We start from the raw sequence: 130,962 nt of genomic DNA, 5'->3' as shown, positions 1-130,962 counted from the left end.
GGCAAATACATGGCATTGACGCCATAAACCCTTATTCAACTCCTCTCCCTACTTCTTAAGTCCATTGTGACATTATGGCTTAACCAAAACCTTCATTGGTTGATTATAAGGCTCATGTTTCGTTCTGTAAAGCCTATTATTTAGGATTGAGACCATCCTATGCAAAGGAGATTGAATTTCATTCTTACAAAGAATCTAAGGGAATTCTGTGGATTTGATCAACCAACTTGCGGACCATATAGATGTTTTATGGTGTTGGTTGATATGCAAACACGCTGGTCACGTATTGTGCTATTATCCACTCATAATGCTGCTTATATTACACTCCTAGCACATAACATATGGCTACGAGCTCACTACCCAGATCATCCCATTCAGTCAATTTGACTTGATCATGCTAGAGAGTTTACATCGAAAATTTTCGATGACTATTGCATATCATTGGGTATTGATATCAAGTATCATATTCCCATGTACACACCCAATTGGTCTGGTGGAAAATCCACCATTCAAAGACTACGATGGTAGCCCGGACTTTGGTAATGCGCACCAATATTTCCGCTTGGGTTATGCAATATCACATGCAGTTATGCTCATTCGTCTACGACTCATGGCATCCACTCAACTTTTATTTGCGTTACAGCTAGTGACTGGGTTCGAGTCTAAATATCTCGTACTTATGCATATTTGAATGTACAGTTTATGTGCCAATTGCTCCGCCACAACGCATCAACATGAGTCATTGCAATGAATGCATATATATATATATATATATTTGTGTTGGCCATAGGCCTCTAACTATAAGTCCGCTACGTAAAACCCTTGACAGGCGATCTCTATTTCGCTGGATTTGCGAATTGTCACTTTGATGAGACAGACTTCCCGTCGTTAGGGGGAGATTAGAACGTCAATGTTCAACAGGAACTACAGGAATTGTCGTGGTCTGTCCCCACTATGTCTCATCTTGATCCCCTAAAAGTGACGAGATCACATATACCAGCTGCAAACATGCCTGCAAGGATTGATGTCCCCACAAGAGGACATAGTGCCACCCAGAGAAGATGGGTACGGCAACACCACCATGGTTGGTGGTATGGTGACGCCACAAAGGTGGCATAATGACGTCGTAGGCCATGGGTTCCGCTAGAGAGAGTAGGAAACCCATAGGTTTGATGGATTCTCTCCCTAAGAAGAGAGCGAGTTTGGCACAACTTGATCCATTGATCATTGATACTCAAAATCCGTCTCATGAGAATATTTTGGATTGTGGTTATGTCCAAGAGACATCGTTGGGGGACGCCTCAATGTTAGAACCAATTCCTGAGAATATAGAGATCTCTACGAACTACACTAGTGTACATGAGGACGTGGAATTGTTGAGACCAATGACATCGAACCTTATTCCGTTGAAGAATGCCAACATAGAGAAAATTGGCCTAAAAGGAAAGATGTGATCCAGGTTGAATTAGATTCACTAACGAAGATGAAGGATTTCGGGCCTGAGATGCAAACACCTCTTAACATAAAATCTATTAACATTAATAGGTCTTCGTTAGATAGCGTGATGAGAAAAAGAGATAGTAATCTCGCCTTATGGCGCAAGGTTTCTCACAACGCCCTGGAATTAACTACGAGAAGACATTTTCTGTCGTAATGGATATCATTGCACTCCACTACCTTGTCAGTTTGGTAGTTTCCAAATAACTGAACATGCAGCTTACAAATGTGGTCACTACGTATCTCTATGGGGATCTAGATACGGAATATAATGAAGGTTCTTGTGGACTTCATTTACCCAAGTCGAGTGGCTCTAGACCACGAAGCGTATTTGCAACAAGTTTGAAATGCTCACTAAAGTGACTACTTGATTGGGAATGGATATGATGAACTATGCCCACGCTTTTCCATGACAAGTTTCGGATTTGCAATTGTCGCGGTTTATGTTGATAAACATAATTGAAACCCTTGATAGTTAAGGGAAACCGTTGAACACCTGAAATCCGAGTTTGAGAGGAAGGACCTTGGGAGAACACGGTTTTGTCTAGATGCAGAACTTGTATACCGTGTCAATAGACATTTTTGATAAAGTCAAAGATGCACCATGGTCGTCCGTAGTCTTGGCCGTAAAAGGGATCCGTTTTGTCCTAGGGATGATGACGAAGACGTGTTAATAGCAGAAGTGCTTACTTATGTACAATAGGCGCATTATTGTACTTAGCACAATACAAGACCGGACACCTCAATTATTATGAACTTGTTGGATAGACATAGCCCCGCACCAACGCAATGCCATTAGATTGGTATAAAGACAATCTTTCGATATTTGAGAGGTACGGTTGATATGGGCTTGTTCTATCCCTACAGAGAGAAAAGAAATGACGGAAGTGTGGGATCGGACCCCACAAGGCAAAATGCCACCTTCCGTGTTCCTCATCCCCTCCATCAAAATGACAACAAGCACTTCTAAATATTGAAGTGAACCAAATCCGATCAGAGGATAATGTAGCGGACTTATTTACTAAGTCGTTACCAAAATCCACCTTCGAGAAACATGTGAAGAGCATCGGATTGAAAAAGTTATCTGAACCCCCATGATTGTAGCAATCAGGGGGAGATATTGACATCAGGGGGAGGCAAGATGTCTACATGTTCGATCTCGAAGAGTGAAGGACGTGTTGTGCTCTTTTTGTCCTTCGACCAGGATTATTTTTGTCCCACAGGGTTTTTGTTACCTGGCAAGATTTTTAACGAGGCAACAATCTTAGCGTCATCACTAAGTTTGAGTGGCACAAGGGGGAGTGTTGAAGGATGTCGACATAATGTGTGCTTCTACAAACTAGGGTTTAGAGTTGTAATAGGAATGTGTTCTAGGTATTCAATTGTAATAGGATTCTATTACCTTTTTGGTACCTTGTAACTCCCTATTTAAAGGGCTCCTATTATCAATAATATACACAATTTCATTCTCCTACAACATGAATTTAGATGTCAAGGCCAATTTGATACCCACACTCATAACTCTACCAATGTGATACTTGAACTCATATTTTGATATTAACGTGATGCCTCCATCCAACTTCCGTTAAGTATCCGTTAAAAAGCTGATGTGTCAAGCATGTGATATTTTTATCAAGGGCAAAATTTTTTTTCTCTATTAACTAATTAAAAAAAAAAGATCGAATTCTGGGTTTAATGAACCCAGATGAACAATTGCCCGTGAGACTCTTCTCCTCTCCCTTCCTTCTTTAGCTTCTTTTTTCGTCTCTCTGAATCCACTTTCTTTTCCTTAGCCAAACTAGAACACCCATTCCCTTGAGGCTGACGTTGACTGAAATGTTCAAACATGACATCGTTTCACTACTCTCCTCTTCTTCTCTTCGCTTGGCTGCTCTCTCTACAATTCTCAACTACTGACTTGATTCTCCGATTTAGGTCTCTGAGTTTTGTGGTTTTTTCAAATTTTGGTAAGGAAGAGGTGAATTCTTTCGTTCTATTTGAGGTTCCTCTTTTGCAATTTTCGCTTGTGAATTCGAAACTGATTTTTGGGGATTGGGAATTGGTGCATGTGTTCTGTGTTTTTGAATTTTGGGGTTTGCTGGTTCATATTTGTGCAGTTTTAGGAGAGCCCATGTGAGAATTGAGCGAGAAGAAGATAGTTTGGACTGCAAATTATAGGGAGAATGATCAGTTTTGGACTACAAATGCTGATTCTAATCTTGAAGACCTTCAAAGATCCTTTATCGTGTGGTTAATATTCAATTACTGGTAATGTGTTCCATATCGCTATCCTCCTCCTCGTCGTTAAAAGATTCAGTTTACATTAGGTTGAAACTGCCGTCTCCGAGTCCAAGAATGAAGAATGTAGTCCAAATCGACCTTCGCAAGAGGATAGTGGACAAATCGCTATCGCCGTCTTCGAATTCGCTTCCACCATCTGGAAGAGTCGTCGTCGCTATCCTCCTCGTCATCTTCATCTTCTATCAGTATCCCTTTGCCCTTATCATCTCTCATAATCCCATTCCCCTTGCGATCCACCACGGATGAGTCTAATTCACAGTCTTCTTCTTCTTCATCGTCGTATTCCTCCTCTTTGTCCTCCTGGTCTTCTCCTTCATGATCTGCATTGCCTTGTAATTCAACTTCAGAATTGCTCTTTAAATTTTCTGGTTCTTAAGTTTTCCTTGAGAATTGTTGCATGAGACTTGAAGCTTATGGGATTTGTCGGGGTATTTGGCTTGGTCTTTGCAGCTGGGATCGGGTTTGCACTTCCCTTGGAATGTGGCTTCTTGGTCCTTAGTTTAGGCCATGAATGAAGTTGCGTAAGGGACTTGCTCTAGTGCTTGGGGAATGGGGCAACGAGATGAATTAGGGTTTTGGGGGTTCTGTGAACACTACAAGGAGTGAAAGGGGTTTGGGAGGATCTGGGTTCTTCTGAGAAATTGGATGAGAAATGAGGAAGAAGAAGATAGAATTTAAAATTTCCAAAAATTAAAATTAAAATTAAAAGTGTTCAAGTAAATCCAGAATATGTTTTTGGCCCAAACTCTAGGTTATTTGACCTAGTTGTAATAGGGTTTTGAATTAGAGATATTCTTGGAGATATTTATAGATATCTGATTAATATATTGTACAATTATCTTTCCTTGTACAACTCTGATTCTATGTCTTGTAATCCTCTATATAAAGAGGCCCCTATTATCAATGAAATCACGACTCAATTCTCTCCGAATTCAGTTTTTCTTAAACACGTTATCAGCATGAAGCCCTAACCCATAAACCCTGAATTCGTAGCCTTCAAACCCTAGCCATCATTACATCATATATTGATGCCCTCAATCCCAGGATTCCAGAACTAGAGGCGGAACCACCGGAACCGGCTGGAAAACCACCGAACCGGCCATCGGAAGTATTGAATCAGCCCTCCAAGAAGAAAAAAGGGGATCCCTGCACCGGTTTACCACCTTCCGGACCTCTGATTGCTACCAAATTTTGCCACCAGCAACGTCTCGATCCCAGGATTCTGGAATCGGAAGCAGAACTCTAAAAACCAGTCTATAAGTTGTTGAACTGGCCTGCAGAAAAACCGGCAAAAGAAAAAAAAAAAAAAAAAAAAAGGAGGAAGGAGAAGCCTAGAAGAAGTCAAAACCCAATGACCCACTGACACGTCAGCACACAGGGCTTTGCCACATCAGCACCGGCGCCACGTCATCACCTGCAACTTTTCCCGCCAAATTTTCCGGCGACCTATTTCAAGGTATTTTTTACTAAAAGTTCCCTTTTTTGAGTTTTTATTCAATTTCTCTTCTTTTTCTCGGGAACTTGCAAACTTCATTCTTTGACCCGCCTTTCTTCATCATAGGGAGACCTAATTAAGCCGAACTATGGGGGTTTGTGCTCACTCCAAGCTTGGAGCTTGTTGAGATCTCCAAACTTAGAGTTTGTATCGATCTTGGAATAGAATTTCTTGGAAGCGATTATGCTCAGAAATTTCTAATTTCTTGGAAGCGATTGTAATACCCCAGAAATTTGTTATTATTTTTCGCGGATTTTCCAGAATCTAATTTGTGGTTATAGGACGGTTTCGTGGCTCGTGGAAGGAGTAGAAGTGTTTCAGACGAATTATTATTCGAAGAACGTGGATTTAGGGGGGGGGGGTTCAAGGTTGACTTTTGATATGTTGAGATTCTCTTAAAACTTCCTTCACAAAAATCTTAGAGCGTCGATACGAGTTCGTGGATATGCGGAATGTAAAAATCGGAGTTCATATGAGAAAGTTATGAGCGTTTGAAAATTTGGAAAGTTACAATATATAGAAGTTTCCGTTTTTGGAAGGTTACTATTTTCATTTGGCAAGTTTCCATTTCCGGAAACTCAGAAACCTCTCTTCTCTCTCTTGATTTTCTACTGACCTAACCCGGCTTTTTCGGCGATCTCTAGCGACCTCTTCCGGTGAAACAAAGCCAGACCGACTCGCCTCCACCGTGTGCTCCTCCCTCTGGCGTCCTCTATCGATGATTCTCACAGTGTGCGGCGCTCGGTGGTGGTAGCTTTTGGATGCAGTCAGACCCGATCAGAATTCGTAGCTCCGGCTACTACATAGCTTCAAGCTTCCTGTTTTGAGTTCATAGGAGCCTCCTCAAGCGATCCATGGTGTTTGTTTTGATCGATTCACATTGGAATCGGATCAACTCAAGGTGAACAGTCCACGACGACTTGTGGCTACTATAGGCGGCTATCTAAGCAGTGTTGGCTTGAACCCCAGGTATTAAAGTTGATCTATTTGGTGTTCTTGACCTTTTGGACGATTGGATTAATCTAGTTTTGAGTTTTGGCTGGTGGTGGTTGTGACACCTACTGCGAAGGCATTTTGGCAGCCTTCCGGCTATGTAAGGGATAGTTTCTAGTTTTATATATCATCTACTCGTCGATATGAGCATTTCGATATATAATACGCAATTTTTGGAGATCGTATGATTAAGTTGTGATTTTTACTGTTTTGGACCGTTCGATGATTCGATCCATGAGGATTTGAGCGTTCGATCGACTTGTGATTTTGACATATCGATCGTAGAAGTATTTTGGAGACATTGGGTGGTCTTGGATGTGGGTCTGCCTTGATTAGAGCCACGTTGGGGATTTTAGTTCAAAACAGGGGTTTCGAACTTAAATCGTTTGTGATTTGTTACTAAGTTGAAACCGTATGTGATTAGGTACTTGACAAAGTATTCTTGGATGGTTATTTTGTGGTTTGGCTGCTTTGTTCTATATTGAAGACGCAGCGGGAATTTCGAGGTAAGTAATCTCACAATGTTCATTTACGAACGAGTTTACCTTATCGTTTTGAGAGTTATTTAGTTAACTGCAAATTATAGTTGGTATTAGTAGCATTCCCGAGTGAATGTCTACGTGTGTGTGTGTGTGTGTATATATATATATTTACGTAAAATATATATATATATATATATGTGTGTGTGTGTGTGTGTGGGTGGATTTGTTGTGATAAAACAATAATTGTTGGTGCGTTCATTTTATTGTTTTGGGTGTGACTTTTCGTGAAATGTGAAAGGGTTGATTTCTATCGTCTTGAAAAGTGTTGTGTATGGTGGAACATTTTAGTTTGCGGGTGGCTTATTTAAGCATGGGTCTTGTACCAGAAGTAATTGATAGGGATCAATTACGGATAATCTTTTATTCTAGATTTGTGTAACATTTTGGGTCCAGTGTGACTCCTTTAATGTTTTGGTATTTATACCTTGGATCAAAAGACTTACGAGTTAAGGATCGTGGATCACGAAATGTGATCGTGGGTGGAAAAATCGGGACTTCATGCCTTGGGCCGGGTTTGTGGATACGATCAGTTAGAGCTCTAGTCTGTCCGCCTTGATTTGTTTCTTGATTGAAACGTGTGAGTTTATCTCGTGATTCGTGTGGGTTTATCTCATGATTTGTGTGATTTGTTTCTTGATTGAAACGTGTGAGTTTATCCTGTGATTTGCGTGAGTTGTTTCCTTGATTGAAACGTGTGAGTTTATGCCTTGATTTGCGTGAGTTATTTCCTTGATTGAAATGTGTGGGTTTATTCTGTGATTTGCGTGTGTTGTTTTGAGTTACTCATATGAGTTTTCATAAGCTTACCGGGTTTGTTGTGTGGCTGACACGCTAAAAGTAAGCGCGCAATTTAACCCCGCAAAATGTTGTTGTCAGTATAGAATAAGTAGGGATCGTTCTAGCCGAGGATTGAGGGTACACCTGTAATTACAAAAAGAATTAATATAAGTATAAAATATTATTTACAAAAATAAAACAAAGAAAAGATATATATATATATATATATATATATATATATATAAGTAAACACAAATACGGGGGTTTTAGGATTATAAAATAAAAAATTAAAATAAATAAAATGTAAAAACACATATACAAGGGTGGAACGGAAGGAACAAAGATCAAAACCACATCCTTATGAATGAAATCCAATTACAATTCCTATAGTTGATTTTCTATGTCATGAGAAAAAAGTTGACCATGTGAAACGTTAATAAGCAAACGATTTCCCATAGTTTACTTTCCTTCAATATTTAATCTAAGTGAAATCACCTAAATTAAACATATTGAATATGCAATCATAGTCTAGAAAGCTAGCTAATCAAGAACACATTTAACGCCTGACGAACAAAGAAAGGATGTCAACCAAAGTGCACAACCTAGTATGAAAAAGTTCATCTATATATCTGCAATCCTCCTTAATTGATTTCGAATTTTGTCCAAAACCTTCACTACTTATGAAATAGCTTCACAAAACTATTAGGTGAATTGTTAACCTAAATCTAGCTCCAATTACATGTATATATCCTAAGTTGGCCACCAAAGAACACATACATATAAAAGTTTTCTATAATCCAAAATCAATCAAGCAATCTCACATAAGCAACATAGAAATCAACATATAGAAATCACAATTTTATTTCAAAACATATAAACGGGCTTTAAACTTTGCCCTTAAGGTCATGTTAACTAGAATTCATAACTCTACAAATTAAATAAAGGAAAACAAAAGAAAGTATGAAATACACCGTGAAAGATGAATGACAAAGCCTTGAGATGAAGAACTTGAAGATCCTTAAAAGCAAGCAATCTTCTAGGGACAACACAAGGGTGGATGGCGGCTAGGATCTTGATGTATTGCATGACTTCTTCTCCTCCTTGGTTGAGACGCAGAGCTTCTGAAGATTAGAGAATTGAGAGAATTTCTGGTGTTTAGAATTGTGGGAGAAGTGGTGTGTGAAGTTGTGTCAATGATGCTCCTATTTATAGGAGGATGACAACTTAGTCTCCAAGTCTTCATGAATCTTCTATTAATGTCCTAGGAATTATTTGCTCATGCCAGACAGCTTCAACCAATCAGATAAATCCACGTCAGCTCTGCTATGTCATCCAACCAATCAGAAGTCTTCAAATTAGCACCTTGATTCTGGGGAGATTATTTTTGCATTAATTGCATGATTATGTTCTGATTTATCTCCTTAATTTCGGCCAAGGATGGAGTGTGGAGCTCAAGGAATGTATCTGGACATGTTTTCGACCTTTTTGTTTGTTGTAATCCCTTGAATTTCTCCAAGATAAGTTCAAAACATCACTTTCCAAAATCTTCTTTTATTTTCATGACAAATCATATATTTATCCCCAAAATTACTCATTTTACCTCCAAGACCCCTATAATATCTAGGTTCTTCATTTTGCCAAAGATTCCCAAGTATTCTAGAAAAATCTTCAGTTTTGAGTCATCTTGAAGCCACATGGTCTCCTAGTGCCCCCAGGTTTCCTAGCCTCATCAGGATTCCTACTTTGACTTGGATTCCTAGTCGGATCAGGAATACTCCATTTCTTCATTTCAGCATCCCTTGTGCCTTGTCTTTGTCATCTCCAACGTCTCACATCCTTCTCATTTGTCTTTAAGCTCATTTTCTTGTCATTTTCTCTAATGTACCTAGAAAATAGAAATTAAATTAAAAATGATTAAGTAAAGGAAATAACTAAGCAAAATATGGGGAGTTAAATATTAAAATGTCGCATTAAAATGCTTCTATCAGTGGCAACCCGGTGCACTATTCAATGGTAATAAGCCATTTTTGTGACTTTACCGTTATTAAGACTTCCACTTGTAGTAAGCTCTGAGGAGCATTTACTTATTATTTTGTGGTGACAATTTAATTCGAAACTCGTGTAATATATAACTCTACTGAGCAGGTATATATTGACTTTGTGGGTTCAGGACATTAGTATGTACTTGGTTTAAAAGGAAAAAGTTTTCCAAGTATTTTTTATTGATGGCTGAATCATCACGCATGTATAATTATGGGATTATATATATATATATATATATATATCGATTTTTATTTGTGTTAAAAATCAGAGCGTGACAGCGATTACGCTCAGAAATTTTATATGTTTTCGTGGTAGCTTTTTCCGCTCCGAAACTAACCCTTTTTCTTGTTCTCTTTTTGGATGAGTAACCTAAACAAATTGGACTTTGTTCCATTGGGAACAACTAGCTTTGGATATCACAAGTGGGTTCGTGATGTCAGCCAGCATCTCAAGGTCGATGGAATCCTAGATACGATTCTCAAGCCTAGCCAAGACTGGCTAATTGTTGAGCAAGCTCAAGCTTTGGAAGCAAATAGAGCAGCCTTAGAGGCAAATAAGGCCAAAGCCATCATCCTAATGACTCGTCATATAGATGATTCGCTCCAGTATGAGTGTATGAATGAAGAAGACCCCAGAAGGCTGTGGGTCTTACTCGAAGAAAGATTTGGCAACATCTGTGACTCTCTGCTTCCTGACCTAGAAGTGAGATGGCATAGCCTCTACTTCTGTGATTTCAAGTCAGTTCTTGACTACAACTCAGAATCACTTCGCATTAAATCCTTAATGGAATTCTGTGGTAAAGAGATCACAGATGCGATGTTGATTGAGAAGACTCTATCTGTACATACTGGGTAAGTCTCAACTAAGTTTGGCACTATCGACTGGGCCCCATCGGTACTCTCAGGTACTATGCCATGGGCCGGGTTCACGACCCACCATAGCCGGGCCCATATGGGATGCCAACCCGGGCACCCAGGGCCCGGGACAAGGCCAGATCAGCCCATCTATTTACACAACAAGAGGGCTGATATGGCATCAGAAGAACAACCTGTGTCCCACATCGAAGCTAGGGGAGACTCCTTTCCCATGCTCGAAGTATAAAGACATTAGCACAACCACCTTTTACGGGTAATAACTCCTTTGTCCACTATTTACTTGATACACATCTATTAGTTTCTCACTCAGGCATCGAAGAGGTGTAAACCGTCCGGTACGGTTTACTCCTCTAACGTTGTGTTCTTGATACAGGATTTAGGAGTTGGATCGGTATCCCAGACGGTATAGCATTCTGTGTGAGGTACCCGGAGAAAGCCACCAGAAACATTGGCGCGCCAGATAGGGGTTCGTATCATGGATGAGCCAGAAGTGGCAGGAGAGGGTAGAAGTGTCGCCCGGGCACTGATATTCACTCCGGGAACTTCTTCAGTAGAAGCGCCAAGTGTTCAAGGATCAATGCATGGTCTCGGATCCTTGGACCCCGTAGTCCCGGAAGAAGTGACTCTGGTATCGGAGATGGATTTTATGCGAGCTGAGATCGCAGCCTTCAGGGAACAATCCCGGATCGATCGGGAACAAAGGAGTACCGATAGGGAAACAAACCGCCTTGCACAACAGAGAATGCAGGATTCGGAAGATGAAAACACAGCGCTGGTCCGAGCACTGGATAGGAGGCACCAGCACAACGAGGCACTCACCCAGGCCCTGGCTAGAGCATCCTCGCTAGCAACAGGTGTGAACACTGCACCGACAACAGGAGGCCCCAGCACTGCCCCAACACCTTCTGCGGAGGGCGGTCAATGGATAATCCAGATACCAGTAGACTTATTCCCGGAAAACTTGAGGCATCTGCCACCACCAGTGTTACCACAGCCAATTCACAATATCCCACCTATAACCGATGCCAACACTGCATTACTAGTGCAAATGAGCAACTCTTTGCATGCCCTGCAGGCAAGGGTACAGGCCACAGAAAATAGAGACACCTGGAGAGCTATGACGACTTACGAGGACCGCCCGGGCCCTTTCACCCAACAGGTTAGAGGAGCCATTCGAGCGAATACCTCGAAACCACTGAAGATTGACTATACGGGAGTTGGAGACCCCTTCCAGCATCTCCAGGCTTTCCGATCACAAACAAGCGCCAAGGGATATACGGATGAAGTGTGTTGTAATATGTTCCAGGAGACCTTGTCAGGGGAGGCTTTGAGTTGGTTCTACGAACTGCCGGTCGGTTCTGTAGGGAATTTTAAGAAGCTGGCTGAAAAATTTATCGCTCGATTCATCTTACTCACCGATGGGATACACACACCAAAAGGCCTGTTAAAAGTCCAGCAGGGAGAAGATGAAACTTTGAAGTCTTTTGTAAATCGATGGCAGGCGGCTACCGCTAAGTGCAGGGACCTTAATAAGGAACTGGCTGAGCTGGCTTTCAGGAGGGGCTTAAGGAGCGGAGAATTTCTCTACGGGATCAACCATAATCCTCCAGATAGCTATGACGAGCTGATGGCCACTGCCATCAGACACGTCCAGGCCGAATTCGAGACTTACGGGGACAACCCCAGACCGGAGCTAAGATTCTCCTCACCGACCTCGACTGTCAGGGATGAAATACGAAAGAGGGAGTGGGTCCATAGCCATGATAGGTCACCCTATACCTCGAACAAAAGAAGCAAAGAGTCCTCGTCCAGGTCAAACAGTTACAGGACCACCCACCCTCACCGGGAGCCGAGGGCACAGCAGGCCCCACGGACACCACCACCACCCCGGTATGAGGTGTTCACAATCCTCAACGCTTCATACGAGACTATTTGGAGCAAAAACAAGGATGAGATACCGGGACCACCCCCAAGGAAATTCCCGAAGAGTAAACTTACCCAGCAGGATACAGGAAAGTTCTGCACTTATTATGAGGATGCCGGACATAATACCAATCTCTGCGTTGCTTTAAAAAATACAATCGAGTCCCTCATCTAGAGGGGCAAGCTTCAACGATACCTACCTGCTAAGGAGATAGGAGCTGTAGACGTGTACGGCCAGATCTTCACGATCCACGGTGGGGGCCCGAAAGAGTCGCCCCCCAGGGGAGGAAACGAAATTCTAATCCGTCCGGAAGTTTTCAACTTCCACAAGGCTCTGCAGCAAGATGATGGCACCGGATGGACATCGATGACATTCCTGCAGGAGGAGGAGGCCGACCTAAGGATGCCCCATGATGATCCCTTCCTAATCACGCTCCAAATGGACCATTATATAATGTCCCGGGTGCTCGTGGACACTGGGGCCTCAGTTAGCGTATTATTTCGCGATGCATACAAAGCTTTGAACAGACGAAGGTCCAAGCTGTCATAGGATAATGAGCCCCTCATTAGTTTTTCAGGAGATATCGTCCAACCACTTGGATCAGATTACCTATCGATCATGATAGGCGAAAGTCCGAATTGTTCAACCATCAAAACAGAGTTCATTGTAGTGGACTGCGTCTCATCCTACAATGCTATCCTGGGCTGTCCAACACTCTGGCGTCTGAAAACCTTCATAGCAGGTCACATGTTGATGATGAAGGTACCAACCCCGGCCGGCACTGCTACGATCCGGGGTGATCAGGCCGCTGCGAGGAAGTGCTATTCTCTAACTGTATCACGTGGTAAGGGAAAGTCCGAAATGTTGCACGTAGCTACTAACCCTCTGTTGGACAGGTACGAGGATCCCAGAGCCGATACCGACTCTGACGAAGAACGGCCCGGTGCCGTAGAAGACATTGAAGAGGTGGTCCTATCAGAGCAGTTCCCGGACAGGACTGTTAGGATTGGTACAAGGATGTCTCCGGTTGTCAGGGAAGGATTGATCTCGTTTCTCCGATCTAACACATCTGCATTCGCTTGGTCCTATGAGGACATGCCCGGTATACCGCCAGAGATAGCCACGCACAATCTGAGAATTGTTCCTTACTCAACACCGGTAAGACAAAAGCGAAGGGTCTTCACACACGATAAGTACTGGGCTATCCAGGTTGAGGTAAAGAAGCTGATCGCCATCAACTTTATCAGGGAAGTAACATACCCCCGGTGGTTAGCCAACGTGGTAATGGTACCAAAGAAATCCCCGAGATCATGGCGCATGTGTGTGGACTACACAAACCTCAATCGGGCATGCCCTAAGGATAGCTTCCCGCTCCCGCGAATTGATCAATTAATCGACTCCACTGCTGGGTACCGGTTACTCAGTTTCATGGATGCGTTCAGTGGGTACAACCAAATTCGAATGAACCCGACAGACGAGGAGCACACTGCCTTTACCACAGAAAAAGGTCTCTATTGCTACCAGGTCATGCCTTTCGGGTTAAAGAATGCAGGTGCCACTTATCAGCGACTTGTCAACTCCATGTTTGCAGAGGTTATCGGTACTATCATGGAGGTCTACGTGGATGACATGCTGGTAAAAAGTTTAACTCCAGAGGATCATGTAGCCAACTTGTCAATCGTCTTCACCATCATATTGCGCAATGGGATGCGGCTTAACCCACAGAAGTGCATCTTTGGGGTCGAGGTAGGAAAGTTTCTCGGGTACATCATTAGCCACAGGGGAATTGAGGCCAATCCAGAGAAGGTGCAGGCTATATTAGACATGGTGTCCCCAACCTACAGGAACGAGGTCCAGTCTCCTGTAGGGAAAGTGGTCGCCCTATCAAGATTCATCTCCAGGCTGACGGACAAGTGTACTCCTTTCTTCAAATTGCTAAAAACCCAGCACGTCGAGATGATAGCCTGGACAGCGGAGCACGAGGCTGCTTTCCTTGGCTTGAAGTCATACTTGTCAGAGGTACCTCTACTCTACAAACTTGTTCCCGGAGAGATGCTCTACGTGTATCTGGCGGCATCGTCAATGGCTGTGAGCTCAGTCCTGATTAGGAAGGACTCCGATTGTGAGTACCCAGTGTACTACGCTGGAAAAGGTTACACTGGTGCAGAATCCAGGTACCCGGACATTGAAAGAGTGGCACTGGCTCTCCTGGTATCAGCCCGGAAGCTCAGACATTACTTCCAAGCACACTCGATCACCGTTTTCACTAATCACCCATTGAGGCAGGTTCTACAAAAACTAGAGGTATCAGGCAGGTTAATTAAATGGGCCATCGAGCTGGGGGAGTTCGATATCAAGTACTAGCCCCGGATAGCCATCAAAGGCCAGGCAGCGGCAGATTTTATTTCAGAATCAATCCCCTCCCATAACCCAAACCAGGAATCACCTGAACCACTAGCCGCAGATCCACCTCCGCCAAGCACTTGGTGATTATACGTTGATGGAGCATCCAACAAGAAAACCAGTGGAGCAGGCATCCTGCTAATTAGCTCGGATGAGCAAGTCTACGAGTACGCCCTCAAGTTTGCCTTCAAAGCATCCAACAATGCCGCAGAGTACGAGGCACTTATAGCAAGTCTGCAGATCGCCCGGGAGCTAGGGGTGCAGCACCTTAGTATCTTTAGTGATTCTTAGTTAGTCGTAAACCAGGTCAGCGGTAACTTCGAGGCAAAAGAGCCCCACATGTCCTCCTACCAGGCCTTGGCCCGGGCATTAGTTCAGAGGTTTACCTCCTACATTTTTACCCAAATACCGAGGGCAGAAAACGACAAGGCAGACGCCCTTGCAAAGCTCGCATCAACTTCTCCAAACCCTACCTATGGGGCCACCAAGGTCGAGATACTCGCGGGACCTAGCACTTCTAAGACGGTGTCAGAAATATTTGCGGTGGATCACACAGCTTCATGGATGGACCCAATTTTGAGATACATGGTCGACGGCCTAACACCGGATGATAAGGTCGAGGCCAGAAGACTACAGCTAAGGTCAGCTCGATACACGATCATGAACGGAAAACTGTACAGAAAGGGGCATTGCTTTCCCAACCTGAAGTGTGTAACACCGGAGGAAGGTCACAAAATAATGAAGGACATTCATGTTGGTGTATGTGGTAACCATGCCGGAGCCCGATCTCTTGCGCACAAGACCCTAAGGGCAGGATATTTCTGGCCAACCATGTCGGCCCTGGCCCAAACAATATCCAGTTCTTGCCACAAATGCCAAATGTATGCAAATATCCCAAGGGCACCGCCCATCGCCCTTTCCATCCTCCTTGCACCATGGCCGTTCTGTCAGTGGGGTTTGGACCTGATTGGTAAACTTCCCACAGCAGTGGGACAGTTCAAATACGCCATTGTTGCCGTGGACTACCAAACAAAGTGGGTGGAGGCAGAACCTCTCGTCGCCATCACCACAGAAAAGATCAAAAGCTTCCTATGGAAGAACATTTACTGCAGGTTTGGAGTCCCGGATACCATAGTCACGGACAATGGTACCCAGTTTGACAATGATGAGTTGAGGGCTTACACACAGAACCTAGGCACTAGGATCCTCTATGCTTCCCCGGCTCACCCCCAGACCAACGGTCAGGTCGAAGCTGTCAACAAGATAATCAAGAAAATACTGAAAAAGAAGCTTGACGAAGCCAAGGGTTTTTGGGCTACTAAACTCCCGGAGGTGTTGTGGGCTATCAGGACCACGGCAACGGAGGCTACCGGAGAGACCCCTTTCTGCATGGCTTTTGGATCAGAAGCAGTACTCCTTATTGAAACACAAATCCAGAGTCCCCGGATCGAATACTTCGATGTGGGTACCAACTCACAGGGCCTACACCTCGATGCTGATTTACTCGAGGAACGAAGAGATGTGGCACACATGCATAACTTGGCAAACAAGCGGAGGATAGCTCGTTACTACGATGCCAAGGTACAGTCCCAGACATTAAAATTGGGGGACTGGATCATGAAGCAAGTCTACCCAAAGCCCCGGGGACTGGATCCATCCTGGACAGGCCCTTACGAGATCATTGAAGAGGTAGGTCCCGCAACCTTTTTCATCCGGGACATGAACGGGGTCGTTTCCAGGCATCCATGGAATACCAGCGCCTGCGGTATTACTACAAGTAGCCCCGGGAGCATCTTGTCCTAGCTTTTGCTTTTTGAACATACAGCTATGGCAAGCTACCCATCGGGTACTCATTCTGTATTTAACCACCGTGTGGTATTTGAATGGAAAAATGAATTATTCAGACCATTTCTAGCATTTTTTTTTACCTACCCCGGACATTCCCGGACATAGCTATTGTCAGTTACTCTATTCCGGTAATAAGTGATGCAAACAAATGCTTAAGGGTATGAAAATCCTAGAAATTTTAATTCCTTTCCAATTCCCATTCAAATTCAGGATGTTCCCATTCACAAAAAGCCTTGACTACCAGACAGAATTAGACAATTGCTCAAACGGATAATAAAAAAATAAAAAAAAGAGAATTTTATTTACAACCACTCGCCACCGGTACTCTGGGACCCTCCGGCACCAGACTTGGCCGCCGCCTCCCGATCTTTCTTCTTTTTCTCCAGGAGACCCCGCCTGAATTTAGCTTCATCTAAATACCCAGCCGCCACCCACTCCTTGAATTTCATGATAACAGCCTTATCTTGGGCAGCAGCGAGCATAGCGATAAGCTCTTCCGAGGACTTGTACTCCTCCAAGGGAAGGCGATCCTCCAGGTGGTCTGCCTTCTCCTTCCATGACACGGCAGACTCTGCAGCTTTTTTCTCGGAGTCCCGGGCATTTTTTACCTCTTCCCGCACCTCAGAGACTTCACCCTCAAGCTCCGCGATCCGCTGCTTGGCCGCGGCCATCTCAACCTTCAATGAGTCCCGCTGCTTCTCCAGCTTGGCCTTCTCGCCGTGAAGATACTTCACCTGCCCGGAGAGATTGCTAACCTCTTCCTTCAGATAAGTATCTTCCTCACTGGTGTCAATGGCGTACACATTGAAGAGTGCCTGCAAAAACACCAATTAAAACGTATATAACAAAATCGTTTGCAGAAAATGAAACAAGACGTACCCGCATCATGGATTCCCGGGCAAGACAGCGATTCTCCAGAGGCGTATTATTCTTGGCCCGAACCCGGTCAAGGTCAATATCCTTTAGGTCACCAAGCATGGACCGCACGAACTTTTCATCGGTAACCCCGTACTCGCTCAGCAGCTGCTTGATGGGCTTATTGGGGATTACCGGAATCGCGGGAGATAGCAAGCCAAGCGAAGGCGACGACTCTGGTCCCGGGTTATCTTTCTTCTGCCTCTTCGCACCAACGCCTTGGACATCCCGGCCAGTGTACGTCACCTCCTTATCACTTCGATGCCGATGCCTATGGGATCTCTTCTTCTCACCGGGAAGCAATGCCTCATCGCTCCCAGTAGAACGAGAGGAAATAGGCACGGAGACCGGTACCTTTCCCGTCCCGGTGTCATCTATCGTGATAACGTCAGCCATGGAGGGCTGCGCGACGTGGGTCACGGGAGCGTCGGGGTCAGGTTCACCATATCCCTCATCGGTGATCTCCAGAAGGGTTTCTTCGATTGACCGACTTGTTCCTTTCGACCCTAGGTCGACATCGATGTGAAGGGCTTCTTCCCCTGGCCCATCAGCATATCCATCAGTTGGGCATCATCCATCCTGTCCTCCTCCTTGCCTTTCCGGTGTTTCCTCTTCGGCGCTTTCACTGCAATCAGTTCAAAGATTAGTCGAACGTACATCGAGAAGTTTGACACAAAAATATTATATATAATCCCTTACCGGGGAGCCACCCTAGCCCTAGCCTATAAAGTATTGAGTGCCGGATGAATCTATAAGAGCTTCTCTCTCTCTCTGACCAAACGGCATATACCCGGGCTATCCTCTTCCTTTCTACTTCGGATAGAGTAAAGGACTGGTCCCCGATAGCTTGGAAAGTACCGGTCAGCTGCCACTTCCTATTCTTAATTTGCCACCGCCCCCCAGCTAGGAACACTTTGTTCCTCCATCTTTTGCTTATCGAGGAAGGCATGTCGGTAACTAGTGGTTCGTAATCCCTCGCGGCAAATGTAACCGTACCCGCACAAGACTGCTTCCTTGAGTACAGTACCCGATGTACCGCGCGGAATTCGTTTATGGAGGGCCACCCTTGTTAGCACAAGTCCCACATCGCCATCATACTGTATACTTGGCGAATGGCATTCAGGGTCAGCTGCCCCGGTGACAGGTTCAGCATCCGCAACAGATACTGTAGGCACCGGGGCAGCGGTAGCGATAACCCTTGGTGGAACTGATTCTCGTGCAGCGCCACCCACCCCGGGGCAGGATTCGCGGTCATCTCTCCATCCTTGAGAGGCCTAAGCTCAACAGCGTCCTGTATCCCCCACTTCAGTCGCATGTCGATGATCTCCTTCATCGTCATACTTCTCCCGGGCTCGTCGCATACAGTCCCATCCGCAAGTGTATACCTCGGCTTCTGTATGCCCTCAGGAATGGCCACTGTGACTACCGGGGCCTCCGCAGATCCACCCTCGCTCTCACCCTCGTCGGACTCCTCACAACTCTCCGAGAACACCCCAGTCGAGGATCCCGTATTCTCTGCTAATTGATCTACTCGGCCTAAGTACCGGTCGATGTCCACTTCAGCTTGGCTGGCAGAAGACTGGTACGACGATCCCGTATCCCTACCCCTGCCTTCCGATTCCATCCTAACTACGGTACCGGGGACCTCAAATCTCGCTATCTGGAACCAGAAGCGCAAGGGTTAGCCTAACCGAAACCCAGAAAAACCCAGAAATTCAAGCCAAAACCCAGAAAAACCCAAAAATTCAAGCCAAAATCCAGAAATTCATGCAAAACCAAGACCATTTCGAAGCACGGATTACTCCCCACTTCAAATCAAAACCCAGCGAATGGAACAAACCCAAAAAATCTAAAACAAAGAGAAAACCACACTAGCATTGTTCGTTTTCTGTCTTTATGCAAACAAGAGGACCAAACACAAAACAGAAAACATCCATGGCGGAGCGAGAGATCTAACCTCTTCTTCGGCAGACGGTCAATCTATCACTCCACAAGCACGCGCACTTCTCCCTTGGCTCTTCCTTTCTCCTCGCTGCAAATCTTCCAAGTCTTCTGAGCTTCTTTTTCACGAAAGTGAGGGAAAACAATCGGTTTCCCTCTTAAATTCAATCTCCAATGCATTAGAGCCGTCGAAACTGAAGAGCCCTCAACCATAGGATCGCTACACGTGTCCCACGCCTCCCCCCATTTCTCGAAGCTTTGGCAGGCGAAAGGACGGGCATTTATTGCTCAACCCAGTCTGCTCCACGTGGCCGACATGCACCGCCTACCCCATCGGGTATCAGAGCCAAGTTCTCTCTCTACCCCATCGGGTATCAGAGCCAAGTCTTCTCTCTACCCCATTGAGTACCGGAGGCTCAAATTCCCTATCCCATCGGGTATCAGAGCCAAGTCCTCTCTCTACCCCATTGGGTACCGGAGGCTCAAATTCTCTACCCCATCGGGTATCATAGCCAAGTCCTCTCTCTACCCCATTGGGTACCGGAGGCTCAAATTTTCTACCCCATCGGGTATCAGAGCCAAGTCCTCTCTCTACCTCATTGGGTACCGGAGACTCAAATTTTCTACCCCATCGGGTATCAGCGCCAAGTCCTCTCTCTACCCCATTGGGTACCGGAGGCTCAAATTCTCTACCCCATCGGGTATCAGCGCCAAGTCCTCTCTCTACCCCATTGGGTACCGGAGGCTCAAAATTCTACCCCATCGGGTATCAGAGCCAAGTCCTCTCTCTACCCCATTGGGTACCGGAGGCTTAAATTCTCTACCCCATCGGGTATCAGAGCCAAGTCCTCTCTCTACCCCATTGGGTACCGGAGGCTCAAATTCTCTACCCCATCGGGTATCAGCGCCAAGTCCTCTCTCTACCCCATTGGGTACCGAAGGCTCAAATTCTCTACCCCATTGGGTATCAGAGCCAAGTCCTCTCTCTACCCCATTGGGTACCGGAGGCTCAAATTTTCTACCCCATCGGGTATCAGCGCCAAGTCCTCTCTCTACCCCATTGGGTACCGGAGGATCAAAATTCTACCCTATCGGGTATCATAGCCAAGTTCTCTCTCTCTACCCCATCGGGTATCAGAGCCAAGTCCTCTCTCCACCCCATCTGGTATCCTATCACAGCGCATAGATTACCTACCTATAGCTTAACTCGCTCAAGATTTCTCTTATACGGGAACTTGGGGGACTCCCTATAGGCACACTAGCGCCAAACCGTGAGACAAAATAATAATAAGTCCCCACCCAAGAAGCATCTTGAAATGGAACTTGGGGGACTTGTACATACTGGGTAAGTCTCAACTAAGTTTGGCACTATCGACTGGGCCCCATCGGTACTCTCAGGTACTATGCCATGGGCCGGGTTCACGACCCACCATGGCCGGGCCCATATGGGATGCCAACCCGGGCACCCAGGGCCCGGGACAAGGCCATATCAGCCCATCTATTTACACAACAAGAGGGCTAATATGGCATCAGAAGAACAACCTGTGTCCCACATCGAAGCTAGGGGAGACTCCTTTCCCATGCTCGAAGTATAAAGACATTAGCACAACCACCTTTTACGGGTAATAACTCCATTGTCCACTATTTACTTGATACACATCTATTAGTTTCTCACTCAGGCATCGGAGAGGTGTAAACCATCCGGTACGGTTTACTCCTCTAACGTTGTGTTCTTGATACAGGATTTAGAAGTTGAATCGGTACCCTAGACGGTATAGCATTCTGTGTGAGGTACCCGGAGAAAGCCACCAGAAACACTATCTACCTTCCCCGTCTCTATATTGATGGTTTCTAAGAACTATCGAATCGATGTTACTGCAGGATGGATCACAAGGTTTCATGAGCTCATTGAGCTAAGAATGTAGCTGAAAAGCATGACAACATCCTTGTGAAGAACTATAATTCGAGATCCGTGAAAACAGAGCATATTCCTGAATCCAATTATAGTCGCGCCCCTAAAAGAGGGCGCTAAGAGCGAAACCCTAATCTTAGGGATACTTCTGGACGTTCTAGTCTATATAATCGCTTTACTTGGGAAGGTAACCGCCAAAATAGGCGAACACGGAACCGAAGAGGTCAACTTGGAAAGAGAGAGGGAGGCAATCCCTTTGGCCATGTTGGTGGCTCCACCAACACTAAGAGCCATCTAAATGACGCTTTCAAAGTGCCTCAATCAATAGAGTCTGAGCAAAGAGATGTATGTTCTCGATGTGGAGTATCCGGTCATTGGGCACACATTTGTAGAGCTCGTGAAGAAATTCTCATCGCCTACAAAGCAAATTGTGAAGCAAGAGATGCTCACTATGTAGAACAAGAATGTCAAGAAGATGATCTAGAATGAAGGGTTGAAGACTATAAATCTGGCTGGGATCAATAGATCGCCAATTCTGTTTAAGTCTTTATTTTTCCAAGAAATGTAATAGGCAATTGCCATATACTTTGTGGTAAATGTCATTGGTTTAGTTTTTCTTCACATAGGCTCATCCAAAATAAGTATGATGTCTAGGAAGGTTTTGAGATAAGTAGTACTTAAGCGAGCTTTGCTCCACCGACATCTCTCTACTCAGCAGGTCATATTTATTTTGGAGTTACTGAGAGAAGTCAAACGACTACCTTTGTTTTGCATTAGCTAGCATTTGGATTAGATTATCTCTACTCTGTTGGTTTATGAATAAAATTTCAAGGTCTTTTCATTATGACTCCATTTTGATTTTGAGCATATTACTTTGTGAATAGTCATAAAGCTGGGCCATCATTATTAATTCAAGGACATGGAATAACCCAAGTGCCCCTTGCCAAATGACACCTTGATTACTGTAACAGAAACTCTCTACGCTCTTAGGGCAAATCGCACCTATAAATAGCCAATGGATTACATGTGAAAACGCATGTAGAGAACGGAAATGAGTTCCTTTGCAATACCTCTAACGATTGCGAACAAAGGCGCATCTTAGAGAAGTTTCTGTGTCTCTTTAGTGGACTCTATGTCACTATTTGAGCTATTAAATCCAATAAAGTTATGAGAGAAGATCTCTTAGATTTAGACACATATTGGCTTTGTCACGACAGGATAGGTCATCCTAGTCAAGATATGATGATCCGTCTACTAAAGACTTCACATGGACATCCTTTCTCTTGAGCGAAATGAAGCATGAATTCCTGGATTAAGTGTGACCGCCGCCGCTGCCTCTGGCACCGCTGCTGTCCACTACCAGCCTAGGGCTGGCACAGTCCCTATCCATGACGCCATGGATGGCGTCCATCATGGTGATGGCGCCTTAGGTGATGCTGCAATCACCTACTTTGCTTCAAATAGCATTTCAGACTCTCAGGCCCAACCAAAATCCTCATTGGTTGCTTCTAAAGCCTCTTACTCGTTTACAAAGCCTGTTCCTTAGGAAAATTAGGACTTAGACCGTGCTATGAAAAGTAAATGAACATACTCATTCTGTTCTTACATAGAATCAAAATCCGTGGGGATTCTGTGGACTAGTTCAACCAACTTGCGGACTTGTAAATATCTCATGATGTTAATTGACACCAAACACGCTGGTCACGTGTTGTGCCATTGTCTACTTGTAATGCTCCTTATGCTACACTCCTAGCACATATCATATGCTATGTGGTGACTCGAGATAGGGGTCCCACAGTGCCGCAACCCCGAGCCAATGAGAAACCGACATGTCATTAACGACATCCCGATAACTCATCAACTTGAAATCGCAAGGCGTTAGGTTCAGGTTGTTGGTTTACAAAACACTTTCTTGGACAAAAGTCACAAAACATTCTAGCAACTGAACGACATATTTTCTAAAGCGGAATTCAATTTGGGCTTACAATAGGAGCCTAATTTGGAAAATAACAAATCACCAAGTAAATACAAGTATGAGAGACGCGTCTCAGGGTTACAGGTCTCTCAAAATTTTGTAAATAATGAATAAAAAATAAATTAACAAATAAATTAGTAAGAAAGTAAATAAATAAGTTACTTCAAAATCCGATAATGGACCCAAAACCGTACTTTAGTAAAGACAAAGAGGAATACGCCAAGCCGGGCCATATGCCTCCCCTGTACGCTTCCCGACCACATGCTCGAAACCTGCACACCATTGTAGGGGTGAGCTTTTGTCCTCGCATGCCCAGTAGGGGCCTACCCAACCATGCTAGATTTGAAAAATAATATACTTCAAAATATTTATTACATAATATTGTGCACGTTTATCGAAAATACTTTTAAAAGAGGCAACCACAAACATTTATTTCTTTTATAAAGCATATGCAGTATGCTTCACACAATTTGGAGCTCCGAGATACTTACCTACCAGCTAAAATAAAACAAATCTGTGACTGACCCGGTTCGTCATCCTTCGAGAACTGGCCAACTACTCTGTAGTCCTTGTGACTACAAGTAGCGAAAGTGTCCATTTCCTAGCCCTGAGTCTCCTATGACTGGTTCACTATCTGTACTGACCCTTCCTCGACAAACATAGGAGCACGGTCCCCTCCGGAGGTTCACGGTTATCAACACCGTGGGATCCCTAGGAATCTACGTGTCTAGGTCTCATTCACTTTCAGGTCACAAGTACAAACATACAATGGGATACAGTATCTCAACATACAAGTCTAGCCTCAGTTTTCGTAATCAGTAAATATCAGTTATGGAAACACAGATATCACGAGGCATCGACTAATGAACAACTAAAAACGTATTTACAGGCAACATACTATTTTACTAGTGCATTCCACACACAGAAAATCCTCTAACAAGGAAGGGACAGCTCACCCTACCTGGAATTAGAGTGCTCGTCCACACTTAGCTTTGTTTCCGACTTTCGATACTTCTTCCAATTTCATGTGCACACTCTCGAGTCCTTTATAATTATTTTGGGACAGTGACCACTTACCCAATTTTTGGCTAAAAATTGCCCACTTACTCCACCAAGAGTTTTTTAACCCTATTTATCCAATCTAACAATGTTTGACAGTATTGCCCTCATTTTAATTAACAAATTAAACTCATATCTCTCTCTCCTCCCCCTCATCGATTTCTCTCTCTCTCTCTTTCTCTCTCTTTCTCTAACCTCGTCTCAGGCTCTCTTTCTCTCTCTCTCTCTGAGCCACCACGCCCACCACTCCACCGTCGATGTCGGCCTCCACCGTCGCCGCTCCGTCCCACCGTCGGACCACCAGAGGATGACGCCATCTAAATTCACGATCCCAACCCCTCTGGGCTTCGCCGGTTTTGTTCGTCAGATGTCCGGGAAGCTCTCCACGCCGGAATCGGGTCTGGGCTTCCCTTGCAGGTCTCGGACGACGTCAAAACTGTGGTCTATTGGGGGGTAATAGACAGATTATTGCCCCCCACTAATTTCTTAACTGTGGTTAATTAATCACTGAAATCAGAGTTTTGATAAGTCTTATGTTGTTTTGAGTTTATTAAAGTACAATAATCTGTCAATGATAGTTAAGTGAAGGGTTCTGACTTAAAACGAAGACATTATTTGGGGGCAGTAATGTGTCTACTGCCCCCCACTAAACCATTAAAACTTGCACCAGTTAAGTGAAGGGTTCTGACTTCGTATGAAGACATTATTTGGGGGCAGTAATGTGTCTACTGCCCCCCACTAAACCATTAAAACTTGCACCAGTTTCAAGGATTCACAGTGTATTGCACTTTATCACAAACAAATCAACAAGAGATGATTACTGTCTCCTAAGAAAGACATTATTGGGTGGCACTAATGTGTCTACTGCCCCCAATAGACCATCAAACATTACACCGCTTCCTATGTTTCACACTCAAAACAACATATAATGTCTAAAAACCCACATTTTGAGGGTCAATATTCTGTCTACTGCCCCCCACTAGACTAACACAAACCACACAATTTTTTTCATTTATCGACTACTGCAATTTAACACTACATTTATTTTGGAATGGCAGTTTTCAGTCTGTCAATAAATAAAGCAGTCATCATTGGCCCCCAATACAAAGTCTACTGGGGGGCACTAATGTAACAACTTTTATGGTTATGACTGCACAATAGCAGATAGCAGATTCCAGTCCCAGATAGCAGTTTTCAGTCCGTCGTCGATTCCTTCAGAAGGTCAACCCCGGCCTCGCCGAGCTTCTAAGCGACGAGGACAGTTGGCTAGGCGTCGAGCCTGGCCGCAGAGAGCACGACGACGAGTTTCGGCGCCGCGATGGAGAGAGCAGGCGTCGTGGGCGAACTGATGGAGGGATGGAGGGAGGGAGAGAGAAATCTGACGTCGTCTGGAGAGAGAGAGAGAGAGAGAGAGAGAGAGAGAGAGAGAGAGAGAGAGAGAGAGAGAGAGAGAGAGAGAGAGAGAGAGAGAGAGAGGGGGGGAGGAGAGAGAAATCGGTGAGGGGGGAGAGGGCAAAAAAGTCCCAAAAATAAATAAAAAGAAGAAAAAAAGAATTAATTGGGTAAAGGGGAAATAATCCCTTAGAGTGTTTTGGGTAAACGGGGTTAAAAAACAGTTAGTGGAGCAAGTGGGCAAATTTTAAGCTAAAATTGGGTAAATGAGCATTTCCCCTAAAATTAAACCAATAAGTAACTTGACATCATTAACTTAATCAATCGAGCACCCAAGGCATTCACTTAATTTCCTTAAAGTCTATTGAATTATCCTTTAACATAAAAATCTACTATCCATTCCCAAATAATCCGAATGGTATTGCATTTGAATAATTTGGGATATGATGATTATACTTAGCACTTTGACTTCATTTCTTTACCCTTTTTACTTTAGAAAAACAAAACCAAATTTCCATTCCCTAACAATTCACTTAACTTAGTAAGCTCATTCGGGATATGGTGATCGTACTTCTTTCCTTAATGTAATTCGGGTCAACCGAGTTGACATTTTTACTTAGTCTTTAAAACTTAAGCAAACAAATAGTGATCATCATTCCCGAACAATTTTGTTTCTTAATTTCATTTCGGGATATGATAGCTTTAGAGTACATTAATCGAGATTTTGACATATTTCAATTATCAACTTCTCCACATAACTAAACCATATCAATCATCCTTTATCCACCTTGCAATTTGATATTTCTAGATAACAGATTCACCACTTTAATTAAATAAGCCAAGCTTCTCAATACACAAGCAATTTCATACTCAATTCATTACTACGTCAACTTCCCAACAAAACTAACAACTCTCAGAAACACTAATCATTCCAATATTGCAAACCAAAGTTCAATTCGTGTATTCAATGAAACCACAACTTCATCATATACAATCAGATCACGACAATATATGTTCAAGAGACCCAAGACCCTTACCATCATTCTTTTCCAACTTAGAAGCCAAATTGTCGAAGCTACACCTTACCACCATTAATCCTCCAGATTCCCTAGTACGCAAAATAGGATCAAAATTAATCTTCAACCAATTTCTTATCCCACACAGAATCTACACATGGTCCTTACCTCTTCCAGTTTCAATTAAAACTGACCCAACAACCTCCTCCTTCTCTGAAACTCCAAAAACGCAGATTCCAAAAACCTCATACCCCAAAATTAAACAATAGGTTATTAGGGTTCACTCCACTCAAACTAGAAGCTGCAGCTAAAGAGAATCACGAAGTTACTTAATCGAGAAGTCCTGAAGATCCTGTGACCGTGAGCAGAGGAGTTACAGTGGCCCACGCCCTGCGGCGGCGAGTGAAGTTTGTGCGGTGGCTCTGGTCGGAGCTAGATGTCGGGGGTCTAAGGCTTTGATAGATCGTGAAGCCGTGATTCCATCCTTGGAGACGGTGTAGCTCAATTTCGATCGGAGGAGACAAATCGATCTTAGTAGAAGCTAAGACGCCAGCATAAGACGTGTACGGTGCTCTCCGGCATCAACTATGAACAAGGATTCAAGGTTTAGACGTCCGGCGAGTTCTGAGTCGAGAAGTGATGGCAGTATGGCGAGGTGATGGTCGAAAATCAAGGAAAGCCAACGAGCAGTGGCGTCGCTGCTTTGAGGAACCCGTGCGGAGGCTGGAGGCGATGCATGTGGGCGGTAAGGCTCGGGATATGGTCAAGTTTGGGTGTTACGTCGACTGGTGGAGGCAATGTAATGAGATGGTGGCTGGAGCTGGAGTCTCCGGTGGTGGCAAAGAGAAGGAGAGCGGAAGAGAGAGGTTGGGGTCGATGCATGGCTTCGATTCCTCTTGGGTTTCGGTAGCATCTTGGTGCTGCATTGATGAGTGGCGGTAGTTTTGAGAGGTGGTGGCCGGAGATGGAGTTTTCCGGCGTTGTTAGTGGGAGGACGAGAGAGAGAGAGAGGATGCGGCCGAGAGGGAGAGAGGAAGAAAATGGGATTTTAGGGTTTCCAAGTTTCTATTTATACCCATGTCCGTGAAATACCAATTTTACCCTTGCGACGAATTCAAACAATAATTGAGTTGGGTTTTGAGCTCGCTTCTTTATTCATTTTTCGTCACTAGTGTTCTTAGTTAACTCCGTCGTATGCCCAAAACTCGAAATACTAAAAATTCAATTTGTATCTTTTCATCATAATCTCGACAATCTTTTGCTTCAATAAACCTTGGTAACCTTCTAGGCCCAAAACGAAGGACTCTGGTCCAAACTTAAATTATAAGGCCCATTAGGTGGTCTCGACATCAAAACAATGTCCAAAGTCATTTCCTCCACTTAAATCACTTTGCGGAAAAATCTTATCGACAAGAAATTACTTTTAGAAATTAACTAAAATTTTCAGGGGCTCACATGCTACACTCCTAGCACATATCATATAACAACGAGCTCACTCCCCAGATCATCATATTCAGTCAATTAGATTTGACAATGCTAGAGAGTTTACATCGAAGACTTTCGATAGTTATTGCAATGGGACTGATGTTGGACATCATATTCCTATGTACACACCCAAATGGTCTCGCGAAAACTACTACGATGGTAGTCAGGACATTGATAATGCGCACCAATCTCCTTATATTCGCTTGGGTGATGCAACATCGTATGCAGTTATGCTAATTCGTCTACGACCTACCGCCACTCAATATATCTCTGCGTTACAGCTAGTGACTGGGTACAAGTATTTCGTACTTACGCACATTTGAGTGAGCCATTTATGTGCCAATTGCGCTGCCACATCGCACTATGATAGGTTCTTACAGACGAATGGGCAACTACTTTGGATTTTAGACTCCAACAATCGTCCGCCACTTAATGTCTTTGCAAGGCGATCTCCTTACTGCTAGATTTGTGGGTTGTCACTTTGATGAGATAGTCTTCCCGTCGTTAGGGGGAGATAAGAACACAAATATTCAGCAAGAACGACATGAATTGTCGTGGTCTATCCCCACTATGTCTCATCTCAATCCTTGTTAAAGTGACCAGATCACACATCTGCTGCAAATATGCCTGCAAGGAAGAACGTCCCTACGAAAGGACGTAGAGCCACCCTACACGGAGGTAGGCATAGCGCCAACGCCAAAGAGAATGACACTATGGCATTATAGGCCATGGCCCCAGCTAGGATGTGTGGGAGGCCTATAGGTTCGAAGGATACTTTCGCACATTCCAATCCTTTGATCATCGACACTCAAAATCAGTCAGAACCTATTCCTAAGATTATAGAGCTCTTTGAAAATTATGCTAGTGTACATGAGACGTGGGATAGAAACTCCATCATAATTGATGATGACTCCATCATAATTGATGATGTAATCGCGCACTTCGTTACGCATGAGTTTGTTGAGTCTGATGATATCGAATCACGCTCCGTTGATGAATGAATGTCAACGTAGAGAAATTTGGCCTAAATGGAAATATGTGATCTAGTTTAAGTTGGATTCTCTAACGAAGAGGAAGGTTTTCGAGCCAGTGATGCCAACACCTCCAAACATAAAACCTATTGCCTAATCGGTCTTTGTTAGAAAGCGTGATGAGAAAAAGAGATAGTAATCTTGTGATGACCTGGATTTCGTTATTTAATTTTAGTAATTAATAATGGACAAGTTGTATGAATTATTGTTATTATGCTTTATTCGTATGTCGTTTGTGGAATGGAATTGTTTCATACAATTATTTATTCAAAAAGTGTGGATTTAGGGGGGGTTCAAGGTTAACTTTTGATACGTTGAGAATCTCCAGAAACTTCCTTCACGAAATTTGTAGAGCATCACGTTGATACGAGTTCGTGAACATGCGGAACACGAAAATCGGAGTTCGTATGAGAAAGTTATGAGCATTTGAAGTTTGGGAAAATTCTATAAATAAGGGTTTCTGTTTTCGGAAACTTACTATTTTCATTTTGGAAACTTCCTGTTTCGGAAACTTTTCAAAATCTCCGTTCTCTCTCTTCAGCGCTCTTGACCCGACCCGGCTTTTACGGCGATCTCTGGCAGTGAAACTTGGCTAGCTTCTTTGCCTCCACCGTGCGTTCCTCCCTGTGGCATTCTCTAGTGGCGATTCTCACTGTGTACGGCGCTAGAAGACGGCGAAACTTGGTGCAGTCAGACCCGATCGGAAATCCTTGCTCCGGCGACTTCACGGCTTCAAGTTTTGTGGGTTGAGTTTCGTAGAAGCCTCCTCAAGCGATCCATGGTGTTTGTTTTGATCGATTCACATTGGAATCGAATCAACTCAAGGTGAACAGTTCACGGCGGCTTGTGGTTGCGATAGGCGGCGATCTAGGCCGTGTTGGCTTGAACCTCAGGTATTAAAGTTGATCAATCTATTTGATTTTCTTGACATTTTGGACGGTTGGATTAATCTAGTTTTGAGTTTTTACCGGTGGTGGTTGTACCACCGACTGTGGCAGTATTTTGGCAACCTTCCGGCCATGTAAAGGATAGTTTCTGGTTTTATATATCATCTACTCGTCGATACAAGCGTTTTGATATATAATACGCAATTTTTGGAGATCATATGATTAAGTTTTGATTTTTACGATTTTGGACCGTTCGATGATTCGATCCGTGAGGATTTAAGAGTTCGATCGACTTGTGATTTTGACATATTGATTGTAGAAGTATTCTGAAGACATTAGGTGGTCTCGGATGTGGTTTCGCCTCGATTGGTGCCACTTTGGAGGTTTTAGTTCAAAATGGGGTTTCGGACTTAAATCGTTTGTGAATCGTTACTAAGTTGAGACCGTATGTGATTAGGTACTTGACGAAGTATTCTTGGATGGTTATTTTGTGGTTAAGCTGCTTTGTTCTATATTGAAGACGCAGCGGGAATTTCGAGGTATATATATATATATATATATATATATATATATATATATATAGGTGAAATATATATGTGTTGGTGGATTTTGTTGATTTATGAAAACAATATGCATGAATGGTCCTTTTTATTGTTTTGGGTGTGGCTTTTCGGAAAACAAAAGATTGTGGAAATATTGATTTCTATTGTTTTGAAAAGTATTGACATTTGTGTAACATTTTCAGTCCTGAGTGACTCCTTTAAATATTTTATTCCAAGGGACTGTGAGGCCCGAGGATTTAATGTCACAAGTTGACTTTTAGTCAGTATATCGAGTAATCACGTTTTTGGCCGGACGAGTGGTTACGATTTCAGTTAGAGCTCTAGTCTGTCTGCCAGTGTAATTCATGGGGTAACGGTGCGAGGTTATATCTAACTCATGAATTTGTGTTTTAAGGAAACAAGGTGTGAGTTGCTTTCCTTATATCCGATTTTTAGGAAATCAAGGTGTGAGTTGCTTTCCTTATTTCGTGATTTGAATAGAAAATCAAGGGTTGAGTTGCTTTCCTTATTTTGTGAATTGAAAGAAAATAAGGCGTGAGTTGCTTTCTTTAGTTGGTGTTTAAGGAATCAAGGAGTGAGTTGTTTTCCTTAGTTTAGGTGTGAGTTGAATTGTGGTGGTTTTGAGTTACTCATACGAGCTTTCATAAGCTTACCAGGTTTGTTGTGTGGCAACCCGATGCACTATTCAATGGTGTAGGGGTTAATCCTACAGGTCAGGATAATCGTGGCTGAAGCTGATGTAGCGCCCTTGCATCTTTACTGTAGGAAGCCATTTTTATGACTTTACTGTTGATAAGGACTTTCATTGTGTAGTAAGCTCTGAGGAGTATTTACGTTTTATTTTGTGGTGACAATTTAATTCGTAAGTTTATGTAATATATGACTTTGTGGAGCCGGTCAATATTGACATAGTGGGTTTCAGGGCATCAATATGTACTTGGTTTAAAGGGAAAAAATTTCCACGTATTTTGTATTGATGGCTGAACCATCACGCATGTATAATTATGAGATTATATATCGATTTTTATTTGTGTTAAAATCAGGGGCGTGAAAAATCTCGCCTTATGGCGCAAGGCTTCTCACAAAATGCCCTGGAATCGACTACGATGAGACATATTCTCTCATAATGGATGTCATTGCACTCCACTACCCTGTCAGTTTGGTAGTTTCCGAATAACTGAACATGCAGGTTACAAATGTGGTCACTACGTATCTATATGGGATCTAGATATGGAATATACATAAAGGTTCATGGTGAACTTCATTTACCCAAGTTAAGTGGCTCTAGACCGCAAAGCGCATTTACAATAAAGTTGAAACGCTCACTAAAGTGACTACTTGATTGGGAAGGGATATGCCCGTGCTTTTCCATAACAAGTTTCAGATTCTATCGCAGTTCATGTTGGACATGCTGAACACTCGAAATCCGAGTTTGAGATGAAGGATTTTGAGAGAACACGATTATGTCTCGGTTTTGAACTTGAGCATCGTGTTGATAGATGCTTAGGCATTTTGACAAGGTCAAACCTTCAAGCATCCCCATGATCGTCCGTAGTCTTGATTCTGAAAAATATCATCTTCATCCAAAGGATGATGAGGAAGATGTGATAGAGGTAGAAGTGCCTTACTTAAGTACAATAGGCACATTATTGTACTTAGCTTAATACAAAATACATGACAGGACCCGCCCTGGATTTCACCCTGAAATCCGAAGTGGCCCTGCGGGGCCCACCTTAGAAGAAATTCTACCAAAAATGTGGCGGAACTTCCCCTAAAAGTGGACTACCCAAAACCTGTAGAAAAACATATATACTTCTAAACAATTCACCCTTAATCTCCTGGAGCCACCCTGTTCCCCAAATAACATCAACTTCCATTTCAAAAAGTATAAGTATCAACTTGATAACTTGATAACATGAATCCCACAGGTTATCAGAGCAACTCTAATATAACGGATAAATAAGAAAAATAGAAATAAAATGAATACGCGGAAGCTACGTTGTGGACTATGTCTCGACTCCATGTACGCCCGACCACGACTAATCTAACCTGCACACTGGGCATTTGAAATCAAAGGGCCCAGGGGAAAGTAATTGAAAAACACGTTAGTGTGAGTGGACAAAAATAAACAATTTTAAACAAAAGGGATTTTATATTTTCCCACATTTATTTCTTTAAAAATTCCCGATGCATACAATGATTAACGAAAATAAAACAAGAGAAGTTCCACTCATGAAAACCGACTAGCCCCGCTAGTCACAAACGATTAAAAGAAAAGGTTGAAACTCTGACACTCAAGGAAATAAAACCAGCCCCGCTGGCTAAAATAAATCGGACTAGCCCCGCTAGTCGAAAATAGTATAATGAGTAGGGGAATATGATAGCCATACGAGTGAGCCTCCCAGGCTCGAGTGATAGCCTCCCAGGCTAAAGTACTCCCATTACTCCCGTAATATACCCTTACTCCACTATATGTAGCAATAGGATACTGGGCTTGAGAATTACTGTCACAGAGACAGTAATCAGCGCCACAAAGGCGGAGGGCTTCGGTGATCCCATCACCTCACCACAAAGGGGGAAGATCAATGCTAGCAATGATAATAGTCACCCAAAGTATGGCAACATAAAATCCGAAAACCAAGTAAATCCATAAATACATAAGGCTTCCTCATCACTCGTAAAAGAATTTACAATGACGTGTCCCACACGCCAAGATAATCTCGAGTTTTAAAATAAATAGGAAGAAATAATAATAAACATGTTTTCTGTAAACCGAAACAAAACCAATTTCAAAATCATCATCAAGGCATTCCCAATGCCAAAACCGAAGTCGATAAATAAATAAATAAGGAATATAACTCCATCAAAATCCCATTTCGAAAATCCTTTAAAAGTCTCAAATCGAAATAGAATATAATTAAAAGTATAATTCCGGAAATCACCTCGGAAATATATAATTCGTCAAATAAGATTATAAATCATAATCAACTTCGGAAACCAATCATTATCGAAAGCACTTACATGAGATAAAGAGAAATCAATCTCTGAGATTAAATCACACGCTCGAAATGTAAATTGATAAATAAATAGAGCATATTCAAAGAAATAAATGCATGCATCATTTACTTAAAAACAAAAGTCCACTCACAGTGATTCAAATGCAATAACCGTCAACTTATCCATCCCAAGTCAAGAGCTTGGAAATTCCTCCGTTAAGTCATTTTCGATATTGAGCTTTTTGTTCTATCTCAAGTAGTCACGCTCAAGTCCTTAATAAAATAATTAAGCCCAATTAGTAACTTAATAATAATGACAACTTCGTTAAGTAACCAAAACGTGTTAAATTCACCAATCTACTCTAAATTGATAATTACGGGTAACCATTTCCGAATAATCCACTTAACAAAGTAAACTCATTTGGAATACGGTAGTTACACCATTTTCAGGTTATAATTCAAGTTAACCATTCGACTTTATTACTTAGCCTTTAAACCTTAAATGTAAAATTCATGATCACCGTTTCCAAATGATTATGTCCTTACAGAAATTCCCGGATATGGTAGTATTAGAATATTCCAATTGGCAACTCGTTTCATTAATCTTCATCGAACAATCGATTTAACTTGCTCAAATAAAATTTGTCATTCTCACAACAATTCCTCTTAACATCAATTTCAACATTTAGTCACTTGCCAAACTCGTCAAAACCGACCCATTCAATATTCCCCAATACCTTAATTATTTGGCCAAACTACTTATCACTTCCAGTAAGACATTTCCACAATGATAAACAATTCGTCACTTCCCATCTTGCACAAGCACCACACCATCAAAAATATATATGGAACCATTTTAATTGCAAACCAATAACTCAGTCAATTCAATAATTTGACCAAACTAATTATAGCAATTATAAGATCACCGAACCAAATCCCTTACTAATTCTTCATCTCCAAACAGAGGGTCAATTCTAAATAAGTGTAGTCATCCACCACCAACAATCATTCGAACTCCTAGCAACAATAGCAAAATTTAACAACAATCTTCAACCAATTTATATCTCAAAATAGAGTTCCTGATTCTTACCTTCATTATATATCAAACTGAACCAATGCCCATTCCTTTCTCCAAAACTTTAGAACACATAAACCATAACCTTCACACAGTCCAAAATCCATCAACAAAATTAGGGTTTCTTATCCCACACCGAAACAGAGCTTTCAACCAAAGAAATATACGAAAATTACCTAACGCAGACGACCAAGATATCCGGCGACCCACGCGCTAGAGGCGGCGCTTGCGGTGGTTCTAAGTGACGTTAGGCTTCTAGGTTTTGAAGGCTAGTAGTTCGTGAGGCCTCGACTGCATCCATGGTGGAGATGTTGTTTAGACGTGGCTGGAGATTGAAGAACGAAGAAACCAGACTTGTCGGCTCCGGCAATGGAGCACGCTTCGGTTTTTCAGGCCGGCTGGTGGTCAAACTTTTGGGTTTTGATCTCCGTTTCTTGTTGAGTGCAGAGGTGATGGCGGTGTGGTGAGATGGTGGCCGGAAATCAAAACGAAAAGAGGAACAGTGGTGTCGCAGCCTTAGGTCGGGTTTCGGGTAGATGTTGATCTGGGTTCGACCGGTGGTGGAGGTGTTCCCAGATGGTGGTCGGATGTGGTGGTCTCCTGTGATAGCAGAGGGAGGTGGAGAGAAAACTAGAGAGAGAGAAGATAAGAGAAGAGAGGTCGTGCGGTCGAGGAGGAAGAGAAAGGGAAAAAGGGAAAAAAAATGAAGGGAAAACCTAGGGTTTTTCTTTATATACTTAACTTAGCGAAAAGTCAGTTTTGCCCTTTGCAAATTTCCGATAACTTCAATGTAGAAATAAAATTCCATAGACTGTAACTAATTCATACGAATTCCGATTCTTGCGTACCGCATGTCTACGAACTCGGTTTAACGTTCTCTACAACTTTTGTTAAGAAAATTTTCTCAAATTTTGATCCGAACAAAAAGTCAACTTTTAGGGCCACTAAAAGTATCGAAACAAAGTAAAAAGTGAAAGTAATTGTCGTTTACTGTCCAAATGACTAGTAAACTGATAAATTGAGGTACGGGACGTAACAAGACATGACATCTCATTTGCCATGAACTTGTTAGCTAGATATAGCTTTGAGCCAACGCAACGCCATTGGATTGGTGTAAGAAATATCTTTCAATACTTGAGATGTACGATTGATATGGGATTGTTCTATCCCTATAGAGAAATGATGGATTCAGACCCATCACACACCAGGAACGCCGCCAACACTAGCCTGCGTCCACTATCCCCATCCTAAAACGACAGGTGTTTTGGAAGATTTTGCTGATATTGGGTATCTCTTTGACCCACACAATGGTCATTCCCAAACTGGTTAAGTGTTCACCATGGGTAAAGACCGTGATATCTTGGAGGTCTACAGAATAGACCCTAGTCGCTATATCTTCGAATAATGCAGAGATTATTGTTCTTCACGAATTGGTTCGTGAATGTATATGGATTAGATTCATAATTACGCATGTTCAAACAATTATGGTTTGAAGTCTACCACAGATGAGCCTACGAGCATTTAAGATAATGATGCTTGTTTTGAATAAATGAAGCAAGGCTACATCAAAAGCGACAACACCAAGCATAATCGGCAACAACAGACTCTCCTCAAGATCAAAGTGAACTAGGACAGTGTGGCAGGCTTGCTCACTAAGTCATTGCTTAAATTCCACTTTCGAGAAACGTGTTGGTAGCATCGTTTGCAGAAGTTATCCGAACTCCCATGACTGTAGTCATCAGGGGCAGATGCAGACATTAGGGGGAGGTGTCTACATGTATGGTCTCGAAGCGTGAAGGGTGTGTTGTGCTCTTTTTCCCCTTCGATCGAGTTTATTTTTGTCCCACTGAGTTTTTGTTACTCGGCAAAGTTTTTAATGAGGCAACGAGAAGAGCACCACGTTTGGGCGACACAAGGAGGAGTGTTCAAGTAAGTCCAGAATATGTGTCTGGCCCAAACTCTAGGTTATTTGACCTAGTTGTAATAGGAGTTTGAATTAGAGATATTCTCGGAGATATTTATAAATATCCGATTAATTTTACAATTATCTTTCCTTATACAACTCTGATTCTATGTCTTGTAAACCTCTATATAAAGAGGCCCCTATTATCAATGAAAGCACGACTCAATTCTCTCCCAATTCAATTTTCCTTAAACAAAAATGTTTTTTTGGTCTTTTGTCTTTTTTTTTATTCCCACTTGCTTGCCACGTCATCAAATTAACGGAGCCGTCACGAAATTTGGACGAAGGTATCACATTGATATAGTTGAAAGTTCGGGTATCAAATTGGTCTTGGCAATAGAGTTTGGACACTGACAGTGAATTTTTCTCTTTTCATATATGTTGATTAGAATACAATTTTGAAAATCATGCTTTTACTAACAATTAAGTCACCTTCTGAATTCCATGGGTCATTTGAAATATTACTTGTGCCATGCAATCACACATGAGTTTAGTATTCATAGAGTATGACTACTAAAATATTTCTTAACTCGCATACCACTTAGATATCAAAAAGATTCTTTTTATACATTTTCTTACTTTTTAATTTTAAAAAATCGTACGAAAAAAATCTGTTAGAGATTTCGATATTTCGATATTTCGTCAGTTGATTCATTCTAAAGATCATGCTTTTATTAATAGTGAGCTTAGAAAACATTAAAGTTTGAACAAAAATGGGGCTTTGAGTCATTTGACACATTGGAAGGTGTCATGAGGACACCTGTGGAATGCAATGACATACCAAAACATGTTAACACTAATTTTTGTTGAAATTCTCTTATACCGTAAGCTCACTATTTGTAGACCATGATTATTAAAACATGTTCCAATTGACTAATGATCGAAACCTCATACAAATTATTTTTTATTAATTTTGTTGTTTTTTTATTTGAAAAATCGTTAAAAAAAAGTACGTGATGATTTTTAAACTCTGTTAGTTCAAGATGTGCTTATAAATCATTATTTCAATTTGAAAAAAATTTGGTGAGAAAATAAGAATATACGATTTTGGTCAAAAACCATGTGATATAATTTACAGTTTTGGGTATAAATTATCATGGTCTTGGAGAAATTTTTTTTTTTTTATTGGGTACAGTTTCCATGGGGCATGATTCATGAATTGTAGTTATAGATCTAAAAATTTTATTTTTCTTTTGTACCTTCATAATAAATAAATAGTTTTTAATTTAATATTATAGATTATTAATTAGAACTTAAGTAACAAATTAAAAATTAAAGTATTAAAGGATAACAAAAATGGCTAAGATAAGAATACAATGTCATGCAACATGGAGCCTGTAAAATTTTCGGCATAGATGGGCCCGGTACAAATTATCTTACTCTAACATTTTATTATTATGTGAAAATTAACAATAGTCTCCTAGGTTTTCTATTAATTATTTCCATTTTTCTGTAAATTTCTTTTGATTTTTTTCCATAAGTAAACATTTAGCGCATACACCTTATGAGTAATATTTTTTTTAACCCCCTTTCTCCATCCTTGATGGGGGTCGAACACATGACTTCCCAAATAGAAAACCAATGTTTTACTACCCTACTTTATAAGTAATTAAATCCTGAAAGTACATAGCCAGATCCTGATGGATACTGATTAAGGAAAATACAGATTCTCTTAACCCACTTGAAAAAATCTAAATTTAAACAAATCGGATCGTTTTTGATTTTTTGTTCTTTTCCAAAGAACCAAATTCATTTCAACCTAAACAAACAACGTCCTATAAGAACGACCATAACAACAATAATATGTACACTTAACAAATTAAAGAAGCTCACCGGAAACAAAAATATGGTCTCGACCTCGGCTATCCAATGTGCTTGCTTAGTGCTATTGCTTGTAACCATTAACAAAGTTCAAGCTCAGTCCAAAGTTTACAATGTACTGGAACACGGGGCCGTTGCAGATGGAAAATTTGATAACAGCAAGGTATGTACAAGTATAAACTATTTGCATGATTATGGCCAAAGTGCGTTCACTGTTTTGTTTGCTTATTAGATTTGGTTTATTTACTTTAGGTCTTGAGTGAAGTATGGAACCAATCCTGTCATCAAAACACTGGAGGTGGTGTTATTTTATTTCCACAAGGGACGTTCATGGTGGCACCGGTGGTTCTACAAGGGCATTGCAAGGGACCAATGGAGTTGCAGGTACAGGGAACCCTACAAGCTCCCGTGGACGTCCAATCTTCGGTTGGTGTGGACCATTGGATCAGCTTCAGATATGTTGAACACTTCGTAATTCATGGTGGTGGATTGTTGGACGGCCGAGGAGCCTCTGCTTGGGGAAAGAGCAAGGCACTTCCCACTGTAAGTAATTGTTGCACGTATATATATCTAGCTAGCTTGATACGAATGATGCCCGTAAGTTCGTTTGTTTTAAGGAGAAAATCTGTCATGCAGAATGTGCTAATAAAGAGGTTAACGTTCAACCGTTTTTGTTTCCCACAGAAATAGAGAGAAACAGAGAGAGTGTCTAGCAATAACCTAGAAATTAGCTTCATGCATATAAGCAACCCGGTTTGTATGATGGGTGCTGCTATTTGTACCCAGCAAAAATTTGAGTACAGCCAGCAACATAATTTCTCTCTTATTTCCGGTATTACCCTTAAAGATCCATCATCATTTCTTCTTCTTCTTCTTGTTCCCTCTATCTTCCTTTCTCTTAGCTTTGATTCTTTCTCTAATCTTGGAGATGGTGACTATCAAGATGAGAGAAGAAACAACCAAGTTTTGGGGCCAGCAAATCAACTAATTGAATTGCTCCACCTAATTAGATATCGATCAGTTCTATTTTCATATAATAACATATTGATTAACTCCTCTAACTGATAATCAATCGTATATACGTATAGTGGGCCGGGATTGTTAAGATCTCGTATGCTTAAAAACGAAAAACCAGTCTCAGCCAAAAACAAAAGCAAAAACCTCTATTTGAGGCCTTTTAGAAGATCAAAGAAGGTCCTCCTACCTCCCTTCAGGTGAGATCACCCAATCCATGTTTTTGTATCATGTTCTGTTAACAAAATGATTGATAGCGTTGAGCCAATGAGAGGATTTGGGGAGGCTGGAACGACTTACGACGGTTAGGATTGGTTCTCACTATTTTGGTTATGGGAAAAATTCACCAACGGTGTCTGGACACTTAGGGGACTTTCAGAATGATACCTGAACTTACAAAGTTATCAATGTGATACCTGGACTCATTTTTTCGTATCAACATCGTACCTACGACCAAGTTCCGTAACGGCTCCGTGACGGAAATTGGCCGTAGGTATCACATTGATACGAAAAAATAAGTCCAGGTATCACATTGATAACTTTGTAAGTTCAGGTATCATTCTGAAAGTCCCTAAGTGTCCAGACACCGTTGGTGAATTTTTCCCAATTTTGCACGTGAGTCACTTAATGAAGACAAAATGACTGATTTACCCTCAAATTCTTTCTTTCTTTTCTTTTCTTTTTTTCTTTATTCTTCTTTCTTTCTTTCTTTCTTTCTTTCTTTCTTCTTCTTCTTCTTTTCTAGTTTCTTCTTCCCCTGATTTGAATCATCAAGATTCAAATCATCTTGCTCGTCCGATTCCCACCTCCGATCGCCGATCAAACACCGCCGCTGCGTCTTAATCCACCTTCATGCACCACAGATGTTTATGGTTCCCCTAACTTCAAATCCTATAGCAAATTGAAATTGTGGATTGAGGCTTCACCGTTCACTCCGAGTTCATCCCCGCCGCCGCCGCCAATGACTTGACCACCACCACTCTCGTTCTCTCCTCCGACCCCCTTTTATACACCATTGATCAGAAACTCAGACCCCGCCGGCCCTGCACTCTCAAATCACAGCTCCAATCACACCCCTCCATCCTCTCCTTCTTCCCGACATGCAACACCACCTCCACACCATCCTCACCTGCAACTTCATCGGTTTAGCCGACAACTTCGGCCTCTAGCCCAACTTCGATCAGAGGAAATTTTCGGCAGACAAAGATTAACAACTTCGGCCTCAACACCATCCTCACCTGTAGAAAATTTGAGCTGTTCTTATTCACCAGCTTCGCCACTCCGCTGCTACCCACCATTGTGCCTCGCCGATTAGTAAACAAAGGACTCGGAGCCTCCACCATCGAGAAATTGAGGCTCACGTTCTGCGTGTCCTGCGCTGCCAATCAACGACCTTGCTAGGCTGGTCGTATCCAAGCCGGTCCTGCATGTCGTAGAATTGAATGGCGGTGTGGGCGACGAGCCTGAACCTGCGATCCCTGGGGCCTTTGGTGGTGCAAACCTTGCTGTGGCTGTCCTTCCGGCCGGTGGCCCTTAGAATGTGGCCTTGAGCCTCCACGATTTCGCTAGCGGTGGAGGAAGAAACAGTCCTTATCCCCAAACCCAATCGAGAAGCAGCGGAGGATGACGTTGTTGTGCGGTGGTGGAGGTTGTTGTGGTCAAGTCATTGGCGACGGCGGCGGGGATGAACTCGAAGTGTGCGCTGAAGCCTCAATGCACAATTTCAATTTGCTATAGGATTTGAAGTTGGGGGAACCAGAAACATCTGTGGTGCATAAAGGTGGATTGAGACGCAGCGGCGGTGGGAATCGGACGAGCAAAATGATTTGAATCTTGATGATTCAAATCAGGGGAAGAAGAAACCAGAAAAGAAGAAGAAGAAAGAAAGAAAGAAAGAAAGAAGAATAAAGAAAAAAAGAAAAGAAAAGAAAGAAAGAATTTGAGGGTAAATCGGTCATTTTGTCTTCATTAAGTGACTCACGTGCAAAATTGGGAAAAATTCACCAACGGTGTCTGGACACTTAGGGACTTTCAGAATGATACCTGAACTTACAAAGTTATCAATGTGATACCTGGACTCATTTTTTCGTATCAATGTGATACCTACGACCAATTTCCGTCACGGAGACGTTACGGAAATTGGTCATAGGTACGACATTGATACGAAAAAATGAGTCCAGGTATCACATTGATAACTTTGTAAGTTCAGGTATCATTCTGAAAGTCCCTTAAGTGTCCAGACACCGTTGGTGAATTTTTCCCTTTTGGTTATTTCTTAATTTAATTAAAATAAGGGGTAGAATTGGAAAATTAGGAACAATAATTATGTTGTTGGGTGTACTAAGATTTTTGCTGGGTACAAATAGCAACATTATACTCGCCTAATTTTTAAAAGGGTGCGGCTATTGCCACTCTATCATTTTCTTTGTTCACTCTACAAATATTTGAATTATTGAAAGACTAAATTACTCAAATTCAAAATGACTAATAAGTACACTAATTTTCTAAAATTTAAATCTTTAAGGAAAACTAAATACATAACTAATTAAATATAAAACTACTTAATTTCTCTTTTGATAACATTAATCTTCATCTTCTCCATCCAAATTTCAATTTATTACAATTTTCTTTTTTCTTTTTTTGTTGCGTCCTCATTGTTAATTCGTTATTCAATTCATAAAACTATTAGTGTTAACTTCATCAAAATATTTATAATACCTTTATAAACACCAAAAGTAAAAAATTTAAAACACGAAAAAAAAAAATCAATCTTTTTTTCATTGCTCATAGTAGCACTTACTAATTTTTTTAATATGGATTGAAATAAACGAACATTGAAATTGAATGGAAAAAAATATTAAAAAATGGAAGTAAATCAAATTATGATTTTATTAGGAAACTTTAATATATTTTAGGACATCTTTTTAATTGATATAAATTAAATGAGAAATTTTCGTTAAACAAAATTTCTTTTTTAATTTGATATGTCATATGATGGAGGATATTCCTGGGAAGAGAAATGGGTTGGATAAGTAAATCTAATAATTGAAATTAAAATGTAGGGTGTAATGAACAAGTAGGGTGAACAAAGAAAATTATAGGGTGTCAATAGCCTCACCCTTTTTAAAATTTTAATTGAAGAAAAGTCATGAACTATGATTCGAAGTCTGTCATGAAATGTTAGCACATATATGCTCAAACTATTTATTTTCATATTATAAAATCATTGATGCAAAAAGAAATTAATTAAAGTTAATATCGTTATACATATATATATATATATATAATTAGAAAAGAACATTTGGATTATTTATAAAAGAGAGTTTCTATTTGGACTCCTAAGAGCATCTTTAGCAGATTCTCTATTTTAGCTCATTAGCTATTTTGGAGAGCATGTTTAGCATTTTATCTATTTTAGCAGCTGCACCTAGGGCTGTCAATTCCGACACGACCCGATAACACGACTCGAAACCCGCACGAAATAAAGCGGGTTGAACCCGCACGATTAAAAAGCGGGTCAGCCGTGGGTCAACCCGCCATGACCCATTTAATAAATGGATCGGCCACGGGTCAACCCGCCAACACGAAGTGAACCCGTATAACCCGATTATGGTATACTTATTCTTGAAATTTTGGACGTTGGGAGTATTTGATCATAGGATTAGATAATTTGAAATTTTGCTTTATAATTATTAGATTTAATTATTTATGAATATATAAAATTATTTATATTCTTCGTCTTGTGGAGTTTTTAGTGAATTTAATCAATTTATACATTTTTTTAGTTAAATGGATCACATTATTAACCCTTAAATGGATCATTTTGTCTAACACGACACGGACCTATTTGTTAAATGGGTTAAGCGGGTTGGAAATGGGTAACCCGTTTAATAAATAGGTTGGGTTTGGGTTTAAATTTTTGACACGATTATTAAATGGGTTGGGTTTGGGTTTGTATCTTGCGACACGACAAATACTTTAACCCGACACGAACCCAACCCGACACGACGCATTGACAACCCTACCTGCACCAGACTCCTAAGTAGCTCTCTATTATAACTTTTAGCTATCTCGCTCCTAAATATAGAGAGCGGGATGAGACTCTCTATAATTTAAAACATTTCTTTCAAGTTATTTTATGTAATTTATAAATACATTTAAACTATTTAATCTTCATTTAAAAATAATATAAATTCAAAACTAGCTAAAATAGAGAGCATTGATGCAGACGTAATTCTAAAGTGACTAGCTAAAATAACTTTTTAGCTACTTTAGCTAAAATTTGACTCAAAAATGGCTAGCATTGCTAAAGATGCTCTAATCTACTTACTAGATCTCCCTCATTTTTAATTATTAAACGACTTATATATCCTTATATAAAAAGACCGATAAAGACAACAAAATATTAAGAAAAAGTATATATTTTTGTTCTCTCTCCAAAAGCTTTATAATAATAGAAACAAATTTTATATTACTTTTATTATTCATTTCCATTTTCAATTCTCATTAATCATTTTCTTTGTTCATGAAAGCTTTCGAAGAAAAAAAAAAAGAATCAAGAGAAAATGTATTCAAACTTACTTGATGAATTATACAAGAACAAAACTATGATGTGGTAGGAAAACAATTAGATAAAGGTTTTTCTCATTAGTATAACAAGATCTTGAAACGAGGGATATAGAGAGGCATCATGTAAACTAAACCAAATAAGTATGTGAAGCGGCATGTAAGATAAAGCTAAATATAAACAATATAATGAGCAAATTTGATTTTGTAACCTAGCTAAAATGGTAGCAATCATAAAACATGAAACATTAGGCTTGAAAACAATTACGGTAATATTTTTTTAATTAGTTACCAAGCTATGACTTTTTTTCAATATTTATTTCAGGTTTTCTTTTTTTGGTAAACAAACAATATGGGAGCATTAAAACTCATCTTTAATGCTTGGAACATTCTATTTATAAGTAAGGTTAAGTTAGATGCTTGAAAAAGGTTTAGATAACAAATTTTACTTTTTAAAAAGCAAATAGGAGGTGTGAAGAGCATGAGAGATCAAATAAGCAAATATGGAGGTACCAATAGAAAAACTCTTTATGAAAATAGAGACCATTCAGACTATGGTTGATATGGACTTTTTGAATGGAACTGCTATTTTGGCCAAGTCCTCAAGTCTATCCCAGAAGAGGGGGATATGAAAACCAAAACCCACTAACAATATATATATATATATATATATATATATATATATATATATTAGGGTCCTTCAATTAAGAGATTTCTTGAGGGACCCATTTTTAGATCGCATTTTCATATCTCGACCGTTCAGTTTTTAGGTCCTAATATATAGATCACTTATGCAAATTTTTGGCCAAATTGATAATCGTTAAGGTATCAAACTTGATTAGATCAATGGACAAACCAAATCTGTCCAACCTGAACCGTTATGAATGACTTAACTATTATCAATTTGGCTGAAAATTTGTAGAGGTGATTTACTCATATAGACCTAAAAACTGAACGGTCAAGATATAAATATGTGATTGAAAATTGAGTCTAATAACTATTCCTTAAAATGGACAAAAAAAAGACAGAACGGAGTTAACTCCCGCTTTGAAATTAAAGTGTGAACTTAGAGTTTTTGGTCGCTATTCTATCGCATATCCACATCTCGACCGTTCAGTTTTTAGGTACTAGTGTATAGATCATCTTTGCAAATTTTCAGCCAAATTGATGATCGTTAAGGTATCTAACTCGCTTAAACCAATTGACGGACTGAATCTGTCAACCTAAACCGTACTACCTTTAAGGCAGTAATCAATGCTTTAACGATCATTAATTTAGTTGAAAATTTATAGAGATGATCTATACACTAGTACCTAAAAACTGAACGGTCAAGATGTGGATTTGCGATCGAAAAGCGACCCAAAACTTTAAGTTCACACTTTAATTTCAAAGCAGACCTCCGCTCTGGATAGGATATATATATATATATATATATATACCCGATCATAGGTAGAAGTCCGCACGGTCGCTAAAGTGTGGACATCGACGCTGCAGCAGCTTCCAGGCGGCAATGGCGATGCGGGGCTTGCCTGACGGGAGCCGGACGCATCCCAGACCGCTTCTGGGCAGCGATCGAGGTTGAAGGATAGTCATCGGCAACCTTATCTGCAACTGCGATGTTCTGGGCAGCGCTGCAACCTCGTCGTCGACGACTCCACCCAACTGCAGATTGGTCCGTTCAACTCCTAGCCTCCGTCCAGCAAGCCGAGCCTCACCGTCGACGCTTAATCGAGGCCGGAGCAGCGACGTCAGCACTTTTTCTGGGTTGCGGACTTCCGCTCTTGAACGACTCTATATATATATATAGGAATTTTCTCAGGTGCGGACGTCCGTACCGAATTTTTGGTATGGATTTCCTGTTTTCGACCACTTTCCGGCCACATTTTTACATCTTAACCGTTCAGTTTTTAGGTTCTAGTGTATAGATCAACTCTACAAAATTTCAGCCAATTTGGTGATCGTTAAGGCATCCAAAACTGCATTTTACACGAATTGACCGAATCTGTTGAACCGGAACCGTTCATATTTATAATGGTAAATTGCAGTTTTGGATGCCTTAACGATCACCAAATTGGCTGAAATTTTGCAAAGGTGATCTATACACTAGGACCTAAAAACTGAACGGTTAAGATGTAAAAATGTGGCCGGAAAGTGGTCGAAAACAGGAAATCCGCACAGTCCGCTCGGTACGGACGTCCGCACCTGAGACGGACTGTGTATATATATATATATAGTCACTTTTCGGTCACATATCCACATCTCGACTGTTCAGTTTTTAGGTACTAATGTATAGATTATCTCTGCAAATTTTCAGCCAAATTGATGATCTTTAAGGTATCTAACTCTCTTAAACCAATGGACGAACTGAATTTGTCTAACCTGAACCGTATTACCTTTAAGGCAATCATCAATGCCTTAATAATCATCAATTTGGCTGAAAATTTGCAGAGATGATTAATACATTAATACCTAAAAACTAAATGGTCGAGATGTGAATATGCGATCAAAAAGTGACCCTAAACTCTAAATCCACAATTTAATTTTAAAGCGGAGCTCTAATCTGAATAGGACACACTCACACACACACACACACACGGAGCCGTTCAGAAGAGGATATCCGCAACCCAGAAAAAAGTGCGGACGTCCCTCCTCCAGCCTCGATCAGGAGGTGATGGAGGCGCTGCAGTTGCCGGACCGAACTAGGCCTCAATGTACTCAAGCCTCTGCTTGCAGCTGGAGTCGTCGATGAAGAGTTCGAAGTCGGCCTCAATGGGCTTCCATGGTTTCAGGCGAGCTCGCCACACACACTTTCGATTCTGATCAGCCGAGCCTTCGCCTTCATAATGACGCCGTCCGGGACATCCAGAGGGTTCGTTCGGCAACTGCAGCGCCTCTATCGCTGCTTGATCAAGGTCGGAAAAGGGACGTCCACACTATTTTTGGGTTGCAGACGCCCGCTTTTGATTGAGCATGTGTGTGTGTGTGTATATATATATATATCCTATCTAGAGTGGAGCTATAGACACACACGTGTACATATATAGACACACACACGTATATATATACTCGTACGTTGATTATTAATCTTGAGTTTTCTTTTATGTTCCTTTCAGACATTGAGGTTAGATTTTGTTTCTCATGCAAGCATCCGCCAAATAACATTTCTCAACAGCAAGAACACCCACATCAAAATTTTCACATGCAGTGTTGTAGTAATTAGCAACATCAACATATCGGCTCCCGGCGACAGTCCCAACACTGACGGAATCAAAGTAAGTAATTCCAAATACATCCAAATCTTGGATTCAGTGATATCCGTAGGGGACGACTGCATAGCGTGCCTTCCCAATTCAAAGAACATCAACATAACTAGAGTTCACTGTGGACCTGGACATGGATTTAGCATCGGAAGCATTTCTCGTGGTGCTGTTACTAATTTGAACATAAGAAACAGCAGTTTAGTTGGTACTCAGAATGGAGTGAGAATCAAGACAAAGGCTTATCCATCTCAGCCAGGCAACGTTGCATATATTACATTTGAGCACATTGAAATGGATAATGTCGGCAACCCCATCATCATTGATCAAAACTATTGCCCTGATCACGGATGTAGCGGGAAGGTACAGATTAACAATGTTAAGTTTAGTAACAATGCTAGCATGCTTAATCATGCAATACTAATCTATTTTGTTGCCTGCAGGAATCCTCACAAGTTCAGATTAAAAATGTTAAGTTTAATAACATTTGGGGAACTTCAAGAACAAAGACTGCAGTTAATTTCAACTGCAGCCAAAGTAAACCTTGCCATGAGATTGAGCTGAGAGACATCGACCTAAATTATAGAGACGGAGGACCTGCGAATTCGTCATGTTCATATGTGGATGGCAAAGCTTATGGCAAACAAAACCCTCCTTCTTGCTTATAAATTAAGATACCCCGCGCTGGTATCTAGCCTCTTAATCCCTTATGCAGATAATTAATAAGCATGCTAGCATCCATGCATTTATCTGGCTCAGAAATTCTTGTTGTTTTATGCTGTACAATACTAATGCATATGAAACTTGACCGAACCATTAATTGTGGTAACCATTATCAAACATCAATATATTGCACTAATAAGTTTGATAATGTTCAAGTGGGTTCTGGGTGTAAAAAAGATGTATAAATAAAAGAACTCAAAAGAAAAGAAAAGAAAAAAAAGATAAAGATCTTAAAGCCAAAACTCTGGTCTCTGCTCTGTTAGCTTGTAGTTCATCTTGTCTTCTAAAGACAAGACTGTTCTCTATACGTTTTATATATCATACAACTGAAACCTTTTATTTTATGTTAAACAACTTAATGGTGGTAGGAGACTAGGAGTAGTGTAGAGTTTTTAATAACATTGACTCAGTGAGTATCACAAAATCACATGAAATTTGTCTTGTTCTTTGTTGCTGATCATGAACAGGGAATTAGAGTGACTGAATAGCCTGGATACTCGCCATGCATTGAACTTCATGTGATTACATCTCAATTCCAGGGTTTCATATATCAAATTAGATACAAAAACCTTCACTTTCCACCATAAATAGGATTTCGCCAGATTTACAACAGAAAGTAAAGAAGAAAATATTAGCTAGTATCACGGTTCAGTACTAGTGCTGATATCCTGTGTGTAGATGTAATCTGTGTGGGCAACCATCGACCTTCTCATCAAACAGTCCTTGCTGTTTAAACCCTTGCAAGCATCATCATCATCAATATCACTCAGGCTTGCTCCATTCTACATATTACAAGAACAGACATTACAGCAGAGTAAATTATTATACATGTGAAGCAAAGTTATTAAGGGAGTTATGAAGAACGGGAAAGTAACTTACAGGTGATGATGATGTTATGGAAATGGAAGAAGATGAAAATTTTGGATCAGATAGAGGCAAAATGGGAGCTGCAGGCATTGGTCTTGCTTCCACCTTTGAAAGTAGAAGTAGAGCCAGAAGGAAGAAACTAAGGCCAATATTATTTGCCATTGGTTTGGTCTCAACTCTCAAATCTCAAGCTAGCTTAAGATTTCAGAACCTCGATCTGTTTGCCTTTATACTAGACTGGAATAATGATGAAGTAAATGATTCTGATCCCTTTGGACTTTTCGAAGAAGGGAGAATATGTGAAATTATTGTGCAGAAAGTCAAAACGTTGCCGTTACCCATTAAAGGGTCAATGTTCATCAATTTCTAGATGAACATGAAATTATTCTATGCACCGACGGTCTAAATGACCCAAAACTTATAAGATAATCTCAACCTTTGATATTTATAATTAATATTTATATTAATAACCTAAGAGTATATTTAATATAATCTAACTATTCATTTATGTCTGTGCAAGTGCATGTCGGTGCACTGAATCATCCTCATGTTCATCTCCTTTAATTTCCTCCTAGGAAGGATCACCATTTTAAAGACATCATTGACAAGCGTTCTTCTTTCTCTCACCATCTTCTCCTTTCTTTAGTTTTGTTGTTGTCTGTGTGATGGGAGGCTAGCTGTACTGGCACAACGCAGAGCAAGTGTAAGATCTGAAGTCACATGCATGTGATGGACAACTGGTACTATTATGACTTCTTGGTCATTTCGTTACAGAATCATATCATATACTGCAAAAACCCACAATAGTACTGGTTTATTTTAAGTAGTATTAATTTAGGGTCGGATTATAAATATATATTTATCCTGAACTTACTGTACTCTTGTTCAGCGCACCATATAACCATGTGTGTTTTCATCTATTTGAGCGAATTTGAACTGAAAGAGGTCATAAAAGAATCATGAAATCGTATAGCTATGCAAAAACTTGTTTCTTTTGGATCATTGTCAAAATTACTTTCACACAAAATTTGTATGCATGGGAGAAAAACACTAGTATTGGGAAATGGAATGCAGGAAGACGTACAACTATACAAGGTTCTTACTCTTTTTAAAAATTTCCTTGGGATTAAATTATGGTATATTTTTAGTATTAGCCAAGCTCTTACATAATGTAATTATGAGTTACTGTGTATGACCAAAGTATATTTTACTCTGTTTTATGCAAAATCCCATTTTGTTTTGTATAAAATTCACTCATTATTCCAAATCAATCAAGTTTCAAGGTATTCATATCCAAACTATTGTCGAGTTGGTAAGACACAACTTTGAACATCTTCAAGAAGAAACAAGATTCGGATTCAAACAGATGATTTGTTGCCTTAATGTGAATAATGCACGATATTGGAATAGTGCAACTTTTATTAGGATTGATGCAATTTTGCAAATTTGTAAATGCATTCGTCACTTGAGTACTCTAGCGACACATGAGTGTCACATTTTTGTGTTCGTCATTAAGTGTACACGATCATAACTATTAAACGACTACTCTCATAAAAAAAATTAAAAAAACTATTAAACGACTACAGTATATTTGAACTCGATTAACCTCTATATCTTTTTTCTTCTAATATTTCAATTGTTTGTGATTTCATTGCGATTTCGTTGCTCTGCGAGTCCAATTTCTGTTCTGTATGTTATCGATCAGTATGGAGAGAGAGATAAAGGTTCCATCGGTCCATGTACATTGATCAGGCATTGAAATAAATATGGTGATCGATCAGTGGGTGCAGTGGCAATGTTTTGGTTTTCTGCCCTCACTCTGCAGTCTGCAGCCTAGCTAGATACTCATATGAAACCAAAATATTTTCTTTCATATGAATATGAAAAATCAGCATTTGATCAAGGCTGCAGACCGAGAAAGCATTTTTCTCATGTACGTACGTACGTTCTTTACCTTGTTAGTTTTTCATTTCTGGTGATTGGAAAAGATGCATCTTGGTCATTTTCTTAGAGAATTAATTGTGCCGAACTTCTATTCTTCTGGGCGTAATTAGTCATTGGAGCATAATCATCTACAGTACTGCGGTCAGCACCTGCTGCAGCTAATTAGTTTTTATTTTGGTCCAACATTACTGCATGAACACAAAACTAGTTATAATCCACGTTGAATGCATTGATCCCAAACAAACAATACAAAATTCTGAAGAATTCTAGCTAGGTCTTCAACCATTTCTACGAAGCCGCTCCATGAACAAGAACAATTAATACATGCAAAGTGTGGCAATAACAAGACGAGGAACCCGATAAGAGAAACCTATATATAAATCCAGCATTTAAACGACATGAATCAAAGAGCTTTTGTGGGAAACATGAAGCCTCTTCTATGTTAATTAAACTAATTAAGTCATAATTAGGAGGTCGTGCACTCGTGCGTCACCTATGTTTACTTGTTAGACTACAAAGATTATGCTACCGATGCTCGTTGACTATATGTCCATTTGCCTCTTGAATCTTGATCACCAATCAATCGTGTGGATTAAAGAATTTTTTTATTTATTTTTTATTATGACATGTGAAATGGAAATATTTGCTGTGGATGTAATTTTAATTTTATGAACGTGAATATATCAATGCATGTCTATCTTTATAAAGAAAAAAAAAATAGTATTTCATGTCATGTGACACAACCAATCTACTCAAGAGTTTTTGTCAAACTCACTGTAAATTAAATTAGATCATTATCAAAACACTTATACATGATTTTGGATCATTGTTTGTATGATTCATGGATGCCTCCTTTTGTACATGACAATTTTACTGGTTGTTTTCTAAAAAGATTAATTTTCACGTTATTCTTGTCCACTCTCACGATTTTATTCCATGCTCAACCTTTTATAATACATGAAACTCCCATACTTTTTTCTTTCTAACTCGGACAAACCTCTGTTCCTGATGAGCGTCTAAGTGCTGCAGAAAAATTTACTTATCCACTTATAAACATTAAACAACATCTGCACGAGCCTGTGAGGCTAGGTTCAAATGAGTTGGTCTTGCACTTATTGGAGGACAAATAATTATAAAAGAATTTCGGGAATTGTATAGTGGTTTTTTTACGAATACGTCAAAAGCCAAATATATATGAAGCTTACCATGACAACAATTGATTGGGAAAACATAATGGTTGATGCAGCTAGGCCTTGAGGTGTTTTGATTTATTCCAAGGCAGAAATATCAAAAGCTACGTTCACATCATGGGTCACAACCAATTTTTACTTAATATCAAAAGCTACGTTCACATCATGGGTCACAACCAATTTTTACAAGCCCAATGGGCTAACAGTAATGTAAGGCCCCTTTGAGCTTCCACAGGCTTGGGATAATTGATTATGTTACCAGCACAGTAATGTTGTAGGAGAATGGAATTGTGTATATTCATTGATAATAGGAGCCCTTTAAATAGGGAGTTACAAGGTACCCAAAAAGGTAATAGAATCTGATTACAATTGAATACCTAGAACACATTCATATTACAACTTTAAACCCTAGTTTGTAGAGGCACACATTATGTCGATATCCTTCAATACTCCCCCTTGTCCCGCTCAAACTTGGTGATGACGTTTTGATTGTTGCCTCGTTAAAAACCTTGCCAGGTAACAAAAACCCTGCGGGACAAAAATAACCCTGGTCGAAGGACAAAAAGAGCACAACATGTCCTTCACTCTTCGAGATCGAACGTGTAGACATCATGCCTCCCCTTGATGTCAATATCTTCCCCTGATTGCTACAATCATGGGAGTTCGGATAACTTTCTTAATCCGATGCTCTTCACATGTTTCTCGAAGGTGGATTTTGGTAACGACTTAGTAAATAAGTCCGCTACATTATCCTCTGATCGGATTTGGTTCACTTCAATATTTAGAAATGCTTGTTGTCATTTTGATGGAGGGGAGGAGGAGCACGGAAGGTGGCATTTTACCTTGTGGGGTCCGATCCCACACTTCCGTCATCTCTTTTCTCTGTAGGGATAAAACAAGCCCATATCAATTGTATCTCTCAAATATCGAAAGATTGTCTTTATACCAATCTAATGGAGTTGCGTTGGCGCAGGGCTATATCTAGCCAACAAGTTCATAATAATTGAGGTGTCCGGTCTTGTATTGTGCTAAGTACAATAATGCGCCTATTGTACATAAGTAAACACTTCTGCTATTAACACGTCTTCGTCATCATCCCTGGGACGAAACGGATCCCTTTTAGGGCCAAGACTACGGAAGACCATGGTGCATCTTTGACTTTATCAAAAATGTCTCTTGACATGGTATACAAGTTCTGAATTTAGACAAAACCGTGTTCTCCCAAGGTCATTCCTCTCAAACTCGGATTTCAGGTGTTCAGCGGTTTCCCTTAACTCTCAAGGGTTCCAATTATGTTTATCAACATAAACCGCGACAATTGCAAATCCGGAACTTGTCATGGAAACACGTGGGCATAGTTCATCATATCCCTTTCCAATCAAGTAGTCATTTTAGTGAGCATTTTAACCTCGTTGCAAATGCGCTCCGTGGTCTAGAGCCACTTGACTTGGGTAAATAAAGTCCACAAGAACCTTCATTATATTTCGTATCTAGATCCCCATAGAGATACGTAGTGACCACATTCGTAAGCTGCATGTTCAGTTATTTGGAAACTACCAAACTGACAAGGTAGTGGAGTGCAATGACATCCATTACGAGAGAATATGTCTTCTCGTAGTCGATTCCAGGGCGTTGTGAGAAACCTTGCGCCACAAGGCGAGATTACCATCTCTTTTTCTCATCACGTTATCTAACAAAGACCTATTAATGTCAATAGGTTTTATGTTAGGAGGTGTTGGCATCTCAGGCCCGAAATCCTTCCTCTTCGTTAGTGAATCCAATTCAACCTAGATCACATCTTTCCATTTAAGCCAATTTTCTCTACGTTGGCATTCTTCAACGGAGTAAGGTTCGATGTCATTGGTTCCAATAATTCCACGTCCTCATGTACACTAGTGTAGTTTGTAGAGATCTCTATATTCTCAGGAATTGGTTCTAACATTGAGGTGTCCCCCAACGATGTCTCTTGGACATAACCACAATCCAAAATATTCTCATGAGACAGATTTTGAGTATCAATGATCAATGGATCAAATTGTGCCAAACTCGCTCTCTTCTTAGGGCGAGAATCCATCGAACCTATGGGTCTCCTACTCTCTCTAGCGGAACCCATGGCCTATGACGCCATTATGCCACCTTTATGGCGTCACCATACCACCATCCATGGTAGTGGTGTAGTACCCATCTTCTCTGGGTGGCACCATGTCCTCTTGTGGGGACATCGATCCTTGTAGGCATGTTTGCAACAGGTATATGTGATCTCGTCACTTTTAGGGGGATCAAGATGAGACATAGTGGGGACAGACCACGACAATTCCTGTCGTTCCTATTGAACATTGACGTTCTAATCTCCTCCTAACGACGGGAAGACTGTCTCATCAAAGTGACAATTCGCAAATCCAGCGAAATAAAGATCACCTGTCAAGGGTTCTACATAGCGGACTTATAGTTGGAGACTCATGTCCAATATATATATGCATTCGTTGCAATGACTCATGTTGATGCGTTGTGGCGGCGCAATTGGCACATGAACCGCACACTCAAATATGCATAAATACGATATATTAGACTCGAACCCAGTCACTAGCTGTAACGCAAATAAAAGTTGAGTGGCTGCTATGAGTCGTAGACGAATTAGCATAGCTGCATGCAATATTGCATAACCCAAGCGGAAAATATTGGTGCGCATTACCAAAGTCCGGGCTACCATCGTAGTCTTTTAATGGTGGCTTTTCGGCCAGACCAATTGGGTGTGTACATGGGAATATGATACTTGATATCAATACCCAATGATATGCAATAGTCATCGAAAATCTTCGATGTAAACTCTCTAGCATTATCAAGTCAAATTGACTGGATGGGATGATCTGGGTAGTGAGCCTGTAACCATATGTTATGTACTAGGAGGGTAGTATAAGCAGCATTATGAGTGGATAATGGCACAACAGGGGACCAGCATGTTTGCGTATCAACCAACACCATAAAACATCTATACGGTCCGCAAGTTGGTTGATCAGATCCACAGAATTCTCTTAGATTCTTTGTGAGAATGGAATTATTTCCTCAATCTCCTTTGCATAGGATGGTCTCAATCCTAAATAACAGGCTTTACAGAACGAAACATGGGCCTTATAATCAACCAATAAAGGTTGTGGTTAAGCCACAATGTCACAATAGACTTGAGAAGTAGAGAGGAGTTTATGGGGTCAATGCCATGTATTTGCCACAGGGGGTAGGCGGCGCTGGCCATACATGGCCGGTCTTTGCACAATCATGGGGCCATGAGGCGCATGTGCAGCTCCTCGAACTAATTCTTGGTTCTTACTTTTCTTCGTTTTGAAAATGGATGTCCGTGTAAAGTCTTTAATACACAGATCATCATGTCAAAGCCTATATGTGTCAGAATCCCATAAGTTGTTTCTCATGACATGGTTGGATTCAGTAACTCAAATAGTGGTTGCATACAACCCACTAGAGCGACACATAAGTTTCTCTAATACTCGTTTATGTCCGTAGTCATTAGAGGTGATGCAAAGGAACTTTGTCCATTCTCATAATGTGTTTCCACATGAAAACCATTGGCTCTTATATAATAAAGTTCGAATTGAGGTATGTCCAAGACATTAAGTAAAAGAATTGACACTTTATTAATAGCCAATGATTACATCAAAGTTTCCAAAATCTAATCCAAAATAAAATCAAAGTAAGACACATTGTAGTCACTCTATCCATTTGGTAACTCCAATCAAATATGACCAGGAAAGTAGAGAGAGATGTTGGTGGAGCAAGACTCTCTTAAGTACCAATAATCTCAATAACTTTCCTAGACATCACATTTTATTGGGTCCGCCACATAAGAAAGAGTTAATACAATTGTCATTTATTGACTAAGGAAAATTGCCATAACAAAAGTTCTTGGAAAAATAAAAGGACTAATCTAATCAAAGTCTGCTGCATCCTTGTGCACTTCATCTTCAGCTTTGAAGTCCTCTATGGTGAGATTGACATCTCCACCATCTTCTTCTTCTTCTGCAAGGTACACTTCTTGCTCTCTCAGGTCCCTATATGCCCTGTATCTGGCAGCTAGTTCCTCGCTTGCCTTGCATTGCTTGAACCAATACTCAAGTGATCCACATCAATGACACTCATCATTGTGGTTGCCTCCCTTTAATTGAGGTGCAAGTTGTGCACGTCGCGGGCATTCCCTAGGAGGGTTGGTGCCACCACCACGACCCATGGCGCCACCATTACGGCTAGGGATACCACGACCCCCTCTCCTACGTGTGGCATTACCACCACGTGTATCCACACCAAACTTGCAGTTTCCTTCCTGGTTAGGGCGGTTATATGGGCCCATACGTCCCTCATGTCCCCCATTCTTAGGGTATCGCTCCTTGCGCCCTCCTTTGGGTGCATTATAATTCGCCTCATGAACGCTCTTAGTTCCAATGGGCATTGAATTATAATTCCTCACGAGTATGTTATCATGTTTATCAGCTACAGATATAACATTGATAAGTTGATGAAACCTCGTGATCCGTCCAGCATTGACTTCAGTACAGTATTGCTTTGATACCACAATGGCTGAAACGGGGAAGGTGGAGAGAGTTTTCTCAATTATCTCTTGCTCTGTGACAGGTTGTCCACAAAACCTCAACATGGACTGTATGCGAAGAGCTTCTGAATTATATTCAGCAACAGACTTGAAATCAGTAAAGCGCAGGTTGTTCCATTGAACCTTCAAGTCAGGGAGGAGGGAATCTTGGACATTGCCAAAGCGCTCTTCTAGCGCTACCCATAGCTGTCTTGCATTCTTGATCGACATATACTCCAATCTGAGTGCCTTGTCCATATGGCGTCACATCAAGATAACTGCTTGAGCATACTTTGTAGGTGTTCACACGAACACAAGATCCGGGTTAGGTGCCTGGATTATGGGTAATATTCCCTTTGAAGTGAGATGGTTCTCAACATCGGTTACCCAACTGTGGTAATCCGAGCCTGTTGAGTCAAACATGGGAAAGTCGAGTCTAGGTTCCTTCAACATCCTGAAAATAAGAAGAGAAGATATATTAGTTTCGGAGTTAAACTTCCACAAAAACTAAAACAATAAGATTTCCGAGCTATGCTACCAAGAAATCAATTTCCAAGAATCTCTTTTGGATTAGACCAAACAATGATGTTTTAATATGGTCACAATTTGATGCTTACGGACGCTCTTAGTTCAAGCATTGTGAACGCTCTTAGTTCACACGAACACTCTTAGTTCTTTTAATTATGAACACTCTTAGTTCATACGAACACTCTTAGTTCGTTAAGCGTGAATCCCCACAATTCCGCTTTGTTAAATATCAAAATCATTTGGCAACATATATTCCAATATTTGTAGAAAATAAAAGGAATTTAAATATAAAAAAGCAGCAACCTTAATTATAAAAACTTACGTGATTGTTCTTGGCTTGAAGACACGCGCGTGTTGATGCAGGCGTAGCTAAATTAGGATTGCTGGAATTTGGTCGGAAATTGGCAGTTGGTGGGCTGCCCTTCTCCCTTCCCTTTTTTTTCTTCCTCCTTTTTTTTTCTTTTTTTCGGGCCCACCCCTTCTCCTTTTTTTTTCTTCCTTTTTTTTTCTTTCCTGGCCCGGCCCTTCTCCTTCTTTTTTTTCTTCTTCCTTTTTTTTCTTTTCGGGCCCAGTCCTTCTCCCTTCCTTTTTTTTTCTCTTTTTTTCTTTTCGCGTCTTCTTTCTTCCTTCTGGTTCTTCTCCTTCTTTCTTTCCTCTGTGCTTCCTCCTCCTAATCTGCAGGTGGGTGGCTGGATGGGTGAGTGCTGCAGTGAGGTTGGGTGGGCTGCACAGATGCTAGGTGGGCGGCGTAGGCGCGGGGGTCGGCTGGCCAGTGAGATGCAGTGGCTCGGAATCGGCAATGATTGGGCTGGTGCAGTCCGAGCTGTGCAGGGGACGCAGGCGTGTGTGCAGGTGCGTGGGCTGCTGCAGGCTGCTGGGTGCGTGGGCTGCTGCAGGCTGGTGTGCAGGGCGGGGGCGCAGGTCGGCAGGAGGCTGGAGCGGTGTGCAGTGGCTGCAGGCGGTGGCTGGAGGGTACGCGGGGGCTGCAGTAGTGGACTGCAGGAGGCGTGGCAGGAGGCTTGGGCGGCAAAGGCTTCAGTAGGCTTGCAGAGGAGGCTGCAGGCTTTGCAGCAGAGAGGCTGCTTGCGGCAGTTTCTTGGTGAGGCTGCTTAGGGTTTTTTTTTCTTTTTTTTTCGGATAGGGTTAGAACTCGTGCTGATAACGTGTTATAGGAGAATGGAATTGTGTATATTCATTGATAATGGGAGCCCTTTAAATAGGGAGTTACAAGATACCCAAAAAGGTAATAGAATCTGATTACAATTGAATACCTAGAACACATTCCTATTACAACTCTAAACCCTAGTTTGTAGAGGCACACATTATGTCGATATCCTTCAACCCATGACAACAATTGATTGGGAAAACATAATGGTTGATGCAACTAGGCCTTGAGGTGTTTTGATTTATTCCACTTCTTCTGCCTTAATATCAAAAGCTACATTCACATCATGGGTCACAACCAATTTTTACAAGCCCAATGGGCTAACAGTAATGTAAGGCCCCTTTGAGCTTCCACGGGCTTGGGATAATTGATTATGTTACCAGCACATAACTTTTACTTTTACTATGCCTGAGCTCAGCATTGCATTTGTTTCTACAGTTGTTGCAGGCAACTATTATATCATTAGCTGCTCCTAGCTAACTGATGTCTCTTACATGCATGAAATACTTGTTACATGCATGCACATATAAAACTCTTCCTCTTGATACTCAAAGTTGACATATAAAACTCTTCCTCTTGATATTTATTCTATTCTATAGTGTTTGAAAACGATGAAATATTAATTTAAAGAGTACAGAATGAATGCGTACGTTATTATGTATGTATCGCAATTTGTCATATAACGTTTAGGGGCCAATCTAGCTGAACAGTAATAGAGTTATAGTTTGTCATGCAACCATTGGCATATAATAGCGCCAAAATAACGTCCAAGATTTTTTTGCTCTCTCTTATCCTCCAAAAGTCCAAAAGTCCAAAACTTCACAACTATCTTCAAAGTTATCTCCAACTCCAAGCTTCAATGAGATTTACAAATCCTGCATTCAAATTCATGTTCACCAACTGAACAGAATCACCATGGCATTTTCTCCAACTCCCATCTCTGCACTTTCTTCCACCAACCCAACACTGCCCAAAAGGACTTCTTCACCTTTTACCACTGCAAATCCAATAGGCATACCCAAAGACCTCTACTTTAACCATGATGGTTCTGCCACAAAGAAGCTTCTGGTAAGTGGTTAATCTGAAACCCACAGCTGGGTTTTGCTTGACGTTATATTTAATTGGGTTGGTTAATTTGGTGGTTCAGGCAGGGGTGAGCATGGTGGCAGAGCTGGTTGGGGTTACATTGGGTCCAAAGGGAAGGAATGTGGTGCTGCAGAATAAGTATGGACCTCCCAAGATTGTCAATGATGGTGAAACTGTTCTCAAAGAGGTAGTGCTATACAGCTTGGTTCTAGGTTTGATTAGCAATTTGGGGTTCAGGAATTTAAGCATGCATTTATATACAATATGGCTGCCCATATTACCTATATATCAAATTTCTAAATTTCAGTTATTTTTTGTTACTGACTAACTGTTTCTAGTTTCTTATTAGTTGGTCATCAGAACTGCATTGCCTTTTAAATTTGCTCATAATGTCCAAATAGAAACTGTTGTTGTTAGTTTATTCATCAGTAGCTTAAAATGACTGATCAGTCAGAAATTGTATAAGTAGATCATTAGGAATTTAGCCAGTAAACAATATTAATTAAGAGAAGAGCATGTATTTTCTTCACCTACCTTTTTTTAATTTTCTCCTTCATAAGATCGAGTTGGAGGACTCTGTGGAGAATGTCGGAGTTAAACTGTTAAGGCAAGCTGGAGCAAAAACAAATGACCTGGCCGGAGATGGTTCCACTACAGCTGTAATTCTTGCTCACGGTTTAATTACTGAAGGTGTGAAGGTATGAGTAATCTAATGTGATATTGTCATACCAGACTCGATAGAAACAAGTATATGAGATAACATGTAGGCAGGCTTCCAATACAACACAGGCTTATGACTCCTGTTACACCTGATCAGTTAATTTGTATTTGCTAAGATTTAAGTCCATAAGCATACAGAGACTTATCATGTAGTTTGTGAAGTGGCTCATTTTGTTGTCAAATTTAAGTTTTGATATCATAGCACTATGACTAGTTTTCTTCATTGTTCAAAATGTTTTCTACTTGAATGTGAGTTGATCAGTGTTTCTACTATGCTTTGGAAATCTTCTGGTATTACACATGAACTTTCCTCTAGGTTACTGCAGCTGGCATGAATCCCATTCAAATTGCTCGTGGGATTGAGAAGACTGCAGTGGCCCTAGTTTCTGAACTCAAATTGATGTCCAGAGAGGTACACTTGTTTTTTTCCTTCTAACCTTTTGAAAGTGCGAAGACCATGTGATCGCCTTATTCACAATCATGGAAAAAAAATTCAGCTACCAGCCACCCACATATTTTATTATGCAGATTGAGGATCATGAACTTGCAGATGTTGCTGCAGTTAGTGCAGGCAATGATTATACAGTGGGGAACATGATTTACAATGCTCTTTGTCAAGTAGGAAAGAAGGGTGTAATTACTATTGAAAAAGGGAAGTCTACGGAAAACACTCTTCAAATTGTAGAAGGAATGCAGTTTGATCGTGGATACTTATCTCCTTACTTTGTCACTGACCGACAAAAAATGATAGTGGAGTTTCAAGAGTGTAAGGTAATAACTGTAGGTTATATACAGGCCGACATGTTTTCCTATGAAGTAACTAGAGGCCATGAAATTCTTTGGTTGCAGTTGCTTTTGGTTGACGAAAAAATTACACACCCGGAGGAGCTGTTTAAGATATTGGACAATGCAGTGAAAGAGAAGTATCCAATTGTGATAGTTGCCGAGGGGATTGAGCAGGAAGCTTTAACTCCAGTAATAAGAAACAAGCTCAGAGGTGCACTGAAAGCAGTCGCCATTAAGGCGCCTGCCTTCGGTGAACGCAAAAGCCACTACTTAGACGACATTGCCATTTTGACCGGAGGTAGTAGGTTAAACAGAAAATCATATTTTCTTTTGATTCTCTAGACTTATTATCTGTTCGTTACATTTCTTTACAATTTTCTTATTTTGTGTTTGATGTACTTTGCAGCAACAGTTGTAAGAGAAGAGATGGGAATGATTTTACATAAGACTGGCCCGGAGGTATTGGGGACTGCTACTAAGGTTGTGATAACAAAGGACTCTACACTGATAGTTACTGATGGAAGCACTCGAGAAGCTGTTGACAAGAGGGTTTCTCAGATACAAAGGCTTGTTGAGGTGCATTGAACATCCATTATTCCAATTCAATATTTGTCAAGGGTAGAAAGAATTATACATATTGTTATTATTCCCTCATAAGAACGTATTGTGAAACATAACTATTCTTGTTTTCCAGAACACTAAAGAAGAATTTCAAAAGAAGATATTAAATGAAAGAATAGGAAGATTATCAGGGGGGATTGCTATTCTGCAGGTAACCATAAGCTTATTGCGCTCAGCGTCTTTATAAACTGAATGTCAAGAGACTGAGTGACTGACTTCCTTTGGACCTGATGCAATTTGGTTCTATTAATCAAATTATAGGTAGGAGCACAAACGCAAGTTGAGTTGAAGGATAAACAACTCAGAATTGAAGATGCTTTGAATGCAACCAAGGTAGTTTCTTCGTGTTCTTTTATTTGTAGGAATTTGAATGTGAATCGCTAATGGTTGGTTCTAATATCGCCTAATCCCTTATTCCAAAAAAAAGTTATTTGTAAAGCAAAAAAAAAAAAAAAACAAGAATCGCTAATGGTTGGTTCTAACTTGGCTTATAATAAAGGCAGCAATTGAGGAAGGTGTTGTAGTTGGTGGTGGCTGCTGCCTTTTGAGGCTCTCGAAAAAGGTGGATGCCATCAAAGAAGTTTTGGAAAATGAAGAACAGAAGGTACCATTCCTCTCCCATTTTTGGACATGTTTGATTCAGTGCCTTTTCACGGCAGAATTTTAATTTTATATCACCGCAGTTCGCATAAGCATGTTCTAGCTGTCAACTCTAGTTCTCACAATCCTTACTTTGATCTTGTTGTAACTACCTGTGTGCAGATTGGAGCGGAAATATTCAAGAAAGCTCTAAGCTATCCCGCAAAACTGATAGCTAAAAATGCAGGTGTAAATGGCAGTGTTGTAGTAGAGAAGGTCTCTGCATGTTAATGATCTTCTTAAAATGTAATTGTACATTAAATGCATTTCACGCTTTAGAAACAGATACCTAGCCTTATGATCAAATTATCTGCCCTGTTTTGAGACTAGTTGAGTTTTGCAGGTTCTATCAAATGCTGATATGGGTACGGATATAATGCTGCAAGAGACTGTTATGAGGACCTAATGAAAGCTGGGATTATGGATCCATCAAAGGTACAATTGGTTAGTTTCAGAAGACGAGTGCACTAGTTCATATGTTTATGAGGATTGTTAGCTCATGGCCTCATGCATGTTACTTGGACAGGTTGTTAGATGTTGTTTGGAGCATGCTGCATCAGTCGCAAAAACTTTTCTGTTGTCTGATGCTGTTGTCGTCGAGATTAAGGAATTGAATCCCATCCCAAGAAGAATGCCAAGGCGAAGGCCAAAGCCACCCCTTCCCCCCATGCCCCAAATGCCACAGATGCCGCCAATGCCACCAATGTCCATGCCAACCTCAGGTAATTCGTGTCTTATTTCTCTGATTTTCCCTGCTGCTCTTTGATACATTCTGGTTGTGGAAGTGATGGATGTTGAATTCAAAATCTCTGATCATTCAGGTGCTCGATCATTTGGTTCCAAGTATGGCAGATGAAACTCAATGACTAAAGTGATTGAAACCCTGCTTGCAGTCTATCTACCAAAGTTGAAGGGGGGCAGTCATGAAACCACATAGCTCTTCATAATTCAGCTCTCCTTCAGATCAAGTGCATTGCTTCCAAAACTACATCAACTAAAGTTTGCATTTGGGAAAAGAATGTTATTATTCTGATAGGGAATGCTGCAAGAAAATTTTTTTGCTCACTGTTAATAGGATAGGATTTCTTTTTGTCCACAATGTAACTAATACAAGTGAAAATCGCCAAAGTCCCTGACTCGTTGTCTGAGGGATAAAATCAGACATGTAATAGCAACTATTTCTTAATGTCAATCAAATTTCCCATTTTCTTCCCATATGATATCCTCATTCAGAGGTTTTAAGACTCCCAATCATCAATTCATCATAAACATCCAAACCTTTGATACATGTCCCAAGAAGATGGAGTCCAAGTGGTCTCATCATGAGCTCACCGACTGATGATTGTTACTCATCCTCATAAAATTGTGCACCTCCTTTTTGGTTTCATCAACTATCATTACTATTCACACCCAGATTCATAACAAATTTCTCCAAATACAACCCACACCAGAGAGCTCAGAAATACATAGCAGTGTGAGTCACACCCCATATTACTTTGCAGGGGCAGTAAGACACGTGGCGATAGAAGCATAACGCACATCCTCCCAAAAAGTGAGAAAGCCGTTCTTACCGAACCCTCAAATGTCTCAACCTTTTGGTTGTTCTTTCCCTTGTTCTCTTCTCACCCCTCTGAGCCTTGTATAGATGTGTATACACACCGGAGCTCCATTTCCTTCTCTCACAAGCTTAGATTAGAGAACCCATTTCAATTTTGTCTGAAAAACAAAAACAAAAAAAAGATTCACAAAACTAAATTCAACACGATGTGGATGATGGGTTTAGGGTGCATCCAGGGCATTTTGGATTTGGTGGTGGCAGGTGTTTCTCTCATGATTGGTCTGAGCGTCTTCGCTTTCATTGCCTCTGTTCTCTGCTCTGCTGCTTTCTTGTACAGCGCCAAGGGTGCGTCTTGATCCATTTCCCTCAAGGTAGCTTTCCCCAATTCAGATTCAACCATCTTGATTCTGGGCCTCTATGAATTTCCTTCAATTACAAGTAATCTCTAGTCTTAATCAAGATCAAACCTTTTGTTTGATCCATGAAATTCAATGTCAACCCCTTTTTTCATGTTTTTCACAATATTTAATCTTTTTTAAGGCAAATTTTGACCCCCATTTCACCTGTATTATAGATATAAGCTGCAGGACTGACATGCTTTGGCAATAAGCTGTGGATTCCACTCTAGCTCGAACTAGTTTTGAAGATGGGTTTTGTTCATGTACGTTGTATCACTGTATCCATAAAATTTCATACAATTAATTTTCTTGGATTCAATAAAATTCACCCTTTGTTAGATATATGATATGATAAACAAGCAATCATCTTTACATTCGAAAACTCAATAATTGTGCAATCTCAATCTCCTATATACCTCACTGTGCTTTGATACAAAAAGATCACTTCTGCTTCTTGGGCTTTCTGGAATACACCATTCCGCGGATCCCATCCGGGTCGGCCACAAAGCCCAAGGGCCGATAAAACCCGAGAACCCGGGGCTCCGAATACAAAGCGATATTCCCGATGCCCTTATCGACGAGCTCCTCCACGAGGCGCTCCATCACGGCCCGGCCCAGGCCGATCCCCTGAAAGGAGGGGTCGACGACGACGTCCCATATGATGGCGTTGAAGACGCCGTCGCCGGTGGCCCTGGCGAAGGCGACGGGGCGGTTGGTCTTGGCGTACTCGAGCCAGAGCAGGGAGTCGGTGTGGTCCAGCGCGATCCGGATCTTGGCCGGGTCCCGCTTGGGGAACCCGACGGCGACGAAGACCTTGTTGAGGTGGTCGAGGTTGAGGTCGGCGGTGGTGCGGTGGAGGAGGAAGCCGCGGGAGTCGAGGTCCTGGTCCGAGATCGAGTACTTGTTGGTTGGGGAATGCCACGAAACGGCGACGTTTTGAGGCCGAGCTGCGGTGGTTCTGAGGCGGAGAGACTGGAGAGGGGCGGAGATTGTGCCACGTAGCAGCATCGTTGGGAAGCGTGAGAAGAGCAGAGCGATGAGGAGGAGGAGGAGTCTAGTGAGAGAGCGCCATTGGTTGTGAAGCACCGTTGGAAGATAACGATAGTTTTAGCGCGCTGTCATAACGGTGTCGTTTCGGTGAAGTTGTGAGTTTGGGACCAGTTATGTACGGGAGGGTTTTTAATGAGGACCAACAAAATGATGATCTTATTGTTGTGAGATTTATTTTTTGATCACATTTTCATAAATTAACCGTTAGGTGTGTAGATATTCATGTGTAGATTATTTATGTAATTTTTTAATCAAATTAAAAATCGTTAAGGCATTTATAATCGTGATTTATCATTTATGAACATGAACGGTTAATGTTTGACAGATTTGTTTTGTTCATTGATTTGATCTAGTTCGGTACCTTAACCATTAGCAATTTGGCGGAAAATTTTCAAAAATGCTATACTCATGCGTATAAGCATCTAACGGTTGATTTGTAATAACGTAATCGAAAAGTGAATCTGCTAAACCATTAAATAGAAAGTCTTCATTAGAAGCTCTCCCTTTTTTTTTTGGTGAGATTGTAATTTGCCGTGCAACTAAAAGAAAGAGCCGCAAGGCCAATGATGAAGGATTGAACATTTTCTAGGACTAGCTAGCTTCCTATCTTGATGCCGAGTACAATTTAGTGACAATCGGCTACGAACAGCCTTGAGTGATGTCTTTAAACAATGTATTAAAGCGAACTCGCACTCTCGTCATGCCTTTTACTCACTCTCTCGACTTGGACTCAATCACTCCTTTTTATTTTGAGTAAAACCCACCAATAGGGTCAAAACTTTTCTTCACCGGACAAAATGATACCCAACTTTCAAAAGTGATCAAAATGATACCTAAATTTTTAAAAGTGATCAAAATGATACCTAAATTTTTAAAAACAAATCAACTTGATACCTAACTTTCAAAAGTGATCAAAATGATACCTAAAGTTTTAAAAACAAATCAATTTGATACCTCAGTTTAATTTTTTGTAACTTTTTGTTAAAATTGATCACGTGTGGTGCAGTATTTTATGGGTTTATAATAATATTTTACACAAAAAACTATTTTTCAATTATTTTTTATTTTACTTTGTTAATTCTCTTCTTCTTCTTCTATCTCTGCCTCTCTCTCTCTTCCCATTTTTCTTTGTTTCTTTAGAAGTTGGGAAACATCCGAACTTTATTTGTTTCTACGATTGATGGTAGAATTGAAATTGAATGGAAGATATTTTTTTTTAATTCTATAGAAGAAGAAGATTGGGTTATAGATGATTGATGGCCCTCTGACCACAAATCACTTCAATTTTTGTGCTTGATTTTGCATTTGATTTAACAAAGAAGTTAAAAAAAAAGGGCTAAATACTAACTACTACGTAGTTTGGGTCCAAAATCAATTCAATCTCTAAACTTCTAATTTCATCAAGAACACCCCTGCACTTTCAATTTTGAACTAATAGGTCCAATTTGTTAGTCTTCAGACAATTGAGTCATTTAACTTGTTGATGTGGCTCATATATGGCCTATATTTTATGATGTGGTGTTGAGGTGGCCTGCATAGTCAATTTTGGAGTGAGTCCTACTATTAGAAATCTATTAAATAAATAGTTTTTCAACAAATAATCCAACTATAACTTGAACTCATAACAGAATATTAATGAATTTGACCTATTAGATCAAAATTGAAAATACAGGGGTGTTTTTATTGAAATTAGAAGTCCAGGAACTGAATTGATTTTGGACCTAAACCACAGAGTAGTAACTAGTATTTAGCCCTAAAAAATAAACTGAGGTATCAAATTGATTTGTTTTTAAAACTTTAGGTATCATTTTGATCACTTTTGAAAGTTGGGTATCAAGTTGATTTGTTTTTAAAAATTTAGGTATCATTTTGATCACTTTTAAAAATTTAGGTATCATTTTGATCACTTTTGAAAGTTGGGTATCATTTTGTCCGGTGAAGAAAAGTTTTGACCCTAGTGGTGGGTTTTACTCTTTTATTTTATATTTTGCTAAGGATCAATTGCAATTGCCCTAGCAATTTTGCGCTTTAATTTGGTACAAACTCAGTTGGAAGCTCTCATATTTTAGCCAAACTTGAGATAAGAGGTATGGCATTGGGTTTGAAAACTCCAGCCCCTAGGTTTGGTAGATTATTTTGTTTTTCTTTCTAACTTATAAGATAAATAGACAGAAGTGCTTTGAAGGCCTCAACTTTGAGAAGGACGAGTCAGTTGAACTGTATGGCCCTAAAAAGATAACAAGGTATTAATTATTATGAGAAACAAATATAGAAACACCTATATAGACTAGTATAGTACTCATTTTCTTGTGATCAAAGCTGGCAACTGGCAAGTGAAAACAAATTACAGTACCGTACTACTTTAACATATGAAACACATTCAAACCAGCTAATTATAATATTCGACATAACCAACATTAATTCCCAGTTAATTGCAAAAGCTATGCAACCACAGACCATGTACATGGAATTTGATATATGCTTAATGCCAAGAAATTTGGACAGAAACATAGCATGTGATCGATGAAGTTCCTGGTCTTACCTTGGCTGCACGTGGAACTTGTTCAAATGTGACTAGCAGCACTATCTGCCTTGTGCAGCAATATTTCCTGCTCAGCTTTCTCTCCTTTGATCATTGTAATTTCATTCTTCTTCTTCTTCTTCTTTGTGCTGTGTTTCTTGACATTCCCTTCCTTTTCTGCATGCCTGAGACGAGTTGCGCTGCGACTTCTCTCAGTGTGACTTGGGCCAGAGGAGGCATCCGAAGCCATGGAATCATCACTCTCTTCACCGTCGTCTTTGTGCTCAACACTCACCTTATTTTCTTTGGTTGCATCATGGGTACTGGAATAAACACCATGTCTTTCACCATGAATGGAGGAGGCAATGTACATTGTCCACCCAGACTCACCATTGCCACTCCACTTCTCAGCATTAACAACTTGGGAAGACTCCATTTTTGTAGCTCCAAGTGAGAACAAACTATATATCCAAATGTTTCCAAGCAAAAGCTCTAACATGCAAATTCTCTTGAAGACTATGATGACATTTATATCTGTTTCTTCATAAAAAGGACAAAGGAGCCCATCTGGAAGCCCTCATAATTGAATTGCCAGGAGGCTCAAGATGAAAGTCATCACATGGCAAACCTATCACCATAATCTTCACTGTTCAACTGACTTGAATCCCAACAGGACAAATTACCTTCTAGTGGTAAAAAAAGATTCTAACTCTATAAATAGGGTTATTGGAGTATGAAATGACTTGTCCTCTGATCTTTCTCCCAATTCACCAGAAAAATACGAGTTTTACTTCTCTGTATGGTCCATAACACAGATGGGAGGGACCTGTTTCTCTTCTTTGTGTTCATCGTCAAGAAAAAGCAGCCTTTTCCATTACATGGGTTGAATTCCAAAGATCGGACAGGATGAGGTGGGTGAAAAGGTCATAAATTCTGCTTCTGTTTTGTTCTTGCAATTGCTGTTTTTAATTTGCCCAACAACCAAGTCTATACATTTGTCTTTTCTAGCAACTTATTACATTGCAAAAGCAATGACTATATACATATATTACATACGCGCGTGCAGTTTTTCCTATTTTTGGAAATTGGTTTGCCTATGTTCTTGACTTGGGAATAAATTCATGTAAAAGTCTTCTTCAACTAATCTGCAGAGATTCGCTAGCTACCTACAGAATAACTTGTTTGATAAGTTCATGTTGGTTTCATGGATATGTCTCTCCACTTTTTGGCAAAACATGTTGTGCACTGAAAAGGAATGAAGAGAGGGAGGAGGGGAAAAGGTGATTTAATTTATTGGCTTAAAAATAGATTCATTCACACATTCTCAGTGACTAACGATTACAACTCAAACATGTTTAAAAATTGCTTACTTTCTCTCTATTTTCGTAGTATAGGTTTTCGCTTTCTCGTCATGAGTTGGAAGAGTTCGCAAACTGATACCAGTCACCTATTTTCTCTCTATATTTTTCGTAATTTACGTTTTCGGTTGCTCATCATGAGTTGGAGAAGTTCGCAAACTGGTATCGGTTGAGGTGGTGTATCTCACCGGTAAACCAGAAGTTATCAAGACCGCAATAAATTCAAGCAAACTCTCATTATTGGCCTCATTTTTCCTCTCCACAGATCGCATCACAAAATCTAAGCTTTCACAATCACAAAATGCCCCAAGTGAAAACTCGACCTAGCCCACCGCCACGTGGCGCCCGACCAAGTGATGTTCGACTCGCATAGGAAATTATTCTAGTCCACTGCCCAGTCCAAAGGGGGGCAGTTTTGTCAATCCACATTGATAGCCAAAAAAAAAGAGGGCGATTATAAAAAGGTGTAAGCAAATCATGGGTGGACTTGGTCTCCAGCTGATGAACAGAGACACAGAAACGAAATCGAGCTGAATGTCTTTGCTGGTCTTCGAATCTGATCCAAAGCTCCCGACTTTGATTCGTTTCAAGTGAAATCCGAGATGGGTTTGACTCAATACTTGAGCTCAATCGATTGGGAGCAAGAAGCCTACCCAGAATACCAAGACTTTATATTTCTTCCTTTCTTTGTTTTGTTCTTCCCCACAGTTCGACTTTTTCTTGACAAGTTCGTCCTTGAGGTACTTCTAGCTCTGCTTTTGATCATAGTAGCTCTGTTTTTTTTTTTTTAATTTTTTTTTTTTGGTGGTTTAAGGTATGTTAATTTTGTTACTTGAGATTGTTAGATCGTTGTGATTTTGTGAGTTTAATGAGGGAATGAATGCTAAGTTGTTTGATGGGTTTCTGTTGGGACTGTAATAGTTGATGTGCATGATGAAAGCAGTCAACTTTATATGATTTTGGGAAGCTCGACTGGTATTAGATCAATAAATGAAGAGCTTGACTGGTACGGAAGAAAAACCCTTTATTTTATTTTATTTTTTTTACCAGAAATAAGAAAAAGGTGAAAGCTTTTCTAAAACTAACTTCTCTCTTACCAGAAAGAAGTTTTGTTGAGCTTGACATAGAGACTTTCGGATGCATTGATTGTTTGGCAGGTCATTTTTCTTTAGATCTTTGTCCTGGATGGTCTTAATGAAGTAATGAATGACCAAGAGAAGGACTTGTTTTATATGAGGAGTTTTTTTTAAGAAGCTAGGCTGCAATGTCGAAACTGAATTTCAGTTTTAGCTATGCAGTCCACTTAGTTCTTTTTTAGATGTATATATAGCAAATTAACATTTTGACCCTCAAAAGATAAGAAATTAGCATGATTGTGACGAAACTATATCTGTCTTTTTACACAGTTCTTGACCGATACATCAGTGTCAGTTTGGATATATGCTAGCACCTCTGAAAGTGCGGAGCTGCTTGTTAGTATTTGTTTTTGTTCATTTCTTATCTCCTACTAAGATAATCTAGAAATCTGATTGTGAATGCTTTTCTTTTTCTTGAGATATTTATTGCTTTGGTCTAAACTGAAATTACATATGGCAGAAACTGGGTAGACGGTTAATATTTGGAAAGGGGTATCGGCTGCTGGATGTTAAAACTGATGATCAAAAGAGGAAGATTAGAAAATTCAAGGAATCAGCATGGAAGTGCGTCTACTTTCTTTCAGCAGAGTGTCTGGCTCTTTCTGTAACTTATAATGAGCCTTGGTTTACAAATACAAAGTACTTTTGGGTAGGGCCAGGAGATCAGGTTTGGCCTGACCAGAAGACAAAGTAAGATTTAATTTTACACATCAAATGGTTGTACATCTTTGTGTGTTTACTTCAGTCATTCACTTCTGATGCAATTGACACTATTTTATTGAATCATAATTTGAATATTATTTTTAAATCTGAGTTTGTCAAAGTCTATAAAATGACTTCTTATGAATTTCAGGTTGAAGTTGAAGGGGGTTTATATGTATTGTGCTGGATTTTACACATACTCCATATTTGCTTTGATTTTCTGGGAAACAAGGCGTTCCGACTTTGGAGTTTCAATGGGGCATCATGTAGCAACTGTCATTCTCATTCTGCTGTCTTACATTTTCAGGTATGTTCTGATGGAGTGAGTTTGTAGCTTTCTCATGTTCTTTTTGTCACAAAACCAAGCCAGCAAGAATGTATGTACCAAAGGTATGCGGGAGGGCTTATTTTGAAGCTTAACTGATTAGGTGTTTCATCCCCCACTGCATCTATTCCTTAACTGGTTTATTTGAGATTAGTATCTGTGTCTTGCAGGTTTGCCCGTGTAGGTTCAGTTGTTTTAGCTCTTCATGATGCCAGTGACGTGTTTCTGGAAGTAGGGAAGATGTCCAAATACAGTGGTGCTGAAAGGACTGCTAGCTTTTCATTTCTTCTTTTTGTATTGTCTTGGGTCATACTACGTCTCATTTACTATCCATTCTGGGTCCTTTGGAGCACAAGGTTTGTCCAAGTTATTTCATAACTTACATTGAACTTGTTTACTCTTCATCAGTGACATAGATCAACTGGCGAATCTGATATAAATTCTTATTGGAAGCACTCACCATAGTAGTATGCACTGGTCTTTATGGTCCTTGTTTCTGATTTATGTTGTTTGAATGGAGGTATCAAACTCCAGAAATGTTGCATTACAAACTCTCCAAGCATGCTTAGTGATGATAGATTTAAATCCTCCAAATTTTGTATGGATCAAAGTTTCATCTAAAGAGGAACAACAGTGTTCTGAAGTTGTTTGCGTGTAGAAGAAATTATAAAGGGTGACAAAATCATATGTCATAAGCAGTTGCATATTCCTTTAAATAAAATGCAGATGCATATTGTTACACATCACTTTATATAAGAAATAAATATATATTGACATATTTTATTGTTTCTCTTTCTGGCAGCTATGAAGTTATCCAGACATTGGACAAGGAAAAGCACGCTGTAGAAGGACCAATATATTACTATGTATTCAATACTCTTCTGTACTGCTTGCTTGTTCTTCACATATTCTGGTGGGTGTTGATGTACCGGATGCTTGTTAAACAAATTCAAGCAAGAGGCCAGCTTAGTGATGATGTTCGATCAGGTAAGGGACATGTCTCGCAGATGTTTTTAATTTACAGACGCACACACTTGCATCATCGATAAAATTTGAAATGACAGTTGGCTTCCAGTGGCAAAATAGATGAGGATTGAGGGATTTAAGAAATGATTATGGATATCCATGGGATTTGATGGATGGATAAATAGTAATATGACACTTGCATGCTTTTTGGTAATATATGTTCAAAACTTGCTTCACTGCACTTTCTGATGGGGTACTCAACTGAACTAATATTTTGACTGCTGCTTTATTTTGGTGGCTGAAGCAGCAAGGGGTTGTCTTTTCTGTACTTTTACTAATTAGTACATTTGTTTATCAAAACTAGCCCAAAGTTTGATTACTGGTTTAGGAATGTTTTTGTTATTGCAGCATTGGACAATGTCATTTTCTTTTCTTGAATGACAGTGAAACCGGTTGTCAAATGGATTTTGGCTTCTGAGCAAACTCAGCAAATGCATTCATGGTTCTATGAATTTGTTTATAGGCTAGGCATCATTGAACAGAACATGGCGCCTTTAATCGACAATTTTCGTTTGTGGATCTGTTTTCTTTTATTATGTATCCTCTTATTTTGTAGCCTGATGTTTGCTCTATCAATTTCCTATGCAGATTCTGAAGCTGAAGATGACCACGAAGATTGAACAGGAAATAGAATTTTAGAGCCACATTATCACCCTCTCTCCAACATTGGAGCATTCATTGAGTTTCCCCAAGAAAGAAGCCACAATCTCACACTGTACTTATTGAACTATAATTGCAGCTCACACAGTTGTGGTTTCAGCTGGAGTCACGAAGATCCTACTTTTCTTGTACTATAAACATTTGAGGCTGCTGTTTCTAAATTTAAACAGACAACGCCACCTCAAATGCTGTTCTTCTCACTATTTCCCTTTGCTAGTTACACTGAGGAAAAGCTGTTTCATGAGACATGAATCCTGCAGACGAGGAACATCTTTCATTTACACATTTGATGTATTATTTTGGTAGTGAAAAGATTTCCAACGGGCTCTTGATTTGAAATGGAGCAGAGCAGTTATATTCTGTAACTGAGCTTTTGGTCCATTCATGCAACTCACTGCCCTAAATCAGAGTCTGCTAGATCATGATTGATGTGAAAACTGTAAACAATTGTGTGTTCAATTCTTTTAGTTATTAAAACTTTAGAGTCGGAGTCATTAAATTAGTTATTGTTTGCTATGTCTTTGTTAGGTCACGATTGATTTGAAAACTAGTTATTGTTTGCTTTGTCTTTGCTAAGTCACGATTGATTTGAAAACTGTAAACAAGGGACACACTCTTTTCAGATTGATTGTAATATTTTAAAGACTTTTTAGGCCCAATGACTAATCCAAGCTTCAAATCATGAATTGTTAGAGCAAGTTCACCCGTTGGGTCACTGGTCACCTACTATTCACTGTTTTTTAGTGTAAATTTCACTATTTGGGTCAAGAGTACAGTGTATTTCATGTCCTGGGTCACCTGTACAGTGTCCTGCAGAGTGTATTTCATGCCCTGTGTTAAAAAACAGTGAATAGTAGGTGACCGGTGACCCAACGGGTGAACTTGCTCGATTAGTTAGTGTCTAATAATCGAACGGCTTTCTATATACTACGGAGGACTCTGAATCCATTGGATCTTTTCTTCTCCAAAGAGAAAGAAAAACAACTAAAACGATGTCGTTTCTCTTCTATATTGAGAATCCTCGCTGCTTCGTCCGTAGTGCTCTCGTCTTCTTTCTCAATTTTCTTAGGGTTTCTCTGCAAATTCGCCGATAATGGAAGACGTCTTGACGGAGGTTCCGCCACCGTCTCGGTTCTTCCAGGAAGATCTGAACAACTTCACGCCTCCGTCACCGCCCATTCCCTCTCCTTTCCTCGTTTTCCCAACCGCCGCCGACCTCGACCTTCCCCTCCGCCCCTCTCTCCTCATCATCGCCATCTCCTCCCCCTCCCTCCACCTCTTCCACACAGCCGCCTCCAAAATCCTCATCGGAACCCTAATCCTCCCGGAAACCTCCTTCGCTGGAAACTCGGTCCAGCCCTCTCTCAAGGACAAGTCCTGCAACCTCTACTCCCTCGACGGCGACCGCCAGACCCTCCTCGTCTCGGTCCAGTGCCCTATCGCCGCCGATCGGTGCCACGCCGTCGCCGAGCTGCTGGTTTCTCAGCACATCGTTCCGGAGAGGGTTCTGATCCTGGATTCCGTTCAGAATCGGAACTTCCGGGGCAAGCTTTCCAGGGACGAGGCGCTGGCGTTCAAGCTCGAAACGACGTCGGAGAGGAAATCGAAATCGAAATCTTTGAAATTGGAGTATTTGCCTTCGGCGAGTGTGGTGGATGGGTTGGGTGCTGCTCTGTTGGCCAAGTGTGAAATCAACAAGATCAAGGCGGTGCTTTGTGTCACCTGGCCGGAGTTTGGTGCCGCCGCGCTGGAGCTGATCAAGTTTAGGGTTTTGCCTGCTCTGGATTTGGGTCTGAGCTTCAAGTCTGATGCTGATGATTATGGAAGTTTGGGACAAGATAAGGATCCTTTTGATTCTGATTTGTATTCCTGAAATGTAAAGGCGGGTTCTTTCGGGCTTATTATCACTTGAATGCTTGGAAATTTTGTGACTTTCTTCGTCTTAATAGTGAATTGTGGCTTCAAATTTGGGTTTAAGTTGCTGTTCTAGTTTGCTGTTGCTTTTGTGACTTGATTTTGTTTAAGCAATATTTGCCGCTGCATTATGTAATATGTCCTAAGAGCAATTCTGAAAATCAAACCCAAAGCTAAAGCCTACTTGTTATGATTAGTTACATTAGCAAACAAACTACAATGAAACAAGAAACCAGCTGCTCAGCCAAGAAATGTAATGTATGTAGTGATGCAGGTGCGCGGCTATGAATGCCTTTCGTGTTTGTGCCAGGCACAAGCCGGTATGTAGCGTGATACGCCGTAGGTTGGGTTAATGCCATGTTACATGGCAACTTGAACTATTTGGCAGCAGATCTTAGCTTGCAGGTGGTTGGAATGGCGCTGCATTATGCTTGTTGAAACCAGCATATTGATGTTTGAGTGCAAGAATGAAAAGCCTTAAAATTTCTAGTCTGCCTCGTATGGTTATGTCAATCTGGATGTGAACTCATTATAGTCGATTCCTATGTTAGGTTTTCTCGCATGGAAAAGCAATCAAGAATGCAGCATCCTTGTTTGTAAAGAAAAAGGGACGAGGATGCCATGCATACCGCGGCAGATGAAGATTTTCTCAACCAAAACTTTATCACAAGCAATCTATGATCAAATTGGATGGGACAGACCATCCAACTAATCAAGTCTCAATGAGACAAATAATTAAGCATTACAATTTAACTTTTCGTACAACGTTAAGAGTAGTATATAGGACCTTTTGCTCCTTTCCTTGAAGATGCATGGTCTCTTCTAGGAACTGGTTTTGATTTACTGTTAAGAACAGAGGAGAAAGTGAAGCTTCTAAAGGTTATAGGGTAACACATTAGTTGTTATTAGCTTTTGTTTGGTGGCTAGCTTAGTTTTCTAAGCAGTATTATACAATGGAAATTGGGAAATCACACGTATAGTTAAACTTGTGCTATTGGGAACACCTGGTTTGGGAAAACCTACCCACCAGGCCAATAGTAGTTGCATCTTCTATTGACTACAGACTTCTTTATTCCCAGTACTCAATGTACCAAGTACAATCCCATCTTACTTCTTCACTTATATATTTCTCAGTCTCAACCATCATCTCCCACTGTCTTTTCAATTGTTCAGGAAACCATAACAGCAAAAATGGCACCTTCCCTTTGTTTTGGTCCCTTCAGACTCCATTTCATGCTTTTAGTTTTCGCCATCTTGAACACCGGTTTACTTGCAAGTGACCCTCCTTTAACATTGGACTACTATGCATCTAATTGTCCCACTTTGTTTGATATTGTAAAGAAAGAAATGGAGTGTGAAGTTCTCTCAGATCCTCGTAATGCTGCCTTGATAGTCCGGTTACACTTCCATGACTGTTTTGTTCAGGTCCGGGTTTTATTATTAGCTTGTTACTTAGCTCTAGTACCATATATGTATTTGCTTTAATTTCAAGTTGCTGCTGTAGTCTTGTCACTTACTAGTGTAGAATTAATGTACATTATGGAAGCAGGGATGTGATGGTTCAGTTTTGCTAGACGATACGATTTCACTAAAAGGAGAGAAGAAGGCTTCCACCAACATAAACTCTTTGAAAGGTTTCAGGATTATTGACAGGATAAAGAACAAGCTTGAATCAGAGTGTCCCGGAATTGTCTCTTGTGCCGATATTCTCACTATTGCAGCAAGAGATGCTGTGATTCTGGTACTGAGAATAGTATTTTAAGCAGTACCATGTTGAAGTTTTCTTTCATGCAAGAGTTTCTAATTGATCTCACTTTGCAGGTTGGTGGACCTTATTGGGATGTTCCTCTGGGAAGAAAGGACTCTATAACTGCTAGTCCTGAACTTGCAGAAACCAACCTTCCTACTCCAGAAGAAGGCCTTACGTCTATCATTTCCAAATTTCTTTACCAAGGCCTTTCGGTCACAGATGTGGTAGCTCTTTCAGGTAATTGCGATTTTAATGGAATTCATTTTCATAACACCATTCAAGGCTTGCTAGGGTAAGTAAAGCAAATAAAGTGTTACATAACAGGTGTATACAACGTCCCTCCCATAATAAGGCTTATTGTCAAAGCATTTTATGCAAGATTTTTTACAATATGCATTCCCGATTTGTTAATGATCATTTTTTGTACAATAATCTCATTCAGGAGCTCACACAATCGGTATGGCACGGTGTCAGAATGTTCGAGCAAGGATCTATGGTGACTATGAATCAACCTCAGGAATCGACCCTCTTTCAGGGTCATACCTCAGCAGCTTGAGGTCAACTTGCCCCATAGGTGGAGATGAAAATAACATTACAGCCATGGACTATGTCACTCCTGAACTATTTGACAATTCTTTCTATCATTTACTATTGAAAGGGCAGGGACTACTCAACTCAGACCAGGAAATGTATTCTAGCTTGTTGGGTATCGAAACCAAGAAACTTGTTCACAAGTATGCAGAAGACGCGATTGCTTTCTTCCAGCAATTCTCAGATTCAATGGTGAAAATGGGGAATATAACTAACGAGGACAGCTTTACCACCGGAGAGGTCAGGAAGAATTGCAGATTTGTGAACACATGAGCTTCTGCAATTAGTCCCCAAGAAAAAAGTTCATTTTACAAACCATATCTGTTGTACTACTTACACAAAGAAGTGATCACAAATTGTTATGTATGAGACCATGCCTCAATGTTTCCGTACAAAGTCTGATCCAATATATTCGGACGATAATGTTTTATATGAGTGTGGCATTCATAACCTAGCTATCTCAACACTGCGGAACCAACCCAAGAATTTCCTCCCAAAAAAAAAAGGAAAAAATTCATGAATAGTACCCGAAGTAAGGGCCCCTACGAATTTCAGTACATCAATTTCTAAAACATAAACTTTGGTACATGAGGTTTCAAAACCGACCCAATAAACATACACGACGTCAATGACGCCGTTAGTTTCGTGCCAGCCGTCATATTTCAAGGGATAAAATGGTCTCTTCAACTTTTTTAGCACCCAGCTGACTCTTTTCTCTTCTTCTGGGCAGGCAGCTCTCTGCCTCTCTTACCCTCATTTTTTTTTTGTTTAATTAATTTTTTCTTTTTTCTTTTTATCTCTTCTTCTTCCCACATCTCTCTCCTCCTCTCACTGAACTCTCAAAACGACTATCTTAGTTCCTTGCTTTCTTTGAAGATTGAAACAAAACCTGATGAATGATTTCCAACACTTCATGTTCCTACAAAATTAAACTCTTAACAAATGCACCAAATTTCCAATCAATAAGTAATCCAACAGATTATACTACTCAAACCTTAAATTAAATATATCGCAAGGTAAAAAAAAAAAAAAAAAAGAAGAAGACTAGGATTGAACTCAGTTGTGCGACTCACCACTATACCTTTGAATTAGAAGCTGCTAGTCTTCTTATCTGGGTTGCTTCATATCTCTCTCTCATTGTGGGTTGAAAAAAAATATACAACCCTCTCATCACCATCCCGTTAAACAACAACAACAACAACAAGACCCATTACCTTCATCCCTTATAGACTTTCCTCTATAATTCAGGTCTTCGATTTCCATGATTCCATCGAAGGCCGATTAACAACATAAACAATGAGAACTATAGCACTTAGGTACAATTACACGAACCCAAAATTTCCAATTCATTGGATTCATGAATCCCTATTCTTCTGGGCTTGATTCTTCACCTAGAATTCAGCCCAGACCTCCGATGAAGTGATCCGAGCCCTCACTCTCTTCTTCTCCGCTCCAATCTCCACAGCTCTTCTTCTCTATCTCTCCAGTAAATCGAAACCCAGCCCAGAATCAAACTCATTCTATTTTTTCTTTTTACCTCTGCCTTCTGCTTCTGCTAAATCACTATCAACACCTAAGCAATCCCAAGCCTCACAACCTTACTGCAAAACACATCAATCCCACCTGATTCACAAAAACACAGAAACCAAAACCGAAAACAAACAGAATTAGGGTCTGACATCTTGGAGAGCTTGTTGGGTGCTCTACCGGTGATCTTGGCGACACGAAGGAGGGCTTGAATTGAGGCCGGACTGGACTCACTGAGAGCCTGGGCACAGTGAAGATCGGCCCTCGAGGCAGCTGAAGGGGTTGTGGATGTTGAAGTGAGGGGCTGTAATCGGTGGTGGTGAAAGGCGGTGTAGAGGCGTGGTGATCGGTGACAACAAAAAGAAGAAGGAAAAGAGATCCCAGAGCTGCAGAGCCATTAAGAGAGAGAGAGAGAGAGGGGGGGGGGAGTCAGAGAGAGTGAGAGGAGAGAGGAAACCATTGAAAAATGATGAAAAACCTATTATGCCCTTCATTATGTGAGTAATGGCACGACGTCTGACGGAGTCATTAACGTCGTGTATGTATATTGGGTTGACTTCATATTTGATGTACCAAAGTTTATGTTTTAGAAATTGCTGTACTGAAATTCGTAGTGGGCCTTACTTCGGATACTAGTCATAAATTTTTCCCAAAAAAAAATGTCGAAAACCATAATTTTGACCAAAACTGTAGAGACAATGCACAGTTTTTTTTTTTTGGCCAAAATAAGTTAAATGACAAGTTCTTATTTTCTTACCAAGATATTCTCTTTAGTAAATCTTGATTTTTAAGCAATGGGTAAGGATCTTTCTAAATGTACACAGCAAATTTCTATATAGACCCGACAAGTTTTTTACATCCAGAAAAATGATATAATTTCTAATTACACCAAGCAACTTTTCCAATAATACCTTTATTATTAATTAAACCTAGCAAAACTCACTCCCAACAAATCTCACCCCCAAAACCCACACCCAGCAGTCTCCTCCCTGAATTCGTTGTGGTCTGCACCCTTCACCCACTCTGATCTCCATCCACAAGACTCTTTTGCTCTAAAACCTCTTAGCAGCTGGTTCATTTTTCTAAAATTTCCCAAATCTTTTCCCAAAAAGTTAGTTTCCTTCTGGTTAAAGAAAGACGGAGCATTGCGAAATTATCTTTAAGAGCTTGGAATGTGGCTTGAATTTTAAATTCAGATCATATTTGTGTTGATAGCATTTAAGGCCTCAGGTGACAATAGCATGGGCAATGATGTTGTGCCACCGATTTACATGCGTCAATCTAATGGTAAGAATGTTGGGAAGATAATTGCAACTGTAAGCATCTTTCTTGCTTGCAAAATACAATATACATGGCACCCTCTGACTGATGTACTTGATGAGTTATCTGATATGGTTCACAAATCGGATGTTTCAACCGGCAGCACCCGAATCTAAAATTTTTCTTGATATAAGTTTTGCTGGGTTTATTAAAAAGGGTATTATTGGAAGCCTTGTTGGGTGTACTCAGAACTTTTATAATTTTGCTGGGTGTACTTAGATATTTGCCGGGTACATTTCGAAAGACCCTTAAACAATTTCATAACTAACAGACCTCAACAATATCGATCTAGTTCTTTTTTACGATTTTCCAAGTCAGAAAATAGGGAAATCCATAAGAAAAAATTGAGTATGTTCAAGTAAAACCCTAATTTGTGTTTAGCCCAAACTCTAGGTTACTTGATCTGGTGGTAATAAGGTTTAATTAGAAGAATCTAGAAATTATCTTTCCTTGTATGATTCAGACTCTATGTATTGTAAACCTCTATATAAAGAGGCCCCTATTATCAATGAGAATGCACAGCGAATTTCTCTCATTTTCTGATTCCCTAAAACAAGTTATCAGCACGAAACCCTAACCCTGAAACCATAATTTCGTAGCCTTCAAACCTCAGATACCACCGCCGCCCAACTCGAAGTTCTTAACCTCAGGAGCCCAAAACCGGCGGCGCCACCTCCAGAACTGGCCGGAACAACCCTGAACCGGCCTCCAGAAGCGACGAAAGTCTTCCTGCCTGGCTCAAATCTTTTCTCCCAGCCTCTGTCAACCATATTCCACCACCGGAACCCCGGAACCGGAAGCCTCCTTCCTGGAACTGGCCGATTGACACCAAAACAGGCCTTCAGAAGATCTACACCACCGAACCGCTGGCGACCTGCATCCTCAGCCTCTGCTTCAATCAACCAAACCCAGAAGTCAACCAAGCCCAGAAGAAACCCTAGGCCCAGAAGCAGGCCCACTGACATTAGCGTCTAGTCAGCACCCAGTCAGCATCAGATTGCCACGTCAGCACCTCGGTCAACATCAGTCAACCATCCGGTCAACGTTTTTTCAGCCCCTTTCTGGGGATTTTTCCGGTCAAGATTTCCGGCAAATTTTCAAGGTAAACTTTTCTAAAAGTTCTCGTTTTTGAAGTTTTTATTACTTTTCTCTTCTTTTTCTCGGGGACTTCTAACCTCCCTTCTTCTACCCCCCTTTATTCTTCATAGGGGAGACCAAAAGCCGAACTGTGGGGGTTCGTGCTCACTCCAAACTTGGAGCTTGTAGAGTCCTCCAAACTTAGAGTTTGTTGAGAAGAAAAACGATCGACCACATACATCATTGTTTTGATCTAATCCAAAACCCCTCTTGGAATTGGATTTTGTTAGAAGCGATTACGCTCAGAAAATCCCTAATTTCTTGGAAGCGACTACGCTCAGAAATTTAATAGTTTTTCGTGGTAGCCTTTTTCGCTCCGAAACTAACCCTAATCTTGTGTTGTTTTTCAAGATGAGTTACCTGAACAAGTTGAACTTTGTTCCACTGGAGATAACTGGCGTAGGATACCATAGGTGGGTCCGAGATGTGCACCAACATCTTAAGGCTGATGGACTTCTGGAAACCATCCAAGAGTCTAGTCAGAACGTGCTCTCTATTGAGCAAGCTACTTCTTTTGAAGCAAATCAAGCTAAAGCCATAATTCTCATGACAAGGCACATGAATGATGCGCTCCAAAGTGAATGCCTCAATGAGGAAGACCCAAGAGAGCTATGGGTAGAACTTGAGTAGCGATTTGGCAACGTTCGTGACTCTCTGCTTCCTGATTTAGAAGTGCAATGACATAGCCTCCGCTTTTGTGATTTCAAGTCTGTGCTTGATTATAACTCGGAAGTTCTTCGTATCAAGTCTCTGATGGAGTTTTATGGTCAAGCCATAACTGATACGATGTTGATTGAGAAGACTCTCTCTACCTTCCCTGTCTCTGCCCTGATGATTTCAAAGAATTATCGAATTGATGTAAATGCAGGACGTATCACAAGGTTTCATGAGCTCATTAGCGCCATGAACGTAGCTGAAAAGCACGACAATATTCTTGTGAAGAACTATAATGCTAGACCCGTGGGAATTTAGTCTATTCCGGAGTCTACCTATAGTCGCCCCCCCAAGGGAGGATGCAAGGAGCGAAACCCTAAGAGTAGGGACAATTCTGGATGTTCTGGTCCATATTCTCGCCCTAAAGAGGAAGGAAATCACCTAGAGAGGGTGCACGGAACCGTGGAGGTCAACGTATGAAGAGAGAGAGGCGGAGCCTCCGACCATGGTGGTAACGCCACCAAGAACAATGGTAGTCCAAATCGCGCCCCAAAGGCACCTCGATTAAGGGAGCCTGACCATAATGATGTTTGTTTTCGATGTGGATCAACTAAACATTGGGCCAAAGCATGTAAAGCACCCCAGAATATTGCAAATGCATACAAGACGTATCATGAAGCGAGGGAGGCAAATTACATGGAACAAGAAGATCAAGATGGCGATCTCGATCTAAGGGTGGAAGACTACAAGGATCAAGACCCAGAAACTGGCGATTTTGATTAAGTCTTTTTATTTTCCAAGAGATGTAGGCAATTGTTATATTATCATAGTAGATGCCAATGGTATTAGTCTTTCTTCAAAGACGGTACTCAATGTAAGTGTGATGTCTAGGAAGGTTTTGAGATAAGTGGAACTTAAGTGAGCTTTGCTCCACCGACATCTCTCTACTCACCTGGTCACATTTGCATTGAAATTACCAAAAGGAGTTAGACGACTACCATTGTTTTGCATTAGCTAGTTTATTGGATTAGATTCTTTTTTGTTAAAGAAACAATGATGTAATTCCATTTGGCTTATTAATAAAAGTTGAGTGCTTTTCTTTATGACTCATTTTTAATTATGAGCTTTTCTTTTAGGAATGGATGAACTACAATGTCTTGTGGATAGTGCGACTACGCACACCATTCTACGACATAGGCAATTATTCTTAGAGATGTTGCCTACATATTCCTCTGTGACTACGATGGCTGGGCCATCAGGTTTAGTTCAAAGACATGGAATGGCCCAATTCCTATTGCCAAATGGCACCTTGATTAAAGTCACTGAAGCTCTCTACACTCCTAAGGCAAATCGAACCTTATTGAGCTTTAAAGATATAAGAGCCAACGGATTCCATGCGGAAACACATAATGAGAACGGAAAAGAGTTCCTTTGCATTACCTCTAATGATTGCGGACGAAAGCGCATCTTAGAGAAGTTTATGTGTCAATCTAGTGGACTTTATGTCACTACAATTCGACCAATTGAATCCAATAATGTCATAAGAGAGGATCTCTTGGATTCAGACACATATTGGCTTTGGCATGACCGACTACACCCTGGTCGTGATATGATGCTTCGTATACTAAAGACTTCACACGGACATCCATTCTTCAGAGTGAGAAGAAGCAAGAATTGAACATTGATTCCTGGACTTAGCAAGACCGCAACAATTGCAGCATCTGGCGCTGCAGCCGTTTTGGGGCGTCATAGGGCCACCCAAGTCCCATGTGATGACGCCATCAATGGCACTAACCATGAGCATGACTCCATGGTTGCCCCTCCTAGTGGCAATGACGCTACACACACCAATTTCCATGGCTCTAATGCCATAATGGGAGATGTAGTCACACATTTTGCTTCTAATAGCGCTTCAGACACTCCGCCCCAACCAAAATCCTCATTGGTTGCTTCTAAGGCCCCTCGCTCATTTTTCAAAGCCTGTTCATTCGGGAAATTAGGAGCGAGACCGTCCTACACAAAGGATCCCAAAATACTCATTCCGTTCTTACAGCGAATCCAAGGGGATATCTGTGGACCAATTCAACCATCATGCGAACCTTTTAAATACTTTATGGTATTGGTTGATACGTCGACACGCTGGTCACATGTCGCACTGTTGTCCACTCGCAATGCTGCTTATGCTAAACTCCTTGCCCAGATTATCCGTCTACGGGCTCACTACCCTGACCATCCAATTAAGTCCATTCGACTTGATAATGCTAGGGAGTTTACATCGAAAACATTCGATGACTATTGCATGTCACTGGGGATTGATGTTGAGCATCCAGTTCCCCATGTTCATACCCAAAATGGTCTCGCAGAAGCTGCTATCAAACAACTACAAATGATAGCCCGAACATTGGTTATGCGCACCAGTCTTCCTGTTTCTGCTTGGGGATATGCAATATTGCATGCAGCGACGCTAATTCGTCTACGACCCACTGTAACCCAATCTTACTCTACTTTACAGCTAGTGACTGGGTACGAGCTTGATATCTCGTACTTACACATTTTTGAGTGTGTCATTTATGTGCCTATTACGCCTCCACAGCGTACTAAGATGGGTCCACAACGACGAATGGGCATTTACGTTGGATATGAATCTCCAACCATCGTCTGCTAGCTTGAACCCTTGACAGGCGATCTCTTTACCACTAGATTTGCCGATTGTCACTTTGATGAGATAGTCTTCCCATCGTTAGGGGGAGATAAGAACACATATGTTCAACAGGAACGACAAGAATTTTCATGGTCTGTCCCCACTATGTCTCATCTCGATCCATGTACCGCACAGTCATAACTTGAAGTGAGAAGAATAATCGAGCTCCAGAACGTAGCAGACACTCTGCCTGATGCGTTTTCTGATGTTGCCAAAGTGACGAGATCACACATACCTGTTGCAAACGTGCCTGCAAGGATTGATGTCCCAAATAATGGACATAACGCCACTCCTGTGACACCAGGAGATGGCGCCATTGCCTAGAATAGCAATGATGTGGAGTCGATGGCCGCATGTCTAGCAAGGAAGCACGGTAGACCGATTGGTTCGAAGGATACTTGCCCTAGAAAGAAAGCGAATGAGGCACAAACAAATCATTTGATCATCGATACTCAAAATCCGTCCCATGAGAATGTTCCAGATTATGGTTATGTCCAAGAGACATCATTGGGGGATGCCTCAATGTCAGAACCTATCCCTGAGAACGTAGAGATCTCTGTTAATTACACTAGTGTACATGGGACGTGGGAAAAAAACTCCATCATCATTGATGATGTATTCGCGTATTCAGTGGCGCGTGAGATTATTGAGACCGATCACATCGAACCACGCTCCGTTGATGAATACCAACGCAGAGTTGACTGGCCAAAATGGAAAAATGCGATCCAGGCAGAACTTGATTCTCTAGTGAAAAGAAAGGTATTCGGACCAGTTGTGCCAATACCGCTCGACACCAAACCAGTTGGTCACAAATGGATATTCGTTAGAAAGCGTAATGAGAAAAACGAGATTGTAAGGTACTGAGCTCGCCTTGTGGCGCAAGGCTTCTTACAACGCCCTGGAATCGACTACGAGGAGACCTATTCTCCCTTAGTGGACGTAATAACGTTCCACTACCTTGTCAGTTTGGTAGTTTCTGAAAAACTGAACATGCAGCTTATGGATGTGGTTACTGCGTATCTATATGGGGATCTAGATACGGAAATATATATGAAGGTCCGAGATGGACTTCAGTTACCTAAATCAAGTGGCTCCAAACCACGGAGCGCGTTTGCGATTATATTGAAACGCTCACTATATGGATTGAAACAATCCGGACGGATGTGGTATAACCGTCTAAATGACTACTTGATTGGTAATGGATATGTCAACAATGAACTATGCCCATGTGTGTTCATAAAAAGGACAAGTTCCGGATTTGTAATAGTAGCGGTTTATGTCGATGACATGAACATAATTAGTTAGGGCTGGGCATCCAAAACCGAAGACCCGATCCCGTCCCGAAACCGTCCCGAAAATTGATGAAACGGGCCGGTATCAAAATCTGAAATTCACTGTTTAGGCCCGTCCCGTCCCGTCCCGTTTTTTCGGTTCTTATTTTCTTGTCCCGTTTGGGCCCGTCCCGTACCGATTTATATATATATATATATATATATATATATATATAATATGTATAATTTATATTATCTTCACTCCTACTTTCTTTTCTGTCTTGGTCTTGTCTCCATCTCTCCCTCACCCTTTATTACTTTATTCCTCCCTGTCAGTTTCTTTTCTTTCTTCCCCCCCGTCTTCACCTCTCTCCCCAGTTTCTTTTCTTTCTTCTCCCTCTCTCTCCTCGTCCGTTTTCACCCCTCTCTGGCTCTCTCTCCCTCACCCTTTATTTAGCCCTTCTTTCCTCAACCTTTGTTCAGCCTCTATTTTTCAAAGACATCACCACTACACCACTGCACTCCGGCATCCTTGGCCCACAACCATCTTCAGTCAACCTCGGGGCTCGGGGGCACCACAATCGTCGCACCACCCACAAGGAATGCCTTCCAGATCTGTTCCTATCGATTTTGATTATCTTTTTTAAGATCTGGGTTTTGTCAATTTGTGCATGTTCTATGGAAGAAGTGGTATCTGAGGTTAATTTTATTTTCTTCTTTTCTTGAGATCTAGGTTTGTAAAAGTTGAGATCTGGATGTGTAAAAATTGATATTTGAGTTGTATTTTGATTTTGATATGGAAGAAACACTTCTTTTATTTTTTTTGTTCTGGTCACAGAAGCACTTTTTTTTTTCCTTAATTCACTTGGAAGATGATCTCTCAGTACTTAATCTACTTGGTTTCTTATGTTTCAATGTCCTCTACACTTGAAATTAGTGTCACGTAATATAGATATTTTCATATGTCATCTCTTTAGCTGCATCTTGAATGATTGAAATCTGGAAATTTTGGAATTTGGATACTGAAGTGTTGGGAAAAAAAAAGAGTCGGGTATCCCGAATTGGGCCTGGGCCCGACCCGATCCCGATCGGTTTCGGTACCTTCTGTACCAACTTTGAAAAACCGTAATCCCGTCCCGAATAATATTTTCGGTATCGGGTTCGGTATCAGTCAGTAACCGGCCCGTCCCGGCCCGTGCCCAGCCCTATAATTAGTACCCTTAAAGAGTTAAGGGAAACCGCTGAACACTTGAAATCCGAGTTTGAGATGAAAGATCTTGGGAAAACACGGTTTTGTCTCGGTTTAGAACTTGAGCACCGTAGAGATGATATCCTGATTCATCAATCAACTTATACCCAAAAGATGTTTAGGCGTTTCAACACTGACAAGATTAATCCTTCAAGCATCCCAATGGTCGTCCGTAGTCTTGATCCAAAGAAGGATCCATTCCGTCCAAAAGATGACGACGAAGAAGTGCTAGAGGCAGAAGTGCCCTACCTAAGTGCAATAGGCGCATTATTGTACTTAGCACAATGCACAAGACCAGATATCTCATTCGTTGTGAACTTGCTAGCTAGATATAGCTCTGCGCCAACATGACGCCATTAGGTTGGTGTTAAAGATATCTTTCGATACCTAAGTGGTACGATCGATATGGGCTTGTTCTATCCATACAGAGAGACGATGGATTCGGACCCATCGAGTGCCAGGGACGCCACACATGGTGGACTACGTTCCCTTTCCCCATCCCAAAACGATATAAGTGTTTTGGAAGGTTTTGCTGATGCTGGGTACCTCTCTGACCCACACAAAGGCCGCTCCCAAACTGGTTATGTTTTCACCATGGAAAAGACCGCGATATCTTGGAGGTCTACAAAGCAGACCTTAGTCGCTACCTCTTCGAATCATGCAGAGATTATTGCTCTTCACGAAGTAGTTCGTGAATGTATATGGCTTCGATCCATAATTACGCATGTTCGAAGCAATTGTGGTCTGAAGTCTACCACAGATGAGCCAACAAGCATTTATGAGGATAATGCTGCTTGTATTGAACAAATGAAGCAAGGCTACATCAAAGGTGACAACACCAAGCACATATCGCCTAAATTCTTCTACAATCAGCAACAACAGAAGCTCCTCAAGATCAAAGTGAACCAAGTTCGATCTGAGGACAATGTGGTAGACTTGTTTACTAAGTCATTGCCTAAATTCACGTTCGAGAAACATGTGCCAAGAATTGGCTTGCTGAAATTATCTGAACTCCCATGATCGTAGTCATCAAGGGGAGGCGCAGACATCAGGGGGAGATGTCTACATGTTCACCTCGAAACATGAAGGGTGTGTTGTGCTCTTTTTATTCTATCGACCGAGGTTATTTTTGTTTCACTGGGTTTTTGTTACTCGGCAAGGTTTTTAACGAGGCAACGAGAGAAGCACGCGTTTGGGCAACACAAGGGGGAGTGTTCAAGTAAAACCCTAATTTGTGTTTAGCCCAAACTCTAGGTTACTTGACCTAGTAGTAATAAGGTTTAATTAGAAGAATCTAGAGATTATCTTTCCTTATATGATTCAGACTCTATGTATTGTAAACCTCTATATAAAGAAGCTTCTATTATCAATGAGAATACACAGCGAATTTCTCTCAATTTCTGATTCCCTAAAACAAAGTAGAGATTTTTGAGGCCTGTCACTTAGAATAGCTCCAAAAAATCATGGTTTATCAATGCTAAGATTATGACACAAATTTTTTTTCAACAAATAAAGACCTTCGCATGATTGAACCTTGGAGATGTCATGAAGGCCTAAATATGTTAGGTTGACAGGAAGGATGCTGCACTTACTTTAGGAACTTGCCAACCCTGGAAATTTTCTTGCCTCGCCAAACATACTAATTACTCTTTTAAAATTAAAAATAAAACATACTAATTAGTATTATCTTCCAGTATATTATCTTCCGGTATATGAGGGCCTAAACATGTTAGGTTGACAGGAAGTATGTTGCACTTACTTTAGGAACTTGCCAACCCTGGAAATTTTCTTGCTTGGCCAAACATACTAATTACTCTTTTAAAATTAAAAATAAAACATACTAATTAGTATTATCTTCCAGTATCTTCATATTAAATGGTGAAAACTTTTGGTTATCAACCATGGAAACTAGTTTAGGTGGGAAGTGGAACCTAATTTGTTCTTGCCTGGCCAAAGCCCAAAGTCATTAGCATCTAACAGTAAATTGGGACAAAAATTTGAACATTTTAGATCTAATGTATAAAAATCAATAATAAACATAGAGAAAAACGTGATTTTACTTATTATGTGTCACTATGCATGAAACACTATCGCAACACGTAAACATCAATAGCATTCTTTTTTGTCTGTTACTCGATTGATAAAGACAAATAGATAAGACATAATAACGAGTATCGCGTGGCTCAATGCATATTACGCTCGTTGCACGCGTGAATGTTGATAATCACTTAATCAAATACTGGTCACAATTTCTTTCCCACACATAACTTGAACGACAAAGACAAAACAGAAAAATCGCTTGGCACATGAATGGTAATGTGGTGGTCACCGAATCAAATGCTCTGTAATCTCTTTTGCTTATGTTTTGTTTATATTATCATGGTCCTCCACAAGTTAATGGGCTAAGTAAAAGAAATTTGCGGAGGAAGAAAAACGCTTTTACTGTAATTTAGGGATCATAATGATCACAATCATATCCCACACTCTTCCTCGGCAAGTTTGTTATTATTAGCAGTGATTAATTTCTAGACTTCTATACCGGATAAAATCTATTTTGTTGGTCAAGTTGATCCCAAAAAGGGAATTCAATAATTTATAATAAACATTACTCCATCATTTCACACACACAAAAAAAAGGTATTCCATTCTTTTTTTATTATGATTTAAGAATTTTGCAAGTTACCAATGGTGGCTGGTTCATCTCAGAAAAGTGAATACTGAATAGACATATGCATGTGTGCCGAATCATAACCCTTTGGAATGGGTCACTCATCAAATGAAGAAAGAAATGCGAATAAACATAGGCTTTTTTTTTTGTGATCATGTTGTGGTTGACTAAGACTCTTACCAAATCTACAAAAGTTCAATCATATAGGAGTAATATATAGGACATCCTTGGTTCTTTGTAATGTTATTGGTTTTCCTTGTTGAAATGAAATTGGTATTTATCTATATATGTGTAGGGTAGTGAGTGAAAAGAAAAGAGATAGAAAAAGAGAGGATAGTGATTGAGTGATTGGTACCCAGAACAAAATTAAAAAAAAAAAAACAACAATTGAAGCAAGTCTTAAGAGGTCGTTTGGATCGACCAGGCCCCTTTCTATGTCATTTTCATGAAAATTGAGTAATTATCTTGGAATATCAAATTATCAATGGTTGTCACGTGAGAGTGAGATTCAATACAATAAAAAATGTGGTGTTAAGAGATTGTATGAAAACTCAATTAAAAAATAATAAGATTATAATATTAGAAACTAAAGTGTAATTAAATTGTACTAAACCCTAAAGTCAGAATTAGTATAATTTCTACCAAGATTTCACTATTGCTAGATTGAATATGCGGTTTGTCCAATTCATACTTGCTTCATGGAACTTGCGAGGCAAATACACCAAAATTGGAAGAAAAAAAAAAGGAACAACCAAATACAATGCAATTTCCATATTATAACATAATGTGTCATGATTAGACTGGCATTCATCCCTTCTAGGATATATGAATTTGACAAAACAACTTGTATGGTGATTTTGCTTCTAGCTTTGGGAGTCAACTATAGAAATCAGCCTCTCGTGGTTCGACCGATTCCACAGTTTTTTTATTTTATTTTTATTTTATTTTTATTTTTCTTAAGAGGAGATCGATACCATAGTTGAGTAACATGAGTTTTAACTATTCCAATGCTAAGTTGCTAATCTATGTCTTGATTAGATATTGATGGGTTATGAAGACCCGAAAAACAAAGCTCAATGTAAATTTCACTCTCTTTAACTTGTGAATATTAACAATTACAATAATCAAATACTCATCATTCACGTTTTATTTTTCATCAATCAAATTTGATTAATAAAGACAAAATAAAAATTACATAACGAATATCATTGTGTCACTTGAAAAATGATAATATACTTTGGAGGACTATACACGTTGTTGGACCAGGACCGGTGGTTCTCTTTACCTAAAACACCACTTTTTAAGGTAATTAAAAGAGGTTTGGAGAAAGTCGAATTCTTAACAATAAAGGTCAAGTTGTAGAAAATGTAGAAAAATACATATTGTAATTATTGTAAATATGGAAACGAAATATAAACTATTTAATACCTCCCTCTTCTCCGCTCCCTCTTCTCAGACTGCTCTCTTTCTCTCTTTCGGTAGTTTGCAGATTCTGTAGAATTCCCACTTCCCAAAAAATCTTGGAGGAAAACAAAAAAATCTCAGACCCCTTTCTATTGCGGGAAGGGAAAAATATCAAGAACATATATTAGTGAAAACCAACGTTAATATGATGGCCAGGCTTCATTGTTGATGAACTCTCACTTCGACTCATTGCCGTGTAAACAAGTGAGGTCGGTCACTGCTCACAAGCACACACATTGGTTTTGTTTTTGATCCATGTCACTTTTAGAATTTGTACATTACTCTTGGGTATTGGTTCTTTTGGCATTTTAATTTCTGGGTAATCTTTACTTTTTTTTTCTTTTATATGTGATTCCTGTTTTTGTGGAGGCTGTTTGCAAAAGCACTCATTTTTAGATCCAAAGTGGGCTCAAGAACAGAGCTTTTGAGCCTCTGGTGTGTGGAACTTGGTTTGTATAGGTGTGTTCTTGTGTTGATTTTAGTTTCTGGGCGTGTTTTGTTTGTGATTTTGCTATCTGGGTGGTCATCAATTCAAGCTTCTTCTTCTTTTTTATGGTGAACATTGTTTGCATCAAGAATTTGTTCTTTATTCGTAACAACGTCAGTGCAGAAAGGTGTTTGCTTTGATCCTTATGTTCATAGTTCGTGTTAGGGGAGCGGGGGTGTGGTTTACTTCTGACAACTCTGGTGTGACAAAGATTAAAAACATGAACTTTTTTCATCGGAGTGCTCAGCTCCTTTGGCAAGCTTTTGGTTTTACAATTGGAGCTACCAAGAATGTGTAGTTTTATTTAGTACAACTTAGTTATAGCATGTGGGTATATCTGAGTATTACGGGACTAATTAATATGAATTCTATCTTACAATGAACTGTCTTTGCTATGGTGAATATTTTTTATTTTTTATTTTTTTAACTTTCTCGTCATGGCTTTTACTTATATGCTGCAATTCTTCTGCAAGTAGAAGACTTTGATGTTGACACTAACTGAACTAGTGTTAACTATGATCATAACCCAGTGATGATTTTGTTGCGTATTTAGTGAAAAGAAAATAGATAGCATCAGAAAATGGTCCAGTACGAGGCAGAGGTTTGCCTGTGCCATCCGATGCTTTAAGAATCTTAGGCATTCCATAAATTTGAGTCCTTTCAGAGGCTGACTGCAACTTTTTGTTATTTCCTTCTGTTATTATCAGGAGTAGTTCTGAGCAGTGCTGTAAATCGCCTAGTTGTGGCAAATCGTCAGTTGGTTTAACAGCCATACATCGCTAATACTTAAATGGCAGTTCCTTAACTTTTGAATGCCGTGTTTTAATTTCTTAAATTTCATCAATTGCAACACAAGCAGCATCCTTTATGTGTGTGGTCTTGAGTGTGCATGCAGACATGTATGTTCTACCTCTTTGAGTAGCTAGAATTACACCATTGCATTTATTTAGTTGTTGTCCGGCTTTGCATTCTGAGCTTTCATATATGCTCTTTAGTTTTCTCACTCCATGTTTTTGCCGTGTTGATCTCCTCAGAGGGAGTCAGTAGTATTAATGGCTCAAGATATGTCTGGTGCTGATTCACATCAAAAACGGTCAGGCCTTTTAAAAGATCAAGTCCGACTGGTTAAGAGGAAGGATTCCAATCATTATGAGATTGCACCAATCCAAAGTCCTTTGTCATTTGAGAAGGGTTTCTTTATTGTAATCCGTGCATGTCAGTTATTAGCTCAAAAGAATGATGGAATAATATTGGTAGGAGTGGCGGGTCCTTCTGGGGCTGGAAAGTCTGTGTTTACTGAAAAAATACTGAACTTTATGCCCAGCGTTGCGGTCATATCAATGGACAACTACAATGACGCTAGTCGAATTGTTGATGGCAACTTTGATGGTGAGTCAGTAGCTCAGCTACTTCTCTCATGTTATGAAGCTTTGTAGATTCCTTTTTATTCTCTCTCTTATCAGGAAGTAAAATAATATAGATGTTCTTGCATAAGTTTCCTAGGCAGATGAGTTCTGCATTATATTCATACAATCATATTAGAAGTTTAGAACTATGTAAGATTTGCATTGCATCCCAGGATGCATGGTTTAGTTGGTTATGAGCTAATTACTTTGTACGAATGATTACAATATTGGCCTAAAAAGTAAAACAACTCTCTCTAATCATTGTTCGTGTACCTTGTGATTGAAAATGACATGAACTTCTTTTTGATCCTTCCATAAGTACTTTTGCAGCAGAACTTATATATTTGGTTCAGGTCTATGTGCCATCCATGAGAGTAGGCGTTTTCTATTGGTGAGAAAATACAGTAATTCTTTTGGTTATTCATTTTTTTTTTTCTGTGCAGATCCACGTTTGACAGACTACGACACATTGCTCCAGAATGTTAGTGACTTAAGAGCAGGGAAGCCGGTTGAGGTTCCAGTATATGACTTCAAGTCCAGTTCCCGCACAGGATACAGGTTGAGAAAGCTTATCATGTCCCTAGGCATATTAAAAATGAACTTATAACTGTTGAAAGAAAAATTGAATGTAGTGAATAATGAATATATCTAAGCTTGCTTATTGAAATCGTAATCCTCTTTGTCATTGAAGGATTAAGCAATAAGCACCCTTAAGAACCTTAATGTTGACCTTTCATCCCGCCTCCCCCAACCCCAACCCCTTCTTCCCCCTTCCCTTCCCCCACCCCAATGCATCTTAAGAGTGGTGATGGTTATTTTTATTAATTAAGAGAATGCTTCTAGGTGCTGAATAGTGTTTTATTAAAATTAATTTATTGATAGAGATTGTATTTTCTACAACTTTTCATATTTTCTGATCTGGCGTAAATCTTATGTTAAAGAATGTACTGGTGACAGGACAGTTGAAGTCCCAAGCTCCCGTATCGTGATCATTGAGGGCATCTATGCTTTGAGTGAAAAGTTGCGGCCTTTGCTGGATCTACGAGTATCTGTCACAGGTGGTGTTCACTTTGACCTTGTTAAAAGGGTTTTACGGGACATACAGCGAGCTGGCCAAGAACCAGAAGAAATAATTCATCAAATATCTGAAACAGTACTTCTCTTCTTCCCTCCTTACCAATAAGCACTTGACAAATTGTTGTTTTTCCAGAAGCCCTGAACTTCTTTCCCATGTACAGGTATACCCAATGTACAAGGCCTTTATCGAGCCAGATCTTCAAACTGCTCATATAAAAATTATCAACAAGTTCAATCCATTTACTGGATTTCAAAGTCCCACTTACATTTTAAAGGTTAATCTCCATTCCTTTTAGTAAATGTGCTTGTATTGGTGTTGATTGCTAACCTGAAGTTGTTACACCTGCATCTTCACTGAAAATTTAGTGCACCATATATATTGTAGTCAGCGAAGCCCTTGTCGGTGGATCAAATAAAGGCAGTCTTTACTGAAGAGCATACAGAAGCCAAGGAGGAGACCTATGACATATACCTTCTACCACCTGGTGAAGATCCAGAATCTTGCCAATCATATCTAAGGATGCGTGATAAAGATGGGAAATATAGTCTCATGTTTGAGGTTTGCCTTTCAAAGCTTAGTTTCTGTATTTTGTGAGATGAGATAGGTTGTGAAGGACTTACTGAGGTCAAAATTATATATAGCCTCAGCCTTCAATGATAAGAGAGTTATAATATGGCCAAAAGTCAATATATTTTCATGTACATGATTAGACAGTGTGCTGCATATTTCAGGAGTGGGTGACAGATAATCCATTTGTTATATCACCAAGAATAACTTTTGAGGTCAGTGTGCGTCTTCTTGGTGGACTAATGGCTCTGGGATACACAATTGCTACTATCCTTAAAAGAAGCAGTCATGTATTCTTCAATGATGGTGTCTGTGTAAAAATTGATTGGCTAGAGCAACTCAATCGTCGATATATTCAGGTTTGCTGTTTTATTTTATTTTATATTTATTTTTTATTTTTTTTATGTTCTAGTATCTGGATACTACTTAATGCTTCGATGCTTTATATCTTATATATGGGTTATGGAGGAGACTTGCTCATATTATTTCTCTTAATTGTATAAATGCGTATTTAGGGCCAGTTAATCTTAATAAGAGGGGAAAAAAAAAACATATGGGAGAAAGGAGGGAGAGATATGAGAATCAAAAACCAAAATGGACATTGGTCCCAACAAGGGGCTAACTAGATGGTTATGCCTTTTGATATATTCCAATTTTCTTTTGATGGTCATGCTGATAATTTCTTCTACATAGTAATATCTGTATAAAAAGTAAATAAGCAAGAATGAAAAAAGTTCTTACATGAATGCATGTTAATAGGATTTCTAACTGAGATGTTTTGCAACATTCAAAATGCTCTATCTGTCAATTCTTGCTCAATTAAATTTTAGTGTTAATGCCTTGGGGCTATTGTTGTTATTATTATTCTAGTGGAACTGGAATAAGATGTTGCCTCTATGGATAGGCCCCTTTTAGTCGGCCAGGCCCCTTATCTCATGGCTTTGATAAAACATAAACCTTATGGTTCATATTTTCTAATTTCATTTGTTGTTTCTTATGTCTTTTATGATAACTTGAATTTTCTGCATATTTGGTACAGGTGCAGGGAAAAGATCGAGTAGTTGTAAGATGTGTTGCAGAGCAGCTTGGCTTGGAAGGTTCATACATTCCTCGTACCTACATTGAACAAATTCAACTGGAAAAGCTTGTGAATGAGGTCATGGTATGAATTCTACAGCTTATTCTCTCTCTGGGATGATATCATAGTGATCCAAAGCATAACTCACCTTATTTTTCTTTTTCTTGTTTTTCCCTCGCCCGATTGTCTTTCAGGCCTTGCCAGATGATTTAAAGACAAGGCTTAGCATAGATGAGGATCTTGTTTTGAGCCCCAGAGACGCACTTTCTAAAGTCTCTGCAGCTGTCATGAGAAATAAGCATCTCAAGAGGTTTGATTTTCAATCCACCTATACATAATTGTTTGTATATTGGACTTTTTGTTTTTTTTTTTGGGGGGGTGTGTTTAGAACTGCAATGGTCAGTGGACATTGTTTGAGTGGCTCAGTTGGCAACATAAGCTACATAAGCTTCAGTCCAGCATTTTGAAAGTGATAGTATGTCAATGTGTTAAATGGAATTTCAGGTTTTATTTGCTTCACAGGAGATAAATGCTGTGCAATGTCAGTAAGGATTTTTTGGTTCCTTCTCCTCTTATCTAAACAATCATCAGTCTTCCTGTCATGAAGTAAAGTCCAGTACTTCAATCCAATGACAAAGCAAAGCACGAATCTCCACTGACATAGCAAAGCATGGATCTCTATATTCAGAAAGACATCATTTTTGTGTATAACATGCGAGTTTTTCTGTTTTTGTTTATTTCATTTTTGGTCCAAAACTGAGACCTGGGTGTATTCTGGACAGTGGTATGTCGCAGTCCTATACAAACCAAAGGGACAAAAGTACATCCAGGCTCACTGGATATTCTTCCAACGGTCAAAGGTTTGAAGACAGAAATTCAGAATCACAAGCAACACTAGCAAGCCAGGTAGAAGAGTGGGTCTTAATGGTCATTATGTGTGCTTTTGGCATTGGAGTCACTTCTAGTTAATATGATCACTTACCGATTTTTCCTGTTTCTTTCTTTGCCTCCTCTCCTTTCTATTGTGGCAGGGAGTAATTACTCAGCTATCAGAGCATATATCTTCGCTGAATGATAGGATGGATGAGTTTACAAACCGAATTGAAGAGCTGAATTCCAAGTTGACTGTGAAGAAAAGTTCTAGCCAACAAAGCATGGCTGTTCAAGCTGAAGCCTGCAATGGCTCCACTCCCACATATAATTTCATCTCTAGCTTGGGCAATGGATCTTTAACTGGCTCCATAATGCCTAATTCCTCATCTTCTGCCCAGTTGGCTAAGGAGTCTCCAGCACTGGAAGAGGTACTATAGTTGACCTACCTTAGTTACTCTCAATCAAAACTTGCAGGGTAATGTTCTGCGAGGAGCAAAACATCACCATGTGTATGACAATCTTGCCCAAAATTCAATTGTGGCGGCTACATGACTTCTTGACTGGTTTGCTAATCTTCTGTTGTATCAGATATCAAATATTACAAGGGGACAACGTCAAATCATGCACCAGTTAGACAATCTCAACAATCTCCTCCGGGAAAGCATGGGAGAGAGAAATCGACCGGCAAGAACAAACAGCAGTAAAGGCATGGATGCTCGTTCTGAACCCTTGACAGTTCCTCTTGCAGTAACACTTGCTGTTGGCGTTTTAGGAGTCATCATATACAAGGGCATCTTAAATCGAAGCTGATTTTAACTTGAAAACTTACTAGACTGAATGACTGATTGACTTTTCCCACCTGAGTATGATGCAGTATTACCCTTCTGCTCGGGAAACACAGTTAACAGTTAGAGATACCAGAAGCTAGAGAGAGCTTCTTTGAGAATTTGTAAAGAAGGGTGCCGTAGCAATTTTGAAATTTTTTTTGGGATACAGATTACTTGCATTAGTTAATGGTTTTTCCATTCAATTGCTAGTTTTAATAAAAATATGAGGATGAATTTCAGAGCTAAATCTTCTCTCTCAAGCAAATCTCATATCTTTTTCAGTCAACTTTGCCAACTCCAATCTGTCATCAAATTTCATTATGCACGACTTAGAGTGAGTTGTCTTGTGGTGGCAAGGCGGAGAATTTCCGTTTAATTAATCACACGGTGTCCTTAAAAACTTTCTCGGCCCAGAGACTAATCCCCCCTTAAAAAGTCATGAGATTAGCCTCGCTTTGTCCCGCCACTAATTTTCAGTCAAGGATCAGAACTGGGCTGAAAATGTTGGGCTTTTGTTTTAGATCCAATATACAATTTGCCAAAATACATTTTCAGACGTCACCCTCGACCAGACCGCCAAAAAAGGTGTTAAACTGAGTTTTGTCAATTCTAAAAAAAAAACTGAGTTTTGCCTGAACACAACGGTCCAAACCGCCGCAGCAAACGTCACCGACAGGCGGGAACACCTCTTAAGACCCAGAAAAAGGTAAAGTTTACATTTTGGAGAAGACAGCAAATCTGAAATCTTTATCTGTCTGGTTTTTACTGCTCTTAAATTTTATTTATTCAGATTTTGGTGCTTCCGTTCTTTCATTTCTCCAAGATCTGAGATTTGATGATTTGGGTTTGCTTTGATTCAATGGAATTTCATAAGGGCTTTGATTGATGAGCATGGTTTCATGAAAAGAGAGATAACTGTCAGTGAACCTTTGAAGGCTATAATGGAAATGTACAGAAAGCATTGCATTCACTTAAACTTAGAACGAGGACTTTAAATTGGAGCCAGAGCACTGAGTTTTGTTAGTTTTTGTTTCAGATTCTAATGCTGAAAAATATGCAATTTGGGAATTTTGGAGTTGATGAATGTATGTATAATCACATTTTAATTTTACTGAAAAAAAAAAAATCTATAACTGCTTGTTTTCTTTGTGCAAGTTTAGTTGGAGTATGCGAATGGGCGATAAACCGGATCTTGATTTGATAAGCAATCTGCCTCAGAGCATTATAGAGAGCATTCTCACGTGTTTGCCAATAGGAGATGCTATAAGAACTAGCTGCTTGTCAAGGAAATGGAGATACAAATGGACTACACTCACTCATCTTGTATTCGACGAAAAATGTGTGGCTCAATCTGGTGATCAAGTAGCCGTCACAAAAAGCCTTATCAATTTTATAACTCGAGCTCTCTTTCTTCACCAAGGCCCTATTCACAAGTTCCAGGTCTGTACTTCGTACTTGCAGAGCTGCCCTGATATAGATCAATGGATACTTTTCCTTTCGAGGAATGGCATCAAAGAATTGGTTCTTGAATTGGGAGAAGAGGGTGAGTGGTTTAGGCTGCCTTGGTGTCTTTTTTATTGTGAAAAGCTGACCCGTTTGGACCTATATCGCTGCGAGTTGGATCCGGCTCCTAGTTTTAAAGGATTTTCATGTTTGAAGAGCCTCAATCTTCATCAAGTTTTGGTTGCTCCTGAGGCAATTGAAAGTCTTATTTCTAGTTGCCCGCTACTCGAGACCTTGTCTTTGGCATACTTTGATAGCCTAGCTTTAAACATCCGTGCTCCAAATCTTAAGTACTTATGTCTTGAAGGTGAGTTTAAGGACATATCTCTTGAAAATACTCCACTATTGGTTGATTTATCTGTTGCTTTGTACATGACTGATGAAAATGCTGAGAACTCTGAGCAAAGTTCAAATTGCAAGTTTATCAAGTTTCTTGGCGGCATACCACGCCTTGAGAGGCTTATTGGGCATATCTACTTTACTAAGGTAATACGAGATGCTTTTGTTTGTTCATTCTTACTTGTGTTTTCAAGTGTACATACCATAGCTACATTTATGTTTCATTCTTATTTCTGTGTGTACTTTTTTTTTGTTTCAAGTATTTGAGTATAGGTAAAGACCCGGGAGTCCTTCCAATTACATATAACCATCTAAAGATTATTGAATTATATCAAGTGAGTTTTGAAGATATGAAAGAGATACTTGTTGTTCTTCGCTTGATTACAAACTCTCCTAATTTAAAGGAACTTCAACTCTCGGTAAGCTATTGTGAATATGTTATCCTTTGTTTTTACATGTGCTTTACACATAGCTATTCTAGTTTTCAGCTTTACCCTTCAGTTAATAGTAAAGATTACTGCCAAACATAGGGATCCTCTTTAACATCAATGGAATCACCGGATTTGGATTTCTGGGAGAAAGAAGGCCCTTCAGACTGCACATTCCACAAACTTAAAGTTGTGAAGATGACAGATATGTCCGGACTGCCACATGAGATGGAATTCATCAAATTTTTGTTGAGAAAATCACCGGTGCTTGAGATCATGAGTATTATGCCTTGTGTGTTTGTTACTATGGAGTCGCGTCTGATAATAGTCACGGAGTTGCTTAGTTTTACAAGGGCGTCTCCTAAAGCAGGAATTGTGTTCATCCAAGACTAAGTTCTGTGTCTGATAATGTTTTGACAGAGCTGGGCTTCTGTTGTGTTTGTTCAATTCAATGTCTTGTGAGAAATGACAATGTGTTAACATTGTATACAAAATCACATGTTTGGTTCATACTGTTCTACCTCCTGAACGGACACTGGTTGTGATGTGACAATATATTTCCAGGAACAGTATATGAAAGTTCCTTATTTCTGTTGTGCGATTGATACCTGAACAATGAACCTCATTGAATTTTTATTTGGTCATTTGTTTTTTAGCAGAAATAATTATTAAGTTGAACAGATAGTATACCGCCTAGCCATGAGAAACATTGCTAATCCAAAAATTCTATGTGAGCTGCCATTGAAATTTAAGGAGACCGACAAAATTCAATCCGAGAATATTATTCTTACAATCTGAAGACCCCAAAATGGACAGTCTCAGGAATACTTTTTCACTCGAGAATAATCAAAAAGGGCATCTAACACACTCAAATTTACATGTCAGATTTCTCATATCAGATTCTGTACAGTCGAAATTTAACACAACTCTTTTGAGCTTCAATATGATGATGATGATGCTAATATACAACAAACTCAATGTTGACTCCTGTTATATGGTATCAACCTGTATTATGTCCTTTGCCTTCGCATTTTTTAAGTTCCACTATTTTGAGGCTTGTATTATTACCTTGGTCCAGATAGCTCCATTGCTTGTGCAAGCAATGAAGAGTCATCAGTGAGATCAGAGTAGCGCTCAGAAGATGAAAAATCATTATTGGTTCTGCACCTATTTGATTCGGCTCTCTGAGAAGCTTCCCATTTCTCTGCGAGTCCATCTCCTTCGAGCATTCGTACCACTTCAGACATCTTTGGTCTCTGACCAGGAAGATTTTGAGTGCATAAGAGAGCCACTTGAATCATTTCTTCAAGCTCAATGGCATCATAGTCGTTCTTCAGTTCCTTGTCAACCAGCACATCAAACTTTTTTTCTTGTTGAGTTTTCTTCACCTGCAAGAACAACCATGACTTAACTAAGTACATCAACCAAAGCATAACCTAATAGGAGGTTCTCAAAAACCCAAGAATTCATTAGCTCACCCAGTCAAGTATAGCGCCTTTCTGGTTTGCTGCTTTGCCAAACTCCAAAGCTCTTTGGCCAGATATTAGTTCAAGTATTAGGATCCCAAATCCAAAAACATCAGTTTTCTCCGAGGACTGGCCAGTTGAGAGATACTCCGGTGCTATGTGCCCCACGGTGCCCCTCACTGCTGTTGTAATGTGTGATTCATGGTGATCCAAAAGTTTTGCCAACCCAAAATCTCCCACCACAGCCTCAAAGTAATCATCAAGCAGTATATTTGCAGCCTTTACATCCCTATGAATGATCTTGGGGTCACACTGCTCATGCAGGTACAGAAGTCCCCTTGCTGCTCCAATTGCAATCCTCTTCCTTGTGCCCCAATCCAAGGCTGGTTTGGCTGCAAATGTACCAAAGTTTGTGTTCATTCACTATAGTTCTAAAGGCAAAGGAATTAATATAAAGTAGTGATTAATGCAAAATTTGCAAATGGATGGAGAAAGGAGTCTTTACATTTGAGACGCGAAGCAACACTTCCATTAGACATGTAGGGGTAAACTAGGAGCCTCTCTTTCGCTGTCATGCAAAATCCATAAAGGCGGAGGAGGTTACGATGCACTGCTAGGCTGATCATCTCAACTTCTGTCTGAAATTGGATTTCGCCGCCTATGGCATTAGCATCCTTGAGCCTTTTGACAGCTACCACAGTACCGTCATGGAGATATCCTTTGTAGACATTTCCAAAACCACCCTTGCCAACCAAGTTTTTACTGCTGAAGTTGTGTGTTGCAGACTGAAGTTCTCTGAAGTGAAATGACTTCAAGTTTCCGAGGCATACTTCTTCATGGTGTGATTCTGAAATTTCAATTAGTGTTAGTAAAGACAGCTTTTTGCAAGTCTTCACGTGACTGAATTCAATTTACTTTTTGTAAACTAACCGTTGACGTCTAAGAATATTTGCTTGTTGTGCTTTTGCCTCCACCAAAGAAGGAAACCGAAACCAAGAATTAGAAGGCAAATGCAGCCTAGGCTTGATGCAAAGGCCAAGGCAATTTTATGGTTCTTAGGTCTTCCAGCAGGTTGAGAATCTTCAGATACATTAAGAAAAGCAATTTAGGGTATGTGCAAGAAGCTTTATAATTAGGAAGAAACAATTTGCAAGAGAACATGAAAAAGTAGATTTTGAAATTCCAGAAAAATGTCAATCATTAAATTGAAACTAAAGTAAAGCAGGTTACTAATATTTTAAGAAAGAAACAGAATACAACTTTAAAAACAGAACTTCAAAATTTGAAAAACACAACAAGAAGGAGCCATCATTACTTTGTGTATTATTCAAGGAAAAAGATTGCGGCATAGGCGTTGTTCCAAAGCAGTCTTGCTCCATTCCAGCGGCGCAAATCAGAGGGTTTCCCACAATACTGTGTCAATTCAAAAACTAGATAAATGAGTTTCAGTTCTTCCTCTTCTGTATTAAGGAGGGAAAAACTTTTGGAGGCAAAAGCAACATTAAAGTACTCACTTGAATGCTCTCGCAGGAAACCGGGGTACCGGACCGCTTAAATTATTGTAAGACATGTCCCTACAACATTATGTAAATCCAACCTTAGTAAGACATTTTCAACAAGAACTAACACAAACTAAAATTAATTAACAACAGTAAGTTTGAAGGTAATTACAGAAAGGCCAGCTGGGTCATGTTGGCAAACGATGAAGGAATTGCCCCAGAGAGACTGTTATTGTTTAGCCTCCTGCTTGCAACAGAATTAAGCTTCATGACTATGTTTCTTTAATTGATCAATAAATAATTGAGTTCAGCAGTTTCTGAAATATAAACTCACAAATATTGTAGGTTTTTCAGGTGGGATAGAGCTGTGGGAATTTGACCACTGAATAAATTGTTAGACAGATCAAGTGTTTTGAGCTTCTGGAGCCTCCCAAGCTCAGTTGGGATTGGTCCTGTTATATTGTTATCCTGAAATGTCCTGCCAAAGGAATAAAAAGATTTTAAAAATAAAAAAATAAAAAAACCAAGAACAAGAACACCCTTTTTAGTAAAATTTGATATGGAAATACCATATTTACTTAGAATTAATGGTCACTTACACAAGCACGAGATTTGTCAAGTTGGCTATGCTTGGTGACAAAGTGCCTGATAAATTCTGGCTTGGAGTTCCTCTGCATAGAAACCATTGCAGCTACTTAAACTAAGATACCAGTTTTTCATGCATGGTGCATTTTTGAATTTCTCAAATAATGATTTGAAAATTTATACACAATACTACTTACAGGGCAGTGACTAAACCATCAGAGCAAGTTACCATATTCCAGCTGCAGGGATCCACAGAAGTTTCATCCCAATTGCGAAGAACGCCACGAGGATCAACTAGTGAATCCTTAATGCTCCCCAATGCTATCACTGAAAAAATCATTAAGTATCAGACGCTAGTCACGCTACTCAGTGATTCAAACACACAAAGGGTCTGCATAGTTAATTAATTACCTTCCATGTTGACACCTTTGGAGGTAAGGGCGCCACTTACAAAAGTCCACAAGCACAAAAGAGTCACAAAGCACAAAGCTTTACCTCGCTTCCTAATTTCCATTGAGTTTAATGTCCAAGAGAACAGGCACCCAGATTTGATATAAAGCTTATGGAGCTGGTTTAGGTAGTACCAAAGCTTCAACACAAGAAATCTGCAACTGGGTCTATCCAAAACCAGAAATGCACTGACTCACAAAGTCAAGGCCTAGTGTCAGGGCAAGAGCCAAAGAAGCAGGTATTGGTTTGCTTGTAAATAGATAGTAAAGACTAAAGAGAAGTAAGCATGCTCTGCCACTACTGGTTTCAGTAAAGAAAAAGCAGCAAAATAAAGGAATATATAAAAGCTGATGAGCAACACTACTAACCAAGTCTAGATAATTGCAAAAGAAAATTCCTTCAATCATGTATTGGGTTAAACAAAAGGTACGTGCTTTTGGAAAATTATTTTTATTTAGTATTATTCCCTCATTATAAAATATAAAGCAAGTGAAGGATTACCTGTTAAGCACTGTAAAAGCTATGATTAGAACAACTTCATCAAAATTTACTGTGCAGGCACATAGCTTAATTTGCTGTCAGTTAGAGAGAGAGAGAGAGAGAGATCTGTACAGTAGGCTAAGCTTCCATAGTGGCTCCTGGGAATCTAACATTCCATTAAGTTTGGCCATTTATTTGATTCTCGAATTCCACCATATATTTTTCTAATAATTAGATTCGAGTCACTACAGCCGCACATGCAGTCAATTTTTCTTTAATGTCTAAAACATATCTAGCCAATAGATAATCAAACTTGAGATCTTATGTATAATCGTAAGTACTCTTAACCAAGTCATAAGTCATAATCCTCGACCTACTACTCATAAACTTAATGATCGAAAGATTTTATGAAAATTAAAAACATAAACCTTGTGTAAACTGGTCTACATTTTAAAATTCGTACAAAATCAAGTGAAGAAATTAAAATAATAATGTAGGATGATTCATAACTATAAAGATTAAGAGCGTCTATCTTAACGGCAAACTCCGAATTCAATAAATTTTTGGTGTTGATTTAGCCAGAAAAAAGAAAGTGCTAATACATTCGATCACTCTGTCTCCTGAATCAAGAGATAGTCCATGAAATAAACTATGAAAAGCAGCAACTTTTAAAAGCAAAAGCTGGTATCTTTTTCTTTACCTCTTGCTTTGTTAGAAACGACAGGTAAATTAGTAGGTCCCCGTTATCTGCTGAAGTAGTATTGTCCGTGTGACGAAGCCCTTCGATTTGGTGTTCTATATTGCTTGAGAGTATTGAATTTTTTTATTCAAACTCTTAAGATTTTAAGGGCTTCATTTGGTTTACTGAATTGAAGGCTTGGGAAATAAAATGTATTCCTTTGTTATGTTTGGTATGCATAAGGAAATGAACAATTTTCCTTTGAGAATGAAAAATATGGGGGAAAGTGAATTCTCTCATCCTCTAAATGATTCATTTTCCCTCTCACTTTCCCAGCATTAAATGTGCATTAATTATATGATAAAAATACATTTATTTTTATTTTATTTTATTATTATTATTTTTTTGAATAATACATTTATATCCTTGTTAAAAATTGTTATTGACAATTTTATTTGAAAAGTTTATGATTTGTGTTTTAATATATGAGGATATAAATGAATAAAATTTATAATTTAGTTTCCTTTCCTTACACAAAACAAACACTAAAATGGAAACAAAGATATGTTTTTCCGTTGTTTTCCCCATGTTTCCAAACAGCGAAAAGGAAAGCTAGTAGGAAATTTGTTTTCCTTTCCTATAAGATTTCCTAAGGAATTGATTTCTTTTCCGCAAACCAAACGAGGTCTAAGAGCATCTTTAGTAGACTCTATTTTTGCTACTTAGCTATTTTAGAGAGCATGTTTAGCTTTTTATATATTTTAGCTGCTGTACCAGACTCCTAAGTGGCTCTCTATTATAACTTCTAGCTATCTCGCTCCTAAATATAGAGAGCGAGATAAGGCTTTCTATAATTTAAAACATTCATATTAAGTTATTTTATATAACATAAAAATATATTTAAACTATTTAATCTTTATTTAAAAAATAATATAAATTTAAAACTAGCTAGAATAGAGAGCACATGCAAACGTATTTCTAAAATGGCTAGCTAAAATGACTTTTTAGCTACTTTAGATAAAATTTAACTAAAAAATAGCTAGCTTTGCTAAATATGCTCGAAGAGTAGTTGAATTAGCTTATTATGTGAGATACACCGAAAACAATTATTAATTTAAGGGAAAATGATCATTTACTCGATTTTAGGCTAAAAATTGCCCACTTGCTCCACCAACTGTTTTTTAACCTCATTTACCCAAAACACTCTAAGAGATTATCCCTTAATTTAACGGCTTCGGACTCCAAAATTTTAATTCTCGAAGCATCATAGAATTCTTGAGCTTAAGAGTAAACAGTGATTTACGTGTGCCTTAACTGCATCAAAGAGAAAATCATGGGGTCACGAACTCACGATGCTACTACAGAAGAAAATATGATACAAACAGTAATGATATATCTGGTACATAGATGCACGTGCAATCTGGTCCTACAGTGCCGCTGACTTGATTGATGTTCAAACGTTCCTTTGGACCAAAAGGAATTGCTTTGTTGCTTTCATGATGATCAATCTGAAGATGCTATAGTAAAGTTGATCAGGTGGTTATCATTCAAAGCAGTTAAATTCGAGGGTATTTGTTTCCCTATCAATCTCACATTCATAGGGAGAAAACTTATGCGTGGCAGCGTGGTAGCGCAACGGGCCAACGGCTTTTGCACAGCTCAATCGATGATCTTTCTTTGTTCTATAATACGGGGGTTTTTCAGGCATCAACGTCAAAATTTTACTTATCAAAACAACTACTGAAGCTTATTTCATCGAAAGATCGAGTCAAATTCAAGTTATTGATAACTAGTTAACTACTTAGCTCTTTATGGATTGACACACTTGTTTAAATGCAATCAATCAGCCACTTACAGTCCCCTTCGCATATATTTAGGAAAAGCATATTCAATCCAGTTCTATGCACAAAACTGGGTTTCGATCATGAAGGCTGAACTGTTTATAGGAGATGATCATGGCTCAAATTTCTCTAATGTTTAAAGAAAAAAATGCATGTAATTCTCAATCATGAATCCAATTGTTCTTGTCAAGTAGGATTCCAAGCACCGACTGTAGTTTGTGGCCCCTTCATGTCGTCTACTCACAGTCACTCTAATCTCCCTCGTGATTGGAACATGCAGACGACCACACCGTGCCCTTGTGCAGCTAATCGTAAGTCCTCGATCTCAAACCAAGCTTCAGTGACTATGGAGGATTGGAGGAAGCCGAGGCATATATACATCGTCCTTGAAACAGCAACCAGAACCAGGAAGCAAGCAAGCAATTAATTTGATCGATCACTTGCTGCCGAACCCTTAATGGACAAAGATATTCTATCTGCAACTCTGTCGGTCCTGTCCATTGTCATCTTGCTCCATAACCACTCCATTTTTTTCTTCCCTGCATGCCCTTGATTATTACTTAGCGGAATCTTTGTCCAATTTGTAATTTTGTAATCAAGGAAATTTCAAAAGGCAGTCAAACAAGTGGTTAAAGTGAAGTTGACCGTAAACCCTAATCAAGACATATATGCACTATGTTGTAAAAGAAGCCAAAAATGAGTAGGAAATTATTGTTCTTTTGTACCACTTGAATTGGTTTGAGAGAGTTTATTGGCCACTGTTCTGAGCAAATTGTACCACCCCACATTCATCATTTTGTTTTGGTTCTATTTCTGTTAAGAGTAGCCAAACCATACCTTCTGCCTCTTTTCATTTTCTGAACATGTACCACCCAGTCCCACACCCACTATCGTTTGTACCTAATTAATACAGAGGACTCGGTGCGTGATATTTATATATCGATCAGTCTATTTTGTTCCAGTTCCACCATGTACTATGATTCCCTCATAGGGTATAGGGCTGTTTCTTCATCATTCATGCGTGTACGTATGAAATGCACCTTCAGTGAATCAATGCATATATGCCCTGCCTTGCATAGTTCAAATTTCAAAAGAACATGAAGCTTCTTCATGTTGGAGAGCATAACGGGTAATTTGCACTCATAATACATTAATATATACTGAGGGAATAGGGCTGTTTCTTCATCATACATGCGTGTACGTATGAAATGCACCTTCAGTGAATCAATGCATATATGCCCTGCCTTGCATAGTTCAAATTTCAAAAGAACATGAAGCTTCTTCATGTTGGAGAGCATAACGGGTAATTTGCACTCATAATACATTAATATATACTGTTGGAAAGTAGAATATTGGAAAACCTAAGCCATACATAATACCATATAAGATCTTAAATTTTTCGCTTATTATCAAGCCGCAAAATAATATCAAGATTTCTATATGAGCATAATACTCGATCTCAAAAAGTCTCGAGCCTGACTTACATGCCACGTACAAAATGGGAGATTAATGTAGAGCCCTTGATCAATATGTTATTGAAGTTCATTTTGAGTTAATTAAAAAAGGATGTTAGTACTACTGATAAATCAAGGAAATTGTTGTCCATTGTTGAAGATTAAAGGCTGCTCAGAGGAAGTTGATTGTCAATTTAATTGTAATTTATAATGAGTCGACCCACTTTCTGTGAATGGCCTACATAGAACAAATTCGATCAGTTTCAAATGGTGCCATGCATATATCAAAAGCTTAGGATACCTCACATGCATGCAACTCTCTTTTCTTTCCTTTTGTAGTGCACACATGACGATCCAACTAACCAAATAAAATTCTCCTCCCACGTACATTCCTTGTAACACCCAAAAAAGGTGGAAATTAGAAGAAAAACAAAATAAATGTCAAAGTGCCTCTCGTTCTCACTCGTTCAAATCAAGATGCTAACAAACCATAAATAGTTGGTCCTCTATACACATTTTTTTTTCCAGTGCGGCGATCGAATTAGAATCTTTGCCTCTTAAGATGAACAATGCAAAGTTAAGACGTCGTTTGTTTCACAGATTTTAAGCTCGGAAAAGAGAAAATGCTTATTTTCTTGTGTTTGGTAAGTGCAAAATTAGAAAAGTGGTTCCTCTTGCAAGGGAAAATAGGAAGGAAAATGAATCCTTCCATTCTCCCAATGAACCATTTTCCTATCTCATTTTCTAGCATTTATTACACTTGTCTAATATTTTATTTTATTACACTATTTGTATTGCTAAAATAATTCTATAAAAAAATAAATGCCAATTTTCTTCAATTATATTATTAGTTATTGATTTCATTACTTACTGTTTCCAAACACATTAATAAGAATTTTATTCTTCTTTCTCAATGAAAATATAAAGGAACAACTTTCTTAAGAAATCCATTCCGTAAACTAAACAAGGCCTAAGAGTGTTTTGGCCATGAGAATTCAAGGTTGTCTGGTTCACACAACCCAAGGGTGCAAAGCTAGTGCGTAAAACCCGCTACTTTCTCTCCATAATTTTGATTTAACAGGCATTAGCTTAGAAGAAATATCACAAAGATGGAGGAGCATCTACAATAAAGACAAATGGCATTAGATAAAGTGGAAATTAGTCAATTAGACCACACTAAAAACAATCCCAACAAAGATTTCCCCCTCTAAGAAAATGTTAAACCAAAAGTAAATCATCTTTCTGTAAAGTTAAAGGGGGATAGCAACAACCTTACCTGGCCTCACAAGCCAAAAGCTTCAAAAGCACCATCATGAAATGACAGATTAAACAGTATATGGAGGCCCTCAACAGCCCAGAATTTCCAGAGAGACTGGTGACTTCTACAACCATTCCATACAGGCCAAGCCATCTATTTGTGCAATAGCTATCTTTGCTCATACAATAATTGAGGAAGACATTCTAACCATTTACTGACGTGCCTATAGTTTTTATTATTCTGAATTATTCTTCTCACTTTGGTCCCTCCTGTATCTCATTGCAATGTTTCAATTGCTTTTTGAGCAGACAGCTGGTCCTGATTAAAGCCTGTACAATTAGTAGCCCCAGAGATATCTCAAAGATTTCCGAAAGCCAAAACAGCTGAACTAGAGCTTTATATTTTATCCATGTATGGACATGACTAAAGCAGTTGATTGCTTTGCCTGGTTGGCTGCCCCCCTTCACCCTCTTTCAGGGGACTATAGAAGGATTAGAAGCAGGAAGATGCAATACAATTGCCAAATACAGCAGGACTTAGAATTGTACTCTCATGTATATGATTTATACTATTTATAGCTTTCATCCTAGAATATGTAGCAATGGGGATTGGGGACGTGAGTTACATGTTCCCAACCCTTTTGGTGGTTTAAGAAGAACTAACCAACGTGCTAAAGAATTAAAGAAATCAACAATACACTTTCACCTTATATGACATCTTTGCAGCCATGAAGAATGGTCTTGAGGACTGAAATTAGTTATAATTAGTGTCAAATCGTTATACTAAATGGAAAATCAAAAGCATACAACATATTTGGTCGGTACAATTGGACAAAATGAAGGATGAAACTTCTAAATTAATGATATCTTATTAGTAAAGTTATGATACCATGTTAGACAATCACTGAACCTCAAAATCTTAAACTATTATAAAATGTGATATTCCTTTTTTAAAAAAATCCAAGCAGAGTAAACTGTGGCATAACAAAGAATATTAACCATGTATATCCAATTAGACACCACCCCGATCTTGGGATGAAACAAAAACAAACCACAAAAAAATTTCATACTCCTAACCGGGAGCAAAGTAAATATGGCAACAACAATATAATTTACAGTTCCGCAGTTGCTAAGTTGTAGTGGTTCATCTGCATCTTTTGGTCATCACTGTTCTGCACCCTAGCAATAGGATAAAAAATTGATGAAGAATGTATGCACTTGAAGTAGTTTTATAACTAAGGAATATGAGGGGGAAGAATGGGGTTCTTCATTTCGATGTCCAGTATAATGGGCCTAGAGAAAATATGAACTTTCAACAGTCCCTTTCGTTTTCTAGGCTCCCAAATTTTGAAGACAGAGTCCCTAGTCAATGTCAAAAGTTGAGGCTGCCCAAGCCATTTCGTTGTAGTTTCACATAATCAATCGTGTAGATAGAACCATCCCGCTCTGTACTATTGTTGGTCAAAAGTTGGGCAGCATGATGTTCGTCAACGATAGTAGAGACCACACAAACTCGATGATATTCACAACCTCCTCTCAGATCAAATTGCAACCAAGCTCTATTTGACCGTCAATACCACACACAATTGAGTATAGAATATATCAAAATCATATGTGCCCAGAAAGCCTCAAACAATCAAATATCTGTTCCTGTAAGCTGCTTTAGTCCAAAAATTTCAACATCCATGCAGATACAACGGAGAAAAAGGCGTAGTTAAAAGTTCATGGTCAAGAAGTTCAAAGGGCAGGGAACCCTAGTAACCACATTCTGACCCATCCATATCCAATAAATAATTAACACACACCCTTACCCTTGAAGATAAACCCTTTTCCATGAACATAGATAAGCCACATAACCCATAAACATGAGTTCTATGATTCATGGGGGAGGATCCTCTCTCCTAAGCTAGTATTTTACCTAAGCTACCTAAGCTTGTAAGAAGATGAAGACACGTGTGCATCGTTAGATCTAAGGGTCTACCATAAATTTGGCTTTCATTCTGCTTGTAAAGTCCGGAAAACCCACTTTTCCTCTACTGTTGCCAATCTTCTCTTTCTGTTCTCTCTGGTGCTCAGTCTTCCAGTTCTTCATCCTTCATCCTCCACCCATTAAACAAGTCCTTTTGTTTCAATTTAAGAAAGCAACACCAACTCCATGGAAATTTAAATAAATCAAGAGCCACGGAAGGTGGTTTTGTTTCGTCTGGGATGATTGGGTTGATTGGGTCTGGGATTGTGATGAAGACGACGAGCGAAAAGAACAGCCAAATCGAAAGACAATGGGAAGTTAGCAGTTGAGACCTTCTAATGCAAGATCTCTCTATATTCTCTTCTCTTCTCAATCTTGTTATTTCACAAAGTTATAGAAGAAGAAAAACTCTCTGCATTGAACTAAGAAGAACAATTCAAACATCATCGATAGAAATTTTGGAGGAAAAATTCAATAAAATTCCTTGTCAGCAAGAAAGGCACCATCCCCCAACCCCATCAACCATTTTGATTCTTCCAAATAGAGATAGTACTGCTGCAAGGACAATTCCCTTATGAGAAACTAATTTTAGGGATCAACCTAAGACACCTATTTAATGGAATTTTTGTTTTAATTTCAGAAAATCAAACCTTCTTCCATACCAAATTACAGCAAAATCCACTTCAATTAATTGCTTGTTGTATATATTGGTGTTGATGACTGGTAAATTCATGGCGCACTTTGTACAACACAGAGGGCTGTATGAAGGAAAGGACGACCACAAGGAAGAAAGAAAACAAAATCAGTGAAGGAAACATGAGAGCATGAGAGGAAGAAAAAAAAAAACTACGATCGGCGCGTAATGTCCGATAGCTTTAGAACAACAAATTGGAAGCAATCAAATTTTGATGAAGCAAATCCTGATGGCTTTGGAAGAACAAATCGGAAGCCATAGTCGCAGATTTTGATAAAGCATTGAAAGAAATCAGATTTTGATAAAGCCATAATCGCTGATGGCTTAAGAAGAACAAATTGGAAGAGTCCTGTTAAGAGAGAATGAGAGGAGAACTGAAGAATTAAAAAGAATTGTTGGTTCTAGGCCGTTGGATCTGATATAGACACGTGTTGTTATCTGATCCAAACCTTAGGAAGCTCAGGACAATAAAGAGATTAGGAGAGGATTTGCGTCCATGATTCATAGGCAAGGATAGTAAAAAAGAACCAAGATTAACATAGCCATGAATGTATAATGTATTAGCTGAAGGGGTTTTTTACTTCAACAGTGTCTGAACTCTTCGAGGACTTTTGAAATGATATCTGAACTTTCAAAGTTATCAATGTGATACCTGAACTCATTTTTTCGTATCAACGTCGTACCTGCGGTCGATTTCCGTCACAGAACCGTTAACTATGACCACGTGCCCAGCACGTGAGGCACAAAATAAGGGTAAAAATGACATTTCCCACTTCCTTTAGTTCTTCACGAGGTTTTTTACTTCAACAGTGTCTGAACTCTTCGAGGACTTTTGAAATGATACCTGAACTTTCAAAGTTATCAATGTGACACCTGGACTCATTTTGTCGTATCAATGTCGTACCTGCGGTAGATTTTCGTCACAGAACCGTTAACTATGACCACGTGAGGCACTTAATGAGGTTAAAAGACTAATTTACCCTCAAAAGTATTGTTTTTTATTTTTTTTGCTTTCTTTCTTTCTTGTTTTTGTTTTTCGACGTCTTCTTCCCTCTTATTTGCCCTCTCCGATTGGAAGCCATGGCCGCAAATCAGATCTCACCTTCTCTCTCAACCACCCAACCCTTTCCAAGCACTACCTGACTACAACCACATTGAACTCAGCTAGATCGATATGGCTACCTTGCAAAAATTCAAGCTCCTCGCCACTCAATGCCCCGTCGTTGCATGAAGCCCCACGCGCAGCCCATCCGCCAGCCTCGTCATCCACCTCCGCCGCCATAAAACCCTCAGATTGTTCCTCACCCGCCCCAACCGCCGCCAATTACCTCGCCGGAGTACCTCGTCCGATGCTCCCACTAAGTACTGATATTACAGCCGCAAATAACCAAAGGCCGGTTCTTTTTGGACAAATATTAGAAGCTGGAATCAGTGAAATTATCATTGCCCCATTGTTTGATAAATCATATACAGATAGATATAGTTATACACAGACACGCAGTCGCGGAAAAATCAGTTTTGGGTTTTCTCCCATCATCACCATCCTTCGCCTTTTTGCCGCTGTTGAGAGAGAGAAAGAGAGAGATTCTCAGTCTCCTTCACTTTTGCATATTTTGATTCAATTACAAAGATACGGACTATTTTTGAAATTCATGAACTTATGCTGTGATGTTAGTTGCAGTGAGGAAGCCGAGTGCCACGACGACGTGGCCCGCCTCCGTCATATCTCCGGCAAGCTGCACAAGAAGGTCTGGATTGTCGCCGGCCATATTCTCTCTCTCTCTCTCTCTCTCTCTGAAATCTCAGGTAAATTCAAAGTCTTAGATCTGGAGACCAAGAGTCGTGAAACCGTTTACACAGCTCCAGCCTGCAATAAATTCAGAGAAGCAAAGTTGTGCTTGGAGAACTCCGACGAGATGGAGTCCCCGGCGGTGTCCGTCCATCAGAGAATTGGATTCAAGTTTTGCTTTGGGTTTTTCCTTTGGCTAGGAAATGTCATCATCCCATCTGATTGCATTTTGCAAATGAAAAAGGAAATATAAATGGAGAAGAAGAACTGAAGGTGTGACGGGACACGTGAAGAACTAAAGGAAGTGGGAAAGGTCATTTTTACCCTTATTTTGTCCTCACATGCTGGGCGCGTGGTCATAGTTAACGGTTCTGTGATGGAAATCGACCGCAAGTACGACGTTGATACGAAAAAATCAGTTCAGGTATCACATTGATAACTTTGAAAGTTCATGTATCATTTCAAAAGTCCTCGAAGAGTTCAGACACTGTTGAAGTATATACTTTTGAGGGTAAATTAGTTTTTTAACCTCATTAAGTGCCTCACGTGCTGGGCACGTGGTCATAGTTAATGGTTCTGTGATAGAAATTGATCGCAGGTACGGCGTTTATACAAAAAAATGAGTCAAGGTATCACATTGATAACTTTGAAAATTTATGTATCATTTCAAAAGCCCTCGAAGAGTTCAGACACTATTGAAGTAAAAAATCCTTAGCTAAAGATACAAAGATCTTCTTTTCGGTCTTGAATACAAAGGTCCATGGATGAGAAGATATGCCACATACCCATAAAACATGAGTTCTATGATTCATAGCCAAGGATAGTGAAACAGAACCAAGATTAACATAACCATGAATGTATTAACTGAAGATATCTTCTTTTCAGTCTTGAATACAAAGGTCCATTGATGAGAAGATAATACAACTCATCCAGAATAGAAAGACTTCAGCAAAAAGAACATATAACTGAAAACTTCTACACATACTACCATTACCAATATCAGATGATGCCTGACAGGTAATTATTTATACTGAAACAGCAAATGCCAACCAATTATAAGTAAAAGACTCTCAAGAGGATTCGTAGTCCTCATCTTCCTCTTTCCAGCAGCCTTTTAGAGTTGATCTTGGAGAACCACAGGCCTCAGTCTTGAGGAACCTGTAATGAACAATGAAACCACCCACTCCAAGCTCCTCGTGGCTGCTCTCTTCGCGACAGTATCCCTTCAAATCCAATGAACAAATTTGCTGGAGTGACTTGACTGCAACATCAGAATGCACAGCAATGGAGAACTCACTCGGTTTGAAACAAGCCAAAACCCTCTCAGTCAACTGGTTAAGATTCAACTCATTGAAGTCATATCCTGCAGATTCAAAACTAGCATAGCTAAAACCATCTTCTGGTGTAACATGAATGGTTGAAATTGCCGCTCCTTCAATGGCATTCATCGAATAACCACAGGGGTCAAACTCGAAATCACAAATATCAGAATCTGGTAAGATCCTTCGGATTCCAGAATCATTAGTCATTCCAGCTGCTGAGCTTGACTCAGATTTGTAGAAAACAGAAGCCTTTTGCTTGTCCAGACCAGTCATGCACATTTCTAGGGTGTATACAGGATCAACCAAGCTAACTGGTTCAGCTGAAGCAGAATACACATGCCATTTCTGAGGTCCGTCAGACCCACCCATCATATAAGCTCTGCTGCCTCCCCCAAGCTTCCCAAAGTAAGCGTCAAGAGTAGAAACTTCTTCGGAGAAGTTTCGGTGAGGGAATGATTGTGCTCCTGGGAAAATGAAGCTCCCACGAGTATACCTCACAGATCTCACGGTGAGATCAATGCTTTCAGCTAACTTCAGGATAGGTGGGATTGCTAGGAGCAACTTAGTCGTCCCACAAGTTTTGATGATGATCTTGTAGGAGTAAACAAAGAGGCTTGACTCCGAAAGAACATATGAGTCGACTTCATCGTTCGACAGTGAGGAGACAATAGTGCACTCAGCTTGTCCAAGAAACTCATCCAGCTGGGATTTGGACAGGGATCGAAGACCCCTTCCTTCAGGATCACGAAAGATACTTGGTTCAAAAAATGCAATTTCCAGCCTCTTTTCATATCCTTCAAATCCAATTGCAGAACCCGCCATCGACATTGTGGCTAAAAGGAATGACTATAGCTCCGCAAAGATCACAGATGCAAACAGAACACAGTTGAGAAGAGATTGTAGTCGCAAAGAGAGGAGAGGAAGATGCAGGTCAAAGCAAACATAAACAAAAACCAACTAAAGCTATCAAATGACCACGTCACACGCGGTCAGGTTGCCAATTGGGGGATATCAGGATGGCTTGCGAGCGCACTGCACAAAATGAAAGAGAAAAACACTTAGCATTTGTATGTACAATGATCCCATACAACAATTAACACAGCTTAAAAGGATTCACAGAATCAAAAACAAAACTTACGTTGGAGTACGCAGCAGATCTGAACTTCTTGATTCCACCGTTGGGTCGAACGTCTTCAATGCTGTATCCGAGAGGTGCTTCGTAGAATAAGGATTTACCACTGCTAGACTTTTTACCACCTTTAGACTCCATTAGAACATTCAGTCGTACCTGAGATCATACAGAATTATCAGAAACCGTGCACAAATTTCTAACACCCTGTAAAGCATTTTTAGATAAACAATACATACAACCTGAAAGACTCGATCTTTATGGTTCAGAATCAAATTTTAACCCCCTAATTTGAATCGTTGATTCAATCCAAAACCAGATTCAATCTTTCAACAAATTTTATTTATACGAAACAGTAAACTGAATCCGCCCCCCAAAATTCCATACTCAAATCCCTAACAAGATCAATATAACCCTAGTATACACGATTAAACAGATCATATCAAAAATTAACAATTTTAGGGGAAACAAGAACTCACTGGTATGAAATTTGGTTAAGACGGCCAGAAAACAACCTCCGGGAAAACTCCTGAAATTTGACGCCGAATCAAAGAGGGCTACTTTGGAGAAGAAGAAGAGGATTTTGAAAACCCTAGAGATTTGTTTTGATCGCAAAACAAGAGGAGGAGGCTGTGTTTAGGTTTTCGTTAAAAATGAGAGGAGAGCGAGGAGGCTTTATTTATAGAGGATCGATGCGCGGAAGGGTGGAGGGTGTGTTTTTCCAATTTTGCCCCTGATGGAGTGGAGACAACGGCCGAGGGTCTGCCACGTTCGTTGGTTCGGGGAAACAGCCGAGCCTGTTGTCCAGAAAAAACGTAGCTGGGCCTTTGAAACTGAATGAGAGGCCCTCATTCCTCCTCCCAGCATCTCTTTTTCCTAATTTTAAGTCTTTCCGTTAGAATTAATTCCCTTTTTTTCTTTTTTAGAATTATTAGAAAGGGTTTATAACTTGAAACTATTTTAAGTATTTTTAGAAATACGAAGAAACATTAAAACAATTCTTTAATTTTTTTTTTAACAATAATGAATCTTTAATTTAAAAATTAAATTAGAATTCTAAAATATTTTTGTCCATACTGATTTCGATTTCCATTTCGGTACCACAAATTTACCAAAAATTAAAAAAAAAAATTAAATATTGACTGAAATGTTAATAAAATATTAAATTATAGCCAAATATGAAATTATTAAAATTTGAATTTGATTGTCTAAAAGAAGAAAAGAAATTTGAATTATAGAATGTAATAATGGACAGAATCAGATTCGTTTTGGGAGGCTGGAGATTTAGATTTTGAAGTAGGGCAGACACTTTTTTTATGATAGGATTGGTTTTTGTGGTCAGTGTTGTCTTGAACTGCGGACCCCAAACATCCACATGTTCTGCCACGTGTGCTACCTGTGTGGCTGTAAATTTCTTTTTCTAGTATGCTCTCTAATTAATTAGTACTTTTGACTTGCCAACCACACGTTCCCCCTATTCTTGTCGAGCGCGTGTTGTTCAACCGCTTTCCCTATTTTGCTCCAATCATTACTCGAGGAAGCCCAAGCCAGGTAGGTTAAAAGTTCATCTTCGTGACTCAACGGTCACCACCAAGATGCGTTTTCTTTTGATCATCTTAGAGCTAAGTAGAATAATATTAGACAGCTCTTTATCACTAAGAAGAGCAAGTCCATCCGTTGAAGTTGGCTAGTCAAGACTATTCACTGCTTTTTGCCTTTCATTTCCACCATTTTTCTTGTTCAGTCAAATATTGTTCACAAAAAGTAACAAAGTGTCAGTTGGCAGGTCAAGAAATTGACCCAGAAAGTGACACAGAGTTACTTTTTGTGAAGAGTATCTGACTGGTCAAGAAAAAAAGGTGGAAATGAAAGACAAAAAACAGTAAATAGTCTTGACTAGTCAACCTCAACGGGTAGACTTGCTCTAAATGAGAGTTAATCTAAGTACTTGATTATAGTTTTAATCGGGACTTAGACCAGTCAATAATGTTTTATGACACGTTTATTTATTTAAAATAAATTGATTTAATCGATAACATTTAAACATCTTTTTTTTAATATTTTATAGATTTAGAGATTTTCAAAGCTTAAATTCTTGAAGTCATTACATATTGCGGTCCTAGATAAACCTAACCCATCAAGATATACACCACATTTTGCCTATGATTAACGTGTGAATGATTCAATGCTAAGCTAAAAGGCCAAAGAACTATTCTAGAAATGGAATAAGACGAAATTTCCAAACAAATGGATTCCTTTCTCAGATATGTGAAAAGATTATATGCAGATGCCAAGCACCAATCTCAAGTAAACTTAGCATAGATTCGGGAAGATAATGTAAAGAACATACAACCATAATTATTTTCTTTTTTCCAAAAGCAAACGATAAAAATTAAGCCAAGAAGATTTGATTACATTATCTTATCTGCCATTTGTTGACCTTGGGGATTGAGACGGGCCATCCTTAATCTGACTGGTGAAAACTTTCTGGCAATGCATGTAGTTCGAAGACTATTGGCATTAGGGTTTATGGGTTTCATCAGCATAATCACTTGGGTATTTAACTAGTGTTTTTTGGTCAATAATGTAGTATTTGAATTAATGCATTAAAATGATAGTGCTTAATTAGCTTCTTTTGTTTATAGTTAAACACTTAAAACCAAGTCTGAAAGGACCAATTGGAGGGAGGAGGCCAGGAGTGGAGTGGAAGTTGCCTTAGAGTTCTTAATACGAAGGTGTTTATATGATGCATGGCTTTCTGGATTTTATATCGTTATATACAATAATGCATGCAATGCCCCCTCAATTGTTCTGATGGCTGACACCGTATGAATACGTATTTGTTTATAGCAAATTAAGCTAACTACGGAAAATGGTTGTATTTAAATATAAGCCTCTTAGTTTAGACGATCCCTTGTTAATTTGTTCAGCCACTTCTAATGCTTAAATATGTTTATTAACAATATTATTTGCTCACTTCTGTGATTTTTAAAATTTATCACAGTTAAGTAGACTTAATTAAGAATGTTAACCGTAACTTATTTTGATTTATAATGAAAAAGTGATGTAGAACGAATGGCAATCCGAATTGAAGAACAGCTCGATCGTGGAAAAAGAGGAAAACCCGGTTTACTGCAACGTTGGCATTTGGTATCCGAATCGTGATTGCTATAGCTTTCCGAAAAGGGAACGACGCCAGGAGCAAAACTGGTAGCTTTGCTTTGATGTGTGGGCTTTTCGGGCTTTCGGGGTCGTTTAGGGCCTCAAAATTGCAATTTACTGTTTTTCAGAATTTTCGGTTTCCTGGTTTGTTTTGAATTTGTTTTATTTTTACCCGTGGGCTTTAGGGTTTCATTGGTGACTAGGGTTTCTTTTATCATATATAAGCAACTTTAAATGGCTGTAAAACCTACTTTTTTATCAGTGGCGGAGCCACATTGGGGCACACTGGGTCCCGTGCCCCAGTAAACTTTCGAATAGATATATATAATTAAGTGACTAAGTAGCATAGATGGTTGGGATAGTGCAGTGGTTTGCCATGCTATAGTTATATCACAAGTCCTGGGTTCGAATCAGGCTAATTGCAGAATTTTTTATTTAGATTTTGTAAGTACATTGGCCTATTACCATTCAACATATGATTTCCCACTACGACAAGGAAACCGGATCTTCAAGGAAACAAAGAGAAAGATCACAAGATCGAGCCAAATCGAGTCACTGATCTTGAGTTTAATGTATATTCATTCAGTATTGGTTGGTATAAATCTAAATTGATATGCATATCGGTTGTATTGAGTCAATAATCTTTTATGCATTAAAATGGTTTTTAACATGCATATCAATTTGAGACCTTGTTAGGAAAGTGTCGATTGCACATTCAAAAACTGTTTTAAACCTTTCTATATTTATCTTAATAAATTATTAAGAAAAGATTTGATTGAGGGGGAGTTTTTCTCCCTTATAAAAAGGTTTCAAAACTAAAGTTTCAGTTAGGGTTTTCGACGGCAGAAATTGGTTTTCTCTTTGAACTTCTTGTCTTGTTCAAATCGTTTTTCGAAAACCCTCTTTAATTGTTTCATGTGTAACTTTGCATAATCATTCACATTCACTCTCAAGATCAGTGATTAAATTGAGTGAAAGGAAGGTTGAAGATTGATTGCCTGGAATGTTGAATCTAGATTTAGAATAGTTGTAAAACAAGTTAGCATTGGTTGCTAAGAAAAAGTGTTTGTTGTGAACAACACTACTTGTATTCTGTAAACTCTAGTGTTTAATATTGGATTGATTTTTCGTGTTGGCTACGTTAAAAGCCACGCAGTGAAGTTTCCTCAGTGGAGAGGTATACACTGCGTTAGCAAATCTTCGTGTCGTACATCATACTTTCTTTGGTTAAACTCTTGAGAAAAAGTATTTTATCAACACTGGTTCCATCTAGTATTTTCAATTGGCATCAGAGCGGGTTCTAGAACCTTCTAGAGATCCCAGGATAGATGGAACATTCACGTGATAGGGCTGCTGGGGGATCTATAAATAGTCCTCCCTGGTTCGAGGGTGGATGTGAAAAATACACTCAATGGAAGATTTACATGAAATCATACCTCTATGCTCAAGATGAACACGTGTGGAACATCGTAGAAAATGGCTGGAGTGTACCTATGACAAAAGCAAAAGAAGAAGGCGCTTCCACTACCACTCCCAAACCAAGGAAGGACTGGACTGAGGAAGAAGTTCGTAACTTGCAAGCAGATTTCAAAGCTAAGAACAGCATCTTCACAGCTCTATCGGAGCGGGAAAAACTGAGGATAAGTCACTGTGAGACTGCCAAGCAGGCATGGGATCTCCTACAGATTACATACGAAGGAAATAAAAAGGTACGTGCACAGAAACTGCAAGCACTGATTTTGAATTCGAAACCATGACTATGGCAGATGATGAAACCGTGGATGACTTCCATGGTAGAATTCTTAAGATCTCCGGTCAGTGTCGCAGTCTAGGAGCACCTTTTGATGAAGATAAAATAGTCAAAAAGATACTCAGGGCTCTGCCGGAAAAATTTCACTCAAAGGTTACGAGTATAGAGGACTCTTTTGATATAGATGATTATCCACTTGATGAGCTCATCGGAAATTTGAAAACCTATGAGATGAGGTTAAAACCTGAGAAGAAAAACAAGGGCGTAGCCTTCAAAGCAGTGAAAGAAATTGAAGAGGAAGAAGGACCACTAGATCTTGCTCTACTGACGAAGGAATTCAAAAAATTTCTCAAAAGCAAGAACTCCTCTAAAAACACGAATGCTCCCAGAAGGAACAACTATATTGGCAGTGGTAACAACAGTGACTACAATAGTAAGAATGGAAGAGGAAACTTCAAAGGAAATCACTCAGGGAAACCAAAATGCTATGAATGTGGTGGTTTCGGTCACATTTCTACTGACTGTGGAAATAGGAAGCTTGGAAACAGCAACAACAAGTCTCTCCTTTCCACTTGGAGTGATGATGAATCTCAAGAAATTGAAAATGTGGCTTTTGTCTCATCATTGTTGCCTGATTCTGAAAGTGATGAGTATTTCTCTGATGATGATGAAACAAATGTTCGCTGCAAACAACTCTACAAAGCTTCAAAGGCTACTCTGATTAGAAACTTGAGCTTGGAAAAAGAAGTAGATTTCCTGAGGACTGAAAAAGAAAAGATGGAGCAACTATTCGAATCCTCACAATCTGCATGGAAACTGGAGAAAAGCAAACTCGTGAGTGAATCAGCAGATCTACAAGGTGACCAAAAGATACTGACGTGGAAGACTGAAAAGAATGAGTATCTCAACAAGATCAAACTTCTAGAACTGGATGTTAAAGGACAAAGAGCCTTGAACTTGGAACTGTTAGCGAAAAATGAGTCTCTACAACATGAGTTAAAATTAACTCAAGAAAGATTCATGAAGTTTGATATCAGCTCCACTTCCATGTCCAAGTTACTTGGATCAGGAAAAGCTCCTCATGATACATGTGGGCTAGGATACACTGGAGAAGATTCCAAAAGCACCAAATTCGTACGAGCCTCAAAACCATCTGTAGAGCAGATAGATGTCTCCCTTGATGATCATGTCAAAAGTGTAAGGGAAGGAAATTCAAACCAACATCATCAGGTAAAACTTGACCAAGAATCCCCCACTGGTCAACACAGGTACGCAAACCCTAGAACTTTTGTTCCTACTTGTCATCACTGTGGTAAGATTGGCCATATCAGACCTAGATGTAATGAACGGTTTTTAAACTTACAATTTTCTCAAGAAAAATGTACTGTTGAAACCTTACAGGTTGAGCTTAAAGAACAAAAGGAACTCATTAACAAATTAACTGAAATTGTATCTCAAAAGAATCCTCAAACTGAAAGAAGAAAAGATGTCTGGACCAGAAAAATCAAAAGCAAAAATCATTGGTCCCCTGTTGGTGATACTGATAATACATGTCTTTTTGTTTGTGCTAGCAAAATTCATCAACGCTCTCACATTGAGGCAACTTGTTTGGTAGCTTTAACTGCATTTGCTGACAAACGACGAGATTTTTGGTATGTTGACAGTGGTTGTTCTAGACACATGACTGGAGACAAAACCTGGTTTACTTCGTTTGAGGATGAAAATACCACTGGATCAGTCACGTTTGGAGATGGGAGGAAAGCTAATATTCTAGCTCGAGGTACAGTAAACACTCCAGGTATACCTAACCTTAAAAATGTATTATTTGTTGAAGGATTAACTGCAAATCTGATTAGCGTCAGCCATTTGGCTGATGACTATGAAGATGTGTGGTTTAACAAACAGAGATGTTTGGTCCTAAATCAGAAAGGTGAAGGTATCATGGGAGGTAAGAGATCTGTTGATAACTGTTATCATATTCAAGCGAATGAATCTTCCAGTTTGCAGTCTTGTTTGTCTGTTAAATCCACAGAAGAAACCTTTGAACTTTGGCACAGAAAGATGGGACATATCAACTATCAGGACTTGCTGAAATTATCTTCCAAACAATGTGTCCGAGGCTTGCCAAATTTAAAAGGTAAAACTGACAAGATGTGTGGAGATTGCAAAGTTGGAAAGCAAACTAAGGCACCTCACAGAATGGTAAATTCTGCGACAACCTCACAAGTATTGGAGCTATTACACATGGATCTCATGGGACCAGCTCAATCTGAAAGTCTTGGAGGTAAGAGCTACATACTAGTAGTTGTAGATGATTTCTCAAGATACACCTGGGTAAACTTCTTGAAAGACAAAACTGAAACGTTTGAGTCTTTTAAGAACTTGAGTCAAAAATTAATCATTGAGAAACAATCATCAAATAACTGCTTAGTGAGAATAAGATCAGATAATGGAACTGAATTTAAAAATGCCTCTTTTTCTAACTACTGTCATGAGCTTGGTGTGTCACATGAGTTCTCAGCTCCAATAACCCCTCAACAAAATGGGATAGTGGAAAGGAAAAATAGGGTACTGCTAGACATGGCTCGAGTATTGCTACACGCTGCAGGCTTAAGCAAAAACTTTTGGGCTGAGGCAATCAGCACTGCTTGCTACACAATAAATAGAGTATTCCTTAGACCAGGTAATGATCAAACTGCTTACGAGCTGTGGAAAGGTAAGAAGCCAAATGTTAAACACTTTCATGTTTTTGGCAGTCCTTGTTACATTCTACGAGATAGAGAACACCTTGGTAAGTTTGATGCTAGAAGTGATGATGGTGTGTTCTTGGGGTATTCTCTGAACAGTAGAGCATATAGGGTTTACAATAAAAGAACTCGTGTTGTTATGGAATCCATTAATGTTTCTATTGATGATCAATGTGTGAAACAGGAAGTAACATTTGCAGATACCTCACCCTTCTCGGTCACACCTTCACAGAATACTGAAACATCATCTGAGGAAGAGGAAGAGGAAATCCATGACAACATTTTTGAACCAGCTCCCACCCAAAGAAGAGGGTTCAAGCAAGTTCAAAAAGACCACTCCACTCAAGATATCATCGGCAATCTAACTGATGGTCCGTTGACAAGGAGAAAGGCTGCAGTTCAGGTAAGTCCCTCTGAGGTAAGTGAAGAGAATGTATTACTGTGTTTCATTACCGAAAATTTGGTAAGCATGAACATTATATCTCATTTTGGTTTTGTGTCCATTATTGAACCAAAAAATATTAAGGCAGCCTTGTTGGATGATAACTGGATTAGCGCCATGCAGGATGAACTGAATCAGTTTACTAGGAATGATGTATGGTACTTAGTCCCAAGGCCTAGTAAGTGCAATGTTATAGGAACTAAGTGGATTTTCAGAAATAAAAGTGATGAAAAAGGAAACGTGATTAGGAATAAAGCCAGACTAGTTGCTCAGGGATATTCACAGGTCGAAGGACTTGACTTTGACGAGACATTTGCTCCTGTAGCTAGGTTGGAATCTGTTAGACTACTCCTATCCATTGCTTGTCATCTCCGGTTCAAATTGTTTCAAATGGATGTCAAAACTGCCTTTCTGAATGGATTTCTTCAGGAGGAAGTTTATGTAGAACAGCCTCCAGGTTTCCAAGATCCACACAACTTAGATCACGTCTACCGGCTCAAGAAAGCCCTCTATGGGCTAAAGCAGGCTCCTCGAGCCTGGTATGAGAGACTATCCACTCATCTTGTGGGAAAAGGGTATGCTAGAGGATCCATAGATAAAACATTGTTTGTGAAACGAACCAAAAATGACATTATCATTGCCCAAGTGTATGTTGATGATATTGTATTTAGTTCCACTTCTAAATACCTTGTCAAAGAATTTCAATCTGTCATGGAAAGTGAATTTGAAATGAGCATGTGTGGTGAACTAACGTATTTTCTTGGACTGCAAGTAAAGCAGATAGACACAGGTTTGTTTCTCTCTCAATCAAAATACGCTGAGAACCTGATCAAGAAATTCGGTCTTGCTTCCAAGAAGACAGTGACCAATCCCATGAGTACAACTACCAAGTTGAGCGAAGATCATGAAGGAAAATCAGTTGATCCGACTCTCTATCGAAGTATGATCGGGAGTTTGCTCTATCTCACTGCCAGCAGACCTGACATCTCTTACAGTGTGGGTGTGTGTGCTCGATTTCAAGCAAACCCCAAAGATTCTCACCTGGACGCTGTCAAAAGAATAATCCGCTATGTGGCAGGTACAGTTAATTGTGGCCTTTTCTATACCTTCGACACTAATGTAGAAATTGCAGGATACTCTGATGCTGACTGGGGAGGAAATTTAAAGGATCGGAAAAGCACTTCAGGAGGTTGCTTTTTCATTGGCAACAATCTGGTTGCCTGGCATAGCAAGAAACAAAACTGCATCTCCTTGTCTACTGCAGAAGCTGAATATGTTGCCGCTGGAAGTTGCTGCACACAAATACTTTGGATGAAGCAAATGCTTCATGATTATGGCATCTCTCAAGGTAAGTTGTCTATTTTCTGTGACAACACTAGTGCTATTAACATCACTAAGAATCCTGTTCAACACTCTCGAACAAAGCACATTGATCTCCGATATCATTTTATTAGGGATTTGGTTGAACAAAACATACTTGAGTTAAGCTTTGTGCCCACTGAAAATCAACTTGCTGATTTGTTCACTAAACCTCTTGACACTGCTAGGTTTGAAATGTTGAGGAATGCCCTAGGAATATGTTCCAAGCATTAAGGCAAAATGCTGACTGTCCACTATTGATTGAGAAAATTGTGATCCTAGTATCCCTTGATCACAGTCACTAGTGAAATGTACATATTTTCAGTCATGTATCTTATGTTATCATGCCTTATTCTGGACAAATAAAATTGTGTACTCATGTTTAGTCACTAAATCAAGTAACCCTACTATGCACCTTCACCTATAGCCTCTGTGGTGGCATGCTTTCTTTTGTTTCCTGTCAAATGAGATTCAGTGAAGTAGACGAACTGCTTAATTTGCTCACATAGCTAATTCCCTCTTCTCAAAGTAATCAGGTCCTAGTTGTGGTGAACTTTCTAGGATTTGTAAGAAACGAGAACGGAAAAATTGTATCCCATCTCTCAAAGTAATCAGGCCTTAGTTGTGGTGAACTTTCTAAGGTTTGCAAGAAACGAGCTGGTGAGTGATCTTTGCACGTAACATACAATCATGCAGACAACTACTCGAGACTCTCTCCATGGAGCATCCTTGTTATGTTTAGTACCCTAAGAACATCTGTTCTGGGAGTTGCTGAGAAGAGTCTTGTTACATGAGTTCTATTTGTCACTAAATAAAGGAGATTTTTGACTCCACAAAAACATGTGCTTGGGAACAATGATTCCTGCTCCTTCTTAGGAGATTTCATGAGCTTAAGTTTAGTTCTCTTACTTCACTCCTTCTCTATGTCACTAAACTCTTTTCTGAGCCCCACATCATGGTTATATTCACTTCTATCACAGGTTTACTCCTTAAGGTCTAAACTATGAGTACCAATTCTTATTGTTGAGAGAATACATCATGCTTCGTACTCTGAACTATGTGCCTTCACCTCCGTGATTTGTGCTCTCTGTGATTAAACTTCGCTATATTTTCTCTCCTCGATATGACCTAGGCATTCATTGTCTTAATGCTTGCACAGGAAACGATCCTCTGATATACTTGCAGATTCCCTGAATATTTTTTTGACTCTTCGTTTCCTTCTTTGATGGTAATCTGACTACACTTAATTTCCATAATGATTATGCCTAAGTTGAGGGGGAGAAGCTATCTGCATGCGTATATCTAGGAAAAATAAATTGTCATAACTTCTCTCCCCATTTGAGACGCTATCCCAATCGGTGTGTTCCTTGGTCTTCCTTAAACCTAACTGTTCACTACATATAGCCTCTCTTGTCTCCCTCGGATTTTACTCTTGGTTGTCTCTGTGTGCAGGTTCTCTCACCCCTTGCTCCCTCACCATGGTTCGCACACAGCAAAAAACTCGCCTTGGAGGACATCGCCGCCTGCCTCCTCCAGAAGAAGGTCGTCAGGCCGCTGCCAGAGCCGGGATTCTCCATCCCGGCATGCACCGTGCACGCAGTCGGAGCCCTCCTCCCCGCCCAATTCCTTCCAATTCATCTTCTACCGCTCCTGTCTCTCTGGAGAGTCTCCGTGACCAGATTATGGTGGCTGACTGGCGCATTGCTTGCCTCACGACGGACATGGACGACATGCATTCTCTTCTGGTTCGAACTCGTCATGCCCTGACCACTCTCACACAGGAGATCCGGAACATGCAGCGCCACCCTCTCGGGTTTGACGCTCCCGGTCCTTCCCATGCCATGCAGGAGTCTGTCGCACCAGAGGAAAGCTCGGATTCCATGGATGAAGAGGAATTTCTGGACACCGTCACCAAGCTTTGTGAGGAATTTGACGTGCCCTCCCATTCAAAGGGGGAGAAGTCTTGATTTTTCTTACTTATTTCTGTTTTTAATTTTTGATGGACAAAAGTTTTTTTTTGGTGTGTAAGTGCATAAGCACAGATACTCTTGGGATGCTTGCTATTATTATTCTTAAGTAATCGTATTTTGGCTACTTGGATCCGGAAAAGGATGGAAACTGATTCCTCAATCCAAGTAGCACCCTTTGTTTTGTGATTAGTGTTTATCTGTGAAATCTAACTTGCAGGACAAAAGGTGGAAAAATCATGTGTTGAATGGGAATGCCCAAAGGGGGAGATTGTAAGTACATTGGCCTATTACCATTCAACATATGATTTCCCACTACGACAAGGAAACCGGATCTTCAAGGAAACAAAGAGAAAGATCACAAGATCGAGCCAAATCGAGTCACTGATCTTGAGTTTAATGTATATTCATTCAGTATTGGTTGGTATAAATCTAAATTGATATGCATATCGGTTGTATTGAGTCAATAATCTTTTATGCATTAAAATGGTTTTTAACATGCATATCAATTTGAGACCTTGTTAGGAAAGTGTCGATTGCACATTCAAAAACTGTTTTAAACCTTTCTATATTTATCTTAATAAATTATTAAGAAAAGATTTGATTGAGGGGGAGTTTTTCTCCCTTATAAAAAGGTTTCAAAACTAAAGTTTCAGTTAGGGTTTTCGACGGCAGAAATTGGTTTTCTCTTTGAACTTCTTGTCTTGTTCAAATCGTTTTTCGAAAACCCTCTTTAATTGTTTCATGTGTAACTTTGCATAATCATTCACCTTCACTCTCAAGATCAGTGATTAAATTGAGTGAAAGGAAGGTTGAAGATTGATTGCCTGGAATTTTGAATCTAGAGTTAGAATAGTTGTAAAACAAGTTAGCATTGGTTGCTAAGAAAAAGTGTTTGTTGTGAACAACACTACTTGTATTCTGTAAACTCTAGTGTTTAATATTGGATTGATTTTTCGTGTTGGCTACGTTAAAAGCCACGCAGTGAAGTTTCCTCAGTGGAGAGGTTTACACTGCGTTAGCAAATCTTCGTGTCGTACATCATACTTTCTTTGGTTAAACTCTTGAGAAAAAGTATTTTATCAACACTGGTTCCATCTAGTATTTTCAGATTTTTTCCAAGGTTTAATTCTAGCTTGCAGCACTAATTATTATTACTATTACTATTTTTTTCATGTGGCTTGCTAGACATAATTTTAACAATATTCTTATCTTAAATTAATCTTACTACTAGATTATAATATTTCTATCAAATTTTTTTAATCGGAATTTTCATTAAAAATTCTTATATATAATTTGAGTTCTAAATTTTTTCTTCTCAATTTCTAAAGGTCCTTACCTAGGATGAAGTTCTAGTTTTGTCACTCGGTGTTACTTTATGGTGATTTAGAAAATCTCTTAAAATAGAAAAGCATAGTTGCAACATGTATCGACTCTCAACTCAATCACAAATTTCTTGTTATTTTTCAAGATTTTTTTATTTGATCTTATTATTTTATTTTTGTGCCCCAGTAACCCTATGTTTATGGCTCCGCCCCTGTTTTTTATCATATTATCAATCAAATTGAGAATTTTCTCTTTTATCTCTGGTGAACTCCAGAACTTTTGTTTTAAGTTTATTGCTTGTAAATCTTAGGTGATATTTGCGTCAAAAAGCAAATAGTAAGATATAGAAATAACCCAATTCCAAAGAAGTATATCCCTCGAGTGGTTCTCCTATAATGGTTTAAAAAAAAATTCTTTAGTTGCTAAAGTAAAAATGGATTGGAATTTGTCTACTCATTTCATTCATAACCCCTTTATATAGGGATAGGATTACAACGGAAATATCAATTACATTGATGATACTAAATGCTGATTGAGCTGTGATTTGTAATTGCTTGATTCTCTCTTCGTCTGTTTCTTTGACGAAGGCACATAATGTGCTTTTCCTTTAACACTCCCCCTTGTGCCAAGTCAAAGACGAAATGGTGCATGAGTTGTTGCCTCACTAAAAACCTTGCCAAGTAACAATAAAAACCCTATGGGACAAAAATACACCTTGGTCGAAGGAAAAGAGCACAACGCACCTTTTACATTTGAGTATGACATGTGTGTGTTAGACTCCCCCTGACGTCTACACCTCCCCCTGATACTTACATTAATCAGGGGAGCTTGGAAAGTCTTCGCATTCCTATGCTTTTCACATGTTTCTCAAATATGGCCTTAGGCAATGATTTGGTGAACAAATCTGCCACATTCTCCTCAGACCTTACTTGATTCACTTGAATCTTGAGGAGGGACTGTTGTTGCTGATTGTAGAAAAACTTTGGCGATATGTGTTTTGTATTATCACCCTTGATATGCCCTAGCTTCATCTGGTCGATGTAAGCTGCATTATCTTTATTAATGCAAGTAGGCTCTTCAGTGGTAGAACTTAAACCACTAGTCTCTCGAGTATGTGTGATGATAGCTCTTAACCATACACACTCACGAACCGCCTCATGTAGAGTAATGATCTCTGAGTGGTTCAAGGAGGTACCCACAAGGGTTTGCTTGGTTGATCTCCAAGATATCGTCATGTTCCCACTGGTAAATACATAACCAGGTTGGGAACGACCTTTATGTGGGTCAGAGAGATACCCAGTATCAGCAAAACCAACCAAAACGTCATTTGGCGTTTCGGTGTAGGGAGTGGCGTTTTGGCCATCAACATTTCCTTTAGGGATTGCAGTTCCATCTGCGGTCCCTCTTGTCTCTGTGTAGGGAAAGAACAGTCCCAAGTCAATGGTTCCTTTTAGGTATCAGAAAATGTTCTTGATACTATTCCAATGACGCTGCGTTGGCGCTGAGCTAAATCTAGCTAACAAGTTCAGTGAGAATGCAATGTCTGGTCGAGTAAATTGGGCTAAGTACAACAATGCACCTATTGCACTTAGATAGGGAA

At 39.8% G+C, this 130,962-nt stretch overlaps 13 protein-coding genes across 16 annotated transcripts; 8 read left to right on the top strand and 5 right to left on the bottom strand.

Moving 5' to 3' along the window:
• The first annotated feature begins 38,754 nt into the window (after nt 1-38,754).
• Nucleotides 38,755-48,234, top strand: LOC112199683 (exopolygalacturonase). The gene is made up of 4 exons (XM_024340661.1): nt 38,755-38,892; nt 38,982-39,272; nt 47,423-47,929; nt 48,010-48,234. The coding sequence occupies exons 1-4, from the start codon at nt 38,755-38,757 to the stop codon at nt 48,232-48,234; spliced, it is 1,161 nt and encodes a 386-aa protein (XP_024196429.1).
• Nucleotides 48,235-48,557: 323 nt separating this feature from the next.
• On the bottom strand, nt 48,558-49,361 carry LOC112196691 (phytosulfokines 3-like). The gene is made up of 2 exons (XM_024337110.2): nt 49,169-49,361; nt 48,558-49,071 (listed from the first exon to the last, which is right to left on the bottom strand). The coding sequence occupies exons 1-2, from the start codon at nt 49,316-49,318 to the stop codon at nt 48,931-48,933; spliced, it is 291 nt and encodes a 96-aa protein (XP_024192878.1). The 5' UTR covers nt 49,319-49,361; the 3' UTR covers nt 48,558-48,930.
• Nucleotides 49,362-59,357: 9,996 nt separating this feature from the next.
• LOC112198547 (ruBisCO large subunit-binding protein subunit beta, chloroplastic) lies at nt 59,358-63,644 on the top strand. The gene is given in 15 exon segments (XM_024339691.2): nt 59,358-59,645; nt 59,725-59,850; nt 60,224-60,361; nt 60,700-60,795; nt 60,912-61,154; nt 61,233-61,467; nt 61,576-61,745; nt 61,864-61,941; nt 62,052-62,123; nt 62,290-62,394; nt 62,553-62,645; nt 62,773-62,788; nt 62,791-62,864; nt 62,956-63,151; nt 63,251-63,644. Coding segments are annotated over 15 exon segments (1,830 nt in total). The 5' UTR covers nt 59,358-59,492; the 3' UTR covers nt 63,286-63,644.
• Nucleotides 63,645-63,711: 67 nt separating this feature from the next.
• Nucleotides 63,712-64,725, top strand: LOC112198549. Of its 2 annotated transcripts, none has more exons than XM_024339694.2 (2): nt 63,712-64,358; nt 64,569-64,725. In XM_024339694.2, exon 1 carries the CDS (start codon nt 64,194-64,196, stop codon nt 64,341-64,343), a length of 150 nt encoding a protein of 49 aa, XP_024195462.1. In that variant the 5' UTR covers nt 63,712-64,193; the 3' UTR covers nt 64,344-64,358; nt 64,569-64,725. The 2 variants fall into 2 exon arrangements, with proteins under 2 accessions (XP_024195462.1, XP_024195461.1); XM_024339693.2 differs by having other exon boundaries at nt 64,026-64,358; nt 64,562-64,725.
• Nucleotides 64,690-65,450, bottom strand: LOC112198548 (serotonin N-acetyltransferase 2, chloroplastic). Its single transcript, XM_024339692.2, has one exon. The coding sequence runs from the start codon at nt 65,391-65,393 to the stop codon at nt 64,827-64,829; it is 567 nt and encodes a 188-aa protein (XP_024195460.1). The 5' UTR covers nt 65,394-65,450; the 3' UTR covers nt 64,690-64,826.
• Nucleotides 65,451-67,999: 2,549 nt separating this feature from the next.
• Nucleotides 68,000-68,392, bottom strand: LOC112199682 (protein SOB FIVE-LIKE 2). Its single transcript, XM_024340660.1, has one exon. It carries the CDS (start codon nt 68,390-68,392, stop codon nt 68,000-68,002), a length of 393 nt encoding a protein of 130 aa, XP_024196428.1.
• A 1,395-nt stretch (nt 68,393-69,787) lies between these two features.
• On the top strand, nt 69,788-73,665 carry LOC112200024 (LAG1 longevity assurance homolog 3). 2 transcript variants are annotated; one of them, XM_040519292.1, is made up of 7 exons: nt 69,788-70,054; nt 70,721-70,786; nt 70,911-71,140; nt 71,304-71,459; nt 71,648-71,833; nt 72,280-72,464; nt 73,092-73,665. In XM_040519292.1, exons 1-7 carry the CDS (start codon nt 69,917-69,919, stop codon nt 73,121-73,123), a joined length of 993 nt encoding a protein of 330 aa, XP_040375226.1. In that variant the 5' UTR covers nt 69,788-69,916; the 3' UTR covers nt 73,124-73,665. The 2 variants fall into 2 exon arrangements, with proteins under 2 accessions (XP_040375226.1, XP_024196787.1); XM_024341019.2 differs by lacking the exon at nt 70,721-70,786 and having other exon boundaries at nt 69,791-70,054.
• A 468-nt stretch (nt 73,666-74,133) lies between these two features.
• On the top strand, nt 74,134-75,162 carry LOC112200436. The gene has a single exon (XM_024341465.2). The coding sequence runs from the start codon at nt 74,257-74,259 to the stop codon at nt 75,034-75,036; it is 780 nt and encodes a 259-aa protein (XP_024197233.1). The 5' UTR covers nt 74,134-74,256; the 3' UTR covers nt 75,037-75,162.
• A 151-nt stretch (nt 75,163-75,313) lies between these two features.
• LOC112200435 (peroxidase 11) lies at nt 75,314-77,800 on the top strand. Its single transcript, XM_024341464.2, has 4 exons — nt 75,314-76,502; nt 76,627-76,818; nt 76,899-77,064; nt 77,270-77,800. The coding sequence occupies exons 1-4, from the start codon at nt 76,269-76,271 to the stop codon at nt 77,689-77,691; spliced, it is 1,014 nt and encodes a 337-aa protein (XP_024197232.1). The 5' UTR covers nt 75,314-76,268; the 3' UTR covers nt 77,692-77,800.
• Nucleotides 77,801-91,378: 13,578 nt separating this feature from the next.
• On the top strand, nt 91,379-97,972 carry LOC112201143 (inorganic pyrophosphatase TTM2). 2 transcript variants are annotated; one of them, XM_024342152.2, is made up of 12 exons: nt 91,379-91,618; nt 92,931-93,285; nt 93,746-93,860; nt 94,260-94,455; nt 94,541-94,654; nt 94,765-94,938; nt 95,112-95,306; nt 95,987-96,109; nt 96,220-96,335; nt 96,808-96,931; nt 97,057-97,326; nt 97,487-97,972. In XM_024342152.2, the coding sequence occupies exons 2-12, from the start codon at nt 92,949-92,951 to the stop codon at nt 97,706-97,708; spliced, it is 1,986 nt and encodes a 661-aa protein (XP_024197920.1). In that variant the 5' UTR covers nt 91,379-91,618; nt 92,931-92,948; the 3' UTR covers nt 97,709-97,972. The 2 variants fall into 2 exon arrangements, with proteins under 2 accessions (XP_024197920.1, XP_024197921.1); XM_024342153.2 differs by lacking the exon at nt 91,379-91,618 and adding an exon at nt 91,635-91,868.
• Nucleotides 97,973-98,279: 307 nt separating this feature from the next.
• LOC112197944 (F-box/FBD/LRR-repeat protein At1g13570) lies at nt 98,280-100,585 on the top strand. Its single transcript, XM_024338922.2, has 4 exons — nt 98,280-98,431; nt 98,886-99,714; nt 99,828-99,986; nt 100,098-100,585. Exons 2-4 carry the CDS (start codon nt 98,893-98,895, stop codon nt 100,386-100,388), a joined length of 1,272 nt encoding a protein of 423 aa, XP_024194690.1. The 5' UTR covers nt 98,280-98,431; nt 98,886-98,892; the 3' UTR covers nt 100,389-100,585.
• Nucleotides 100,586-100,736: 151 nt separating this feature from the next.
• On the bottom strand, nt 100,737-104,320 carry LOC112197943 (protein NSP-INTERACTING KINASE 2). Its single transcript, XM_024338921.2, has 11 exons — nt 103,957-104,320; nt 103,743-103,872; nt 103,560-103,631; nt 103,295-103,438; nt 103,133-103,204; nt 102,976-103,035; nt 102,777-102,874; nt 102,392-102,541; nt 101,967-102,308; nt 101,474-101,853; nt 100,737-101,383 (listed from the first exon to the last, which is right to left on the bottom strand). Exons 1-11 carry the CDS (start codon nt 104,057-104,059, stop codon nt 101,060-101,062), a joined length of 1,875 nt encoding a protein of 624 aa, XP_024194689.1. The 5' UTR covers nt 104,060-104,320; the 3' UTR covers nt 100,737-101,059.
• A 10,659-nt stretch (nt 104,321-114,979) lies between these two features.
• LOC112197664 (S-adenosylmethionine decarboxylase proenzyme) lies at nt 114,980-117,269 on the bottom strand. Its single transcript, XM_024338426.2, has 3 exons — nt 117,089-117,269; nt 116,619-116,768; nt 114,980-116,512 (listed from the first exon to the last, which is right to left on the bottom strand). The coding sequence occupies exon 3, from the start codon at nt 116,306-116,308 to the stop codon at nt 115,229-115,231; it is 1,080 nt and encodes a 359-aa protein (XP_024194194.1). The 5' UTR covers nt 116,309-116,512; nt 116,619-116,768; nt 117,089-117,269; the 3' UTR covers nt 114,980-115,228.
• Between the last annotated feature and the right edge of the window lie 13,693 nt (nt 117,270-130,962).

The sequence above is a fragment of the Rosa chinensis genome, chromosome 4 (assembly GCF_002994745.2).
Source record: "Rosa chinensis cultivar Old Blush chromosome 4, RchiOBHm-V2, whole genome shotgun sequence".
Lineage (NCBI taxonomy): Eukaryota > Viridiplantae > Streptophyta > Magnoliopsida > Rosales > Rosaceae > Rosa > Rosa chinensis.
Note: the sequence above shows the minus strand (reverse complement) of the source record. Positions and strands in the feature narration are given on the sequence as shown.

Bases quoted from the DNA above. Each gene is read 5' to 3' on its own strand.
- LOC112199683 (XM_024340661.1), top strand. From the start codon at position 38,755: ATGGTCTCGACCTCGGCTATCCAATGTGCTTGCTTAGTGCTATTGCTT. The intron at 38,893-38,981 runs GTATGTACAAGT...TATTTACTTTAG, and splicing joins GAAAATTTGATAACAGCAAG to GTCTTGAGTGAAGTATGGAA. The intron at 47,930-48,009 runs GTACAGATTAAC...TGTTGCCTGCAG, and splicing joins ATCACGGATGTAGCGGGAAG to GAATCCTCACAAGTTCAGAT.
- LOC112197943 (XM_024338921.2), bottom strand. From the start codon at position 104,059: ATGGAAATTAGGAAGCGAGGTAAAGCTTTGTGCTTTGTGACTCTTTTG. The intron at 103,632-103,742 runs GTAAGTAGTATT...GTTTCTATGCAG, and splicing joins GATGGTTTAGTCACTGCCCT to AGGAACTCCAAGCCAGAATT. The intron at 101,854-101,966 runs GTAAAGACTCCT...GTACATTTGCAG, and splicing joins TGTTGCTTCGCGTCTCAAAT to CCAAACCAGCCTTGGATTGG.
- LOC112197944 (XM_024338922.2), top strand. From the start codon at position 98,893: ATGCGAATGGGCGATAAACCGGATCTTGATTTGATAAGCAATCTGCCT. The intron at 99,715-99,827 runs GTAATACGAGAT...TTTTGTTTCAAG, and splicing joins GGCATATCTACTTTACTAAG to TATTTGAGTATAGGTAAAGA. The intron at 99,987-100,097 runs GTAAGCTATTGT...TGCCAAACATAG, and splicing joins TAAAGGAACTTCAACTCTCG to GGATCCTCTTTAACATCAAT.
- LOC112201143 (XM_024342152.2), top strand. From the start codon at position 92,949: ATGGCTCAAGATATGTCTGGTGCTGATTCACATCAAAAACGGTCAGGC. The intron at 93,861-94,259 runs GTTGAGAAAGCT...TACTGGTGACAG, and splicing joins AGTTCCCGCACAGGATACAG to GACAGTTGAAGTCCCAAGCT. The intron at 96,110-96,219 runs GTATGAATTCTA...ATTGTCTTTCAG, and splicing joins AGCTTGTGAATGAGGTCATG to GCCTTGCCAGATGATTTAAA.
- LOC112196691 (XM_024337110.2), bottom strand. From the start codon at position 49,318: ATGGCAAATAATATTGGCCTTAGTTTCTTCCTTCTGGCTCTACTTCTA. The intron at 49,072-49,168 runs GTAAGTTACTTT...TGTAATATGTAG, and splicing joins CCATAACATCATCATCACCT to AATGGAGCAAGCCTGAGTGA.
- LOC112200435 (XM_024341464.2), top strand. From the start codon at position 76,269: ATGGCACCTTCCCTTTGTTTTGGTCCCTTCAGACTCCATTTCATGCTT. The intron at 76,819-76,898 runs GTACTGAGAATA...CTCACTTTGCAG, and splicing joins CAAGAGATGCTGTGATTCTG to GTTGGTGGACCTTATTGGGA. The intron at 77,065-77,269 runs GTAATTGCGATT...AATCTCATTCAG, and splicing joins AGATGTGGTAGCTCTTTCAG to GAGCTCACACAATCGGTATG.
- LOC112198549 (XM_024339694.2), top strand. From the start codon at position 64,194: ATGTGGATGATGGGTTTAGGGTGCATCCAGGGCATTTTGGATTTGGTG.
- LOC112199682 (XM_024340660.1), bottom strand. From the start codon at position 68,392: ATGGAGTCTTCCCAAGTTGTTAATGCTGAGAAGTGGAGTGGCAATGGT.
- LOC112198548 (XM_024339692.2), bottom strand. From the start codon at position 65,393: ATGCTGCTACGTGGCACAATCTCCGCCCCTCTCCAGTCTCTCCGCCTC.
- LOC112197664 (XM_024338426.2), bottom strand. From the start codon at position 116,308: ATGTCGATGGCGGGTTCTGCAATTGGATTTGAAGGATATGAAAAGAGG.
- LOC112200024 (XM_040519292.1), top strand. From the start codon at position 69,917: ATGGGTTTGACTCAATACTTGAGCTCAATCGATTGGGAGCAAGAAGCC. The intron at 70,055-70,720 runs GTACTTCTAGCT...CTTTTTACACAG, and splicing joins TTGACAAGTTCGTCCTTGAG to TTCTTGACCGATACATCAGT. The intron at 70,787-70,910 runs GTTAGTATTTGT...TACATATGGCAG, and splicing joins CTGAAAGTGCGGAGCTGCTT to AAACTGGGTAGACGGTTAAT.
- LOC112200436 (XM_024341465.2), top strand. From the start codon at position 74,257: ATGGAAGACGTCTTGACGGAGGTTCCGCCACCGTCTCGGTTCTTCCAG.